The sequence below is a fragment of the Aulonocara sp. 'chitande type north' Nkhata Bay genome, linkage group LG12 (genome assembly GCF_057382095.1).
Source record: "Aulonocara sp. 'chitande type north' Nkhata Bay isolate Kocher_YH1m ecotype deep benthic linkage group LG12, A_spYH_male_GT1.1, whole genome shotgun sequence".
In the NCBI taxonomy this organism is placed as follows: domain Eukaryota; kingdom Metazoa; phylum Chordata; class Actinopteri; order Cichliformes; family Cichlidae; genus Aulonocara; species Aulonocara sp. 'chitande type north' Nkhata Bay.
In genome coordinates this window covers 2,851,386-2,995,564 of record NC_141355.1, presented here as the reverse complement: position 1 = coordinate 2,995,564, position 144,179 = coordinate 2,851,386, and the positions used below count along the sequence as shown (strand labels likewise).

Sequence of the window (144,179 nt, the reverse complement as noted above, 5' to 3'; positions counted from 1 at the left end):
CACTGAGAAACACGTGCACGGCAACAACAGCTGGAATGTGTAGACTCCATGTGACACACTAAACCAGCTTGATGGCAGACAGGTAAAGGAAAAGAAATCTGCTCAAAGCCGGAGGAAAGGGAAAAGGAAGCCAGTCCACTTCTTATCCATCCTTGGTTAGGCTTCCATCTTGTTTTAGACACTTGCTAGATAAGCAAACATTACTGCAATGAAAACCTACATGAACCCAGACTGGCTGCCAGTGACCCAGTGGATGTTTACAGGTTCAAAAGTGATTGTTTTGTTGTCTTTTTCTCACTGTGCAAAGCAGTCACGGAGACTATTTGGCCGTGCATGGCCGCTTAGCACTTGACTGTTTCTCAGTTACGTCATTATGTCATTGATTTCATTAATGTCGTGATCTGGAGTTCTTGTTTTACCCTCAGTTGAAGGTGGGCAGGCCCTAGGCTCTGCCTGCTTGTGGAGCCTTCTGGTGTCCCGCCCTTCACACCTGAAGCGACCAGTATTTAAGGACCAACTCAAGCTTCTACTCTCTGCCAAACTGTCATATATTGGCTACAATAATCAGGCTCTTTCACGAGTCTTGTGGTCCCTGGTGCTAGCATCCTTGCTCAGATGACATCGGCTGAAGGGCTCATATTGCCAGACTGAGACCGTTTCCTCTGGTCTGCATTCTCCAGCCCAGAGGAAAGGTTTTGGAAAAGCTTTGATAAATACTTATAGTTACAGTCACGTGCCTGTCCACCCTGCACTGTGCAATCATAACCAGTTGATTCCAGTCAGAATCCACTCAGCTCCTGCAATATCCAAATAAGAATCCAGTTCACTCTGCACATTAAGTTTTCCTTTCATTAAGTCACACACACTAACTCCTTTCTCCTGTCTGGCAGAAGTGGCCTCTGGTGGTGCTCCTCTGTCCCCCACCTAATTCCTCTTTGCTAATCTCTGTGTGAACCTGGCGATAAACCATTTCAACTTCATGCTGTTGTTTTGGGTCGTTCAAGAATCCTCCATCACGAGTGCCGTGTTTGGCTTTGACAGTAATTTGTAAACCAAATTATTTGAACTACCTTCACATGCTGTTGGAAAAACACCAAAATAATTTGGAGATATTTCCCCTGAGTTATGTGGAGGCCAGTTTTAAGACCAAACAATGCATTGTTTAATTAGCACATGCTTTAGCCATGATGATATTTGCATTTCACTCGCTGGGCCCATGTCCTCATTTTAGGTTTGGCAGCGTTTTAGTAGGTAAAGGTGATGCTTGGACATGAATTGAGCTGCGGTTTGGGGAAGGCCTCGAAGGGGACTGGCGACGGCTCCCGGGCCTGGCAGATCCCCGTGCACTAAATAGGAGTGAAGAAGTTAAAGAATTGAGAACAAAGAGGAAGGGTGGGGCACGTTAACAAGAATGAACAGCTTGCACAACTGAGGGAACCTATATATTTCACAAGCATTTCTTGCTTACTTAAAAAAAAAAGATTTTTAAATATAAAACACTGCCTATTATAATATCTACATCAGTAAGGACAGCACTTTCTTTGTCACATCCCAAAGCTGATATTATATGCTTAACATGTCACTTCACCTACTACTGAATTACCTTCAATTAAACATATTATTAGAGACACATTATTTTAGGTAACAATGGAGCAACCTGAAAAATGAAGGCAGTGCACGAGTGCCACAAAAGATGGTTCCTCTTGGGGCCACATAATCTCCCATGTTCATATATATTAAGAGCTTTAAAAGAAACATTTATAGCCTGGCACAAAAAACTGTTCTGCCCTTTAAAGATAGTTTCCCCTGTCAGATCAATTCTGAGTTGAGTGATTTTTTTTATATAGATATATATAATATATCATATATTTTTTATAACATACCAGCATATCTCTTCCACGTGGATGAAGTATGTTGTTGATGATGTTGTTGGTGTGTTGAGGCGCGTACTTCCCGAGTGAGAAAAGAAAAGAAAAACTCTCTTTAGAAACTTCCAGCAGAACCAGACTTGGGGAGGAGCCGCCATGTGATCTGCAGCGACTAGTTGTGGGTGAGGTGAGGAAGACAGGACAGAGACACGCTGTGGAAAAGAACCAGAGATTAATAATAACTAATAATTAAATGCAAAGTGGCGTATAAACACATGGGTGAGTGAAACAGCTGATAGAAGAAACACTCAAACACACTCAGTGCATCAGGTGAATCCCCCAGCAGCCAAGACCTATTGCAGTGTATCTAAGGGAGGATTCAGGCTCACCTAATTCAGCCATAACTATATGCTTTATTAAAAAGGAAAGTTTTAAGTTCAATTGTAAAAATAGAGAGGGTGTCTGTCTCCCGAATCCAAACTGGGAGTTGGTTCCACATTAGAGGGGCCTGAAAGCTGAAGGCTAGGATATTTAAAAGTAGAATGGGAGGCAGCTCCCATTCTACTTTTAAATGTCCTAGAAACCACAAGACTGCAGTCTGAGAGCAAAGTGCTCTGTTGGGGTGATATGGTACTAGTATGGTGATAATATGGCATATTTCTCCTATACTGGCTTCCCTTCATTGGCTTCCTGTTAAACCAAGAATTTAAGGTCTTAAATAATCAGGCCCCATCTCATCTTAATGACCTCATAATACCATGTGACCCTATTAGAGCACTTCGCTCTATTCGCTCAATGTTAATACTGCATTGCACTGGGTTATGATTTTGCCCATGTAGTGTTTGCATACTTATGAAAACTATCCACTTGGTCCGCTGCTAAATGCACATTATAGTTGAGTTCACTAAATGGTATATTAATAAGCAATGTGAGATTTAGATGCTAAGGCTAATCTGGTAATTGTGATGCGCCATGTGACGATTAGCTTGTTCAATATAGTGTTTGTCGAATACCTTTGTGTGTAAAGAGCGGCCTTTCTTGGCACTATTCCACTGCTAAAAGTTGTTTTTCGGCCAGTTTACATGTTGCTTAATCCAGTTTTTTGATTTTCCACATCCCAGTCAACCTTGAAAACTTCTTGGCCAAACTCTAAGCTCTCTACCAGTTGCAGCAGATGGCCATCCCGGAGTCTGGTTCTTCCCTCCCACTGTTGCCAAAGAGACAGAGATGACCTGATTGTTGGGGTTGTCTTTGTTTTCTCTGTATTATTGTGGGGTATTTAACTTACAACAAAATCACCTTGAGGCAACCGTTGGCATGATATGGCACTATATAAATAAAATTGAATTGAATTCACATGTTCCAGTTCTGTCTCATTTAGTCCATCAATCTATCAACAGAATAAAAGCATGTGATCAGTAACTCCTGAATGTCTCGTACTGTCATTTGTCCAGGGCATCATTTTACTTCTTGTTTCTTAAAAAAGTTTTATCCAGCACAAAGAAAGTCTCTTAATGTGACATTTTCCAATAATGCTTGGTAGCACAAAGTTTACATTAAACACGTATCTTAAATCTTTTCACAAAGACTGACAAACAATGCAAACTGAAAACATCCATCAGCTTTCCAGCAAACCACTTGGAAGATGTATTACGTTCACCTTATGCAGACTGCTTATTGACTGCTGCTGCTACTGCAAAACTAAATAAAGATTAAACTGAACTGAAACCAAGTTTATGCATTTTGACAGTTTTTCTGTTGTAAGATTTGTCTGCATCAGGCAGGTGTGTAGGTGGTAAATGGGCCGTAACACCAAACAGCTCTGAGCTGGTGGATGTTTCATATTAAAGCTCCTCAACAGTCACGTGTTTTATTTTACGTTATTGTATATGCAGTGTGATTCTGGTTTGTGCTGTTTCATTAAACTCTTCCTATAACTGGAAAGATTTAAGGTGTATTTAAAGTATAGATCTGTTATTCATGTTTTTAGCACATAAAATAAATTATAGTTACATAATGGAAACTGCATTAGAAGAAGATATTACCCTGTCACTAAAACATAAATGCTGACTTTTTTGTTCCCGATTTGACAAAAGACTAGAGATGGCACGATACCACTTTTTTATGTCCGATACCGATATCATAAATTTGGATATCTGCCGATACCGATATGAATCCGATATAGTGTTTTTTAATCAACAAAACTGTTTTTTTAAATATCTTGCTGCATTTTGTATAAGTTCATACTCAAGTTTAAAACAACAACTACACTAAAGCTATTCTGTTATACCTGTATGCAAAAAAAATGTTTCATAGTTCAGCAATACTGATCAATCTAATAAACTTAAACCTACACCATCCTCACTATTCTGGTATTTTAAAGAGTACTTAGCGTAAATATTAAGCAACCTAACTAATAGGGTTCCAACTCCCAGCAACAACAAAAATAAATAAATAAAAAATAGGGAACCACCCCTCACGCTCCACCTCATGATGCTTAATCGACGTAATCAACCTTAATTTGATGCAGTGTGAAAAAAAATGCACAGAAATCAATTATTTTTCAAGAAATATTAAATAGATTCAACATCTTTCTTCAACAAAATTGCAGACTGCACAGATGGTACCTTCCCAAAGTAAAAAGTACTATAGCTTACTAGGGTATATTAGACTTAATAGTTACTATATACAGTAATTGACTTCTATTCATTTTACATCAAATTAAAACTTTGGGTGTCAGATAATTATTTATTAAAAGCTCGACATTTTAAATGAGAATAAGAAAGAAAAGTATGTCTTTGTGCCCCCTTTTCCCTGTTAATGCCCTATCGGCCCCCCTGGCTAAACTTTGCTAGATCCGCCCCTGCACAGTTACCAGCCGTCAGCTGTAGAAAAAGATCCTGGAGTAGAAAGTAATATTGAATAAATTCTAACAACAGCTGATCAAGCTTAAACGTGCTGCTGTTGTTCAGCCGCTGGTTTCCTCTTTCTGGTGCAAAGTGGGCCAAAAGCAAACAAGAGAGAAAAGCCGATCAGCTGATCATTGATCAGTTTCATGATTGAAGTAGCAGCAAGGAGAGGCAGTCGCTCCATATATCGCTTGTTAAGCTTAACGCAGGAATGCTTTACAAACATTCAGAGATGGACTTACACACTTGCTTTACTTCTCTCGGGATAACTTTGTCGGAGATGAAATGCCGGGTTGCTAGCGAAGCTCCAAATGCTATCCAGACCACCGACAGGTCCCGCATGCCACAGCCGCTCTATCACGTGATGCATACTGCTCCAACGTGCTAACGTTCTGAGGTGAGTTACGGCGTGTTGCAAGTTTTGTGAGGTGCTTTCGTGATATTTAATGGATCGGATTACATTTTTTATTTTTCTCCGATATCTGATCCAGTAATTTAGGTCAGTATCGGACCGATACCGATACGTAATATCGGATCGGTCCATCTCTACAAAAGACACTGTCAAAGTTCATGTATGCTCACACATGTAAAGTGACTTGAACTGAGAGCAAACCTCTCTCACGTCTTCTTTTGAAGGCTTGGAAATGTAAGAAATCATAAACAGTCACTGTCAAAACAGGTTGACAGGAAACGTGATCCCCCCAAAATAAAGGAGCACGTTTTCATGTACTGTAACACATTGATGAAGAATAACAGCATCAAGAGAAAGTCTTTGTTAAATCTGTGAATCTCCCTGCATACATCCGCTCCGTCTGCATTTTTACCTCCATCGTTTGATTGGAGTAAAAACACCGTTGTGTCTTCTGATAATTATCTTAAAAGACTGGAGAGGTGAGGGACCCGCTGGGCTCGGAACCATCTCCTTTCCCAGGTTGCAGAGCAGTGGGACGCCTGGTTGTTTAAAGCAATCCCACTGGGTGTCTCTGAGGCAGCTTTCAATGAGGCGCCACCGGCGACACTTTCCCCTTCCAGCTTAGTGCTCATCAACTATTTAGATATGCACTTAACGCTCCTGGGGAAGCTAACATCGAGCTGCTGGCGGGCAGAGGGAGAGGAAACACTTGTCAAAATAATGGCCAGGGGATGAGAAAAGAGGAGTTCTTTGGTGGACCATGCAAGGCCAAAACAAAGCAAAACTATACTGAGGTGGCTGGGGTTTTTTGCACAAGAGCGGCGAGAAGAATAAAGGGTGGTTTTAATCCAAGAGTGCCCCTGCACCCCCACCCCCTCCAGTTCTGCCTGTGAGTCCCCAGGCACAGAGCCATGAGGACTTCTTCCTCTTCCATCCTTCGCGTGTACAGACACATCCCTCTCTCTCACCCAGGCTCCCCCACATCCTGTGCTCCGACACCCTTACTAGCCTTCCACCACCACCACCACCGCACACCTCCAACACCAACTCTCCCCTCCTCCTCTTCCATCTCCATTGCATCCCCAGACTCCCACAAGCAACTCCATGAGGGGTCGCATGATGAATGAGCAGACAGTCAGCAGGACCTCTGTGTGTGTGTGTGTGTGTGTGTGTGTGTGTGTGTGTGTGTGTGTGTGTGTGTGTGTGTGTGAGAGAGAGAGAGAGAGAGAAAGGGGGAGTCTGCATGTGTGTGTGTGTGTGTGTGTGTGTGTGTGTGTGTGTGAGAGAGAGAGAGAGAGAAAGGGGGAGTCTGCATGTGTGTGTGTTGGTCAGAGAGTGATGACCACAACTGCCAGAGTGATCACAGTGGGATTCATTATGGCGACAGACAGGGCCGCCTCTAAAAATCTGACCGAGTGTGTGCGTGTGTTTGTACACGCGTGCCAGTGTGTGTGTCTTGACAGGCCCTCCACTAAAATGGCGTCTGAGGATTACACAATGACTGGGAAGGAATAAACAGCCTTGTGTGCGTGCGTGTGTGTGTGTGTAGGTTTGATAAATTATTTACATCAATGAGAAAGCAGCGTCGACACTGTTTATGCCTGCACCTGCTCTTCTCAGTGCTTAAAAGATGATTTATGTGTTATGGTCACATCGGATTTCGGCAACTATTGGTCTGCCGTCTTTTGGGACATAAAGCGGTGGTTACAAAGTGCCGCAGGCTTGTTTGGGAGGCGGCACAGTGAGAGAAGAGCAGCATCATATAACTGGACCATACAAACTCCTGTCCAGAGAGCTGTTACAGCAGTTTGTTTGCGCTTACACTCAAATGAGTTATGGAGGGAGGGAAGGCTGGCAATGCTCTCCATGAATCTTGTAGTGTAAGAAGCTATCATCAGGATAGGTTGACACCACCTAAGATCCTCACTATTGCTTAGGAAAAGATAAAACAAGGCATCGCCGTGTGATGTCTCAGCTAATGGGGTTAATTAATGGGTATAAAACATGTTTCAGAAGTAACACAGGAAAAGATTCATGAGGAGTAACATCTGACATGACAATTGTTACTGTACTCAAGTAACAAAGATTAAAGTTGATACTGATTTAAACTATTTTTTAAAAAATGGGCACAATTCTGTAGTAAAATGATAAATGGTCTTTTTTAGTGAAAGCTGCACACTTCAGCCGGACAATGTCAGGTAAAGTTTTTCCAACAGCGTGGCTTCATACAACTACACTGCCCTCATTTCAAACGATATGACTGGGAGAACAGGGGAACAACAAAACGCAACAGAAAACCATTAGTTTACTCAGGTAACATACACTTAGTGCGTGTTGTTAAAAGATGATGAAACACAGTGATAAACATACTCCTGTCAACTTTTTTTAAAATGTGTTACTGGCATCAAGCTCTGAATGAGTAAACATGTCTGGAGGAAGAGTCGCAGTTTTCAGATTGAACAGTCATTATTTTGTCTTTGTTCTGTTTCAAAATCTTGTTTTTATTTTGGAATTTGTTTTCGCTGAATGTTTCACCCGTGTTCATACGTCAAATTACAAAACAAAGTGTGCTTGATGTGTTCTCTGCCGCTATAAACCTGACCTGACATAAAACAAGTAAAACAACAGGCTTGGATGTAGATTTGTGTCTTATTGTAAGGGAGGAATAAAAAATGTAATTAAAATTCAAATTAAATGTTCTGTTCTGAAGCATTGAAAATGTGTTTTGGATAAATCATGTCACTGATTTATACCAGCAGAGCTGCACTTCTTAGTGAGCACTGTCAGTGCCATGTACTGAATAACTGTTAACCCCCTCAATGGAATAATTTCACCTGCTGTAATTAGTGAACATAAATTCTGACAACTAAAAGTAGAAAGAAGTCATATGTACCTATTTTATAATAAAAAGGTTTTGCTACCCAGGCTGCTTGTTGTAAATGGAAAGACGCAGAAAGCTAATAATAAACAAGCAGCATAAAAAATAATAAAAACTGTCAATGGTAAACAATGTTTGTAAACTTGACCATATACTTTTACATTGAAAAAAGTTTTTATTCACTTTTAAAATGCATGTCCAAATTTTTAACTTTAACCTCCTAGGACCTGCGTCCACATATGTGGACGTCACATTTTGGGTTATTTAGACCAAAATACTCCATTTTGCTCTACAAGGGCCTGATATCCACTTACGAGGACATTATCCTGCTACCGTTCTATCAAAATCTTAAACAAATATCCTCATATGTGGCTCTTATTTTTCTTAAAAGCAAAAATAAGGTAAAAAAAAATAAATCTGGTAATTCTTTGTTTTTAAATTCATCGGGCCCCAATATGCCCAAATATCAAAGAGAAAGTAAAAATGCTGCTGTGGAAGAGTTCGGGTCTTAGGAGGTTAAATTGTAAATCTAACGATTTGTGTATTATATTAACAACTGCCTGTAAGTAAATGTGGTATATGGTCACCGTGTGATACAGCAGGGTCTGCAAGCGTTACATGTCATAAAATCTGTAGAAAGTTTTCAGTTTAAAATTTGCTCAGTATAATAATATCAAATTATAATAAAGGCCAAACTTTTAAAGATTATTCTAGTTGATTCTTTAAGATTCGGTGTGAGATGAATACTGAACAAACAAAATCCTTCTTTTCTGTTTGTCTTCATATCCACGCTTTACATGCTCTCTTACTTGTACTTTTACCAACATCATTGCACATCTTACATTAATTTGCCTCCAAAGTTGCACCAACATTGCTCCACTGTAGCAAGCAGAATGTGATACTGCACTCGTCTGGAGCGTCTTAGCTTCACATTGCATCATTTTCCCTGTAGTAGCTCCCAACATGTCCCAGATATCAGTCTCCTGCTGCAGACAGGGGTGTCACAGCCAGATTTACATACAGCTCCAACAACACAGACACCCAGCGGTACCACAATGCCACACACCAGTTCAATATTTCATAGCCCTATGAAATATGCCTGAATATGTGCTCGGCATCTGCCATCTTTGGGGCTTTGCAGCCCCCAGGAGGCCTGTTTGATCTGTAATTGGGAAGTGTGCTGAATTAATCAGCAGTTTATCCGCTTTTTAATTGAAATAACACTTTCAAAAAACACAGATAACACAGCACCACTGATCCTCCTCATATTGTCTTTCGCCTATTGTCAATTTTCATCTGTGTATTCACGAATGGTCCGTTGAGATTCAAGGGAAATAACAGTGTTGGGAATCAGAAAAAAGCTAATAAAGACAGAAATATCTTCACTGTGCAGACAAAACAGCGTTCCATGGAGATTTCCTCTGATGTTTCGATTTTTTTTCCCACTGTTGTGTTGTTTGGTGGGCCGCTTGTTGATTTTTCATCCTAATGCTCTTCAGTTAAATAGCAACAGTCAAATAATAGTGGATTATATAATCCATAAAGCATAGTTTGCATTTTGCTTAGTGATGCCTGAGGCCATGAGCTTCTGTCATACGCGCTTGGCTTACAACCTTGTAGCATGTAGCATGCTAATGCTGTTTGCAAGATGCCATAGAAAGAATTATGCTGCTATATGAAAACGAGTGAACTCTCACAGATAGAGTAGTAGAGCTGTGGGCATTCAGAAACAGCTTCCCTTTAAGTATGTTTTTATATATTTCCTAAATTATTTTATTAGCTTTGGTGTCTGCAACTCTAAAACAGAATTCAAAGTTGCCTCCCTTCCACTACAGCATAGGTGTCAAACTCTGGCCCGCGGGCCAAATTTGGCCCGCAGCCTAATTACATTTGGCCCGCGAAGCCATACCAAATTACTATTAGAGCTGGCCTACTGGTATTATACAGCTAATATATATATTGTTTAGTATTAAGCTTTGCTTGTTCCATATTCATGTCACGGTCTGGCTGGCAGACCGTGGGGATGTGGGGAAAGGAGGACCCAAAACGCAGACTCTGCGATGCAAACAGTGCTCTTTATTTACAGTGAAAAGGCTGTAAAAACAATAACTCCCCGTTGCTCCCTCGAACCCCGTGTGCGTGCTTCCCTCCGATATCTGTGCTCGTGCTCCCCGCTGTTGTGTTTCCGCACCCCCGTGCGTGCTGCCTCTCCGGACCACTCCTCCTCCTGTAGGGAAACCAGAGACGCAGCCGTCAACACTAACCTTCGGCGGGCATATACGCACAGCACAGACCTACGCTAACACACACTGACTTGGTAAGATAACTCAATGATCCCGCGTCGGTGGGAGCTCCAAGACTCTCCTAAGTAGCTCCCCCGACGAGCCCTGATCAGCGGCAGGTGTGTGGCTTCGGGTGTGGCCAGTCCCTCCGCAGGGCCACACCCACCAGGCCTGCAGGTGGCCGAGCTCCATCCTCCAGGCACACCCGCAGACATACACACCCATACCTCGCCTAAACATATGAGTGGGACACAGACTAACACAGCACAGAGAAACACACATATGTACACGCACAGAGAAGGAGAAACGACACCAAAAATACATAATAATAATACACAGGTCCATGACTGCCCAGGGATCCTGGGTCGCCCAGTCCCAGGACCCTGACAATTCAGTTTTTCAGCAAAACGTGTTTGAGTCCATAAGAAAAGATTAATTCTTATATCTGGAGGAATAAATATATTTCAGTAAATATTAATGTTAGCCCACAACTTTGTTCCAGTTTTGAATTTTGGCCCACTGTGTATTTGAGTTTGACACCCCTGCACTACAGCAACACGAGCTGAACAAGGTAAATTTGAATGGTCTTAATCAGTCATATTAGCCTTTGAAAGACTGATGAGGTGATTCATTAGTTTTGCAACATCTGTGTCTAATGTAACTAAATTTCATGAATAACTATGGATAATAGTGAAAAAAAAAACAACAGAACAAAAACAACAGGACCAGAGGAAACCAGGTTTGTGTTCATTTCTATGCCAAATATTCTTTTTTGTGTGTGTGTGAGCAGCAATCTGCTCATCTCTGTCTTGCTTCTGGTTGGTTTCTTGGGTTTTTTAAAAAACTGCATCTTTTCCAAAGCTCTCAGGAGTATATAAGTATTTTAATCTAAAGAACAGTTATGTCCTACTGGAGCAGTTCCTGTAGCTGAGACGTATATTGTGGTGTGGGCCACTTTGAGACTATTTGCTTCCAATTATTTGTAAGAAAAACGCAGCAATCACAGAGGTAAGTCAGCACGACAGACTTCTATATTAATATGCTCATCAGCTATAAGAAATAACAAAGGATAGTGTTAAGATCTGAAATTACAGCCATGGCTGCCTTAATCGACAGTGTGGGGACAAAGCAGGGCTGCTAGCGCCTCCACGTCACGTAACTGGACCACTTCAGCACAATTTTTATGAAATTATTTCACAATTAATATACCCAACTATGACACATAGACAGTCCAAAAATTCTATCCTTCAGTTCTGGTCAATGACATTCTTGTATTTTATTTGTATGTCACTATAACAGGTGTCTGTATCTGTGCATATAGAGATGATGGGTGCAGGTTGCTAATCAAACTTTCTAGAATAAAATCATTACTTGGCACTCTACCCTCTCAACAAGTTTCAAGAAGAGGAAAAATGTCAGATGTGATTCAAAAATGTCGTTTTACATTCTGATTATTCAGGATTTTAGTTAATGATAATTGTTTGTTAAATCCTTGGCTATACCAGCTTTAATGGCTTTATTATTGCAGAACAGTCTCAGTGCTGCATAGCTCAGGGTTGAGATCTGAGTATCCATATGCTGTCACTACAGTACAAAAATGGTTTCTCTCAGCTGCCTGTAATGTAGCTATATTTATACTGCTTGAAAAAAACGTGGAAGTGTCTCCAAGCATCCCCCCGACAGCAGCCATATGTGATATAATAAATTGTTGCAGTGTAGATCAATGTCTAGGTGAGGGAGGGTGAGGGAGGAAGGGAGCAAGTCTCATTGTTCCTGCTCTCTATATTTTTGCTCTTAAGGAAGATCCTCCGCTGCCTACATGACGGATTGCGACCATTCTGGAGTGGCCGTTTGGTACTTGGCATCAAGGTGGACTGGGAGCCCGGGGCCGTCAGGTCTGAGACGGCGGCTGTCCCCAGCGCTCTTCAGACTCATCCCCAAGGGTCTCTGTACTGCCTGCATCGAAAGGAGACACCATAAATCAGCCCATCTGGGGGGCTGTGTTCTGCCTCACCATCCATCTCAGCCCCTGGTCCCCACTGGGGAAAATGGGGCAAGAGGGGTTGCAAGGCAGAGGGTATATGGGGTTCACATACCTGGGGAAATGTAGGAGTAGCTACAGGGAGGCAGGGCAGGGGTCTCTACCAACCCAATGAACCAGTAACCTAGCAGGCAGGAGACAGTGTGAAAAAAACAACCAGAGGAAAGGCCACACCAAGAGTCAAGAGCAGGTAGTGGACTGAAACACTGCGTATGTACCGTGCATCAGATGTTAAAGGATCGCTCCATCTTTTGGCCATTGTTCCATTCAGCAATAAAACTGGCGAGATCTGTGAAAATAAAACAGCAGCTAATTAATAACTCTATAACTACCAGCCACACTAACTGAACTCTAGTTAGGCATTAAATTTAAACATGTAAGTTAGTTAAGCTAAGGACTGAACCACATTTATTCATAGTAATCATTGACAGTGGTAGTAGAGCCTGTTTTATTCATCTCTTTAATCAATGATAATCACTACTACATTAAATCTCTCATTGTTTTAAGTTATATGATTTGTCCAATCACCTGAAAAGTTTTTTTAAGTGCCAAACATGCAAAACTGTTTCCACCAAAGGTCACCAAACCTTCCTTGATGTTCCCTGGAGAGTGTCCAACAGCGGGTGTTTGTTTGTGATGCACACTGACAGCTCAGTCTGCATATAAATAAGTGTCTGGCTGATCCCATTAGCCAATTCTAGATCCTTCGGTTCCCATTATAAAACGCATAACCCTCATGAGGTAACCAATAATATGAACAGTGCGGCTGTTCTCCCAGTTATTAAAAGTTTAACTTCGAGCATCAATTAAAAGGAGGATTTACAAGCTTTACCAGCATTAAACCTCAGATGGGCAAAGACATCTGCAACTCCATCATTTGGGAGGAAGCAGACCTGTCACACGATGAGAAGAGAAAACACACACAAGGTTAGTTATTAATGTGTCACATGGTTGGGAGCACTTACAGTCAACAAGTCCTGATCCTAAGCTTAACGTGCACGCTGAAGTCCTAATCAGCCTCTGAAGTGTTCAAATATTTGGTGTCCTGAATGCTGAGGCCATCGGATCTTAAAAGCTTAAAAACGTGCTACAGATGAATGATAGTCACTTACTACATGCACTAACTAGCCACAAGATTTCATTTGAGGAGTTTTGCAGAAATTTTGCACCGACGGTTTAGAAATTACAGCCCTTGTTTTACAAACTCCCCGATTTTTAGAGGCTCAAAATTAATGGGACATCTAGCAGTGACACACTGTGTCATGGTCATGGTGAATGGCTGTTCTCTAGTTGTTTTGTGACAAATGAAGCAGACATAATATCTGAAGCTGATTCAGATTGTTGAATCTGTATCTTATTACTTTTCACTGTCATTTTAAATATGAGGTCCGAAGAAATCTATCATTAGCCTGAAAAAGAACTTTGTAGTGAGAGCTGTTTCACTGCCGCACTGCAAAGATTACTCAGGATCGGCTTTGAGCAAAAAGACAAAGGATGAAAGCAAACTCAGTGAATCTCGATGTGGTCGAACACCAGCAGGATGCTCCAGAACAGGCTGCCGAAGAACTTCTACCTCGCAACAAACAGGGCCATCACACATCAGCATCTGACACATCTGCACAGTATGTATTTGTACATAAGGAAGCTATAGTTAACCAACAGTTTATTAGCATTTGTAAAAATCTCTCCAGTTAAGCCAGATTGTTGTTTTGAACCTAAATCTGTGCCAAGCTGCAGCAACCAATGCTTACCCTGAATAAATGATAAAAACACAACTAAATAAAATGTTATGTTACAACTCTAAGACCACTGTTGCTGCTTGTTACTGGGGTCTGAGAGGGTGGGAGTCAGACCATGGGCGCATATCAAAGGGTAACAAGAAGAAGCTGAGACTGATTTTGATTGTGTGAGTGGGAATGTGTGTGTGTGTGTGTGTGTGTGTGTGTGTGTGTGTGTGTGTGTGTGTGTGTGTGTGCGTGCGTGCGTGCGTGTGTGTGTGTGTGTGTGTGTGTGTGTGTGAAAGAGACAGAGAGAAAAGCATTCATGTCTACGTATCAATGTATGTGTGTGTGTGCCTGTGGCAGTAGCAGGGGTCGAGGCGAGAAGCCTTTCACTCCATATCTTCAAACAGCGGCACGGTTCTGTACAGCAGGACCCTGTAGACGGTGGCAGTGCCGGGGGCTGCCGGGGTGGCTGAGAGGAGTCACACCGCTTCAAAGAAACAAGATACAACTGCAGGGCAGAGCATCCGATCCAAGCACGCGCCTTCACCCTCCAACCAACCACAGCAAGGATGGTAGGGGTAAGGGTGGTGGGGTGACTTCTCTATTCACTGCTGCCTTACTCTCTCTCCAGTGCAAACAAGAGAGAAGGAGTGAAGAGGCTACAATTACAGCCTGTCATGCAGCTTAAACACCCTGCTCCATCTCTCTCAATCTCTCCTCCTGGGAGTGGAGCAGCAGAAAATTTGCCAAAAGCTACAGAATAAACTAGAAAAGATACATTAAAAAAGAAGAAGAAGTGTTCACACGGCATGAAAAAGTTCACATTGTGACGTGACCACTTTAAATCTTCAAAGCAGTGGTATTTGAAGCAGCAGTCCTGGTAACAATAGTTCTAGCTGAGTTTGGAATGGTCTATAGCAGAGGTTACAAATAAGAGTGTTATGAGTGATTGTAATAAAGGTGATCATCAAACAGCAATAGCACTGGAAGCTAAAGCAGTAGAAACACTGACGGTCATCCAAGGACTACGGGGCTATTTCCAGCTATCAATATGTGAACATGGTGGATTTAGCCATCTAGTTTTTCTCTAGTCCCTGAATGGTTGATGCCATTTATCCGGTCGTTCAGTCTGACGTCACTAGCCGTGTCTGGGCCTAAACTCCGCTGCAGGTCCATATATCAAATGATCACTATGGCATTACTGAGAGTTGAAAAACTGTCTAAAGTCTTTCATCTTTAATAAAATGATCAGCGTTCTGCTCTACCAGGTGTAACAATTGAGTTTAACATCCAGGCATCCATGAAAACGGAATTTATGACATTTAACGGAGTTAGAAGTTAGCAGGAAGTTAGCTCGCTAGCTTCTATCTAAATACAATATAGCATGTCCTGACTGCGGGGTTTTGGAAACAAATTAAAACGTACAGCTCTGCTATCACTTCCAACATAAATGAAGACAGAAAACTAAACAGCAGTGACGTTTGTAGGGTTACTGAAGTTGGGCTAGCTGGTATATAATGATGTGCTACGTGACCGCTAGCGACACAGCTATGTTAGCATAATATAAACAAGCTAACTTTTTTTCCACTCGATAAAAGTTAACGTGAGTGTTCTCGGTGGTCAGGAACAAATGTAATCGCATGGCAGGATGCTGTAAAAGGACCAAACTTCAGCCAGGAGAACAACTGAGATAATCCATCCACAATACGAGGTTAGTCATTCATATACTGCTGCATGGGCTGGGCTGTAGTTGCATCCTAAGGTTTTAAAAACTGAGCTTAAATAAATGATTAGTGGTAATAAAAGCCGAGGGAGGTCAACAGTGATCGCTGACTGTTTTAGGAGCTTTTTGAGATTAAATAGAAGAAAATACATAACATTAAACATGTTAACAACACAAAAGCCATATTAAACGCAGACTACTTTAGATCACTAAACGACCGGATAGAATGACAACACAAATATGTAGAGAGGAAAAGCAACGCTTTGTAGATCCTCCAACAATAGCAACTGTCACAAGATTCATGAAGAATGAAACAAGTGAACTCCCTAAATGAGAACGATGCTTTAACACTGTAACTGACAGAAGAGACGTCTTTGGCCGTGTCCACACTGAGATCTTTTTCTCTCCGTTTTGTCCTTCTGTCCACAGTGAGACACTGTTTTTGGTGAAGGAAAACTGAGCTTTTTGAAAACGCTCTCCAAAGCGGATAAATTTGAAAGCGCTGTTTTTCGTGTTGCAGTGTGGACTGCAAAAATGGAGGCTTTGGAAAAATATTACGCATTTTAGTCCTATGATGCAGTCATGTGACCTATTCAACTAAGATGGCAAAACTTCATTGTACAGCAGTTCTTTTGTTTGCTCTCAATTGTGACAGCCTCATTAAAGATTAATACCAGTTTGTACATGCTGCAGTTGGCTCCAGATAAAACTCGGCACTTTTCCTCGACATTTCGCCGCAACGTTTCAAAAAGCCGGAAAGTAAACAAACGGCAGATGGAAATCAGGCAGATCGAATCGTCTTACTTTTCATGGATGTGCAGTACAGGAACGTAGTGTTTTCAGTGTGGATGAAAACGACTGACAACGATAGTGTGGACACGGAGCGTTTCAAATTTATCTGGATTAATGTAGACGTAGAGGTGTATATGACACATCAGTTCTAAGTTGTAAGTTATTGTTGTTGATGTGATTTCATTACATCAACTGCATGAAATGTCTTCACATATTGTACTTTTCGTGCATCTTTTAAATGTCATGCCATGGGCCTTCTACTTGATGCTACAAGGTACAAAATCAATGAGAAAAGCTAAAATAATATATATGTGGCAAAATCACAAAAATAGGCAAGGGCAAAGCTATACGCTATATTATGCTATATTTTCATTCATTATGTCATCACTAATCATTACTAATATGACTGGACACTACTACAAAGAGATTTGCCTGAATCATAGAAGTTGTGGTCTTTTTCTGCACAATGTGGCAAAAGCCAGTTTTAAAGGGTTTTTTATGTAGTATCCACAGCAGCAGCAGCAGTGTTACCAGTCACAAGGAGTTCCACTGCAGTCACACTGCTTCAAAGTAAAAAGAGCCTTTTGCAGGCCAGAGCATCTGATCCTTGTGCGCACTTCCACCCTTCGATCACCGCGACAAGCAAAGAGGAGAGGGCGACTTGGCTTCTCGGTGCTGCCTAACACTCTGCAGTGCAAACAAGAAAGAAAAAGTGCAAAAGTTACCATTATAGCACGTCACACATCTTAAACACCCTGCTCGATCTCCCTCTAACTCTCCTCCTGGGAGTGGAGAACCAGAAAATGTGCCAAAAGCTACAGAATAAATAACAGAGCTGTAAGGAGGAGGGGGCTCTCTTCAAATGAATGCTAATTCTATTCACACCCACCATCCCCGCACCCCACCACCAACAACTTTGTTCACATATTGATGCGCACTGCAATCAACTTCAATGGCACGAGCCATCTTGTGGGAAGAGAGAGGTTGATCAAGCGAGGGAATGGGGGAGAGAGAGAGCGAGAAAGTCAGAAAAGAGGGGGAAAGTGAAATAGGGGTCCCAGATTATTTCTTCACTGGAGCCCAACCACTGCTTTCATTAGCCCCTCCATTAATTAGCCTCCTTGAGCTCATTTGCAAGTCAATGGCTGTGGCTCTAGGACCAGCAGCTTTGAGCCACAGCGCCCCTGTGATCTCTGGGTCCTCCAGCCCCTCCACCCCTCACACACTGGATGCAAGCCTTCCTGACAATTAGTACAAAAGAGATTCATGCTCCGTATAGCCAATACATTATTCATATTTTCTCCTCACTTAAATAAATCATAATGTTCTTGAGGGTTTTACTTAAACAACATGCTTTCTCTCCTTCTCTGTCTCCCAGCCACAGCCAACTCACTTAGCTAACACACAAATGAAATTGGTTTGCAATGACCTTGCCCCGTATTTGGGTCACTTCCTCAACAGTGCAAGACAATCAGACACCCCACCCCCCCAAGATCATCGTTATAGCTCATGGAAACGAGGACAGTTTGTCCACTAGTCTCCTCTGTCATCTGTAAAAGGACAGATCAGACTCTTTGCGTTTAACTTCTAAGAATTCCACCGTTTCAGATTCATCGAAACAGCCTCCCATTTTTATTATGCAAAATAGGTTTTGATGCTTCCAACTAATCAGCCCCTTTTTCCCCACCACAAACGCCCGAGTTGAAAGTCCTCCTGAGTTCTGAGCGCCGAGGCTTCGTCTGGAGGATCGTGGGCCTCGACGCCTCTTATGTCCTCCACATTGATCTGTTAGCAGTGTTGTGCTGGACCGGTGCAGTCTGGACAGAGCAGAGAAGCTGTCTCAATGATTTAGCAGCCCTTTGTACTATTATTCATCTGACTGGAGGGAGTCAGTGTCCAGCTGAGGGCCTGCATCTTTTATGACCACTTGCACTCCATTCAGACAAGGGTACTTCCATAGAATACTTTTGAGACCCACAGCACATGTATATTGATGTACAGTATGTGGCTGCATATTGGTTTTGAACATCTTTATTTCATTGTGAAAAGGAGACGCTTTGCTATGATAACATGTGAATTTCTCGGGTTACCTTTAAATGGTCTGTCTTGTCCTCTCCCTACGTGGCAGTGCTATTATGAGACAGATGCTGTCATATTTCCCAGCACACTTGTCACATTAGCTAATCCATCGGCACCTGCCCGACCACTATCTCTTTTTGCAGCTAACTCGTTTGGAAAATTAACGCTGTTCAAGGAACAGAATCCATGTTCCCTCTCAGAAGTTGCTCAGCCTCATTGTGGCTGTTATATTTTGTGCGTTACCCCAGCATCAGGAGATCTGAAGCTTCAGGTAGAGACAACTAGCCTGTCAGCGTAGTGCAGTTAGCCAGCTGACAATATGTTTATTAGTCAGCCCAAAGACAAGATAGGAAGGCTCTGAGGAGAGCGGATGCTCAGGTCCTTTTAACTCTACTCAGGCTACTGGACCAGCTGAAGTAATATATAAAGTTAAGCTTCAGTAAATGATGCAAACTGTCAGTATAAATGAGTGCAAATATAAAAATGAAAGTAATAAATTGAAAGGACTACTTCACATAAAAATACCTCAAAAAAACTCATCACTTCTACTTGGTCTCTTCAGAAAGGTTGTTCCAAAGCTTGGTGCTGCTGAGGGGAGGTACACGGACGTAAGTGCACGGATCCCCACCTAAGAGGCTGAGGCTCATACTGGGTGAGCTTTTCTGTTATTTAGCTTGAAGGAAAACACAGAAATGGTTTCAAAGTGATCAGAAAATTGTTGTGATGTGATTTGCTAAAAAAAGGAATCCTGGCTTCTTGCCTAGTTGGAGACAAATACATTTTCATGTATACTAGAGAGAATGAGTTACAGCTGTCAAACTTGAATTACTTTGAATACTTTTTCTAACCCTAGAAAGAAGTTACAGAGGTTTCAGGTTTATCTTTCAGGAGAAAATCTTTTGCATCCCCTTCAGGCTGTCATATTTTTTATTCGGTTTTGCTTTTTTTTCCACTCACGATTTCATTTTCTTTTAAGTGTCTTTCAATTCAAACCACAATTCATGTTTAGGCACTGAAAAAATTATACTTGGTTAAGTTTTAGTAAAGATTTAATTCCACTGTTGAAACACTGGTAAGCCTTCATAAAAGCAGGCGTCGCTGCATAAAGACATCTTCATACTGGAGACACAGCAGCAGCTTCAACAAAACTTCTTTATTTTTCACCTTTGGAATCCAGGCTGGCCCTGTGAACCGCAGAGTTCCCAATAACCAGGATGAAGGTGGTCTGAGGGGGGAGGCCATGAGGACCTGAGAGGGGGGCTGAAACAGGTAAAAGGTGGTGCTGGGGGCTTCTTTAGAGAGCTAATTTCTAGATAGAAAAAGGGGAATACCAGTACTTTCACCCCCTCGATCCAATTAGTAGAAGATTCCTCCTTCTTCAGCATTTATTACACCTATTCAGTATTCGGGATGCTGCAATCAGTTTTCCATAACTAGGCTGCACAAAGAGCAAACGCTCCATTTGGTGTGATTTGTTGCCCCGCTTGACCACTTCTTTGTCTCAGCCGGGCTGCCTAAGCGCTGTGGAATGGGGCACCCCTGCTGTTTTATCAAGTCTGCTGAATCTGTAATGAAATAAGTGAGGGTGACAGTGACACGAGCGGGAGGGGAAGCGGAGATACGAGCAATAGAAGGCCTTATTTGAATCATTTAAGCAAGATGCAATTACAGCTGTGCCCAATGTGGAGGAAACAGCCCATTTTAAAGGCAACACAAATCAATGGGCACAGCGTTGGTGATGTGTTTGACAGAAGTGCCTGTTAGTGGAATATGGTTGCTCTCAGGGATCATTAGACACCCTGCAGACAATAACATTATCACCAAAAGAGAGGAATGAAAACAAAGAGCAGTGGGAGTTGAGCAGGAGCCATTGGGCCATCTGTATGATGGTCCTGAACCGTCTTACCGAGACAGGAAATGACACTTGGTTTGCATGTTTTGAATACGCTCACATTCTTTTGGCAGTTTTGCACATTTTAAAGGATATCTGCACATTTTGCTTTTCCCAAAGTGCTCAGTGTGAATCTTAGACTTCATATCATGGACAACAGAATCACAATACTATGCCAAATAAATGCAACTTGCAATTAAAGTTTACATATCTGAGAATGACATTTACACTGCCCATGTGGAAAAGATATTTATGAATCTTACAAAGTTTGTATCTGTCTTGTGTGAAACTTGTATGAAAAGCATACAAGGGTGAAAACAGATATAAGATCCCTTGAAAAATTACTTAATGAAACTTGTATGTTTTGGATGCTTACTAAAACGATATATGAAAGTAATGAGAAAGTGGCCACTTTCATGAGTAAATCATGTAAGTTTTTACTATTTCTTTTCCATATGGGTGGTAACAAATGTGCCAAATGGTCCATTTATTTTTTTCCTCAAAATTCGCTTTTTATCCGTTGTATCAGGTGCTTGGATATAGTATGTCTAATGCATGTCAAGCTTTACTTAATCTCTTTCACAATAATGTTCCATCTTTTTGTTTATCGAAGTACTGTGTTTCCATTATGCTAATTTATGATACGACCTATAGATCTTGTTAAATTTTTCCACTGTTTCTTTTACTTTTACTTAACAAGCCATCACTTGACCCAGCTATCTTACCTAATTAGAGACCAATGTACAAACTTCCTTTCTCTAAAATTCTTGAAAGAGTTGTTGTAAAAGAGCTAACTGGTTTATCTGAAGACTTTCAGGATTCAGAACTCATCGCAGTACAGAAAGAGCACTAGTGAAAGCTACGAATGATCTTCTTATGATCTTGGACAGTGGATTCATCTCTGTGCTTGTTCTGCTAGACCTCAGCGCAGTATTTAATACTGTTGACCACAATAGTCTACTACAAAGGTTATAACATGCTATAGGGATTACAGGTATTCTGATGCAGTGGTTTGAATAACATCTGTCTAACTGACTCTGATTTGACCAGACTATGTCCTTCACTGTGTATATTAAACAAACTGACAGTTTTCTTGCAATATCTCTAAAATTACAGATATTTTTAGAAACAAACTTTTTCAGAGTAATGCTGAACAAGTAGACTGTTGCAAGTCATTACTATCAAGTTGCTCTAAAAGCTCCCTGAAAGCCCTCAGTCGATCCAGAATGCTGCAGCAGGGAACGAGAGACCATATTTCTCCTATAATAGCTTTTTATTATTGGCTCCCAGTTAAATCTGGAACCAAATTTTAAATGCTTCTCCTCACATATAAAGTCTTGAATACACACAGCTGTTATATACCAGAACAAGCATGGACTGAAGGTCTGTTCCAAATATGTTTGAGCAATTAGAGGTTAAGGAAGATTCTCAGTGTCAAAAATGTATATAAGAGAGTGGTGCACCTGATTATGTTTGAGGGCTTCATGCCATCCAAGCCTTGGGTCCTCGTGTTTCTTGACACGCTTTTCAACATGAGTAGTTCAGGCGTGAGCTTCCTCCCCACTCTTTTAATCCACTGCCACATTGTGACTGCTGCATCCCAACATCCCCCATTGCCACTGCAGCCTTACAGCTCATTGATGGGGCCACGTCCATGTCCCCACAATAAAAAGTGTGGCCCCCAACTGCAGACTCAGCAGCCCCAGTCTGCCAGCGCTGGGTAGCCTACGCAGCCCTCATTCAAACCTGCATGTCAGGCCACATCTCCTGACACCGGGCCACCTGACATTAGTGCCACAGTGAGTAAAACTGTCTTATTCCCTTGTAATCTAAAGTGTGTGTGTTAGTCCCCATAGGGAAATAGTTCCTCTGCATTTAACCCATTCACCCAGTGAAGCAGTGGGCAGCCGCCAGTGCAGCGCCCGGGGAGCAGTGTGTAGGGACGGTACCTTGCTCAGGGGTACCTCAGGGTAGCCGTTCAGTGGAATCGAACCCCCGACCTTCCGATCATGGGGCCACCACTCTACCTACTGAGCTATCCCTGCCTAGTACATCATCTACATCAGCCTCAATCAGTTTGTGGGTTTAAGGCCTGAATAAGTCTGACTCAAGTTTGCATATAAGTAAATTCAGTATTCTGATTTTGAACTGGGAAGTGATCGTTTTTATTCCTGAGCTTTAGTTTCTGTGTTTTTTGTTCATGAGCTTGCCAACGTAAAGACTGTATTTTGTGTTTCTGAGCCAGTGAGAGTCTATATTTTGTTTTTCAACTGATAAAATCGTTTTTGTGGTTTCCACATGTGACCATCTTCAGCCAAGCTTACCTAAGGTTTTCCATCACATTGATCTCCGGCCATACCACCAGCAGCATCAATGTTGCATTATACCACATGATTGTATGTCTCCCTGCTCCGTGCTCCTGGTTTTCACTTTCTCTGGCCCTGCCCTGTATCTGTTGTATTTTACGTGGCATTAGAGCTGATTTTTAAATGTATTCTGCCTTCCACACAGCTGCTCTATGACACTTTATGTGTTTATATGCAGCTTTGTGTAGCACTTACGTGGAGTTATATACAGTACCAATGGATAATAACCAAGGTAAGCCACAGCTCGTGAAGCCACAGCTCAGTAAACCTTCCGGGTTTTTTTAAACTTGTTAGAGATTAATTTCTCCAGCTTACCGATAACAAAGTTTTAGCCTGCCTGCTCTGTTCGGCTGTAGAAGCAAGAGACTGAAAACTGGAGCTGGTACTGAGGAGGGACAAGAGCTGCCTAGAGCTTCACCGATTGGTTGACACGCGAGGAGGAGTAAAACAATAGGCTCATCTCATCAGAGCTCATCAATCCTTGGAGAAACTTAACCCTTGTTTAACCAGAACAAATATATAAATCTGTGTCCCCCCCTTTTTTTTTTAATAAATATTTTGATCTCGTTTCACTTTCATTAAACAAGGACAGTAAGAACAGAAACAATGAACATAAAATCTTTTACTTTTTCTTCTGTTTTGTTTAAGATGATTTTAGGAACAGGGTTACATTTGCATTTAATCCTTAGTTATTAAACTCGTGCTCTCTTCCACAGTGTGTCTTTTGTCCTGTCTCCTCCACCTCACAAAAAAGAGATTTACATCAGTGCATCGCCAAATTTGACATAACTGAGTGTTCCAACATGACAATGACTCCAAACACACATCAAAAGTTTGTGGATGGATAGAGCAGACCAACATAAAGGCTGTGCTTATAAGTCAGGTCCATGCTGGGATCAACTTAAATGAACCAATTCTGCTAAGACGACTGGTCAAGTAAGAATTATCTCAGAAGCTTTTTGATGGCTACAGTGTGGTCCAGGCAGAAATTGCTGAGAGACATTTATCAACTATAAGTGGAGCTGTGTGTATATTTTTGAGCCTGTATATAAAATTGCGATGCTCTGTCGTTAAGTCAAGGTCCAAAATATGTGTGCCAAACTCTTGTTTTCCTCAAATCATTAAAGGTGTGTGCTTTATCCTTCCATCCTGAAAAAAGATCAAAATAAATCATTAAGATATTCACACCCAAGATGAGTGTATGTAAACTTATAACCACAACTGTAAATGCCAAATACTTACCAAATTCCACATGGCTAAGGGTTGGAAACTAGCCATGATGATCTGGTGGATACATGTCAAAGAGTAGCTTTCCACCTTAGAGTTCAGGGGCAGCGGTCCCCAAGCCCCAGGCCACAGACCGAGAGTTGAGGCTCGGGTGTGAAAATTATGGTTTTCAGAGTTTTTATCGTTAACTCAATTTTCCTTGGTCTTTTCCCGTGTTGTAGTTGTGCGTCTTATTTTGAAAGAAATATTCACGCGTTACCATAGCGACCAGAGAGCAATAAGGGACAGAGAGGAGGATGTTACTCTCAGTGTTGTCATTTCAGGAGGACGCTGCTAATAAAGTTACACAATTACACAGTGAATTCACGTTTCTTATTATATTCACAAAATACCACAGTTGTTGTCTTGGTCGTATCATTTTATTTTGTTGTGTTCATCCGCAACACGGTGAACAACAAACATTTTTATTTCAGTGGAAACGAAGTGTTGTGCTTCTAAGGTGTTTTTTTAATCGTTTATGTTTTTTCTTGCTTCTTCTTCTTGTGGTTGAGTTATTTTTGTGTTCAAGCCTGTTTTTGACCAACCGGCCCTCGACCTGTGCATACCCCTATCACATTCAGGTTAAAGCATTCCACACAAAGAGATATAAAAACAGACCATGAATTAGCCACTCCCCCAAACACTGTGGAAGTGTAATACTAAAATATTCCCTTAAAACATTAAATACAGCCTTCACATCTACATTCTTAAAAGCACACTGAAGAATAAGAGTTGAAACACATTTCCGGCAAATAGTGAAATTTACTAAAAGTTGCTTTAAGGGTTCGCTTTGTTTGGCTGATTCTGCACAGGAGGCCCTCATGTGTAATAAGACAGGATGAGATAGCAATAGGGGAAAATAGTGACCTACTATGACAGTTTTGTGGGATTTAGGCTTTTCCAGTTAGTTAGACTTAACATTAGATGAGCTCCAGTAGCATCTAGACCCAGTGTTGGATATAACTGAGCCTGGCACCTCTGGGACATGTCAAGCACCAGTGCTTTCTCTCACTCAGTCTCACTTTGTGTTTATTTCTCTCTCTGTCTTTCTCCCCGCCTGAGGATGAGGCCATCTGGTCTATGTTGGTGGAGCCAGGCAAGCCGACTGGAGATGGTGTGGGCCAGACAAGTCTATGACTGGAACACAACTCACTCTGTATATTGCCTTGTTTTGGCCACAGAGCCTAGTTGATCACCCTCAGCAGAACATTTTACATTTGGAACACTCCTCATTTACACTTGTACAGACGAGCTGCACGGCGGCCTGAGGAGTGGCATCATGAATAAAATTATCATATCAAAATATCAGTGGTGAAATTATCCATTTTTGTCGGCCTCCTTCTCTCGTGGAGGGGGAGGAGGAGGAAGAAGAAGAGGAGGAGGAGATAGACACAGGGGATTGAGAAGCAACTGTAAGAACTTGTCAGTGGAAATGAGAGGGGCTTTCTGGACCGTGGACTCACTGACTGCAAAACAGGAATCAGAGAAGAGACCCCCAGACTTTCGTCAAACCATGTGTGAAAGGAAAAGAATCTCTTTTGCCCTTTTTTATGAAGTTATTTTTGTGTCTTTTTAAGGCACCCATAAAAAAGACTTTGAGTTGAACCTCATGAATAAGACAAAATAGAAGGGATCTAGCAGGTGTTGCACATCAAAGTAACATCTACCTTAAAGATACAACCCAAACTTTCCAGAATTCTAAGGATAGTCTGATCCAATTTGGTGGAATTTAAAGGTATGTGTTAAACTTTTCCAGGAGTAAAGCTGCATGTTGAAAAAACGGTATCATTATATTTTTAATTTAATGAATTAATTTTTATTTGAGATTTAATATAGTAGCCTGGTTTAGGCTTGATTTGGTCAACCTGCGAGTTACTGCTTTTAAGAACCCTGCAATAATTTAATGCTCTTGACATTAGGTCTTATAAATCTTTGATGTTTCATAAATGAGCAACTTTCACTATCTAGTTAACATTACATCAAAAAATAATAAGTAACTCCACCAGAGTGCCTATTTCGGGTCACTTTTGCCGGTCCAAGCCCGGGTAAAGGAGCAGGGTTGGAATTGTGACATTAAAAAAAACCAATAATTGCTAAAAGAAATTTAATTTGTAGCTCTAAATAAACACTAAATGCATTTAGGACGTTTTTTACTGACTTTATGTCTCTTCCACGATGTTATTTATCTCTCCAACAACATAGGTTACAATTACATTAGCATGACCTATTATGCAAATTAGGCGATGATGTCATTTAGCGACTTCTAGCACTTTTAGGACAACCAATAGCGATTTTCCTTACTGAGGAGTTGGCATCACTGCCCTCATGTTACCTTTTGTCGAGTGGAAAAAAGTTAGCATTCATCCTCCAGCTTCACTGTTTATATTATGCTAACATAGCTGTGTTGCTAGCGATCACATAGCACATCATTATATACCAGCAAGCCGACCTCAGTAACCCTACAAACGTCACTGCTGTTTAGTTTTCTGTCTTCATTTATGTTGGAAGTGATAGCAGAGCTGTACGTTTGAATTTTGTCAGCAATCTCTCAGTCAGAACATGTTTAGGTGGAAGCTAGCGAGCTAACTTCCTGCTAACTTCTATCTCTGTTAAAACTTCATAAATTCTGTTTTCATGGATGCCTGGATGATTAACTTAATTGTTACACCTGGTAAAGCAGCAACACTGATCATTTTATTAAAGATGAAAGGATTTAGACAGTTTTTAACTTTCAGTGATGCCGCAGTGTTCATTTGACCTTAGGACCTGAAGCGGAGTTTGGACCCAGAAACGGCTAATGATGTCAGACTTCGGGACTGGAGTGCTGTCAAGAGACAGGTACAACAGTATAACAGTGTCTACAGCCATTTTAGAAATACAGTAGAAGCTCTATAATGGAATGGGGCCCATTTCAGGGCTCTTTTCAAAATTAATTCAAAATTAGGAGCAGAGAAAAGTGCTCAGAGTATTTTTCCACCATCCAATACTGTGTGCAAAGCATTCAACTGGCATCATCTTCAGTTTCCAAAGATCCCACTGGATGCATACCTGAATAGAAAAACACACAGTAGCTGTCTCAGAGGTTTGACCTTAACATTACTGAAACAATGTGGGATCATCCTCACAGAAGACAGAACCAAAGGCAGCCAGCATCCAAAGAAGAGTTATTCCAAAGCTTTCTTTAGAGGGTTCAAGTTGTTTTGAAAAAAGCAGGTCATACCAAATATTGACTTTCAAGCTCCATGGAATTAAACTCTGACTTTGCCTTTTCTACCAGAAAGGTTTTTCTTTTGAAAACCCTCAATCACAGCCAGGCTCCACCATCAGCCAGCAGGCCACAGCCAGGCTCCACCATCAGCCAGCAGGCCACATCCAGCAGACCCAGCCAGGCTCCACCATCAGCCAGCAGGCCACAGCCAGGCTCCACCATCAGCCAGCAGGCCTAGCCAGGCGCCATCATCAGAAATTCCGCTTCCGGGTCCCTCGTGGTGGCCGCCTCGTGCTCTCGCTTCAGTATGCCACCCAAGAAAGGCCCAACACCAGAGGAGGTTGAGGACATTAAAACCTCCCTCGGAGCGCTGTGCGGAGACGTGGCCGCAGTCAGGGCACAGCAGGAGCTGCTTCTGGGGCTTCTGGAGGAGGTAAAACAGCTACGCCTCCAAAATGCCGAGAAGGACAGACGGATCATGGATCTCGAGCGGCGGGTGGATGAGCTGGAGCAGTACACCCGTACGAACGACGTGGTCATCAGCGGTATTAAAATCAAGCCGCGCTCGGACGCGCGCGCGGTGGCCGGGAACGTCGGGGAGCCCAGCGACGAGGAGACCCGCTCGGTAGAGCAACAGGTGGCGTCCTTCCTCCAAAGCAAGGGGATAGAGATGGACCTGGAGCACATAGAAGCATGTCACTCACTGCCCAGGAGGAGTGACAGACTGCCGGCCATCATTATGAGATTTGTCAATCGGAAGAACAAGGTCGCACTGCTGAAACAAGGACGCAAACTGAAAGGCACGGACGTTTTCATTAATGAGCATCTGACACGAAAAAACGCAGACATCGCGAGGAAGGCAAGGCAACTGAAGAAGAACGGTAAAATACAACATACATGGGTAACAAACTGTAAGATTTTCATTAAGCTAAACGGGACACCAGAAGAGGCAAAAGTACTGATAGTGAGGAACATGGAGGATCTGGACAAGTATAACTGACACCAATGTATCAATTACACCAGGAAATGACATGGACACGTTGAAATTAGTTCTTCCACAGAAAGTAATTGATCTAGATTGTGAATATAAGGAGCATAATATAATAGATCCAGAAATAGATTCTGAAAGTAACTTTCTCTCTTCTTTTGTTAAAAATTGTAATTATTTCACTCAGGAACAATATGAAAAAGAAATTAACCTAGACGGGAAGCTCTCATTAATTCACTTTAACAGCAGAAGTATGTACTCTAATTTTGATTTCATTAAGGACTATTTGCAACAATTTTCTCGCCCCTTTAGTGTTATAGCCATCACTGAAACTTGGTTCAATGTCGATAAAGGAATAGATTTTTGTTTGAATGGATATGATTTAAAATACATGAATAGATTAAATAAGGCGGGCGGCGGGGTTGCTATATATGTTCATAACTCTATAAAATATAATGTTGTAACAACTATGTCTATGGCTATTGATGGAATTTTGGAATGTTTGACTATTGAGATTATGAATGAAAAAAAGAGAAATGTTATAATAAGTTGTATATATCGGACACCCAGTTCAAGTATTGACACTTTTAATGAATGGATAGAAAAAACGTTTGCTTTGGTGAACCAAAAATTACTATTTATCTGTGGTGATTTTAACATTGATTTGCTAAATCCAACAAGGTTAAAAGCCATTGATGACTTTACTGACACAATGTACAGCTTATCACTATATCCAACAATAACAAAGCCAAGCAGAATAACTTCACATAGCGCCACTATTATTGACAACATTTTTACTAATGTCATGGATTTCCAAATTAATAGTGGTCTGCTTGTCTGTGATATAACTGACCACTTACCAGTTTTTACTTTGTGTGACTGTGATTTAAAAAAAATAGATACCAAGATCATGATAGCAAAGCGAACAATAAATGAAGAAGCAATTCATGCCTTCAATTTCGATTTAGCACAACAAGATTGGAGTTCGGTGTATGAAGAGTCAGATGTGGACAAGGCTTATGATAATTTTCTAGATATTTTTACTATGTGGTACAATAAACATTGTCCTGTAAACGAACACATGACAAAGAAAAAAAAGATAAAAAGTCCTTGGCTCACAAAAGGAATTATTAATGCTTGCAAAAAGAAAAACAATCTGTATAAACAGTTCATCAAAGTAAAAACAAAAGAAGTGGAACAAAGATATAAAGCATATAGAAATAAATTGACTGATATTATAAGAACGAGCAAACAACTTTATTATAGAAGAAGATTATATGAAAATAAAAACAATATAAAAGGAACTTGGGATGTGTTAAACAACTTAATTAAACAAGGATCTTCTGGAACATCATATCCTGAATATTTTACTGATGCAAATGGTGAAAATCACAACATGAGTAATATTGTCGATGGGTTCAATAAATTCTTCATAAATGTTGGCCCTGAACTAGCAGCGGACATCCCGTGTCATAAAAATGAAAGTATCAGTAATATAAAATCAAATCCCTTTTCACTGTTCCTCTCAGCTACAAATGAGCAAGAAGTAATAAATATCACATTAAAATGTAAAAGTAAGTCTTCAATGGATTATCATGACATAAATATGTCTGTAGTTAAACAGGTTATTCTGAATATTGCTAGTCCCTTAACATATATCTGTAATTTATCATTTCAGTCCGGTTGTTTTCCAAAAAAAATGAAAATTGCGAAAGTAATACCACTATATAAAAGTAATGACAAACACAGTTTTACCAATTATAGGCCTATTTCTCTACTGCCTCAATTCTCAAAAATTCTAGAAAAACTTTTTAATTCAAGATTAGATAAATTCCTTGAAAAACATCAAATAATAAATGTTGGTCAGTATGGTTTCAGAACGCAAAGAACCACTTCAATGGCGATAATTGAGGCAGTAGAAGAAATTACTGATACACTGGATAAAAATAAATATGCAGTTGGTATTTTTGTTGACCTCAAAAAGGCCTTCGACACAATCAATCACTCAATTTTACTGGATACATTGGAAAGATATGGTATTCGAGGGAAAGCTGGTAACTGGTTAAAAAGTTACCTAACAGGTCGGGAACAATATGTTAGCATAGGGCATTACCATTCAGAGAAACTTGGTATTACATGTGGTGTTCCCCAAGGGTCAGTGTTGGGACCAAAACTTTTCAATGTATACATAAATGATATTTTTGATGTTTCTCAAGTACTTAAACTCATACTGTTCGCAGATGACACCAACATATTTTTCAGTAGCGATGATTATACTGATCTTGTAATGACTGTAAACAGGGAGATAAAATTAATAAAAAAATGGATGGACATAAATAAATTATCATTAAATATAAATAAAACTAAAGCAATGTTTTTTGGTAATTTAAAATATAATATAGAATTACCAATTATCATTGAAGGTGTACCAATTGATAATGTGAGTGAAAACAAATTTTTGGGAGTTATAATTGATAACAAAATTTCATGGAAACCCCACGTCAGACACATAAAAACCAAAATTTCTAGAAGCCTCGCAGTTTTGAACAAAGTGAAACAATTCCTTGATAAAGATGCACTTCGTACTCTGTACTGTACCCTGGTTCTTCCATATCTTACATATTGTGTGGAAGTGTGGGGAAACACATATAAAAATACAACTAATCCATGAGTCACAGTACAGAAACGAGCACTGCGTATTATTCACAAGGCTGGTTATCTAGATCATACTCACAAACTCTTTCTTCAGGCAAAGTTACTTAAATTCCAGGATCTGGTTAATTACAATACATCCATAATTTTGTATAAAGCTTTTACTAAACTTTTACCGGCAAATTTACAAACTAGATTTGAAATTCGAGAAAAGGTTTATAATGTGAGAGGCTTTGGAGAATTCAAATTACCCAGAACTCGAACAACCCGTAAAGGCTTTTGTGTGTCTGTATGTGGTGTGAAAATCTGGAACAGTCTGAGTTTACAATTGAAACAATGCAAAAATATTCATAGATTTAAATTCCTCTACAAACAGTTGGTCTGGTCACAGTATACTCAATGATGGGTTTTAGTGTGCTCTGTAATGTCTGTCCTCTTACCATTGCTGGTATGGATTCCAAAATAAAAAATAAAAAATAAAGTGTGCGTATGTATGTACATATATGTACTTGTGTGTGTAGATATATATGTATGTATATGTATGTGTGTCTGTTACTTGTAGTTATTACTGCCTGTTACCTGTGGTAATGCAATTTATAATTTATATATTCTGTATTCAGTTATGAAGGCTCTAATTGTTGGTTGCGAGCTGCCGCTTAGATGCTTGTATCTGCCCGGGGCTGTTGATGGGTCTGTATGCAATGATGGGCGTAGCTGCGGGAAGTTTATTGTTTTTTTTTGTTGATGAGTGAGTATAGGGGTGGGATTTAATAAGTTTTCTTCGTCCCACTCCTTTTTCAGGCAAGTTTTGTTTTTTGTTTTGTGTATTTTATGTTCAATATAGGTATTTGTTGTGCCTGAAAATGAATAAATAAATGAATGAAATGAATGAATAGAGTATTTCCATGTGTTTGCATGTGTTTTAATAAATCATTGCACCTGTTTCCCATCTTCCAGGCAAAATGTAATGAAAGAGAGGTGATTTTAGACGAGTACCACTCATGAGTTTCTTGCAAACTGCTCTGAGACTGTGTGGAGGAAGACTCAACCTGACCCCGCCTGCCTGTGGTATGGCCTTCTAAAGTTTAATGTATGCACAGATTGGAGTTAACCCTTTCATCTCGCTTGCTTCCAGGGCAAGCCTTCCTTGTACCTGATGCACCCTTGCCTCTGTGGTTTTCCATGGATCGCGGATGGCCGTTGGAGCGCCATGCAGATCCACCTCTCATTTATCAGTGACATTGCCGGATGACAGCGCACTTATTCACGCTCACTCATGAATATTCAGTTTACTCCTGCTTCAAGGGTACGAAAGAGACATCTATACACAGGAGAGAAGAGCGGCATCTCTCATTCTCTGTTTGTTCCCTTCCTCTATATATTCCCCCTTTTTTCCTCTACCTCTTTATACATGTACAACCAAAACATCAGCAGCAATATGCAGACCTTAATTTCATGCGCATGTTTCATTAGAGGTGTCGACCAGGAGACATTTTTCCCTGGCACTTTGAGCAAGCCAACACAATCCTGCACCGTTTGCGCAAAGGAAAAATCCCATTTGTCCTTTGTCAGCACACACACTTTAATTTGAGGCTTTCACTCCTGAGTAAGCAGCAGATCTCCTCAGAAGCCCGGAGAGACACAGGAAACGCATTTGGGTCCTTCAATCTTTCCCTCATCAGCAGAGGCGCAGCTCATTCCGCATGGCCTCTGTGTTTTCATCAGTCAGCAGGGGCATACATAAGTCAAAAGGAGAGGGGAAAGTTCAGGTGTGTCAGCGTATAAATAGCCGACAGGACTGGCAGTCACACTGTTGATAGGAAGTCTTCGAATGCTGCCTCATGTGGAAGTCTTGAGTTTTGTACAGTCAGGAACGCAGTCACAAACACTATCAAAGAAATTAGCCATTAATTCAAACATACAGAGAGCTCCATGGAACTGACTGGAAAAGGCTTCAGTGTGCGTCCCACGATGTGCAACACTAGGAGCTCTCCATTTCTAATTCATTTGAATGCAACGCCATGAATGCTTGAAGGGAGTGACTTTCTGGAGCTGTGCAGTGCCGAAGAAAAGCGGCTCTTGCAGAGAGATCAAAGAGACAGTGGACGCAGGAACGCCGAGGCTGACACTTTGTGCAACGTTCCATTCAGAAATTCCCGGTTTGAACATTGAAGCGATAAACTTGAAGCGCTCCGCAGGTCACATGTTAGTATGACCTTGACTAACCTGTCAGCTTAGCCAGCTGCACTAACGTTATATATTTCACACACTGCCATGTTGATGTCACCAGAGCTCGTGAAGCTTCCCAGAGAGACTTCTGGGCTCAAGTGGTGTTTCTCCTGAGAAATGATGTTCTGTGTAAAATAACATCAAAGCACAACAGAGGATGATGTCATGCTCGTATTCCTGAATCGCCACTGTTCATGTATTTATTTGTTTATCTAATTAATTAGTGTTTTATATACTTATTTATTTAATTTGTCATATTTATGGAACCATCAATGCACTGGTTGATAAATCCTTTGGCTACAGTAACGTTTCTCATTGGTGCGAGCTCAGAAGCATCATGTGAAGCCCAGTAAACCATTTATGTTACAGGAAATTAGATAAATGAAGACACGTTTCAGTATTTGCTGTCAGACTATATATAGGGTTTTTTTTTTATCACTAATACAGTAATTGAATTTAAATGTATTGTACTCTCCACCACATTAAGTGTATGCATTGGAAAAGTACAGTACATGTAAATCTAGAGTCTCATTAATCCTACTCTGGACAGGTTTTTCTTTTTCTTTGTAAAGAAACATTAACATTAAGAAGCTACTGAGCATCAGCATTTCGTGTGTTTTCTGAACTGCTACTACCTTAATGGAAATATATTTCTTATGATGACATTTTGTTTGTCTTCTCAGGAGTCCTGTCCTCCTCACAGCTTCGTGTAACAGACAACAAGAGAAAGCTATCAGTGAAAATGATTAATAATGATGAAAGCTATTCTGTTTGGGCTGTACCAATAATTTGGGTGTCAAGATTTCCTCAGGTTGTTGCTTCCATCTGATCTGTTGCCATTCAGACGTTGTGGTGTCGCAGGTGTACAGAGAGATTATTTTGCCTCCTTTTACAGCACATGGATGCGCGTGATGATTCTCTAACAATAATAAGCAAAAATAAAATCAGGAATGCTTCCTCATTCTGGCAACGAGAGCTGGGTCACAGCTAAGCTGTCCTTTTCAGTGTGCTAAACCTTTTTTTTTCTACTTCATTCTCTGTCAGCACTTTTATTAATAAGAGACAGCACACTAGGCGTGACAGAGAAGTAAAGCAAGTGGATTCGTGCTTCACACTTCCACTTAAAAAAGCACAGTTTTATCTACTAGTCATTTTAAAATATGTCACATAGTAAAGCTGCAAAGTTCATCAAATGTTCATTTGGGCTTCTGACAATTAAATGAGCGTGATATTTAAAATGCAATCAAAAACAAATCAAGCACTCTCAAAGTGTGCACCTGACCAAATATGAGCCAATCACAGCTCTTCCCAGCACCACACTTGAAGTTTCCTGAACTGGTATGAACGAGTAAATCAGACATCCATCCATTCACTTATAGGCCCCCTTTTCAGGGTCATAGGGGGCCTATCCCAGCTGTCTTAGTGAGGGTGAGAGGGTACACCCTGGACAGGTTACCAGTCTGTCGCAGGGCTAACACAACCATTCACACCTATGGGCAATTTTAGAGTTTCAAATTAACCTATCCCCACTAACTACATGTCTTTGGACTGTGGGAGGAAGCCAGAGTACCCAGAGAGAACACGCCAACTCGACCCGGGCCTGATGGTGGAACTGAACTCAGGACCTTCTTGCTGTGAGGCGTCCACCGTGCTGCCACATGAGAGAAATATTATTATCTGGCATAGCCAAAGGTGAGGCGGTGCATTTGTCTTTGTTCATTATCTGTTGGTTGTAAATACTTTAGTGTAAGTGACGTTACCAGAAACAAAAGAAAAGAATATACAGAGTGCTGCGTGTCATCACCACAAACCAACACTCCTGACTTTTTCAGCACCTTGAAAAGGCCTCACAGACTGCAGTGTAATTAATGCATGTAGGCCAAGAAAAACAGTGCAGTGGTTCCTTATGTAAGTCGTGCAACATCCACTCTGATAGTCATTAAAGCAAGTCTGTCAGCATATCAATCCAACGTACAGACTCACTGAAATCACCAATGAGATCACGTTTCCTAGCAAGGAAAGACTTTCCAGGGAAATGGTCAAAGTGAAAGCTGTGTCCTCTTTATGTGTTTTCTGTGTTAGATTTTTAAAAATAGTCTCTTATTTTCCTTTTACAACTCAGTGAATTTAGCAGCTTTGGCTGCTGCCATATTTTGTTTTGGGGTTTTTTGTAAAGCCTGCTAACACGGGTAACACTGGTAACTATCAGCGGGTGGCTGTAGCTCAGGAGGTGGTGCGGCTCTCCTGCTACTGGGAAGGTTGGTGGTTTGAGCCCCGTCTGCTCCAGTGTGCACATTAAATAACGTTGGGCAAGATAATAACTCCAAGTTGCTCTAATATGAATGTTAGATAGAAGCACTTACATAGAAAAAAGGGCTTTTTGCAAATGGGCGAATGAGGCAAGTTGTGTAAAGCGCTGTGAGTGCTCATGTAGAATAGAGAAGTGCTGGAAGTCCACTTAACAAGAGCTACATCAGTACTGTACGAGTGCATCATACAGACATGTTTACAAGCTACTTAGGGCGGAGTAACAAAAGTAAAACATATCATCGACACACAAACACATTTGAGAAGTTCAGCATAGCAAACAGATATGTCACCAAACATGTCAGTCAAATTAGGTAAGCTCCTGCCTAAAGTTCAAATGGTTTAGTTATTTTAAAAAGCACCCAAAACACAGTTTTACACCGTACTACTACCACAGGAACTTTTAAACATTCCCGTACTGGCTTCATTCAGCACGGCTGTAGAACAGTTAAGCATTAATGGAACCAGAGATCATGTCCAGCAACTGAAATCAGAAAGCTGGTCTCTTTTTACAGTTCACTTGTGTAACAAACGAATAAACACATTTAAGAAGAGAGTGCCCGTGTAATAGTGTAAAATATTCCAAAGGCTTTTTTGCCACATGGATATGAAAATGTCAAAAAAAACAACCAAAAAAAAAACAGGTGTGCTCAACTCAATAAAGTAATGAAAAGTGTTTTGGGTGCTGAGTGCTCAAAGACTAAATGAACTGTCAGCACTTGTGATGTAGTGCATAATACTCTCATGCTTTATTGCAGCAGAGGGACAGACACACTTCAACTTGTGACTTTCAGCAACCAGCAATGCCTGACCTGTGCTGGATTTTGCATTGTGTTACACTATAAATGTGACTTACTCCAGAGTAGGTTAATGCCACTGTGATGTATCCAGGTAGGATATGAACCACCTGAAACTCCGGGGAAAACCTGAAGTAAACCCAAAATCCTACTTCATGGTGCCTCAGATGTACATCAGACAAGTGTGACATCCACAAATCAGAATCATCACACATCAGAAATGCTTTTCAGATGCAAGGAAACGTGTAAGTAACACACACACACACACACACACACACACATATATAAATATATATATATATATATATATATATATAAATAAAACTGTGAGTGCTTGATTTAATTCACAGCAGCTGACTGACCCATTACTACCTCGGGAGTGTGCTGAAAGCATATTTTAATTCCGTTTCCAGGCCTCAGAATTTATCAGGGTAATGAAAGGTGATGCTTATTTTGCTTGAGCACGCCGTGACGAACAGCAGATTTGACTCTGAGTTGTGTTTGTGATGATCAGTGCTTGTAGCTCTCTAGGTATGATGAGGACTTAATTAGCTGTTTGTGGATCTGGCTGCCACAGATTGCATTGTGAATTGCAGCGATGACGCTGGGGCAATGAGCAGGCTAAGTGCAAACCTCTGTTCTCATAATTGCACATCTGTTTTCCGTTGCTTGCTCCTGTAATTGCCTCCTCCTCAGTCATCTCTGCAGAGGCCGGCTGCAGGTGACTGCGGGTGAAACGAGACCAGGAAACCTGTCTGCTCTCTCATCAGCAGAGACAGGCAGGGAAAACTGGGATGGATGTTTTGACAGCTTCTCCTGGGCACAGACACACATACACAGAAACAGAGACACACACTGAGTGTGGCTGGAGATGCTCAAGTCTTACACCAGAGCACCACCTAGTGGCTGATGGCTTTCCATCTATCCCTCTTGCCCTCTTTCTGACACACATACTCACCTTTCCTCCTCTCCTTTGTCTCATTAACTAATTTTTGGCTTATATTTTCTGTACTAAAGCAACATTGACAGAGCCAGTGAACCACTAAGAACACTTCTCTTCATAAATGTATTTTTATCCATCCAGTTCCTGCCGTCACTGGGGGAGAGGTGGGTAAACTCTGGATAGGCTGCCAGAGCTGTTCAGAACTGCAGTCATAATGTTGTATAGCATTTTATGAACTACCGCTGTACATCTTGTTATGATCTAAATGACTTTCTTTTAGTTGTTGTTTTAAAAGTTCTATTACAAAAAATTAAAAATGTAAACAGTTACATGTAACAAGGGCCATCAAAAGCATATTTTTGGAAAACGGTCTTCACTCACATGCACAGTACACTGAAAATGTCCAGATATTTTTAAAAAACCATAAACAACACAAATACAGTTACAAAGATATGTGTAGGTATTTGCACAAAACTGTGTATAACTGCTTCAATTATTAAATGCAAAAAAAAAGCATTAGAGCGAGAGATACAGATATTACATTAGACATGCAAATACACATTTTTACCATGGTTTACCACATGGTGGCACTGTGGCACACACACACACACACACACACACACACACACACAGTTTGACAAATTGATCAGTGTCCACTTTATGCATAACACTATTTTCAAAAATTGCTTAGACAAATGCATTAAACTTATATTTATTTTACTTTTAATTTGATATATGACAACTAATTTGATCAAATTCACATTTAAGTTGGCTGTGAAACAAAATGAATTAATAATGATTTGAGTCAGTGGAGGCATACATGTGGATGTGAGACAATAAATAATAACACCTTTGAATATTCATTGCAGTGTCTTTCATGATACAGCAATGTGTAAATGACTGAACCTCAGTCTGCAAGTGTGATCAGAGAGACGTCAGACCGATGTGAACCTAAATGAAGGGAACAATGATTCATAAAAATACATCCTGATCACATACAAAGAGACGTAAAGGTACAGCTGCTGTATTTCACTCAGAGATGGAGAAAAATGTAAGAAAAGGCAGGAAAGGAGAGGAAGCAGAGAGGTTACATTTAAAGGTAAAGACTGCTCAGTGGCATGTGATAAACTGGAAATTTAAAGCTTACATGTAATCTGTTCATTTTTAATCAGATATTGGGTCTGTGTATGATGTGTAAGTTGTGTTTTTTTAATAGTTGTGTTTTTTTCATATTGTGAAAAAAATATAAAAGGTTTGTGTTATTCAAAGTTGCCATTAAGATACACAACAGTTTAGTGCAGCATAACCATTTTAGCTCACTGTACTGTGGTGACTTTACAGTAAATCTGTGTTCATGGTCAGAGTTAGGCTACATCAGGGGTCGGCAACCCTGGGCATGCGTGATGGCATGACCATAGTTGGATGGGCCGATAATTTTTATTTTTTTTGTAACAGTATAAACAATGAAAGGTGGTGGATGCTGGCAGATATGTAAAAGTAAGTCAGTTGTTTGGTGGTGGCTGTGGCGGAGCTTCCACAGAGGCCAGCAGGTGGATGAGAGAAAGGGGAGGCAGGAGGAGGAGAGACCCGAGGCGGCCGGCGGTCCGAGCGTCAGGTGAACTGAACTTCAGGTAAGAAGTTATGACCTGCAGTCTGTCTGGGTCAGATATGAACCAAGTTTAGGTGGAGTTTATTTTCCTTGTGCTGACTTTTTACCGTCAGTTACAATAACTCGTACTGCGTATTAGCTAGCATGACGGAGTTTCTATACAGCTGGGTGGTGCTATGATGTTACTAATGGTGAACTTTATTTTATTCATAAGGTTAGTTATTAGAGTTGCCAACCGTCCCGTAAAAACGGAATCGTCTCGTATTCAGAAAAAATATTATGCGTTTCATGTTGAGCTGAAAAGGAATACAGTTCCTTTTCAGCTCAACATTCTTCAGCTAGAATGAAAAAAGGCACAAAGCTGGAGTTATTCTGTGTCTTTGCTGCACAGCTGCCTCTTCTCCTCTCATTCTCCCCCCTCCCTCTCCTGTTGCTACTTCAATCATGAAACTGATCAATGATCAGCTGATCGTCTCTCTTGTTTGTTTATCGCCCACTTTGCGTCAGAAAGAGGAAACCAGCAGATGTCGCGCTAAACAACAGCAGCACGTTTAAGCTTGATCAGCTGTTGTTAGAATTTATTTAATATTAATTTCTAGTATCAGCTGATGTTTGCTGGAGCCACAGCTGTAAACCTGCTGGTTATGATATGGTTTGGTTATCTGGTGAGAGGGAAACATGAAGATGAAACCAGGAGACGTCCTTACTGGATCATCAGAGCTGTGATGGAGAAACAGGTTTACCCTTTAGGTGACATGGATGAGTTGAAGTTATTTGTGTCTCAGAAACAGTTCATAACACCAGGATCCTTTTCTAAGTAGCTGACAGCTGGTAACTGTGCAGGGGCGGGTCTAGCAAAGCTTTGCCAGGGGGGCAGGTAGGGCATTAACAGGGAGAGGGGGGCACAAAGAAATACTTTTAATTTAAAATTTCTCGCTTTTATTAAATAATTATCTGAATCTTACAACCAAAGTTTTTAATTGATGTAACATGTATAGAAATCATACATATACCAACAAGACTGTGCATCACTGTCACCACAGCGACTGTTTTCATTCAAAGTAGGGATGCACCGATACCGATACTGGTATCGGGTATCGGGGCCGATACTGTAAAATGTGTGTGCACTCATACTTGTAAAAGTTAACCGATACCATGAACCGATACTAACTTATTTCATTAATCAGAGGGTGGCATGTCATTTTTGTTGTAGTTTTTTAGATTGGCCACTAGGGGGACATCCCGCGCTAAACAGGCACAGGGTTAGATGAGTCAGACTGGCAGCTCCAGATAAAAAAAGAGAAACTGGAGGCTGCTGTAGCTAGGCTAAACAAAATGTCAGCAGTGTGGACCGGAACAGCCAACTTTAACTCAGGTTTTGGAAAAGCGATGAAAAATGTCAAGAGAAAATCCACGGGCAGTTAAAACAACAGAGGCTCTGACTCATTTTATCGCTCTGGATGACCAGCCAATGCTGGCCGTGGAAAACATAGGATTCTTCTCAGCACACTCGAGCTGCGATATGAAATTCCCAGCTGCCCACACATCAGGGAGATAATGGTGCCAAAACATTCTAAAGAGGTAAAGACAAGCAGTGTGTGCGCGATGTCAGTCCTTGATTTAACGGCACAGTGGACTGATGATCCACGGGCAGATGGGGAGTTCGTTCGTCAATGCCAAATACTTTCGTTATTTTGTTTGTTTGTTTACAATATGGACACTGCAATAATTTAAAAGTTTATTTTATTCTCAAACCTAATTTGTATTTATTTTATTCCAAACAGAAGTGTTTATTTATTATTCCGAAAGCTCGAGACAGTGCCAATAGTTCAGTGATATTTTGTTAAATTACAATGTGGAGACTCTGCAATAATTTAACAGAAGTGCTTATTTTTCACTTGAAATTTTTTTGTGGTCTTTTTTATTAAGATATTATTTATTATCGGCAGAGAATAAAATAAAACCTCTCTTCCAATTCATTGCATTTGTCTGTGTGTGTGGTAGAAGTATCGGTTTTTGTACTCTGTATCGGCAAGTACTCAGATCCAAGTATCGGTATCGTATCGGTTTGAAAAAATTGGTATCGTTGCATCCCTAATTCAAAGGCTTTATGGCTGTAATACCTGGTGGGCCGGTCTCTAGGCCGATGTTCTGTCCCAGTCCAGCCCTGCGCACGACACGCAGTGAATTAATCTGAGAAGGTGCATTAAAAAATAAATGGCCGGGCCAGCGCTGCACATCGCAAATTAGCTCGCATACACACATTAGTTGTGCCGCTTCTTAATGACGGTATCTTAGCTAACAACCCCAACTACCAGATTCAACTTGTAATTGGCTAAAAATAACTTCGCCTACCGGTGAGAGGGACGTTGCTAGCTGACAGTTTTTTCAAGCGATGTTGAAATTTCCACATTCAGACACTTCAAATGCTTCAGGAGCTGTTCGCTCAGCGCAGCATCAGCACCACGGAAATACACGGATACATCCGTAGACTCAGGACAGAATTCACAGTGTGTTTTTGGGACTTTCAGGTGTTTGGACCAATGTTTTCTTTCTGATCAAACCAGAAGCTTTAATGAGCAGCTGGATTTGTCTCTCGTTAACTGGTTGGACACAGAGGACATCGAAATGCAGCTGATTGAACTGAAAGCTCGACTCTGTGGGGTCAAAGTTCGCAGAACTACGAAGCAGCTGGAATCCACAGCTGTGCGTGTTCATGGAGCTGCATGTTCACCTGCTGGACATCACTACCTGACAGGTTTAACTGTCTTCAGAACATTGCAGAGGCCTTACTGACAGTGTTTGGCTCTACATGTCTGTGTGAGCAGATTTTCTCTCACATGAGTCCTCAGGTATCCGTCTGAATGCTGGACACTTGGAGACCTGTGTCTCTGAGTGGGAGACCAGAGATCACATTAACATGTGTGTCTCTGTATTAACAAACATGCCATATTGGCCCAGTTTATTTTACTTATCATTGTTGTGAGGAGACCATAGATAGCATTTGCATTTTCTGTTGTACAGTTCATTTGCTGTTATGGATAAAAAGTCTTTTTTTGTTTCAAAATAGCTGATAACTATTCGCTGACAGCTGCCAACATCTGAGAACATATATAATTTTATAAAGTGGTTCTATATAGTGAGTAACTGTTAATATAGAGCGTTATTAAATTTATTGCTAATGCAATCATATGGCACACTGACTTTTGAGGGAATTTTAGATAATAATAATAATGGATTGCATTTATATAGCGCTTTTTGAGACCCTCAAAGCGCTTTACAATGCTACTATTCATTCACTCTCACATTCACACACTGGTGGAGGCAGCTACAGTTGTAGCCACAGCTGCCCTGGGGCAGACTGACAGAAGCGAGGCTGCCATATCGCACCATCGGCCCCTCTGGCCATCACCAGCAGGCGGTAGGTGAAGTGTCTTGCCCAAGGACACAACACACAAATGCAGTTGTGTAAATCCACAAAAACTCAGTAAAAACTGAGACCAGTTAAAGTCAGAATAGCACCAGCACAGGTCAGCTGAGCAAAGTGAGTGACCACAGAAAATCTACAGAAGCTGACAATAGAAATTATTGTGGTAATTTCCCACCCTGAGCCACTACAACCCCCAACTGTACTCACTGTTCTGTTTAGGTGAGGAGGAAACGACAAAAGAGGTTTGTAACCCCATGTATTACAATCATTATTACAAGGTTCAGTTTGCACAGAAATAGCTGGTAAACTGTCCTTTCTTTCTAACTTTAAGTACATTTAAAAGCACTTTTTTGCTTTTACTTGAGTAAAAAAGTTGAATCACTACTTCAGCATGAATAAAGAATGTCTGTACTTTTGCCACCTCTGGTTATATTTCACACAGAGCGGATTCAAAGCACCGATGATAGTTTGAAACAACTTTCACTTGTTAAACAAAAAAAAAGCCTTTGTTAACATTTTGTCACACATGTTTTGATGTGTTCTTAAAAACATTTTGTGAAATGAAACGTGATGATTTTACAGCAGTTTCCCCGGTGAAGCAAACGTCCCTGGATAATTCAGACTTTTTTTTTTTTACTTTAACAAATGTGGTATATTTTTTACTTTGCACTTTAACTGCACTAAAACAAATATTGTAAAAAATATTGTAAAAACAAAGAAATCTTGATTATCTGTTAATGTAACATTTGTGTTTGAGATGCATTGTGAAATGAAGGTATTGTTACCTTATCAATAAACATGTTGTGATGGGGTGTTGTCGTCACCCCACCAGATCAGCAGGAGGGCTTTGTCGACATTTACAATAAAGGCAATGAATCGAGAACGAGGCAGCGTAGCTTCAAATGGATACCACAGGTGCATCTACTCAAAATCTCAGGCAGCTTGTAATTGCAGTGACCTCGACCCAAAGGTCAGTGTTTTTTTGAAAATCGTGTGACTGCAATAATAGACCCTGTGCACAAGAAAATGCTAACTTCCTGTTTTAAGACCGGATGTAGGGTTGTACATTTAGCTTTATTTTGCTGTCAATCGCTACTGCGAAGGTGGACTCAAAAAAGTCCAAAACACGAAAACGGAAAGATCGCATTAAGTTACAAAGAGCTGAAGCTGGGAACACTCACCATTACTGTTTCATAAACAAATCAAATGATCAATTTTAACGTTTGAAGAGTGTAGATCGATCAGTTGTTTACATCACTTAACACAAGCAGAACTGCATTACAAAATCAGAAGACACATCGTCCACATTCAGAAGCACATCTCTGTATAGTGACTGTTCTTATGATTTAAACAGGCAAATGTTCAGCATTCAAACTACAAGTGAACAATAGTCAAGGCCAGATGTTTCCCCTGTTATGTTGATATCGGCTAGTCAAGTACATGAAAAAAAGCCACAGAAAAAAATTAATGAATGATTGCTGGTAAGAGTTTCTATATATTAGTATTTACAACTGGTATGTTGTGACGTACCTTCAAAATTACAGCGGTCCTTCGCTATGACACGGTTCACTTTTCGCGGCCTCGCAGTTTTTCAGAGCATTGTGTCCTGCGTCCTGATCAGCTGTAGGTCAATGTCGATGTCCTCCGTGCCCTCTCTCTTGTACAGTACAGAATCGCTACATCGATCGCTAGCAGTATGACTCTGAAGTGCTATACGCTGGTTATTTTTAGATCATAACACTGACGATAAACGAGGGACCACTGTATACAAATACTGAGAAATATAAAATTTAAATCCTTTCTCTCTTTTGCTCTGAGGCGGGGGAAAAATATCGACAAAACGATGAACATCATCTACAGATATATTCGGTAAATGCCCAGGACATCTTGAGAAATGTAAATCACCACTTGATTCATGCATTTGGTTGACTTGTTTTGGAAAACCCGACCGTAAACAAGGTACGAATATCACACCGGAAACAAAGCGATCTACAGGAGTTTCCCCACCGGAAGTAGCATATGCTAAGGTGCACATAGGGGGTGTCTAAATTCATGGGCTGTATCCTCCTGAGGCCGCATTTGTAGACCGATTACGTCACAGCGATGCCACGAAGGCTGTCCAAATTCGTAGGCTTCTCCGAATGCAGCCGGCAAATGCGTCCTCCTTTTCTCCGAATTTGAAGGATGGGTCGGATGTGTCCTTCGTGGCCCACCATATCCCAGAATTCATAGCACGGGCCAGCCAATTCCAGTTTTCAACAATTGGGGCCGCTACTAAGATTTAATATTACTTTTATTACTCTTTGTGGGTCACATTTAAGATATTTTCAGGCGAGAATGTGTAAACCTCAAATATCTGCTCAGTCAATCAAGATATCGCATATTTGCAAAAGTGCTCCGACGTTTTCGGAGACGTCTGTTACCCACCAGCTCGATAGCTAGCCGGGAGCTCAAGGGTCACCAGAACTGGTGAGAACGGCAAACTCCCGGCACATCATTTTCAGATCACCGCGGACTTTCGCTACTCAGGTTAAACGTAATATATGAGTCACTTAGACAACCTAAAATGTTATTGTTGGGCTTTTTCAGTGTTTTATTTGTTCATGAGTAAATCAGTTTGGCTGAGATTAAAGTTGTTAGATTAGATTAGATAAAATAAAACTTTATTAATCTCTTGGGTGTTTTTCGCACAGCTGAATAAACGTCAAACAGAAAACTGATTAAACAGAAGTGTGAGACGGTCGAGAATTTACTCCAGTGTCTTGTTATATTTTAGATAGCAAGGAGCAAGTTTATTAGACTCCACCGAGACAGCGGTGACGCAAATCGGAAGGCTAGACCGTCCAATTTCACAACCGTTTACTTTCTGAATTTGGACACCCCTATAGTCTATTTCAAAACAAGGTGACGTAAGATTTTAAATTTTGTTACAGTTTTCCTGGAAGTGTCTAACTTATTTACTTTTTAGGACTCAGTTACATCTCAAGTACCGTATTTTCCGCACTATAAGGCGCACTTAAAATCCTTTGATTTTCTCAAAAATCGACAGTGAACCTTATAATCCGGTGCACCTTATGTATGAATTCTGGTTGTGTTTACTGACCTCGAACCGATTTTATGTGGTACACGGCGCTCAAAAATCTCTCAAAAAATGTTTTAGTACGACTTTGGTAAACTACAAAGTTGCAACACTTGATGGATTGTCGTAGCGTTACGGCTGCCATAGTCAGGAGCCTCGCAGAGTAATCTGGGTCCAAAACTCCGTCCGCTTCAGGTCCCAAAGTCACACAAACTCTGCAGCATCACTGAGAGTTAAAAACTGTCTAAATTCTTTCATCTTTAATAAAACGATCAGCATTGCTGCTTTACCAGGTGTAACAATGAAGTTTAACATCCAGGCATCCATGAAAACAGAATTTATTAAATTTAACGGAGGTAGAAGTTAGCAGGAAGTTAGCTCGCTAGTTAGCTAAACATGATATAGCATGTTCTGACTGAGAGATTTCTGAACCAAATTCAAACGTACAGCTCTGTTATCACTTTCAACATAAATGAAGACAGAAAACTAAACAGCAGTGACGTTTGTAGGGTTACTGAAGATGGGCTAGCTGGTATATAATGATGTGCTGAGGGTTCCTGATGGTTAGGGACAAATGTAATCGCATGGCAGGATGCTGTAAACGGACCAAACTTCAGCCAGGAGAACAACTGAGATAATCCATCCACAATACGAACAATGTTCCCTCTAATTTTTCACGTGTCTGAGCGAACACACAAACTCCCTGAGCGGACACTTGGACCACTGTGAGCAACAGCAGACGTGTGCACTGTGGTCACACCAGCATCGAATCCATCCAAGTTACATGGTTTATTAAAATAATCAAATTACAGCATTTACATTTATGTTAGACTACATTTAATTAACTCCTTTAGCTCACTTACAATGAAAATTTAAAAAATCTTGTTCATGACCTGTGTAGTATGTTAACACCATTGGAAGTAAAAATAACTTGAACTCCAATTTTGAAAACACAACTTTCTTTTTTTTTTTATAAAGTTCTGACTTGTATTATGAGTCTGTGGTCTGGGAGAGAGTCTGTAACTCTTTGTCTGCAAAATACAGTAAATAATGACCAATGTTGGGCAATTAATTATATAGTTACTTCTTCAAAAAAGTAACTGAGTTTTGCAAACAACAAAGTTTTTTGCAGCTGTTTACCTAAAAATGCAGCCAAGGCGTTTTTTAAAATAAACATTTCAAACTATTTACAGAACAATCAGCTGTTCTGCATCAAATTTGATGCCACACAAAATTATTTGTGCTGCTCCAAAAAATAATTTCTGTCCACTATGAGATGAAGGAGAACAACAGCCTGATACCTGCAGGCCTGACAACAGCAGATGTATCACTGCTGTAACACCTGTAACATTCAGCAGTCGCCTCATTGTTCTGACACACACAACAAAACTATTAACTACACTACACACTAACTACACAATATTTGTGCTAAACGTCGCAAATCTCTCACATCTCAAAACACCGCCGTCACTCCTAAAACTTCCCCCCTTCCTGAACAACTAAATGCCATGTTGCCATATCACTTTTGATTGGTCGACATGGTACATTTTTCCACAATAGGAAAGGCTGGGGGGGGGGTTGGGAGGGGGGCTGTTTTTGCTCACAGGCGGAGAGTGCTTTTGAGCATTTTCCTTATAGAAAAACAGACTTACAGACTACATCAACTTCTGTGTGGACACTGTGGTTCCCAAAAGAACATTCTTTGCTTCCCCAATAATAAACCATGGGTAACCAAGAACATCAAAGCGACTCTGAACAAGAAAAAAAGAGCTTTCAGGAACGGTGACAGAGATCAGTTGAAAACGGTGCAGAAGGAGCTGAAAGCCATGATTGCAGGGGGAAAAGAGTCCTACAGGAGGAGGCTGGAAAACAACACCAGGGAGGTGTGGAATGGAATGTTGGCCATTACTGGCCTGAAACAAAAGAGAGGTGTTGGGATGGATGGGGACATCGAAAGTGCAAACAACCTAAATCTACACTTCAATAGGTTCGACTGCCCTGCGTCTCCTGTCTCCACACCCAGCTCTTCTCATCTTCTCCATCTACTCCATTCTCCTCCCCCCTCTCCTGCCCCCTCAGCCTGTCTCACCCTGTCCTTCTCAGAAGATGACATCAAGAATTGGGCAGACTCCACTCCAGTAAAGCTGCTGGCCCTGACGGTGTCAGTCCCAGGGCCCTCAGGTGCTGTGCTTCGCAGCTGTCTGGAGTTCTGCATCGGATCTTCAACATGAGTCTGAAACTGCAGAGGGTCCCATCACTCTGGAAGACATCCTGCCTGGTTCCTGTCCCTAAAAAGATTAACCCGTCGACCCCCAGTGACTGCAGGCCAGTGGCTCTGACTTCACATGTCATGAAGACGCTGGAGAGACTCATCCTGAGACATCTGCGTCTGCTGGTGGAGCCTTGGCTGGACCCCCTACAGTTTGCTTATCAACCCTGTATCGGTGTGGAGGATGCCATCATCTACCTGCTGGACCAGGCTTATTCTCACCTGGACATTGTTGGGAGCACTGTGAGGGTCATGTTCTTTGACTTCTCTAGTGCTTTTAACACGATCAGACCATCACTGCTGGGGAATAAGCTCACAGAAATGCAGGTGGATGCCCCACTGGTAGCTTGCATCACAGACTACTTAACAAGTTGACCACAGCATGTTCGGTTGAAGAGCTGCCGCTCGGACAACATCCTGCGCATCCTTATACTATCTCTTACTGTACATTACTAAATCTCCATTTGCACTATTTGCCTATTTGCACTACTCTGCCTGGTTTACACTCAATGTCATTTACCCTTACCTGAATATTGTATATTGTATATTGTATAGCTTTCTTGTTAATTTGTATTGTATTTATTTAAATTTTTACTTTTTAATTATTTTATTTGCATTTTTTAATCACTCTCTTATATTTAAATGTTCATTGCTATTTCATCTAGGGTTTGAGAGTAACGAAATTTCTATTCTCTGTATGTCCTGTACATGTGGCAGAATTGACAAATAAAGTTGACTTTGACTTTGACTTTGACTGAGCAGCACGGGGGCGCCACAGGGGACGGTCCTATCACACGTCTGACTTCAGGTCCAAGTTTCAGTCATGCCATCTGCAGAAACTCTCTGATGACTCTGCCATTGTGGGCTGTATCAGACGGACAGGAGGAGGAGGAGTGCAGGAGTGTGGTGGACAGCTTTGTTGAGTGGTGTGAGCTAAACCATCTACAACTTAACATCACAAAGACAAAGGAACTGATCATGGACTTTAGGAAGCAGGCTCCTCCTCCTCCCCCTGTCACCATCAGAGGGGCTGATGTAGAGATCCTGGAGGACTACTGGTACCTGGGGGTACACTTGGACTGTAAACTGGACTGGACCAAGAATACCAACGCTGTCTTTAAAAAAGGGCAGAGTCGGCTTTTCCTACTGAGGCGGCTCAGGTCCTTTAATGTTTGTAGGAAAATGCTGACCATGTTTATCACTCTGTGGTAAAGAGTGTTGTGTTCTTTGCAGCTGTGTGCTGGGGCAGTGGGGTGAAGACAGCCGATGCCAACAGGCTGAACAAACCGATTAAAAAGGCTGGTTCTGTCCTGGGTGTCAGACTGGACCTAGAGGAGGTGTCTGTGAGGAGAATGCTAAAAAAGCTTCTTTGTATCATGGACAACCCCGCCCACCACATGCACGCCTCCATGATGAACCATCAGAGCACACGCAGCAAAAGACTCATTGCCCCGAAATGCAGAACTGACCGCCACAGGAAATCCTTTGTGCCGGTGGCAATAAAACTGTACAACTCCTCCTCACTCTGTAGGTGATTTTCCTGAGGATTAATAACAAAGCTATTCTGTCATTCAGACCGTGCACCAACAGTTTTTCATTGAATGTTTGTTTCATCTCCCCATCATATGCTGCTACTCTTTTATCCATTTGGACAATACTATGTCACTTTAGAATCACCTGCACTGATAGCTAAGCTAAGCTATTTATTATTTCTCAGGATACAGTTATATTGTTCCTCGTTACAGTTATTTGATCTTATAATTTGCACTATCCTACTGTATATTACTGTATACTTGTATTCTATTGTACATATTGTATATCTTATTACTCTGTTCCTCTGCCTCTCTTGCTGCACTGAGCATGTGTATGACAAAAGAATTTCCCTCGAGATAAATAAACCTCTTCTTATCTTATCTTATCTTAAAACGCCGTTTTTACCGTTTCTTCCTGCAGTAAATATAAACAACGACAGTATTCAGGAAGAAAACCAAACATTGCAGATATTTTTATCATAACTCTGGTTTTACGTGGCCGATCAACACAATTTAAAAACTGGTATAAAGTCCACACTTTGTCCGTCAGTTGTTCCGTCTGTCCTGCTCACATCTCCAGTGGTTGTACACGTTGTCATTAACGTGGCTTCACTCCTCATCAGCCGCTTTGCTCGCTAAAACACCGGTGTCGGCACATAAGGACGCTGTCATAGCCTGTCAACGACGTTGATCAGCTGCGTATATATGAATGTGAATTGCATCATTGGCTGGACTGTGGGATAAGGTGGCATCGTTCTGATCCCATACTGGAGCAGCCAGTCACTGACTAACATGCAGAACAGAATTGTTAAAGTTTTAATCTTAATTTCAATTCAGGTGAGATTTTTTTTGTGCACAACACAGATTTTCTGTGCGCAGAGACCGTGCCAGCAGTGCGCAGCTTAGAGGGAACATTGAATACGAGGTTAGTCATTAATATACTGCAACAACATGGGAATAGAGCAGCTGCCAGAGAATTCAGCAATAATGAATCAATGGTAGAGCAGGAAGCAAGAAGAATGAGCTGAGTAAAGTTTGACTTATCTGACTGTTTTGTTTTGCTTAATGTGCCTTCTGGTCCAAAAAATATGGCATGTGGTTAACATAATGAACATATAACTATACAGGTTAGTAAAATAAACTGATGGCTGTCTTTGGCAACACAATAAAAGGTGTTTCAGTTAAAGGTTTTTTTCAGAAGCATTTATTTATTTTTATTTATTTGTTTTTGCAATGATTATGAGGTCATATCCTTGAAGAGTATGCATGATTTCTCCAGTGTGTTAAAAATGTTCATAGTTGTTCCCTTCATCAGCTTCCTCAGCCTATTTCTCGTCCCTCTCAGCAAACTGTTGATTGTGAGTCTCACAAAAAGTTATGTGGTACACAGCAACTTGTCAACAACTTCCATAATCTACAACTTGTGTAGCTGATGGAAATAGCTTCATAAGCCAGGGCAGTAATGGTTAGGTTATGTCCCCCAGAATGACCAGTGTCACATCTATTTCCCCAAAATCTAACGTCCAGGGTGGTAACAGTCTGTTCTGGTCTGAGTCACAAAGTGTCAACATTTATATACGAAAGCTTCATGTTATTATCTGCTAGACTTTATGAAATGACAGAAAACTGTGGTTGTGGTGGTGGTGCAATAATTAGCTCTGGTTCTTTCTGTGCGGACACTGCATGTTCTGCCCGTGTCTCTGTGGATTCTTTCTGGGTGATTCATCTCAGAGCCCAAAGATGTGGGGTTAGATTAACTGGTAATTGTTCATTCACTGCAACTTTATTGAGAAGGTTAAATGCAAAGTTTTGATTTGGAATGATTTTCGATTTATTTTTAGGTTTATGTTAGTGTGTATTTGGTTCCTACTTTTGGAAGTTGGCCTACAAAGCCAACTTCCAAACAGTTGTAATTCTAAGCAATCACAACTGTTCTAAGTTGCGATTGCTCAGAACAGTCATGTTCTAACACTATTTCTCAGATGCAAGATGAAAGTAAATACTAATGTTTCATTTTGGCAAACTGATGTTACCAGTGTGCAGCTCACTTTCTTGTTCTGGGTGGATAGAGGTTGGTACAGCTCAGCACTGTCCCCTGTGAGCTGAAGTCCATTTCAGTCCAAAGACAACACAACTAACTCCAGAGTCGCTCATTCCTCTCTGCCTCTGTCATTCTTTTTGTATCTTGCCAACACCCTCTATCATTTATATGGCTGCTTTTAAAGACAGTCTCCGTGGCGACGGCGTGACCCCTGCTGCTGCTCATCAGTAGTGTGTCTGATTGATAGCCAGTAGGTGGCCATAAAGGCTATCTGCCGTTGCCAGATTAGCCCAGACAAACATGGCTACTAACCAGCCAGAAGTGTTTACTATAGAAAATTCCGCCATCTTCAGTCTGCAGATTTACGAATATGTGTCGCCTGAGCCTTACATGTGGGCTTGTGCTGTTCCACACTACGTTTCTGCTGTTTCATTTGAATAGAAGCACCATAAAGTACAAACAGAGCTCTCTTTTGTTTATTCGTAAAAGGGTCTTCCCTTCACAGCCTGCTCTATTTTCACTAATTTCTCTTACGAGGTGCAGGTTTACAGTCTGGAGTCATCTTCATCCCAGAGCAGGTGGATGAGATTAAAACAGAAGGAGCTTGAGGGGGTTGTCACAGCATTTCTGTCCTTCCTCTGCTGGGCCTGTTCTTCTGGGAACAGCCTTCATCTTCGCTCCATATGTAGGTCGTTGGCCTTTTGTGTGTGACGTTGTGCTTCCACCAAGTGTTTGGCGTTTCCATACCTCTCTTACATTCTGTGGGTTGTCATGGAAATGCACTGGGGGCAGCAGCAGCAAAGTTACAGTGGAGGAAAGAGTGAGCAGTGGGAGGAGGTCAATTAGTCCGGGCCTCTTTTGTGAGCCTCTGCTGGCCTGTTGATGAAGAGCGCTCTGACTAGAGATGTTGTTGGCTTCAGGAAAAAAGTAACTTGGAAAAACCCAAAAACTGGGGTTCAGCTCTTAGAGACAGTCACGCGGTATGACGTTAGATTTATGTGGCTTTACTAAAGCAGAACCCAAATAGCCCTTTCCTGAATGCTTCTCTTTTGAAGTGCAATTTCTTGCACTATTGTGTTGATTTGGCTCTGGTAAAACGAGCTGTGAACAACTATTTACACACTGAGCTCATAGTGTAAAGAAAACACTCTGTATGCACAAACACACTAAGTGCTCTCACTCCAGCCTCCAGATAGGTTGCAATTATGTCTGCACATATGGTAGGAGAATATATATTTGAAAGGTTAAGTGTGATTTTGTCTTTTTGTTAAAAATAATCTTTTATTGTTGTAAAGTAGGTCAGGGTTGCTTTTATCATGTGGTATTGCTCTGGGATGCACAAAGATATGCCTTAGTATCTCTTGCTCTGCATTTCTGTAGACTGCCACTGGTTTTATGACCCAGTTTGCTGGGTTGCAGCTGACCCACTCTCTGTTTTCGCCAGCTGCCAGTTTACTAGGAATTTGCTACACTATAACTAGAGGAATATAAGTTTGCTTCTTTCCTGCCTTTTTGTAAAGCTTGGGTATTCTAGTATTTTTTACTTTTTTAACCTTGTGAAATTGCACTATAAGATGTGGTCTGAAAGAGACATTCAGCAGGAAAATATATGCAAATAAACATGTCAAACTCTACTTAGATTTCAAAAATAAGCTTCAGAACTTGACTCAGAGGCACCACTCTAAGTTTTTTAATATCATTAATAAATGTTCAGTTAAATTACATCACGAAGCAATTAGTAGCTACACATGAACCAGTGCAATATTTGACCCCTACATTGAGGGGATCAGGTGGCTCTATTGTTTTATGGTCAGTGTTTTCCTATCATGGTTTAAATCTGGGGAATAGTCACTGAAAATTAGTACAAAGTCTTTCTGAGAGAGTGCCTTTACAGTCCAATTCTTTCTTGATTTTTACCAGGGTCTATCCTGGGCCTTGATCTGCTCTGGAGCCTCCTCCCAGTAGGACATGCCATAACCACCTCAGCTGGGACCCTTCAATGAGGACGACCAGGAGCTCCTTCTCGAATGACTGAATTCCTCCTCCTATCTCTAACCATCCTTTGGAGAAAGCACGTATCTGTGATCTAATTACCACAGGTAAAGGTAGGAACCAGTGAATCATCAGCTTTGCTTATCTCTCTTTACCATAACAAACTCTGAGATACTTAAAGATATCTACTCGTCCTTGACCTGGAGTGGGAATTCCATCCTTTCCTCCTGAAAATCATGGCCTCAGACGTGAAGGTGCCAATTCTTATTCCCACAGTTTTACACATGCCTGTGAATATGGGCTCAAATTGTGGTCATAAATATTTTGTACTTGTAAATCAGTTTTGTTCTTGTAAATCAGGATTTGTATGTGCAAAAAGAATTTGTGTGTGGACTTAGCCAAAAAATATGTGTGAAACTCTGCACTCAAGTTTCAAGTTACAAGTACGAATTTTGACCCTGTTTTTCTTTTTCTTTCATCTGATTGGCCAATGTCATGTCAATCACAAATTTAACTATACAATCAGAGAACAGATGGGTTTGGCTGTCAGAGGGGCGCTTTTTTGAACTGCAGGTCCTGGAAGGGTAATACAGTTTGAAGCTGGAAGATCTCTGTGTAAATATCCGATAGCAGCTAGGTCCCCTAACTTTCAGCAGCTGTTGAAAGGATAAAGTTGTGGTATATCAGTGGTTAGAAATACCATTATTACTTTAGTATTAGTTTAACACAAAGTCAGGGCTGACCCGGGACCATTGCTGTGAGTCACAGTGTGCAGCATAAAGGTCCTTTCACATCACATGTGCTGCTAATGCTAACTGCTAACTAAAAGCCAAGGATCCAGAATTTGTTGCGCTGGCTGCTGGGCTCTGTGGGTTTTTGCAGCAGCTCTACCTGTACTAGATGCACCTGCTCCTTGTTGTTTCTATCTCTGACTTTATGTCCTCTACAAGAGTTTCTGGGTTTTTTTGCTGGTTCTTCAAATATTCAATAAAAACATGTTAACGGAGAAAGCTTTGTAAGTATCCTCACTAATGAAGACTGTCATTTCAACAACACTGCCCACCCCCCCACAAAAACTCAGACCACCACAGACTGTTCTCCTTCGTGGTGATGAAGGAAAACGCTGGGCTGGCATCTAAAAGGGCATTATTCCCTTCAAGGACCTGAAGCTCCATAATGCACCCCTCCAATAGCCAAACCCACCTGTTCTCTGATTGGATAGTTAAATTTGTGATTGACATGACATTGGCCAATCAGATGAAAAAATTATTTTTTTAATTAATTTGGTCAGTTCCCAACGTGATTGGGTACAAAAAGAGAGAGGGAGTTCCTCAGAAGTAAGGTTAGACAGAGGTTCACCAATGTGCAATGCATAAATAAAATAAACACCTACAAACATATTATGAATATCTCATTACGTACTGTACATAACACCATCAAATGATTGTGAGAATCTGGAGAAATCTCTCTGCATAAGGGACAGGGCTTAAAATCAATATTAGATGCGTGTGATCTTCAGGCCCTCAGGCAGTACTGCATTAAAACAGTCACGGAAATCTGAACTGTAACTCAAAACCTCAGCTTTATTGCTGGCATAAAACAAAACATAAACGGAGCAATGGCAATGAACGTGAAACACTGACACGAAAACACACAGGCATAATCTGAGGATACGACGCAACACCGAGCATGGGAAAACACAGGGCCCACACACACAGGGCAACAACGGGGGAATCGGCAACAGGAGGGAGACACAGCTGGGAGAGACCAGGGCCAACGAGACAGGGGGAACAAAGCTGCACACACCAACACAAGACAAAGACCTCCACAACAAAACAGGAAACATGAATCACAACTCAGAGACACGGACCCAACACAGAGAGACAGAAAACGACACATGGAACTAGACATATACTAAGCAGACACAACCGAAGAACAAATCCTAAACACAAATAAACAGAAACATGAAACTCTAATAATAAACATCATAATCATCATCATCATCATTAACACAACAAGAGAACAAGAAAACAATCCCTGATGCAAAATTAAAGCAAAACATAATAAACTCAAAATACTGGGTAGAAACTGACCCAGAACCGTGACAAGTGGAGGAAATACTTATTTGATCCTCTGCTGAATCTGTATGTTTTTCACTTACAAAGAAATGAGACGTCTCTTTTATGGTAGTTTCATTTTCACTGAGAGAGAGAATATCAGCCAAAACCAAAAACACATGACATAAAAGTTATGCACTGATTTGCATGTCAGTAAGTGAAATGAGTATTTGATCCCCAAGAAAATTATATGAGTTAGTACTTGGTGGAGAAACACTTCTTAGCAAATATAGCAGTAAGGCACTTGTGGTTGGTCACCAGATTTAGACACGTCTCACGGTATGACGAACGCGGCCGTGACTCTGGCAGACGAGCTGAACACTTTCTATGCTCGCTTCGAGGCTGCAGCTAAGGACTCCAACGATGCTAGTGCTAGCGGCGCTAACGGCTGCAGACAGGAAGATACTGCCAGCACCGGAAACGTGCTCGTCATCTCCGAGCATGAAGTAAGGAGAGCCTTCAAGAGAGTGAACACCAGGAAAGCAGCAGGACCAGACGGCATCCCAGGTCGTATCCTAAGAGACTGCGCATACCAGCTAGTTCCTGTGTTCACTGAGATATTCAACATCTCTTTATCTCAGTCGGTGATCCCCACATGCTTCAAAGAGTCCATCATTGTTCCTGTCCCGAAGAAACCCCACCCTGCTTCTCTCAATGACTATCGCCCTGTAGCCCTCACCTCAGTAGTGATGAAGTGCTTTGAACGCCTGGTCAGAGACTTCATCATTTCTTCACTACCAGACACACTGGACCCACTACAGTTCGCTTACCGTCCAAATCGTTCCACAGACGATGCCATCTCTCATCTCCTCCACACATCACTCACTCACTTGGACACTAGAAGGGGGAATTATGTTAAAATGCTCTTCATAGACTACAGCTCTGCATTTAACACCATAATTCCCTCCACACTCACCACCAAGCTGGAGCATCTGGGACTCAGCTCATCTATGTGTCAGTGGATCTCCAACTTCCTAACTGGCAGACCACAGGCAGTAAGGATGGGCGGACATGTCTCAGCCTCCACCACTCTCAGCACTGGAGCCCCCCAGGGGTGTGTTCTGAGCCCCCTGCTGTACTCTTTGTACACATATGACTGTGTGGCCACTACCAGCTCCACCACCATCATCAAGTTTGCTGACGACACCGTCGTGGTGGGCCTGATCTCTGATAACAACGAGACGGCCTACCTGAAGGAGATTAGGAATCTGGAGAACTGGTGCCAGAGGAACAACCTCCTTCTAAACGTCAGTAAGACAAAGGAGCTGATAGTGGACTTCAGCACTAAGCAGGAGAGGAACTACCAGACCCCCGTCATCAACGAGTGCCCAGTGGAGAGAGTGGACAGCTTCAAATACCTCGGAGTTCACATCACGCAGGACCTGTCATGGTCCTGTCACATCAACACCGTGGTGAAAAAGGCCCGACAGCGTCTCTACCACCTCAGACGCTTGAGAGACTTCCAACTGCCCTCCAAGGTGCTCAGGAACTTTTACTCGTGCACCATAGAGAGCATCCTGGCGGGAAACATCTTAACCTGGTTCGGGAACAGCACCATGCAGGACAGACGAGCTCTACAGAGGGTTGTGCGGTCAGCTGAGCGCACCATCCGCTCCGAGCTCCCTGACCTGCACTCAATCTACAGCAGGCGGTGCTGGACCAAGGCCAGGAAGATGGTGAAGGACCTCAGCCATCCCAACAACAGACTGTTCTCTCTGCTGAGGTCAGGAAAGCGATTCCGCTCCCTGAAGACCAACACAGAGAGACTGAGGAGGAGCTTCTTCCCGCAGGCGATACGGTCTCTCAATCACACCACCACACAGTCCTGACCCACACATATGGTTCTTACACACACACTGGACTTTCTGGACATTGTTTTCACTTCATCACTTTAAGCATATTTGCACTGCACAAGACATAATGTGGATTGCACAACACTGGTCACTATATTCTTCATTTCCAGTTAATACTTGTACAGCTGCTGTTATTGTGTATATATATATTTATATTTCGTCATACATTCTTATATAGTTCTATACTGTGTATTGTGTATTTTGTTGTACAGTTATTTCATTTTTAACTTTAATTTTTATATTTTGTTTTATTCCTTCCTAGTTAAATTTACCCTTTTTAATTTTTCATATTTATTTCCTATCTTATTCATAGCCTTTTCTTTTTTTTCTTTAGGTCACGAGCAGTTGTCTAAGCATTTCACTGCATATCGTACTGTGCATGACTGTGTATGTGACAAATAAAATGTGAATTTGATTTGTCTCAGGAGGTATTCCAGCCGATTCCTCTTTACAAACACCGTCTACATCATTTCGGTTTCTTGGCTGCCACTTGGCATCTCAAAACTTCAGCTCCCTCCAGAAATTTTTGACCGGACTTTAGCTGCTCCTTTGTTGTCGGCATGTGCTGCTGGTAAAGTTTCTGGGCTGCCTTTCCTCATAACAGCCATCCCTCAAGATTCTCTCCATTTAAAGCAATGCATCATCAGGGACTATAACAGCTAGTCCTTTTACTGAATCATACTGGGCATTAGCCTGGTGAGCTGACAGGATTTTGGGTTAATAAGTCAATTGAAGGGCCATTGTGCATCAGCCCTATAAGCGTTGACAGCAGTCCAGTCATTTATTTTCATTACTGACATTGTATTGCCCAGTCAAGTCTCTTAATGCAACTGGCCCCTTGCCTAATTTAATAATCATTCCAGCCTTGTGCAGATCTACAGTCTTGCCTAGAATAGTAAAATTCTTCGACACCTTTTTCATTTCTCTATGTGCTTTCTGCATTTAATCATTAGCTGTTAGTAATCTCTGGCTGTCTTCCACAGCCTGTCTTTTTTTCTGTCTTCCTCAGAGATGGGCAGTAACGCGTTACAGGTAACGAGTAAAGTAAGGGATTACTATCGCAAAAACGGTAATTAGATTACTGTTACTTTCCCGTAGGAACGCTGCGTTACTAAAACCGTGATTTTTTGCGAAAATGTCTCATGACAGTGACGTAAGCGAGTGCGACGTTCGTGACAACAGCTGTGTGCAGATCAACAATGGATCATATATCGAGTGCAGAGAGAGTATGAGCGTGCAGCATTTAAAGCGTGGAAGTACTGACCTTACTTTGAGTTTGATTCCATAAAAAGTGACAAAAACATTAGTGTCCGCTGTGCGTGGGAAGAAAACTTCTTTTTACAGTGAAAAAACCCTAAACTTCCAACAAGCACCGAGTAGCTACGACGTAATGGGAAACTCACAGAGAAACTCGCGGATTCTTCCACTGACCGCTGTACACCTGCACCAGGGTAAACCTCTGCCTGCCCCACTCCTGCTTTACAGGTGAAAATAGAGCAACAGGACCGCTGAGTCTTTGACTTTATTTATTTTCTGCTGTGTTTTACTTGCATCTATTTGAAAGACTGAGTGTAAACACGGAAAAAACCAAACATTTTATGTGCTGGAATGTGCAGAAAATAGGTTTAAATGTTAAACTAATTTCTTCCAGTCAGAGAATGTTGCAGATAATTAAATGTTTGCTTGATGCATAAAGTGAAAAGATTAAAACTGATAAAACAAGTTTTAAAAAGAGACTTTTCCATTTGATTACATTTTGTATGATGGATTATGTAGAAAAAGTAGAATTGGGCTGAAAGATCTATCACTTTATCACCTATTCAGGGTGTAAATCGTGTTTTTAAAAAGTAACTAAGTAACTAAGTAATTAATTACTTTTGAAAATAAGTAATCAGTAAAGTAACGGGATTACTTTTGGGGGGAAGTAATCTGTAATTAGTTACTGATTACTTTTTTCAAGTAACTTGACCAACACTGGTCTTCCTCGCCTCAGCCCAACCAGTTGCTGTAGACGACTGCCCTACTTGACAATTCTGGCTCAGGGATAAAATACTTATTTCACTCAGTGTCGTGTAAATCAGTTAAAAAAAATTATGAAGTGTGTTCTGATTGAACTTGCTGTTGACTCTATTAGATGAAAAGATATTTTTTGGCATTAGCAAACTGAATTACAGGTTCTTGTGAGGGGAAGGCACATGAACACAGGAGTAACCAGACTTTCTGCATCTTTGAGAACCTCACCTCAACTGTGCGCCTGACTGGAGGAAATAGCTTTAGCACAGTACTACTGCAGTATCAGTACTACTGCAGAATAAGACAATAATCGCAGTCTTTGGAAAATACTTTTACTACGCCATGTACTTAAAACTGTCAGACATAAAGTCGTTGTAATGTACGACTGCTGGCTGGATTTCTTGTTGTTGGTTAGTGATTTTAGCAGCCTTTGTTACACAAGCACCACCTCGCAGGATGACACAATAGAAATAACTCATTTGGTTTTCTTCTGGCTGCCTCCAACAGTCCATGTGTGTCAGGTTAATTGTACAGGTACAGTAAATGTAGTGTTTGAAGAGTACACAGTGTGAATGGGTGAATGTGACTTGTAGTTTAATATGCTTTGAGCAGCCAAGAAGACTAGAAAAGTGCTATATAAGTTCCAGTTTAACCAGTGGTTTGCTTACAACCTGTAAAATGCAGTGTATGTTTCTTGCCCTTCCTTTTTGCTGTTGACACATAGTCAGTGCAATGCCACTGGATAAACCTCAGAGCAGAAGATGCCTGTTTGATGCAGGAAGTGTACTGTGAAGGTGAGGAGATGCTTGATGCTTGTAAAAGCTCGCTGACATGATGCACGAAGCCACCTGATGAAATCTGTCTACAAAGACAAACTTTGTGGGTGGATTACATGAGTAGCACTAATGTTTTACTAACTTTGAAGTACAATAATGAAACAGATGCCCCACTTAACACAAAGTGTTCTGTAGTAAACATAAATAAGGCCCATACAGTAAAAATGTCTGCCACCCTGCTGCTGCTGCTGAACTCTCTCTGGCAAATGCTTGACACTGCTTACGTAAATAGGCTTCTTTTAAAAATGGCTCTATTTGCATGACAAAGCCCGATGGTTTCAGGGTGGAGGGCAGAAGGAGAGGGAGGAGTTTGAGTCTGTCGCAAAGAGGAGGCAGGACAGACTGGGATTGTTGGACAGATGCACTGGGATCGCCAGCTCTCTCCCAGTCAGGAGATCAGACTGCACTGCAGGGTATATCGAACACTGTGGTTGAGGTATTAGCGGTACTCGTCTGGATTTGGGTTCCATTATCCGGTGTAGCTGGATCTTGTTCCCATATTACCTCACACTACTTTTTGTACTGGTTGGAGGAAAGAAGGGATTTAACATCTCCCATAAACTGGGAAAAAATTGAATATTTGCGAACCAGCTGTGGAAGAGTGACACATGCTTGCCACCAGCACTGTCATGCACTGCTCACAGCAGCATCTGAAATGTTTATGGCTTAAATGCTCATAATCAGTGGCGTTTATCTAGATTTAGCAGAAATATAATTCATAATTGCACTGGTGACCTGAATGGTTTATTACAGCAGAACGCTACACTGGCTTAGAGATGATGGGAACCCTGCTTACTGGACTCATACTCTTCCTGTTTGAGGTAATAACCTTCTCATTTTTCCATAATGATTTAAATTGATACAAATTATTTGATGTGTGATTTTTTCATTGTTGTTACCTTTTTTATGTAAAAACAAAAACCCCAAACAAACATTTAAAACATGGAAATCCAAATTATTTTAATTTGGTATTTTGGTGAACTGGTTTCCTTTGTCCTGTAGGTGGGATGTGAAAGTGAGCCGACACATGCCGTGCCAGAAAGAGTAGAGGGCTCAAATGGTGAGAATTCTGGCTTCTCCACTAAAGGCTAAATAAAATCTCTATATTATCCATGTTTAATGAAACTTCATGTATATGTCTGACTTTCTAGGAGAAACACTGGTGTATCTGACACCACACTGGGCTTTCCAGCTGGTCAATGACTCGCTGTCCTTCTCTAGGGCCGACAGCTTCTGCAGAGGGCGGTTTAGCTCTCTCATCACCTCAGACCAGAAGGAAGTTCTGGAGCTGCTTCGGCAGGCTGGACTTCATTCCTCCGTCTGGGTCAGGGATTCCAGCAGAGTAGCCTCCAAGCCTGTGGCGCTCTCCCAGCAGTGTGAGTGAAAACGCAGTTTTAAGCTGCAGATTTTTGTTTTGTTTTGTTTTACGTGAAACACCTTTTTGGTCTCATCTTTCAGATTTGCAGTTCTCAGCTCTAAAGTTTCCAAAGGAGTCGCGTGACGGCTTTGCACACGTCAACAAGTCCTTCCCAGCCCTCTCATCTGTCAGTGTTTGTGTTCGAGTTCAGTGGGACCCATGGTGGAGTGAGGTGTCGACCATATTTTCCTACGCTGCACCTGTCTTTACCAATGAGTTCCAGCTGCGAGGCCAAGCAGACATGCAGGGTCGCATTTTGCTGGCGCTCATCATCCATGGGAAGCACCTACCATACAAGGCATCCTTCCCAAATGATGGTGCGTGGCATCAAATCTGTGTCACATGGCAGCAGAGTGGTGGCCACTGGGCTACCTATGTGGACGGAGACAGGAAAGACACAGGCTCAGACACAGACACTTCCAGGGATATCTACGGTGATGGGATTCTGATCCTGGGGCAGGACCAAGACTCTTTTGGCGGGAATTTTACAGAGCCTTTCTTTGGAAATATAACTGACCTAAATGTCTGGAACATGTCTTTGGAATCACACCATGTCCGTCTGCTAAATGAATGTTCACCAGTCACCCAGGACCTGCTTTTCAGTTGGAACCTTGAGCTCCTTAGTAGCCACCCTGTGGTCAAAGAGGTGCAGGCCCGATTGTTTTGCCCGGGTAAGATGACTCCTTTTAAAATCTATAACTTAAATTTATTCTCTGCTAATAAGAGCTGTTGTATGTTGGTATACTTTGTTGGCCTTGTCAACCTTGCTTTGATGATTTTTGCTCTACTTTATGAAGGAGAAATACAAAGTAAAGTAGATTTTTTAAAAATATGCACAATGTCAGACGGTTAAAGTCAAACTGCCTTGAAAGCTAGCAGAGAAGTGTAATAATTAGACAGTGTTCAAATTTAAAAATGAATGACAACTAAAAAAATAAAAAATGAAATATAAAATAGTCCCAGGTAGCGCAAACTATCCAGTAAACTATAAAGATTTGATCTAAAACTGGTAAATATTTAAAATTATTGTAGGTTAGTTAGAAGTAACAGATAAACAAAATGTCACAGCTAAAACAGAATAACATACAAGCAACTGAAAGACAAATAAATTATGAATAAATAGTTAAAAATGTTAAATAATTGTAACAGCTAAACAGCTGTGATGAGTAAGTAAATTTAAGGTTAATAGGACAGCTAAACGTAATCTGTGCATTTTATTAAAGAACTGCAAAAGCTAAAATAATGACTAAAAAGTAATTATGTAAAGGTTAAGCTGGCCACGTGTAACACAGAAATAAAGCTGAATCCACTTCATTCAGTTTGATCTACTTAGTGGCAATTCACAACAAAAGTCAACCTGGTTTGGCCACCAGGCTGACAGCCTAGCTTACAAGAACAAATAAACAGTTGAGCTGACAGTAACCCATGTAAAAGGTAGTCATTGGATAAAACAGTCAAGGGGCTAAAATAGTTACTTTTTTAAGAATGCGACAAAAAATACTTGTGTAAAATAACAGTAAACAGTTAAAATTTCACTGATGTATAGTCACCAGTAAAATTAAACTATGAAAAATAATTACATCCTGTTATTCTAACTATGGAGGAACTGATTCTAACTGTACTGTCTACACAAAAAAGAAAATCTTTATAACTCTTTCATGTGTTCTTACACAAAGCATCACAGAAAAGCCTTTCTGTCACATTCTTACTTTAGTATAAAACCAAAGAATTAAATTTATACAGGAAAAGTCTGGGATGCTTCCAGAAAGAAAGTGTGCAGGGAGGGCTGGATGACTGCAGGGGATTCCCAGAGCTCAGTCAGTGTGTGGGGGGGTGGCTTGGGAAGGAACAGCTCCTAGCAGTGTTGACTACTCCCCCATATTTCCTCTTACTAGATCTGAGCAGTGTTTTTTTCTTATCAGCACTAAGATAGGTTTCATTTGTGTTTGCACATTACCCAGATGCAATTTGATATAATTGAAAACCATTATTCAGTTTTCTGCTTTAATCAAATGTCATACCCTGTCCATTAATTCTCACCTAACAAGGCTTCAGATATTTTTTTCATACTAACTCTTGTCTTGTGTGACCATTGGTACGTGTTTGCAGCAGTGCACCAGCAGGTGGAGCTACAGGGCTGCAGAACATTGCAGGGCTGGTCAGCTGAGCTTCCACAGTTGGGTCTGACGGACTGCCTGGATCTCCTGCCTTTCATCTGCAGGAGCAGCAGAGGTGAGCCTCACAGGCTGTACGCTGCAGAGGTCTGGTACATGATGTGACTTATTTAACCTTCCACCAGTTTAAGCCATTTACAGTTTTTTCTGAATGCTTAAACCCTAACTGTGATTCTTACAGCACAATTTCTAAAACTATTAATACTTGTAGCAAAACCACTCACTGAGTTTGCAAAACTAAAAGCACAAACACTGCTTTGCACTCAGTTTGCCATTTTGTAACACACACTTTGCAAACCTGTAGCTACAATCCACTGCACAGCACTCTCTTTGCAGAACTGTAAACACAACTCACTGCTTTACACTCGATTCCCAAATGATCAACACACTCCTAGCAAAACTGTACACATTTACGGCCATTATTTACAGTATTTTGCCAACTGTCTGGCACACTTTCACATGTGAAAACTTCTTTAGATAATTAGTTCACTTTGCAATCAGCCTAAGCACTATAATACAGGTAAGCTGTGTGTGCGGAGTACAATGGAGGGAGCAGGAAGAGTGAGAAGTAGAGGAGGCCGAGGAAGAGGACGTGGAGGTGAAGAAGTAGGACGAAGAGGACGACAAGGACAAGGAGGAGCAAGAGGAGGACGAGGAGGGGGGAGAGGAAGATGAGGAGGGGGGTGAGGAAGGGTAAGAAGAGTAAGAAATAGAATTGCTGATGACATCAGAGCTACAATAGTGGACCATGTAATCAACCGTGGAATGACCCTGAGGGAAGCTGGCCAACGGGCCCAGCCTAACTCGAGCCGCTACACTGGAGCAAGCACCATAAGGACATCTTGAAATGAGAGTCAGTGAATACAGTCACTTTGCACTAAGATCTGTAGCACTGCCGTATGCTAATGAGAAACACAACAATACCATAGATGTAAAAATATTGAAATTGTTACTTTACAGAATTGCTAGACGAGCAGATGCTGGGGCAGAGGAAGCATGTTCACTGCAGACCAGATTGCAAATAATCCTATACTTGGAAATAAACACTTGTGTTTGTTTTGATGTGTTTGAATAAACAGCAGTACTTGAAGTTTGGATCCCTCTATGCTTATGGATCTATGACAGCAGTATGAGCTCCAACTGACATAGCCTACCTTGTGCACAGAGAAAGCAAAAGCCAGATGTGTTTTTTATTCATACCATCAGTGTGCAGTTGGTGCATTGTGTGCTTATTAATGTGATGGCTTGTGTTAACTGTTGGATACGAAAATACCATTTTTACAAAGGTGTGGAGAGTTACAGTTTTTTCTGATTGCTTACAGTTTTTGCCCACTGCTTGAACACATTTTGCAAAACTCCGCTCTCTGTGCCAAAACTGTACACACAAGTAAACATGACACAACACTGGGAAATATACCAGTCACATCTGCACCAAATTGAAACTCTACTCCCAAAACCTAAACTCTGCTATCAAAACCTGACATTCCTTTGTCAAAATGTAACTCTGTTGACAAAATGACACATACTTGCATCATATGCAAACACTTACAGAGCAGGGGGAACACACTAGTCTGCTGTACATAAAACACTGCAGTCTTTGATTTCCATTGTGTATTCAGAAGGCACATTTACAGGAGACACATTTTCAAACAACCAAAAAAGCAAATAGACCTACTCAATAGTGTACATTGCAGTACCATGAATTCAGATAAAGCAAAAAAAAACAACAACAACACAATAATACTGCAATAGAAAAAACACTATACTGTAAACACAAAAAACCATGACAATTGTGCATAAGTGGGCTCATGGATCCCGCCGTCTGTTGGGGTCTGGCCACAGGACCTCATCAACATCGCAAGCAATGTCCTCTCCCACTAGGCACCGGGGAAAATATCCTCTTGCATGTCAAAACCATCCATGGATTGCTGTCACCTGAATGTCGCCGCAGGCCTGTTCCATTGCCTGCAGAAGAGGCATGCGGGCATGTGGTTGGCGGTCATATACTCGCCATCTCCAAGCCGAAAAAAAATTCCTCTATAGGGTTCAAAAATGGTGAGTAAGGGGGCAAGCATACCACTTCAAGTTGATTGTGGTTGGAGAACCAGGCCTGGACCAGAGCAGCCCGATGGAAACTGACATGATCCCATATCACCACAAACCTGGGCTGATCTGGTCTGTTCTGTACAACTATATCATGGAGAGCATCTAGAAATGTGAGTATGTGTTGGCTATTGTATGGACCTAGTATTGCATGATGGTGCAGAAGCCCTCGAAGGCATATGGCGGCACATAATGTGATGTTTCCCCCGCGCTGCCCTGGGACGTGCACAATTGCCCTTTGGCCAATTACATTACGACCCCGTCGTCTTGTTTTGCTCAGGTCGAATCCAGCTTCATCAATGAAAATGTATTCATGAGGCTGTGCAGCTCCATCCATGGCCAAGATTCTCTGAAAAAAAGGGGAACATATCACTGTACTACAGTGCTACACATACAGCACCCTCACCCCATCACACAGGTACCTGTGTAGCTCTCAGAATAGATCCATGTGGTACTGATATGGTACATATTCAGCTGCTACTGGACTTCACCAATACTCTATTGTAAATGTAAGGGACAGTTACACGTACCCGTACATATTCAGCTCGAAGTCCTTTGACCCTGTCACTGTTCCTCTCGAATGGGACTCTGTAGAGTTGCTTCATGGTGATGCTGTGTTTACCCAAGATGCGTCTGATGGTGGTGATGCTCACATGGTCTATGTTGCTGAACACTCGCCTGTCTGCAAGTATTTTCCGTCGTAGCTGGTGGAGACGGATGGCATTGTCTGCCCTCACTAGGTCCACAACGGCAAGTTCCTGCTGTTGTGTGAACAGGTGTTGCCGTCCTCCCCCAGAAGGTCTTCGGGTCATTCTGGAGGAATACAACCACATATTGTCATCGGTTTGCTTATTTTTCATACAGTACTTTACTGTATGTACTGTGTCATCCACTGTACAACACTGTACTTCAATATAAGGAATCAGCCACTTTGGCTGAAAAAGGAGCATTAGCACCCCGTACACTTGATATGGTAATGTGATATACTGTAGAACAGTGCTATGAAACCATCTGAGTAGAGCAGAAGGTATGGAGGTGAAGACAGACCTGTTTTCTAGTCGGAATGTTCGTATTACAGATGCCACTGTGAAGCGGCTTAGATGTGGGTGGACTCTCTGCCCAGCTTCCCTCATAGTCAGGCCATGGTTGATGACATGGTCCACCAAAGTTGCTCTTATTTCATCAGAAATATGGGTCCGTGCATGGCCTCTTCGGCCTCCTCCTCTTCCTCCTCCTCCTCCTCCTCCTCTACCTCTTCCTCTTCCTCTTGCTCTCCCTCCATCCATGCTTGCAAAGTTCTTGAAATGGCTACGCTGAGGGCTTTTTGTAGTTGGCTAATTGGTGTTCAGATTTGCAAGTAAGTGCCTTCAGGTGTGTATTTGAGTGGTTGCAATTATCCGATGTGTTTTGTATTTTGGATACATGTGTTTTCCGAATGGCACCCTGAAATTTCATTTTGTGAGCGAAGTGTCTTATGTATGAAATAGAGTGTAGCATGCAGGACCATGTGTGTTGCATAAAGGAGTAGGTGTGTTGCATAATTGGAACTGGGGTGCAAAGCAGCGCTTTTGTTTAAGGTAGGGGTACATGTGTTTGAGGTATGGTAACAAAAGCTTCAACTTGTGTTACTTTAGTCTAGGCATGGGTTCACGGTGTTCAAGCAACGGGCAAAAACTGTAAGCACATTTTTTGTAACTATTGGCTAATTTTGCCAAACTCTTCACACAAATAAGAAAACCTGTCACCCAATCATCAAAACATTGTAGTTCTCTTGCAAAAGCAAACACAGCTAGATTAACTCTTCACACCTTCGTAAAAATGGTGTTTCCGTATCAAACAGTACACACAAGCCATCATCTACTAAGCACACAATGCGCCAACTGCACACTGATGGTATGAATACAAAACACATCTGGCTTTTGCTTTCTCTGTGCACAAGGTAGGCTATGTCAGTTTGAGCTCATACTTCTGTCATAGATCCATAAGCATAGAGGGATCCAAACTTCAAGTACTGCTGTTTATTCAAACACATCAAAACAAACACAAGTGTTTATTTCCAAGTATAGGATTATTTGCAATCGCCATAATGACTATATGGGTTACTTGGTCTGCAGTGAACATGCTTCCTCTGCCCCAGCATCTGGTCATCTAGCAATTCTGTAAAGTAACAATTTCAGTATTTTTACATCAATGGTATTGGTGTGTTTCTCATTGGCATACGGCAGTGCTACAAATCTTTGTGCGAAGTGACTGTACTAACCGATTCTCATTTCAAGATGTCCTTATGGTGCTTGCTCCAGTGTAGCGGCTCGAGTTAGGCTGGACCCGTTGGCCAGCTACCCTCAGGGTCATTCCACGGTTGATTACATGGTCCACTATTGTAGCTCTGATGTCATCAGCAATTCTATTTCTTACTCTTCCTACCCTTCCTCTCCCCCCTCCTCATCTTCCTCTCCCCCCTCCTCGTCTTCCTCTTGCTCCTCCTTGTCCTTGTCGTCCTCTTCATCCTACTTCTTCACCTCCACGTCCTCTTCCTCGGCCTCCTCTACTTCTCACTCTTTCTGCTCCCTCCATTGTACTCCGCACACACAGCTTACCTGTATTATAGTGCTTAGGCTGATTGCAAAGTGAACGAATTATCTAAAAAAGTTTTGACATGTGAAAGTGTGCCAGACAGTTGGCAGATTAGTGTTAATGATAGCCATACATGTGTATACTTTTGCTAGGAGTGTGTTGGAAATTTGGTAATTGAGTGTTGTGCAGTGAATTGTGCCTACAGTTTTGCAAAGTGTGTGTTACAAAATTGCAAACTGAGTGCAAAGCAGTTTTTGTGCTTTTAGTTTTGCAAACTCAGTGAGTGGTTTTGCTATAAGTCTGAATAGTTTTAGAGATTGTGCTACAGGAATCACAGTTAGTGTTTAAGCATTCAGAAAAAACTGTAAGCAGGGTTGTTCACTTTTACAAGAAAACTACAATGTTTTGCTGATTGGGTGAAGAGTTTTCTTATTTGTGTGTAGAGTTTTGCAAAAATAGCCAATAGTTACAAAAAATGTGCTCAAGCCATCAGAACAAACTGTAAATTTGAGCGTTGAAATCAGGTCAGGGTCACATCTTTCCTGTTTGCATGCAACTTTCAGCTGTGTTGGAAACATTTTGACACATGAGCTGTAAAGATGCTTTGTTAGAGGAGTTGATGCTGTACTCCTTCAAAAAACAAAACAAAACCATGATGACCATGAAAATGATCCTCCATGTTTTCTACACTGACTTCCTACACTGTATCCCCCCCCCCCCCCCCCCCCCCAAGTTTCTTCTAAATGTTGATCAAAAGAATTGATCTATGGTAAAAAAAAAATGGTTTCAAGCAGGGTTGCTGGAGTTACAGTCCTCGACTGAGCATTAATACTGAGTAATAAAGTCTCAGTTCTTTGCCTCCTGTAACTAAATCACACTATCTGAGCTCTGAGTACGGGAGGTCACTTTTGATTTGGGTTTAGTGTTGTACTCTCGGAGGTTGCAGCAGGCCCAGGACTGAGTAATGATCTGTGAGCAGCAGTGCATGCTGCTCTTACTATATATCACCTACATTCATGTCATATTGTTTTTGGCACAGAGCGTTACCTGAAGATGAAGCAGATGAGTGACTCTCAGAGCTCTCAGCCCACTGCTTTCATGAGCCAGCTGATGAAGCTCTCCAACCAGAGCCAGGTACACTTCTACATGTTTTATATGTTTTATAACTGCACTGCATTTTTTATATCTTTATTTAAATCTAGTAACATACTTTGCATTGAAAAGTATCAGGAGACTGGTTCCAGAGCCCACACCGTGGGTTGAGGTGGACTTTATCTAGCTGGGACCTTTCAACTGCACTAACTCAGGCTCCTTCCACACCAGAGAGGTGACATTGCATGTAACAATTGCTAGTTCTGGTAGACAAGGATCGGTCCGCCAGGGTCTCTGCCCCTAGCCTCCCCTGGCCCAGAACACATTGCACCCAACCCCTAATGCGCCCCCTGAGGGTGGTGGGTCTACAAGAGGGTGGGCTCATGTCCCTTTTTCAGGCTGTACCCGGACTAATGGCTTGCTACCAGACACACACCCTACCCGGGCCTGGCTCCAGGACAGGGCCCCGGTAACCCTACCCCAGGCAGGCAGACAATTCCCTTGATCTCTGCTCATAGTGGGTCTGAATGACTCTTTGTCTGGTCTCCCCTGGTAGGGAGACGCTACCACAAACCCCTCCACCACGATAAGGGAGCGATTCACGGAGGGGTAACTGCAACATATGAAAACGAAATATTGATAGTGTGTCAGTGATATACAGGTCATGCTATCATTAGGAAATCAGACTGTTTTTTCTTTTTGTATGCTTTTGTGCAGTTAGTGTCTCCTGCCAACTACATGAATCTGCATTTTTTTAAAATGAAAAATAAATCTGAGATGACGCTGACTAATAACACAACTGTTATTTTTCACCTCCTAAACACATTGTGATCATATTGTTATTGTGCTATTTATGATAATTGTGACAATAATTGTGTCCAGACTGTATCCAGACTTTTTAAATTTGATTTCTTATTCTTTATCAGGCCTTTTCCACTTTCCAACAGGAAAACACCAATAAAAACACATGAACTCAACCTGATGTCACAGAAAGTTATTAGTAAATATTAATCACACTAAAAACTCAGCGTCGCTGTGTCCTCTCCTAGCTGATGCTGCCATCAGGGCTGAGCAGCCTGGCCCAGGCATCTGCCCTGCTTGACGTCTCTGTCCAGGCCCTGGAGGACACCCGGGACGAGGGACTGCAGCCAGCAGACATGATGTCCCTCATACAGCTTCTGTCTCTAACTGCAGACGTCCCCTCACAGCCATTTACCCATGACACTAACTACAGCCAGGACAACATACAGGAGCTCAGCCAGCACTTCATCAGCTTGGCTGACAGCATCATCAGTGAAGAAGACACCTTAAAGTGGCAAGCCATCAAAGAGGTAGTTCACACGGAGTGACTCTGATACTGACTGTGTGTTTTTACCTGCAGTGTCGCAATATCAGAAGTTTTTACACAACCTCAACTTGTCATTCAGACTGTACCAGAAGTGCTTAGAGTTCCTTGTTTTCCTGCCCTGTGGCAGTCCTGGTCAGGGTGTACCGGCCTGTCAGCCTGTGATAGCTGGGAGAGGCTGCAGCAAGCCCGCACTCCAGGATTGGGTGAACAGAAGGAAACTGATGGATAAAGGGTAAATGGACTGATTCTTACATAGTACTTTTTTACTCTACTTGAGTACTCAAAGCTTCATTTACCCTCATTCACAAATAAACACAGTCATCATTCTCTTCAGCATCTTCTGTTTGAACAGCCAGTTCCTCTAAGACCAAAAAATCTTTCCCTCTTTTTGTTATTAGAATAAACGTAAAGGTAGAAGATGCCAAATGATTACTTTCAGGATTGTTCAGGATACTTTTTCTAGTTTGCCAGAATCAGAATCAGAAAGACCTTATTTATCCCCACGGGCCAATTAAGATACAGCCAGGAAAAATGGGATGTGGCCCAAACCATAGCCTACGACAGTTATTCTAAACTTTAGGGATCATGTTCCATCTCTCAGGGAATTAATGCATATTTTGTTTCCAAATGTGTGCAATATATAACTCTACATCTGACCTGATTACTATTGTACAGTCAGACAGAAGAATGTAGTTGTCAGCCTTAACCCACTCTTCCTTTAAGGATCCGAAGCTCAAGTAGTAGGAATAGATTTTCAAATAAATGGAATAATGGCAGCTTCTAAATGGGAAACAAGTCTTTAAGGGTCATTATTCTTTGTATATGCTGAAGAACTGCTGCACAAACTCCTGCTCTCTCGCTCAACGTGGCTAAAATGGAGGCAAGGCAGGAAACGTCTGCTTAACTCATCGCTGATTATTCTGTTTGTTTTGATGTTTAGTACTCTCTATATTTGGAATTAAACCTTTGCTACATGTATTTAAAGTAACTTGAGTTAAAGTAACTAACAAAATAGTGGGTTCGCTGGTGATCTGTAAATTCACCGTGGGAGTGGATTTAAGAGTGTGTGTGTGGTTCTCTATTCAAGAGCTGATCCTGATAAATTCAAAATACATTTAGAAGCAAAAATGAATTCACTGTCCTCTTCTATGATGCACACACAGATCGAATTCTGGTATTTCCTTTGTTTGTAAGTATTTGAGGTATGAAGTACTAACTTTTAGAAAGCACCAAAAACACACAGACGTAACACTTGTATCATCCACAGAAGTCGCATCCCTAAATATAAACAGTTAAATATAGATTTGCAAACCTTTTGTTAAGCCTATTGAAAATGTATTGAATTTTATATGCAATTAACATAAAATTAGTTTCAGGGATATAGTCCTGATGAGTACCTCAGATGATTAAAGGGCTTCAAACTCCCACCCAGGGTGCTCAGGAACGTCTACCCTTGCATCCTGAGTTGGAGCATCACCTCCTGGAAGTAGAAACACATCTGATGGAACCATTTGGTCCTCAGGAAGGTAGCTCATTCAGCTAGTTTAACCTCCTGAATCTGTAGGACAGACAGCAAACGTTACGCATCTGCAGCCAGGAGGACAGCAGGGGAACCAGCCACCTTAATAACAAGCTGCCATGTGCGGCTGCCAGGACAGAACGAATGAGGAGGAATGTTTACACTCAAGCCATAACGCTGCTAAATGGCACTGCAACTTAAGCCCCTACGTGCCAATTGTCCTCGGGCAGGGTACTAACCTGATGCATCCGTCAGAGTATAGAAAGGACTCAAGTAAAAAAAAAAGTGCTTATGTGAATGAGGCAGCTTTCGTACAATCTTTGAGTGCTCAGAGTAGAAAAGTGCTATAAAACCCAGTCCATGTCACATGACCCAATCCCAGGTTCAACGAGGGGATAATGGCAAGAAAGGAGAGTGCTTGTACCTGAAAACTGAAATGTACTAAAGACGTGTAGAAATTGTTCTAGATGTCACTATGCTTTGCTGAATCTCATAACTGTTGGTACACTTTCTATTATTTATGGTCATCATATTATATTTATATTGATGGTCCATGGGCCACACTTTCAGGACCCAGGCATTACAACCTCGCTGCTACGTAAACACCTGTGACTACATTCCCTAATTTGCGAAGCTGCTTTATGCTAAAATAACTTTTTAAACTTTGAGAACTAATTAATTGTACAAGTGGTTCCCTGCCTGCTGCACTTTCCAGAATGAGACAGCTGACTCTTGATTGATCCAGGATTGGTGATGTTTCTTTTCTTCGTCAGATGCTAAATAAAAGATGCTACATGTTAGATTGGCTTTGCCCAACCTTTATAATTTGGTGAAGAGAGCACTGGTCTAATCACTGCTCAGTATCAAAAGATAGGAAGTGTGAGGACCAAGAGAAAGGCTGTTGTCCCACTTACGCTCCAGTGACTGGTTTTGTAGGAACATAGGTGTTATTTTCCTTCAAATCCACCAGAGGACAGTATGCTTCTATGGTTTGTGTTGTTCCAAGAGCTCAACATCAGCTTCAGTGATGAAGAACAGAGCTGATAAATTTAAAGTCTGCCTCCAAGTCATTGCTTAGTCATCCAGATTTTCCCAAATTTTCTCTAATTATTGAGTAAAAGCATCCATGTAACCCTGTTCACACTCGCTGCACTGTGTTTTCCCTCATCTCTGTCACCAGACTCTGTTATTTTTTCCTCCTCTGCTTCTGCACTATTGATGTGTATGGATCTGTATAAAGGTTGCCTTATGACAAGTGTTTCTCTCAGCACTTTGCCTCCCTTCCCCCTCAGAACTCGCAGTGCTCCAAGGCCAACTCAACGCAGACTCAATGATGAGCCATTTAAAAAAGCTGTGCATGTGCTCATCCATAAACCTCCCTCTCTTGCTCTGCTCCCAGCTGTCTCCAAGGCTCAGTTCTTCAATGGGCAAATTGAAATCAGAATGCAGGTTTTCAATACAGACAACAGGAAATCTCTGATTGTGCGCTGCATTATAGGCCCATCCACTGAGGTGTGTACGTGCCCAGTTCTGCTGCAACAGTGTGGGAAACAGTTAAGAGGATAAAAGTACTGTATGAATGGCCATTTTGAGATCTGCCTTCTTTGGTTTGATGACTGCCGTGAGCAGGCCATAGTGGGCACGTGTCACTGCTGCTAACCTGCTCGTGGTCTGTGTTTGAGGTGGTGAACGGCCCCATGGATGTGGTCAAACGCATTGACCACATGGTGACCAGCCTGAGCCCTCGCTTAATGGCAGAGACCAATCACCTAACCATCCGCAGCCCCAACATCAGTGAGTCTATCTCTCTCTCTGACACACACACACACACACATTAGAATGGCTTAAATGTGAAAATAGAGCAGAGGAATTTGGACACAAAGGTATAACAGATACAGGCAGTTTTAGAAAGCTTCTGAAAAAATGCAATTATGTAACAAATGACCTTCAGAAAGATGAGATCTATTCACCAGTGATGACAGAAACACAATAATAGAACATAAAAAGGAGTTTTGTACTGATAATCAAATACACGTTTAACAAAATGATATACTATGACTAACTGCAGAATGTATCTTAGCTTTAATTTTAAGATCGTAGACCTTTTTTCCAGCGTGTATTCATGAACATGGATCATAAGACACTGTTTAACAAAACTATTGAATTAGCTGTTTAGGAACTGCAGCCAGTTCAGTTGACAAGTATCATTTGAGCTATAAGGATGGTTTTTAATGAAATCCACTGTTATTATTCAGACACTGATGGATTAAACTGTATCCAAACGATGTTTAAACTGATCTGTTAGACACTTCCTTATTGCACTGCTCAAATGGTAAAATCTGCCATTGTCCTGTGGATTTTGATGTCCTTAGTGCAACTATGACAATTAAAGCTGATTGGCTACTGCTTTAACAAATTCTCCACAAACAAACAATGCACACCTGTGTACCTGTGTTTATTTTAAAGTTAAGTATATGCCTTCTCGTCTGCTGATGGTCACTTTGTGTAGTAATTTTTCACCTTTCTTCACTATGTGACACTAACTTAATATGACACAATATCTGAGGAAACTGAACAGTGCTGATTTTCTAACACTGGAATATTTCTAACATTTTGAGTTATTTTCCAGTGTTAGAAAATCAGCACTTCTCAGTGTTAGCCATTGTTAATCTTCAAAACTGACTAGGTTACTTTTAAACATATAACACTGTCAAAAGTGTTAATTTAACACTCAGAGGTGTGGACCCATATAGACACTCTCCAGTGTTAATTTAACTCTGGAGTTTTTGCTGTGTAGATATGCTGGGTGTATCACTTGGCTGCATGTCTGTCTATGGATGGATCTGTATTCATATAGATATTTAATTTATATTCTGTCTTTCGCCATTAAAATAACATTACCAATCAAATCACTATTGGCCCGCTATAAATCAACACCATCAAAACAAAGTCTTACAGTAAGTCCAAAGACAAGGATGAGACTGGATTAAGTCCCATACAGAGAAGCCTCCAACAATCAGATGACCCCCCCACCCACGAACAAGCACTGGCTGACAATGGAAAAGAAGAATATGAAGAATCACTGCAGAGTGACATCATTTTAACTCGCTCAGCCTGTTACAGCCTGTCCGTTGCTGTCATCTACTATCATCAGATCACAACAATCTCCTCAAGACGCTTTATATTGTAAGGTTGCTTTATATTAACGACCCTACGAAAATACAGAGAAAACCCCAACAATCAGGTGAAAAACAGGAAGAAAGAACTGGGGGACAGACATCTGCCACGATCGGTTTGGGATGAGGAGAAAGAGTAGGACAGAACACAGACTGTTAAAGAGAGCCAGGGATTAATTATAACAAACAATTGAATGCAAAGTGGTGGATAAACACAGAGAGGTAGTGAAAAGAGGTGAGTGAAGGAGAAAGACTCGGTGCATCATGGGAAGCCGACAGCAGCCTAGGCTTATTGCACCATCACTAAGGATGTATTCAAGGTCACCTGATCCAGGCATAACTATAAGCTTTTTTTTTTTTTTAAAGGAAAATTTAAAGCCTAATCTTAAACGTAGAAAGATGGTCTGTTTCCTGAATCCAGATTGGGAATTGGTTCTACAAGACAGGGGTCCTGACAGCTGATGGCATGACAGCTGTTTCCTGTTCTCCTTTTAAAAACCCAGGAACCACAAATAGGATGCAGACTGAGGGGGAAGTGCTCTGTTGGGGCGATAAGGTACTGTGAGGTGTTTAAGTTGTGATGGGACATGAATATTCAAGACCTTGTATATGAGGAGAAGAAATAAATTCAATTCTTCATTTGATTTAACCAACTGGGGAATAAACAGTGATGGAGACATGACAGACTGGGAAGAAAAAGGACAAAGCACAGATCAGACAGATGGAGGCAGGACACAGAGACGAGACAAAGACAGACTGGACATGAAAAATGGAACAGAGATGAAAGCAAACAAGAACCAAAACTAGAAACATAAGTAACAAAACTCAGATGCTCTCAGACTGAATACAATTCAGTTCAATTCCAAAGAATCAATAACAAACACTGCATGCGGTCTGGGTCTTGGGATAAAATAACATAGTATTTTTTTAATATATACTGACTGGATGAACACATGGATGCAGCATTGGTCGTAGCAATTAAAAAACACGATGGAAAAACAATAAGCATGTAAACAATGCTCACTCTTAGCCTTGAAAAATAAAACATGGAGAAAATAAAAAATAAAATATGAGAGTAAAGTCCAAACTTCACTGAGCCAAATGTAAACATGGTCACTAACAAATTCTCTGAACTTTATTACCCACACCATAAAGCAGCTGACCCCCAACCCAACAATCATATGACCCCCCCAGTTTTTCCCTGTGTGTATTATTGTAGGGTCTACCTTACAATATAAAGCACCTCAAGGTGACTGTTGTGAGTTTGTGTAATTAATTGAATTGAATTGTAATTGAATTATAGAGAGTCTGAGACAAAACTACATGACAACAAAACCTCACAACACAAGGTCGTGTTCAGTTTCCTGTTATCACTTCAGAGTTCTGGTGGAAAAATTATTAAGAAAATGGCAACTGTGTAGCTTCTGGGTGACATCTTTAGTTTGAACTTATCACTAATAATAACATTAATAATAACATAATATTTAGTCTGAAAGTCACTGATACTAAAAGCAAAAGGCCGCAAATGTGATCTCCCACTCACAGATATGTAATAATTACAATCTAATATTCTGGTCTCATTTCTTTGTCTGGTTTGTTTTATTTGCTTTCAGGACTTTTTTAAATTTCTGATGATGTTTGAGTTATGTAAAAATACAAAATTGTAAAACTTATAAAGCTTGAAGCACCTCTGCAACAAGAAACTGTCTATTATTAGATTAAAGTCCTGGTTTGGTGCAGTATAGAAATAATGTTGCTACGGAAGATGTTCTATCTTGCTGAGGTGGCAAAGGTACAGACATTTTTGTATTTATGTAGAAGTACAGATACTTGAGTTAAAAAATACTCCAGTAAAAGTTGCAGTACTGATTCTACTTCTTTACTCAAGTAAAAGTGAAAAGGTACAGTCTCTGAAATGTACTCAAAGTAAGAAAGCAAAACGTATTATTCACAGGGAGAATGACTAATATTTTATTGTAAGATTATACTATATGTGATATTAACTGCACACAAACAGTTTGTGTGTTTGCTGATGTTTGTTGGGCTGGGTGAAAATGTGTACAAATGTTACGTTGTGTAGAAACATTACTCATGTTTATTCCTCTAGAAGCTCGACTACAACATATGGACACATGCACTCGGCCCAGTTTTACCTGCTAAGTATAAACGCTATAAATGATACTGCTGAGCCTGAAGTAACGGGCCTGCTTTGAAAATGTAAGGAGTAGAAAGTACAGATCTGTGTTAAAAATGTTGGGAGTAAAAGTAAAAAGTTGTCAGAAAAAATAATATTCATGTAAAGTACAGATAACTGAAAGTGCTGCTGACATGCAGTAACAAAGTATTTGTACTTCATTACTTCCCACCTCTGTATCTTAGCTTTCTGCTAAGATGTTTTCAGTCTTTGTAATTCACATTATTGTCATTGTTTTGAGACTTTGGTTTAAACCTGCTACTGAAAAAGTGTAAACGTGTGTTACTAAATGAATATAACACGAGTTGTAATATGTACTATAAGCATTAAAATGATGAATAATGTATCTAAACCTTTTTACTCCTGTTCGTAGAATTGGTGGTGCAGCAGCAGAAGCTGCAGGAAGTATTCAGAGGATCGAGTTTCTGTGGACCTGAAACAGAGACGCCAACCATCCTAGACTGTATTTCAGTCCCACATCAGAAGATGCAGGATCTCCATAACAATGGTTGGAGATTGCTACAAAAACCATCTTCCCTGTCTTGCTCTTCAAGCAAGCAAAAACAAAACATGTTCTTTTTCTTGGTTCAACCTGACAAACCTTTGCCATCGTATTTTATCACATGTGCAGGTTTCCATAAGCTCACGCTGGTCAACATGTGGTACGGCTCTCTGCGGCCTTTTTTCAATCCTGAGGAGAACATCACCATGGAGCCCACCGTCACTGATGGCAGCCAAAGGTAAAAGTTTAACCCACTGTCATGTGTTATCCATAAAGTTGTGACTGTGATGTAAAAAGATGGGACTTTTCAGCAAACATTGACATTTGATAAAATGAAAATTTCAATATAATTTACAGCACTGCAGTTTATGTTCACGTTTATATGGAGGATTATTCTGGAGTTATGTGAGAGAAGTAACTCCCGGGCAAAAGGCTTTAAAACCTGATTTGTTGAAATAATTCTTTTAGATGAATTTCGACTGGGTATTTGGTGCATATAGTTTTTAATGAAATTGCAGTTAATTTAGACCATGTTTCAAAGCAACTGTCCCAATAAGCACCTGGATCATTTATTCCCATTTAACACTCTGCATATCACTGGCTTGCATTAGCTGTTTATAGCCAACAGTCTGTATTGTTGATCATTTTTGGATAAAGTTTCAAAGAAAATACATTACTTTCTCTTATATTTTGATTAGTGTGAAGATTTAAGACAAAATCTAAGACTTTAGACAATATGCCACATATTTTGTTGATGACATCAAAGCATTAAAACACTGTGGTTTTAAGTGAGCCGCAGCACTCTTCACTATGAGAATGCCTGGCCTAGATGCATTTCAGCATGACTTGCTTCTTGATTTCAATCTAATATTATGATTCTTGCTAAAGTCCAATTTAATGATTTGAAAGCTTTATACTGACTCGGAGCTGAAGAATAGCCATCGTGGCTCATCAAATATCAGCTTATAAACTGTATAATTTCAATTCAGCTGAATAAAGAAGTAAAGCTCAGAACAGCAGCAGCAGGTCAGCTAACCTGTGACTTATTAGTAGTTGAGGCATTTCCCCATGTTGCCCACAACACCAGTATACAGGTATACAGTATCTCCACCTCCCATGCTTGAAAACCACCAAATTACAATCAGTTATTACTCAAGGTTTTAGCTTTATCTGTCAAAATGAAAAATTACAGCTGTATATTTATGTAAACTTTTTCATGAAAACTAAAGATACAGTTATTGGCTTCAGAGTGAGAAGCTGGAGAAACCAGTGAACTTGTGCATTGTAAAATTTCTCTGTTTATTTCAGTACAGAAATGGTTATAGCTTAGTCAGTTAGCTTTTTGCTGAGGTTGTAAATGACTATTTTCCTGTTTTAATACTACACCAAATACTTTTTTAATGTTGGGAACCAAGACATCAAGGAATTTCAAAGTGATACAGGATACACTAATCCAGTGTGCTATAGACATTTTAATGCTCTAGTTGAAAAAAGAAAACCTGGCTGGTATTACATTATTATATAAAAAATGTATTGCTAGACTGCATCAAGTTTTTTTCACCTTATAACCTATTTTTTTATTTTAAGAATTTCACACTGTACACAGATGTAAAAATAATTACATCCCTTACAAAAGTACACCATTTATCTTGATTCAAGTTTGATTGAAATAATATTAAAACACTGGTTCATTTATTATTATAATATAAAAATAGAGAGAACATGCACACACACACACACACACACACACACACACACACACACACATTGACATTCTTGATGAGCTTCATGAGGTCGTCATCTGTAATGTTTTCCAAAAGTCTTGAAGGACTCAAATTCGATTCTTGGTCAAATAACACGTACACGGCCTGTTTGGGGTCACTGACCTTTTCAAAAATAAATGATGGTCCAACTAAACGCAAACCAGGATGGCATGTTGCTGCAAGATTTTGTGTTAGCCATGCTGGCTCAGTGTGTGTTCATAACATCATAACAACAATCCTCCTCCTCCATGCTTCATGATGGAAACCATGCATGTAGAGACCATCCATTTACTGTTTCTGCGTTGCACGAAGACACGGCGGGTGAACTACTCTGCAGGAGGAGACAACAAATTAATGATGACTCAGAATGGTTTAGAATAACAGTCAACTTGCTGTTTTCTTTGAAATTTATATACCTCACATCCATAGCCAATTTAGAATCAGCAATTAACCTAACACGCATATGAACCCACACAGGCACAGGGAGATGCAAACTCCATGCAGAGAGGTCCCAGCTGACCGGGCAATTCAATCAGATAGCCTCCTTTCTCTGAAGCAACGTGCTAAATACTGAACAATTATGTTCTAGTCAAATCTACTATTTTATAATAAAGGTGATTAATTTCTGACTTCTCAGAGAAGCCCGGTGTGCTGGCTCAAATTTGGGTAAAAATGTGAATTCAGATCAATGATTTCAGTAATTTTTAAACAAACAGATGGCTCAACATCAAGTTTTATTGAATGGTACCCTCAAAACACGGACTCAGCATTAACAGTACTGAGGCAACCCCAGAATCCTGGCTTTTGAAGTTGAGTTACAAAGAAAAAGGCGTAGTTGAAACTGTCCAGTAGGCTCACTCTCATAAGCAATTCACTCTTAGTTTGACGCTTATTACTCACATGTGTTAAGTACAATAATAACTTCATGGAGAAAATCTGTGTGATACTTTACATTCCAAAACGTTTAGGGAGTACATTCATTTTTTGTCATGGGCTGGGTCCAGTGTTTGAGTTTTTATATATTTTGGTATTCATTTGTGCCCTAGTTTAGTTCATCTAGTTAATTTCGAGGTTGCAGTTCAGTCCTTTGTTTCTTAGTTGTTTATGTCATCTCCTCCTGGTTCATGCGTCTACCTGTCATGTGTCATGTGTGTGTGGTTATGTTCAGTTCAGGTCACGTCTAATCCCCATGTTTCCTGTTTTACTTTGAAAGTCTGTGTCTAATGTCAGTGTATGTAGTTTCACTTTCCCTGTCCTGTCATTAGGTTCATGTGTATCAGCTGTTCCCCCTCATGTGTTTCCACTTCCCTTGATCATCTCTTATGTGTATTTAGTCTCTGGCTGTGTCCCAATTCAGGGTCTGCACGCTTGAAGTACGCGCACTACGCGTACTACGTACGGTGCATACTATAAGTACGAGAAGTGCGGAAGTGAGAGGCTTGTGAAATGGGACGGTCTAGCCTACGTAGCGCTGTTCAGGTTGCCTAGCAACCATGATACTAACCGCGAGAAACGTCTCATACAGCTGTGTTTGACAGAAATGAAGGAGAAAAAATGTTTTGTTGGTCATTCATTTTTGTCATGACATCACTTTGATTAGTTGAGTATCTGAGGATATATATATATATATATATATATATATATATATATACACAAAAAAAAAAAAAAACACCCAGCACGCCCCTGCGGGCGGTTTATCCTTCAAGCTCGGGTCCTCTACCAGAGGCCTGGGAGCTTGAGGGTCCTGCGCAGTATCTTAGCTGTTCCCAGGACTGCGCTCTTCTGGACAGAGATCTCCGATGTTATTCCCGGGATCTGCTATATTTTCTCATTTATTGTTTTTTCTTTATTTGTATTACTTTCTACATTGTAGATACATACCAAAGACATCAACTATATGAAGCAAGATATATGGAATTATGTAGCAAAGAAACAATTGATGAATAACTCTAAATATGTCTTATATTTTAGATTTCTGAAAGTAGCTGCCCTTTGCTTTGTTGACAGCGGTACAAACCCTTGGCCTTCTCTCAATGAGCTTCATGACGTAGTCACCTGAACTCGATTTCACTTCACAGGTGTGCCTTGTGAGGGTTTAGTTGTTGCCTTCTTAATGGAGCTGGGACCATCAGTTGTGTTGTATTTGACAACTGTTAGAATTCATATTATGGCAAGAACCAATCAGCTACGTAAAAAAAGGACAGTCCATCATCACTTTAACAACTGAAGGTCAGTGAGTCGAAAAATTGCTAAAACTTTGAATATGTCCCCAAGTGCAGTCGCAAAAACCATCAAGCACTATGACAAAACTGGCTCACATGAGGACCGCTGCAGGAAAGGAAGACCCAGAGTCCCTCTGCTGCTGAGGATACGTTCTTCCGAGTCACCAGCCTCAGAAATCACAAGTTAACGGCACCTCAGATTAATGCCACACAGAGTTCCAGTAGCAGACACATCTCTACATCAGCTGTTCAGAGCAGACTGTGTGAATCAGGCCTTTATGGTCAAATAGCTGCTGAGAAACCACGACTAAGGAAAAGCAACAAGTAGAAGAGATTTGTTTGGGCCAAGAAACACAAGAAATGGATATTAGACCTGTGGACATCTGTGCTTTGGTCTGATGAGTCCAAATTTGAGCTCTTTGGTTCCACCTGTGTGACACAGAAACGGGGAAATGGATGATCTCTACATGCATGGCTCCCATCATGAAGCATGGAGGAGGAGGAATGTTATTATGATGGTGCTTTGCTGGTGACACTGTTGACACACTGTGCCTTCAACATTGAAGGCACACTGAACCATCATAGCTACCACAGCATCCTGACCAAGAAGAAGAGTGATGGAGTGCTGCGCCACATAGCCTGGCCTCCCGTCACCAGACCTAATTCCAGTGGAGATGGTTTGGGATGAGATGGACTGCAGAGTGAAGGCAAAAGGGCCAACAGGTGCTCAGCATCTCTGGGAACTCCTTCAAGACTGTTGGAAACCATTTCAGGTGACGACCTCATGAAGCTCATCGAGAGAATGCCAAGAGCGTGCAAAGCAGTAGTCAAAGCAACAGGGCGGCTATTTTGAAGAATCTAAAATATAAAACATGTTTTTTCATGTTATTTCACACTTTTTGTTTAATACATACATATGTGTTCATTCATAGTTTTGATGCCTTCAGTTAGAATCTAAAATGTAAATAGTCATGATAGTCAAAAACAGAAAAAACATCATATTAAAAGGTGTAGCTCTCTCTTTATAGTTAACAAGACCAGAAAAGGCTCCAAAAAAAGAGTCCTTATCTGCTTGAATGCATTGCAAAATAGCAGAAAATCTATATGAAATAATCTGTATAATAATATATAATACACTTTTATTTTAAAAATGCGCTGCATTCAGAAGCATTTCGACAGTAACATTCCCAGAGTAACTGACAGAACATGGCAGCATTTCTAAATGGTAAATGGTCTGTATTTGTATAGCGCTTTACTTAGTCACTAAGGACCCCAAAGCGCTTTACACATCCACCCATTCACACACACATTCACACACTGGTGATGGAGCTACATTGTAGCCACAGCTGCCCTGGGGCGCACTGACAGAGGCGAGGCTGCCGGACACTGGCGCCACCGGGCCCTCTGACCACCACCAGCAGGCAACGGGTGAAGTGTCTTGCCCAAGGACACAACGACCGAGACTGTCAATTCAATTCAATTCAATTCAATTTTATTTATATAGCGCCAAATCACAACAAAAGTCACCTCAAGGCGCTTCATAGATACAGAGAAAAACCCAACAATCATATGACCCCCTATGAGCAAGCACTTTGGCGACAGTTGGAAGGAAAAACTCCCTTTTAACAGGAAGAAACCTCCAGCAGAACCAGGCTCAGGGAGGGGCGGCCATCTGCTGTGATTGGTTGGGGTGAGAGAAGGAAGACAGGATAAAGACATGCTGTGGAAGAGAGACAGAGGTTAATAACAGATATGATTCAATGCAGAGAGGTCTGTTAACACATAGTGAGTGAGAAAGGTGACTGGAAAGGAAAAACTCAATGCATCATGGGAATCCCCGGCAGCCTACGTCTATTGCAGCATAACTAAGGGAGGATTCAGGGTCACCTGGTCCAGCCCTAACTATATGCTTTAGCAAAAAGGAAAGTTTGAAGCCTAATCTTAAAAGTAGAGATAGTGTCTGTCTCCTGAATCCAAACTGGAAGCTGGTTCCACAGAAGAGGGGCCTGAAAACTGAAGGCTCTGCCTCCCATTCTACTTTTAAATACTCTAGGAACAACAAGTAGGCCTGCAGAGCGAGAGCGAAGTGCTCTAATAGGCTGATATGGTACTACAAGGTCATTAAGATAAGATGGGGCCTGATTATTTAAGACCTTGTATGAGAGGAGCAGGATTTTGAATTCTGGATTTAACAGGAAGCCAAAACAGGAGAAATCTGCTCTCTCTTTCTAGTCCCTGTCAGGACTCTTGCTGCAGCATTTTGGATCAGCTGAAGGCTTTTCAGGGAGTTTTTAGGACATCCTGATAATAATGAATTACAGTCGTCCAGCCTGGAAGTAATAAATGCATGAACTAGTTTTTCAGCGTCACTCTGAGACAGGATATTTCTAACTTTAGAGATGTTGCACAAATGGAAGAACGCAGTCTTACATATTTGTTTAATATGTGCATTGAAGGACATGTCCTGGTCAAAAATGACTCCAAGGTTCCTCACAGTATAACTGGAGGCCAAGGTAATGCCATCCAGAGTAAGAATCTGGTTAGATACCATATTTCTAAGCTTTTCAGGGCCGAGTACAATAACCTCAGTTTGATCTGAATTAAGAAGCAGAAAGTTAGCGGCCATCCAGGTCTTTATGTCTTTAAGACATTCCTGCAGTTTAACTCATTGGTGTGTGTTATCTGGCTTCATGGACAGATAGAGCTGGGTGTCATCTGCATAGCAGTGAAAATGTATGCTATGTCTTCTAATGATGCTGCCTAAGGGAAGCATGTATAATGTAAACAGAATTGGTCCTAGCACTGAACCCTGTGGAACTCCATAATTAACCTCAGTGTGTGAAGAGGACTCTCCATTTACATGCACGAATTGGAGTCTATTAGATAGATATGATACAAACCACTGCAGTGCAGTACTTGTAATACCTACAGCATGTTCTAATCGCTCTAATAGGATATTATGATCAACAGTATCGAACGCTGCACTGAGGTCTAGCAGGACAAGCACAGAGATGAGTCCACTGTCAGAGGCCATAAGAAGATCATTTGTAACCTTCACTAAAGCTGTTTCTGTGCTGTGATGAGCTCTGAAACCTGACTGAAACTCTTCAAATAAACCATTCCTCTGCAGATGATCTGTTAGCTGTTTGACAACTGCTCTTTCAAGGATGTTTGATATGAAAGGAAGGTTGGAGGTCGGCCTATAATTAGCTAAGACTGCTGGGTCTAGAGATGGCTGTCGGAGCCGGGGCTCAAACCGGCAACCTTCCGATTACAAGGCGAACTCCCAAATCTTGAGCCACGATCGCCCAACATTTCTACATACTGTTCTGTTGAAATTTCATCCTCAGGTTATTTAATTCAGTTTTTTTTTTGTACAGCACCAAATCACAACAGCAGTAGATTTATCTTGTAAGGTAAAGACCTTACAAACGTACAAAGATTCATCAGTATTTGTTTCAGATAAAAGGTTTTGGTGCCTGTTCTTTATACTTGGTTCTACCTTGTGTGCTTTCACTGTGAGAATTCACAATCTTTTGTGCCAAACCAGGTATTTAGGCACCATCTTGGGTTCTTCAGTCATTTCTACCACAGTACTGGGAGATGACCAACCAGTTAGCATGGCAGTTCGCTTCCAGCTCCAACATAGAGTACAGGTCAACAAAATCTCTCTATTTTCTGCTAACTGTACATGTCTACCATTTTTTATAACTATATTCATATTTCTCATATGTTCTACAGAATCCAGATGGTACTGTGTATGATCCCGTGTGTGCCTTCTGGGATTTTAATCTAACGTAAGTAAAAATTACAGTTTTTTTTTAAGGATTTGTATTTTGAATTTCTTTAAATTCCCCATAAAACCAGAATAAATGTAATTTTTTAATCAAAAATGGGGATGTACATATGTAAATTGTGTTTGTTGAATAAATTGTGTCTTATTAGCCCAGACGCTGGTGGGTGGTGGAATACCAAGGGCTGTGAAATAGTGTCCAAGCAGTATGGATATACTGTGTGCTACTGCAACCACACCACCAACTTTGCATTACTGCTGCAGGTGTATGAAGCCCAGGTAATATTCCTCTACTCAGCTGTCACGGCTGTGGTACTCTGGATTTTATTTGTGCTTTCATCTTCACTATGAGCTATTAATACAACATTTGCTCTGTGTGTGTGTGCGTGTGTGTGTGTGTGTGTCTGTAAATGTGTGTTACTGTGTCAGAGGAGCCCAGAGAATGAAAAAGCTCTGCAGGTGCTGACGTTCATTGGCTGTGGAGTGTCTCTGTGTGGCCTCCTCTTCACCTTCATCCTCTTCATCTCCGTGGGGTGAGTCACAAACGTCACAGAGTGCACTCTGTAAAGCATCAAGGGTGAAAAGCATTTCATATAACCCTGCTAGATTCCCATCAATAAATGGAGCGGAAAAAAGCAGAACATTGTGCTCTGTAGATGTGTGAACAGCATCGCAGTAAAACTTTTTTAATCCCGAGAACTGCTGTAAGAGCTTTGCTCACATATTTTTACTGTGTGTCCTTGCGTGTGTGTGTTTGTACAGTGTCCCTAAATCAGACCGCACAACTGTCCATAAGAACCTTATAGTTGCTCTGGGAGTGGCTGAGCTGCTGTTGATGTGCAGCAGTTGGGCTTCTGAAAACGAGGTGAGTCTTTGCATATAATTGAACACATCAAGTGTTTTAAAAATAAAAATACATGAAATTAAATCAAGCAATTTCTAAATCCTGAGAACTTTGTAACTTTATGTTCTTAATATTTACTGGCAAACCCAGCTGGGGTTTAAGGAAGAGCAAATGAATATCCCCCATTTAAAAACAAAGAAAAATCCTGTTTGGACACCCAAGTGGAAAATATCTGAATTTTTATAGGTCATTTAGAGCGATATCAGCATCAGTGTTGATCCTAATCCTACGCTATCAGAATGTGGATTTTGTAAAAAGCTTTTTGCTCTTAATAAATTGATAATTTATTATTAATTGTTTATTGATAATTGCTTTATCTGAAACATTTAAGTGTGAAGAATATGCAAATAACGAAGATTTTTTTCACTACATTTCATATTTAAATGAATAAAATGATGTTTGTCATGTGGTTATGTTTCAGTTTTTATTCCTTTTATGTCAGAGTCTAAAAGACTCAATCGCGGACTCAGAATGAAGTTTGGTGAACTTATTTACAGTGGCTGGAAACGGTGGGCTTGAGCTGAGAGACGTGGAACATGGATGCACATGTTGCAAACAAACAAACTGTGACAGGGTTAATTAGAAAGTCGATCTCAAATGTTCCGATGTAATTAGGAGAGAGTTTGCGGGATTCAGTCTGTACCTAAAACGCTTGCTGGAAAGCCAAACCTTTTGACCAGGTGAGTAACGCGGTTCAAGTGTCCTACCGCGATGCGCACATTGTTTATTCTGCTCTTTCGTCCAGAGCAGGGCTGTTTGTGTCGCCCTCCTGAGTTGCCAACACCTGCCGAGATGGTGTTAAACAGGTGGTACCAAACACTCACCTTCCACAGAGGGCAACAAGAATCACTGATAGCCTATCAATAGCGGGAGCCCAGTCGCTGAGGATGTCAGGGAGTTATGTGCATACTCGACCCAGGCCAACCTGGAGTTCCACCTGGGAACTCCAGGTGTATTGAAGAGAGGCCTGCAGCTCCTGATTTGTCCTCTGCACCTGACCATTAGTCTCTGGGTGAAATCTGGGCTCCCAGAATGGAGCAGAACTCTTTCCTCACCTGTGAGGCAAAGTGAGAGCCACAGTCTGACACGATGCAGCTGGAGCCCATCATCAGTCATTAGCTGGGCCATCTCCAGTGCGGATGGCACTTTGGGTGATAAAATGGGTTGTTTAGAAAAGTGGTCAACAGTAGTGAGGATAATTATGTTACCTGCTGAAGGAGGAAGGGCGGTGATGAAGTCCAGAGACATGTGGGTCCAATGCCCCCAGAGGAATCCTGCGGGCATGGAACTGGAAGCCTTACTTTGGACACACGCCTGACAAGCTGACACATACTCCCGGTCATCCTTTTTGAGGGAAGGCCACCAAAACAAACATTGCAGGAAAATTATCATGCAGTCCAAGTCTGGATAGCACGTGAACCTGGCCGCATGCCACCAATGGATGACCTGGGATCAAACTGAGGATGGGTCGTTACCTGGATCAGGGAACCTGGGACTCGCTCTCCCACATCAGAAATCCAGCGATACAGGCGGCGATAATATAGTGGTCTCCTCTGCAGAGGCATCCAAGGGCAAGAACTGACAGAAAAGGGCATCGGGTCTGACGTTCCAAGAGTCGGGTCTGTGAGTAAAAACACAGCTAACTGATCCGGAATTAAAACAGGACTACAACAGTTCAAAATCAGGACTACTGAGGACTTAACCAAGACAGAACCAGAATCAGAACTAGATGATAGCAGCACTAAAAATCATCATAGACCTGCACTACACTTATTTTTTAATTCTACCAAAGTCCAATATTTAGATTGAGAAAAGTTTATATAATTATTTATCCTTGTTGTGCAAACAAGCCTGCAGAACTTAATAAATATAGAATTTGAAAAATAGTAAACCTAAAAAGAAACACTAGGTACGAGATACATGAGGACCTGTGATACGGTGATACTTCTGGTAAACAACCATTTGACTAACATGTGAGTCTCACCTGCTCTTGTTCATCTCTGTTCCTCTCTCTCCCTCTTTGTGCTGAAAATCATCAAATATACAGTTGAAACCAGATATTTACTCTTCAGATAAAAACACCTTTTTTAATTGTAACATCAAATCAGACTAAATGTTTATTTTTTTAGATTGATAAATATAAAAAACATGTTTGTTAACTTTATTCTGAGCCACACTTATGGAGCTCCACAGTTCTCTTCCTGGTGTTTTGGTTGACATCTCCTGATGTTCCCATGTCACAGAAACAGGCTCTGTGTTTTGCCTTATATGCATCCACAGCTGTGCCACCAGTTTACTCACATGGACTCTACGAACCTATCAGAAGCTTCTTCAGCTCAGAATGGAATCGTCTGGAGTTTCTTATTAATTAACAATAAACTTAGTGTACATGTACTCCTAAATTTGAAAGTGATAAAAACAGAAGCTCTGTCTCTCTTTATTCTGACATTTAACTAATTCGAAAGATATTTCAATATTTATTTATCTAAAACAAAACAAGTTTACTTTAAATTGATGTTGTGCAGTAAAAAAACTGTTCTTGTGTTTTCCATAAAGTGTAAATATCTGGTTTCAGCTGTGAATATACTGCTGTGTGTTGAAGTTCCTCTTGTTTTGCATAGAAATATACTGAACAACATACAAAGCATAATATATAAAATAACATCTACCTGAGTTTTTCTTTGAAAGAAGCTCCTTATGTCCATTGTTGTGTTCATCAGTACATAACTGAAACGCTTTGTTTAGCCGTGGAGGGAAACAACTGAAAATATGAAATAAACACATGTAAGCTGAGACTCTCTAAAGAAACAGCTTTGTTGTTGTTCGGCTTTTCATTTCGCCATTTGTTGATTCACTTGAAGAGCGAGTAACGTAATATTGGTCAAGTGATCAGTTTGATATCAATCTTTCGTGATTCACCGTCATATTTACATTATTTGTACAGTACGAATGATTTGCTTTGGTACCTGGTCGAACTTCAGTTCTCCTCTGTCTGCCTGGCTGCGTTTCTCCAACAGCGCACTCGCAGGCAGCAGCTGCCCCGCCCCCTCGCTCAGTCGCTTACTGTCTGAGCTCGGATCATACCAATATCAGGGGGGATTCACGCACAGTCGTAAATTCCCACAGTGTGCACTATGTGCTTCGAATATTGTGTGTAGTTTTTGCTTTATACAGTTGTCAGCCAGGCATCTAACTATGAAAAAATTACACTCCAAAAGACCCCGGGCTTCTGACAAAACAACCCGGGCTTAAGCCCATTAAGCCACACCCCCGCTCCGCCCCTGGCTAATCATATGTGCGGGCCAGTTGATTACTACCTGGATCTGCCTGGATCTATTTATAGTCTGATCAGTGACTCAGCAGAGAAAGTGCACTGCAGTAAATGATATAAGTGCATGTTATGACTTCATGCTGTGAGTAGTCTGTGAGCATAGCAGAAATATACAGCCATGTGTCATTAGCACAATTTTTAAGTATAACCATTAACCAGTAATTAATGGCTATGTTTTATGAAAATCTGCAAAGACATGACCAACAAAATCGTTTTCATCCATGATTCAGGGAGGTAATTAACAATGCAGCTCAGCCCACAGCTCACCTTTGCTTTTGTATTCCTTAAATCCTGCAGACAGCATGCTTCCTGGTGACTGCACTACTTCATCTCTTATTCATGGCTTCTTTTTCCTGGATGCTGGTGGAGGGCTTGCTACTGTGGAGTAAAGTCGTGTCTGTCAATATCAGCGAGGACCGCAGGATGAAAGTCTACTATGCCATTGGCTGGGGTAAACTCACTGAAGCAGCTTGTCAAGTTTCAGTCTGGTTTATGACATTCAGAAAGAAACATTCATTCTAAAAACTTAATATCAGATTAGAAACTCAGAGTGTCGCCATTGAGTGAGTGGCAACAAGTCCAACAAGGATTAATTCCATTTCATCATCTTTAAATAAAATCTTTTCAAATCAACTTTACAATATCACAAAACTTTATAACAGTTAATTCTCAAATAAACTCCTGATAATGGCAGAAAGACTCTTCATCTTCCCAAATCTTCAAATATTTACTAGTTATGGGAAGTTTGGCTCTCTTCAGAGAGCCGGCTCTTGTGGCACGGCTCCCAAAGAAGAGCCGGCTCTTTTGGCTCCCAAATGGCTCTTAATTTGTTATCATCTGTAGCCTCATATTTTAGCTTTATTTGGCAAATATGAATGCTTTGTGTGTTGATAAACCCTTTTGCATTTAGCGTTTTTATGAGAAGCCTTATAATTGCCTAATTTAGTGTATTTGTTCTGTTTCAAAAGCAGGATTCTTACAAATCCACTGAACAGAAGCAGAACAAACTCAGCAGTCTGTCCTCAGTGCAGGCTGACATTCAGAAAACTCAGAAGCCTCAGCTTGGATGGGCTGATGTGATTTCTCCTCTTAGTATCTGCTTCTTTAAACTGCAGCCAGATGCTGCTTCATTTGCTGCTGTCAGTTATATGTATGTGTTTCTGCGATGCACTCGCACTCTCCTCCTCACCGCTGTCCTCGTCTCACTCACTGACTGAGGGGTAGTGACGCAATCCTGAAATATTTATACTTCCGTTACCAGCGTTTCATGTTTCAGGATCAATTCCTATATGAAAATGTAAATATCTATCTTGATTAAATTTGTTTTTAATCGTAAATATGACATCCAGACAAAAGTAAACTCTGCAATTAGCGGGATAGTCGGAAACACCCTGTTAATAGGAACTACAATCGCCTCCCGCCTCTCATTCATGTGCGTGCTACGCCTCCGCAAGAGTGGGAGCCAATGAGAAACCCGAGTCACAAAACATTAGAGCACAAAACGCACAGTCTTGACTTGTTCACAGATCATAGCTGCGTTTACGTTCAGCATAGAAGTGATGCTGTGTGTGATGGATGTGGGAAGACAGTTAATACAAAGAGCCGATGCTTTTGTGCACATCACTAATATTCACCAAAGTGGCCTTAATGATAGTAAAGTGTTCACTTTGTTGAGTGGGCTCAGTGTAGCATAAACAACATTTAGCAGCATAAATACAACAAGAATGGTCGTGTATGTTAAACAGACAGTTAGTTTTGGTTTGGTTGGCTCTCCTTACAAACTCACCTTTTGGGCTATTTGTGCATTATTTAAATGTAATAACTGCAAAGTCCGTCACAGTCTTTCAGCAGTCTGAATGACATTTTGACGAAATTTGTATTAACAACAAAAATAGGTACAGCTGCTTTAACAACAGTGTCAAATTATTCTGTCTATAAAGTGGTTCCTCAAAGGATACAGATAATCTAACCACAGAGAGAGTACACGTTTATTGTTTCTGTGCGTTCACAAATCCCTGACAAGGTCACTTTTAAAGCTACATTACGTAGTTCAGCTGCTACAAGAATAAGACAATGATTGGGAAGAAGACTGAGTTAACTAGCTTTACTTTGAGTCTAGAGAAGATGCTGCTACATTAAAAGTGTAAAATGTAGACGTCACTGTAGCACATAGTGGCCACTAAGTAGTTCTGCTTATGTTTCTTTGTCCAACTTTCATTCCTTTCAAACATGTGCTCATGTCTGCTGTCACTAGATACCACTACGGCACAGAAGTCATCCAACAACCAAACTGTGTTTTGATCTGTAGCTTGGCTCAGCTGGTACTGGTGGCCAGTGAAACTGTGAAAGATGTGCAGAAGCAGAATGATGGCGAGCCCTGATGTTGTCTAAAGCCACATGTTACACATGCTTACAGTAGTTAATCAGTCAAACTGCAGATGAACTCTTTTATATTCTAGACATGATTCCTACTAAATAGCAAACAAACCAAACAAAACAAGTTTCCTGCACCTGACTTTCAAACTTCCCAGATCCATCTGTGAGTCTGCGTGTTTTGTCATATGATGAGAAGTGAAGCACAAACAGTTTTCAGGTGTTCCTCTCATCTCTCCATGCAGATGTGCAGAGTTACCCTTCAGAGGAGACATTCAGTGGGACAGGCTTCATAGCGCTCCTCTGTTGAAGCAACGTCTTTAAACGTGTCGCCTCTGTGACACCAGCACAGCAAGGCTGGTATAGTTCAGCACGATAAACTAAAAACTACAAGTAAAAACAGAACTTTAGAAACAAAACTTTCATATTATGGAATTACAAAAGTAAATAATTTAAAATTAGAGGAAATATCTTTGGATTTGGTCTTTGTGTGAAGAACTGGCGTGAGAGAGCGTTGGCGCACATTGAGGATGAGACGTGACATCTGTTGTGTCTTTTATAACTTCTTATAAAATTTCCTTGAAAAATGCACACATTATAATAAAAATGATGTATTTAAAAACCGAACACTAACATACTAATAATGTAATATACCACACCAAACTGAGACAAAAATCCCAAAACCAATTTAATAAGCACAAAAAACTGTAAATGAAGTAAAAATATAGAACTATAACTATAACTCATAGTATTATTTGATATGCAGTTGTTCTGTTATTAAACTGTTTTCAGGTGTGCCTGTTCTGGTTGTTGGGGTAACCCTGGTGATATCCATGGACAAATACAAAGCAGACGATCATTGCTGGCTCAATGTGAAGACCGATACAATCTGGGCCTTTGTGGGACCTGTGATATTTGTCTTGACAGTATGTAATCTTATTTTTGCTGTATCTGTCCCTGATTTTCATTCTATTCAGTATCTTTATTGGCCAAGCAAACAAAATTTCATGTCGCACATTTTGTTCCAAATTTCATGAAAGTTTATAGATGGTAAATGGCCTGCATTTGTATAGCGCTTTTCTAGTCCTTAAGGACCCCAAAGCGCTTCACACTACATTCAGTCATCCACCCACACATTCACACACACATTCACACACTGGTGATGGCAGCTACATTGTAGCCACAGCCACCCTGGGGCGCACTGACAGAGGCGAGGCTGCCGGACACTGGCGCCACCGGGCCCTCTGACCACCACCATCACCATGATGTAATAAATCTTAGACATAATCTGACAGAATGCTGTTGCCATAATTAAGCCAACAGTAACCACATAAGTAACTATCCTTATACTAAAAAATTAGAGATCATCTATTGTTACTAACAGAGTCGTTTTTAACAGTAGAAGGTTCAAGTGATGTGAGATTGAAAAGAAAGTTTACAAAAAATAACATTTTTATTTGTAGCCACTCCTGATGAAGAGACTTTACACTTTGTCTTATGTGTCTGTTTGTGTGGTGTTTTTTATGTTTTTTAAGAATATTTATGTGTTACATATAAGTTCCCATTCTTTTCAATCACTTCATTTTATAAGGTTAAAACACCGCAATATTAGAGGAGAATATTATCATCCAAAAGATCAAATGATTCCCTATGAGACAGTGGGAAGGAAGAACCCGCTTTTAATGGGAAGACTTCAACAGATCCAGGCTCAGGGAGGGAAACACAGAGTCACCAAACCAAACACAAACTGGAGAGTAGACAAAAATGACATCACAATGCATCAACAAGGAGCTGCAAAGAACCTGCTACTCAAATGTGGGGGCAAAAAATGCAAATTTTATATTTTTAAAAGATTATTAAAAATGCTTTATGACAAAATGCATTTATTTGGTTTGCCTATTCATACGGTAAATTTTACTAATAGAAATACAAATATATAAACAAATACCTGGATGTCTTAATGAGAGTATCAGGTCATTCTGGATTTGTTGCAGAATCATAACAGTGAGTGTTTCCTTAATTTGTATATTCTGTTCCCTCCACCTGACAGAGGCGAGGAGCTGTGCAAACTGAAATCACGTACACTGCATTCACTGAATGCTGTTTGCTGTGATTTGATTTCCTGCAGCCTGAGCAGAAGGGGAACATCTCCCTCCTCCTCATGTGAGCTGGAGGCCAAGTGGTTCTGCAGTGGCACGTCTTGTGTTTGCCGGAGGCCGTGTTGATGCTGTTGTCCTCTGCCTGCAGGTCAATGCGGTTGTGCTGTGTCGGGTTGTCATGGTGACTGTTTCCAGCGCTCGTCGCCGTGCTAAGATGCTCAGTCCAAGCTCAGCATCAAAGATGCAAACCTATGACCTTACCTGGTGAGATACAATAAAGTTTGTAGCACTCTCTGTCACTCCCTCTCCTCCTGCTTTTTCTGTGCTCTCCTACGATTTTTTTTCTTCTGTTGTCTGGCCAAACTCGCTCTGCCTCTCTCTCTCTTCACACAGATACACACAAGCTTGCTATTTTCTTTTTGGTTGAGCAACCCATGATGAATAGAGACAGTGTGAGAGACGGGGAGTTTACTGTGGGAGTTGTAAGTGCTTATCAGCTTAACACCTGGGCCCTGCACAATTGTTTCTGTGGGAGTGTGTGTGTGTGTGTGTGTGTGTGTGTGTGTGTGTGTGCGTGCGTGCGTGCGTGCGTGCGTGCGTGTGTGTGCGTGCGGTTGCTACAACTTTGCTACAACTGTTATTCTTTAAAGCACTTTTCTTTAGAATTTCTCCTCACATTAAAGGACCGGATTGTTCCCTTCTCCTATTTAGCATTTCTGTTCCTATCAAGTCCTCTTAAAATTAGGATACCTGAAAAAATGAGTTCCCCACCAGGATTGGAAGAGGCACAGAGGAAGAGGACAGCCAAACGCTCTCTGTAGATGTCGTACAGTACGGTGTTTGTTCGTTTTATGTAACAGTCATTGTTGCCCTTAAAGTTGTGGCAGAAACAACAAAGTGTTGTTGTCCTGCTACACTAACTGTTAATTACATACATGTAAAAATGTATTAGTCTTCCAAATGCTGAGCAGCAAACACGACTTCCACCCAGTTCTGTTGCAGTGCTACAGTTAAACTTAGTAGCTCTGCTACGATATGCTTTTTTCTTTTCCTGTTAAAATGCAGATCTGTGGTGAGTTTTTGTTGTTTTTTACGTAAATATTATTTCAGACACAGTCGAGTTTTCATTTTCTGGACAAAATGAATCCAAACCATTTGATGTTTACCCCCTTAATATCCACTCTTTCATCATCGACCGGTTTAAGGTGTGTCTTTTGTTTTAGGCCCAAATAAACGTTACTTTTTTAAACCGTGCAAATATATTTCCCATTACATCCTATAAATGTTAGTTTTCTGCTTCCAATTAAGCAGATATTCTTTAAAAAGTGGTTAAGATGTTAAAATCATTACAGGTAGGGAAGAAATTATTATTTAATGCACATCTACATGTACCTGTAGATATTTTATATGTAGAATGTGTGGGCATTCTTCAGTAATGTGCTTGTCAGAGGATAATGCACAGGTCAAAATATTACAATTAGAAAGTCTTGCTGTCTGAAGGAGAAACTGGGATCTCACATATTTTACCTGATGATAATTTCAGATTCAGGTAAACAAAATGCTTCAACCCAGCATCAAGCAGCTCTCTTCCTTTTTATCTCAGCCCAAAGCTGTTTCCCCCTCTCGCTCTCGCTGTCTCTTCGTTCCCTCACAAACAGACTGAAAGTCTGTGCCAGTGTTACGTCAATTGAAGAGATTAGAGGGAAAACGACTTTCAAAAATAAAAGGGAAGAGAGTGTTGGCTTTGTCCTTGCAGACACAGTGTAGTCTGAAAACTCAATCTCTCTACCCAGGTGCAGCAGTGTGACAACAATAGTGGTTTGAACAAAGGCAACCTCTTCTGCCTTGCCCCATGAAATGGTTATTGGCCGTATAAGCACCGGGATCATTGAAAGAAAGATTGCAAAGGAACAGGAGCATGACTGTGGTAGGCGGTAAAATCTTTAGCTATGGAGAGATCTTTGATGAGAATTCAAGGAGGAAATATCTGAGAAGAAAATGTCATCAAAATAACTTGAAAACTCCGCTCTGCTTGTTCCTTCTGTCTGTCCTCAAGTTTTATAACAGGGTTAACAAAGAGAAAGAAAAGTACTCAGGAATCAACACAAGGTGAATTTTCTTTCATAGGTGTGAGACCTCGAGCTCATCTTTGCACACACCCAGTGTTCATGGATGTTTCATGTACATGTGTGCTTGCAGGGCTGTGACCCGTCCAGTTCTGATCCTGCTGCCTGTCCTGGGTCTGACCTGGCTGTGTGGCGTGCTTGTCCATCTGTCTGTGGTAGTTGCCTATATTTTCATTGCTCTCAACTCCTTCCAGGTAAGCAAAGCCCCAGCTCTTTGCATATTGCTGTAATATTAGTGGTTACTTGCAAAAGGAAACAAAACAGCAGCTGAATTGTGTTCATTTAGACCAGGGCTGCCCAATCCCAGTCCTCGAGAGCTACTATCCTGCAGCTTTTAGATGCATCCCTACTCCAACACAGCTGAATCAAATGGTTTGATTACCTCTTCAGCATGCCATCGTGTTTGGCAAAGGCCTGATAACAAGCCATTCATTTGATTCAGGTGTGTTGGAGTAGGGATGCATCTAAAAGCTGCAGGATAGTAGCTCTCGAGGACTGGGATTGGGCAGCCCTGATTTAGACAATGTGTCGATGTGATATATAATCTTTCTTCTTCATTTACTCAGAGAGGAGAATTCAAATTACATCATTCATTTAGACTTTTGATGCCAAAAGCCACACTTCTGGCTTTATGACGTGCACATGTCATCTACAGGAGAGGCTCTTAAATGAGTAAATGGCATACAGAAACATATAATACACAAGCTCAGCGTGATGAAACATTAATAAAACACACCACAGAGGTGTTTGGACCAAACAGCACAGAGGACTCCCTGAAGGTAACTGCCCAATGAGATGCTCTCAGATAACCGCATACTTCAAATGATACAACAAAGAGACAATAACAAGTATTGGTTGTTTTGTATGGTTAGAAAGCAGAGGTGTAACTGTAGACTGTCTTGTGAAAAGTAACATTTGTGTTTTATTAATCATAATTACTGCAGCATTACAGTTGCTTATGTATTGGGGGTTATCTACCAACTGGAATGTCAGTGCTTTGAACCTCGGCTTTTCAAGGGAACAATTCTATACTGAGAGTAGCTCCAGGTGCATCAGTCAGTGAGTGGGTGTGATTCAAAAAATTTAAAAAGTGCATAGAATAAAGTGCAATATGGATGTGTTCGTGAATTGGTGAATGTGTTGTGTAGCGTGGAAAGTCTTTGAACACCCAATAAATGTTTAAGAATCTCCCATTGGCTCATTCGGGCGGCCTTTTCACTTGAATGGGTTGAATTAGGTATTCAAGCAATCAATTACTTGGTTACTTTTGTCAAAAAGGTTTATTGTTAAAATGATGAACTGTATTAAAAAAGGTTTAAAGCATTTTGCACTTTTGTTGTAAAGAGGGAAACAAAGAACCCCAGCCTCTTCCAGTGGTTCAGTCTTCCTCCACCTTCTTGGTTAGCAGCTGCATAGTGAAGTGTATCCAGTGCTGTGATGTTGTGACGATACATGTTAGTGTAACCAGCACAACAGCGGAGAATACCAGAGGTGTGGACTCGAGTCACATGACTTGGACTCGAGTCAGACTCGAGTCATTAATTTTATGACTTTAGACTTGACTTGAAAAAATGTTCTAAGACTTGTGACTTGACTTGGACTTTTACACCAATGACTTGGGACTTGAATTGGACTTGAACCGGTTTACTTGAAAAGACTTGATATTTTACCCCAAATATAAAATTTAACATGCATATTATATAGAGATTGAAAATGTGACGTCATTCAGGGGTAAAACCGCAAAGGATTCTGGGAACTCGTGGCAAGCGGTACTAGCGCACGCAGGCTTTCAATTAAAATCAGTTATACAGCGATAAAAAGAAACACAAAAATGTCAAGAAGCTGTTGTATTATTAACTGCAATAGCCGGTCGCATGACAGCCACGGGAAGCCGACGGGTAAAGAGATCGGTTGTTATCGGATTACGTCGTTGAAGAGAAATTGTTCGAGCCATGTTTCCGAAGTAACAAAGACGCGACGGGTGGCCTGGATCGCAGCCATTCAAAGACCAAATATAACGTCCCAGAACACTCCAGCTCACAGGTTAGTCTGCTCCAAGCATTTACACAAAGGTCAGTGTTTTTTAGTAGTTAATACGTCATTTTCATAACATAATTAGTGATATAGGTTACAAGCAAGTCTGGCGCTGAACAGAAATTGTCGCGCTATGCTCCTTTGTTTATTGTGCATAAATAGTGAATTGTCCTGACACAATATTGCGTTTCGCTTCTGTTATTATGGTACATTGACAAAAACATATACTTTTATTCACAGGATAAAACAGGTTTTTTGTATCACTAATTGCCCAGTACGATTACAGCATACAGTCTTATTGTCACTGCTACATTTCTGTGATGCTACCAGAAATTATTTCCACTGCTAATTAATTACCGTTGAGCTCAAAGGTCCTATTAATAAACGGTTAAGGAATGTGTATTTATGACGACGATTTGTGAAACTGGTAAACTTATGATACGTACGATGGTCTTTCGTTCTACACGGTGCATTTCAAGGTCCTGCACCCATCCGTCGGTAAACTGTACCTGGGCTTGTTGCAGTGACCTGAAGTTACTAAACTTCATGAGTTTAGTAACTTTTTTCTAAAGCATATAGTTAGGGCTGGACCAGGTGACCCTGAATCCTCCCTTTGTTATGCTGCAATAGATGTAGGCTGCCGGGGGATTCCCATGATGCATTGAGTTTTTCCTTTCCAGTCACCTTTCTCACTCACTATGTATTAATAGACCTCTCTGCATTGAATCATATCTGTTATTAACCTCTGTCTCTCTTCCACAGCATGTCTTTATCCTGTCTTCCTTCTCTCACCCCAACCGGTCGCAGCAGATGGCCCCGCCCCTCCCTGAGCCTGGTTCTGCCGGAGGTTTCTTCCTGTTAAAAGGGAGTTTTTCCTTCCCACTGTCGCCAAAGTGCTTGCTCATAGGGGGTCATATGATTGTTGGGTTTTTCTCTGTATCTATGAAGCGCCTTGAGGCGACTTTTGTTGTGATTTGGCGCTATATAAATAAAATTGAATTGAATTGAATTGAGTGTATGCACTCACTCCAAGAACCGTATGATTATAAATATGCATATAAATATGCTACGATGAGATAGCTGACTTCATCTAACTAGCAAATGTTGTCCAGGCTACGTTGGTGATACAGTTTTTTTTAATGTGTATGATATTTTTGTCATGCGATTTTAAAGCCGGTCCTACAACCGCATCCAAGAATAACATGCAGCTTATCTCAGAACTGTCGGTGAAAATTATTCTTGGAGCTAGGTTTAATTGAGCTGCATTTTAAAGAGGTGCAATTTCACAATTTGTGTATATTTTCTAAGTTCACTATTTTGTCATGTGTTGAGAAAAACACAGATTTTAAAATTACATGGTCTAATATTTACATTTAGCATAACTGCAACATTATTTTTTCGTTTTTTTTTTTAAAGACTCGAAAGGACTTGAAATTCAAAGTTTCAGACTTGTGACTTGACTCGGACTTTTACACCAGTGACTTGAGACTCGACTCTGACTTGCCTGACATTACTTGAGACTTGACTTGAGACTTGAGGATAAAGACTTGAGACTTACTTGAGACTTGCAAAACAATGACTTGGTCCCACCTCTGGAGAATACCACCTCTATTAAAATTCAGTACAGTAGTGGTGTATAAACACACAGAGCCTGAAAAGTGATGAGTGAAGAAGAAATGCTCAGTGCATCATGGGAAGCCTCTCAGAAGTCTATTGCACCACACCAGGGGATTCAGTTTCACTTCAATTATAAGCTTGATCAAAAAGACTCATTTTAATCCTAAAGTTCAAATCCAATTCAACTCAATTCAATTCACTTGTATTCATGAACAATAATACAACTATAATTCAAACTGGGGGCTGGTTCCATAGTAGAGGGGCCTGATAGCTGAAGCCTCTCATTGTACTTTAGGAAACTGTAGGAAGCACATGTAAGCCTGCAGTGTTCTGCATGAAGTGAAGGAGTTTTAGGGCGATTGTCAGGTTTGATGATAAATGAGAACGCCACATGCAGACTCATAAGCAGGCGGGGATCTAATGAGAATAACCTTCTATTGAAGGCGGGACTGAAATCCAGGCGATAACATGATTACTGCAGACATGTCTGAATAAATAAAGCTGGATATGATCTGCATAGCAATGACAATGTATGCCATCTTTTTAACACTACTCCCAAAGACAGCATACGTATGTAATGTCAGAAGTATTGTGTAATGTGAAATCACATTACAATCACATTATTGATACAGTGATGTCCTTATACGTACATTCTTCAGTCATTTAGACAATAACCTAACACACAGTTTGTAGCAATAAAAAGCAGTACGGCATTACAGTTTTTTCTGATTGCTTAAGCACATTTTTTGTAACTATTGGCTAATTTTGCAAAACTCTTCACACAAATAAGAAAACCTGTCACCCAATCATCAAAACATTGTAGTTCTCTTGCAAAAGCAAACACAGCTAGATTAACTCTTCACACCTTCGTAAAAATGGTGTTTCCGTATCAAACAGTACACACAAGCCGTCATCTACTAAGCACACAATGCGCCAACTGCACACTGATGGTATGAATACAAAACACATCTGGCTTTTGCTTTCTCTGTGCACAAGGTAGGCTATGTCAGTTTGAGCTCATACTTCTGTCATAGATCCATAAGCATAGAGGGATCCAAACTTCAAGTACTGGTGTTTATTCAAACACATCAAAACAAACACAAGTGTTTATTTCCAAGTATAGGATTATTTGCAATCGCCATAATGACTATATGGGTTACTTGGTCTGCAGTGAACATGCTTCCTCTGCCCCCAGCATCTGGTCATCTAGCAATTCTGTAAAGTAACAATTTCAGTATTTTTACATCAATGGTATTGGTGTGTTTCTCATTGGCATATGGCAGTGCTACAAATCTTTGTGCGAAGTGACTGTACTCACCGATTCTCATTTCAAGATGTCCTTATGGTACTTGCTACAGTGTAGCGGCTCGAGTTAGGCTGGACCCGTTGGCCAGCTACCCTCAGGGTCATTCCACGGTTGATGACATGGTCCACTATTGTAGCTCTGATGTCATCAGCAATTCTATTTCTTACTCTTCCTACCCTTCCTCTCCCCCCTCCTCATCTTCCTCTCCCCCCTCCTCGTCTTCCTCTTGCTCCTCCTTGTCCTTGTCGTCCTCTTCATCCTACTTCTTCACCTCCACGTCCTCTTCCTCGGCCTCCTCTACTTCTCACTCTTTCTGCTCCCTCCATTGTACTCCGCACACACAGCTTACCTGTATTATAGTGCTTAGGCTGATTGCAAAGTGAACGAATTATCTAAGAAAGTTTTCACATGTGAAAGTGTGCCAGACAGTTGGCAAATTAGTGTTAATGATAGCCATACATGTGTATACTTTTGCTAGGAGTGTGTTGGAAATTTGGAAATTGAGTGTTGTGCAGTGAATTGTGCCTACAGTTTTGCAAAGTGTGTGTTACAAAATTGCAAACTGAGTGCAAAGCAGTTTTTGTGCTTTTAGTTTTGCACACTCAGTGAGTGGTTTTGCTATAAGTCTGACTAGTTTTAGAAATTGTGCTACAGGATTCACAGTTAGTGTTTAGGCATTCGGTAAAAACTGTAAAACTGACTGTATGCCAACCAAAGCCAACAAGTACCTGCAACAGAGATGAGCAATCAGGCTGCCTTTCAGTTCAAGCCAATTCATGACTCAACAAAATTAGGGAGACACACCAACAATCAGATAATTACCTATGAGCAAGCACCAGGAAAAAACATCCGGCAGAACCAGGCTAATGGTGGAGCAGCCATTAGGAGTAAAGGGAAGAGAAGGGAAAAGAGAAGAAGGTTGTAAGGAGACAGAAAACATCCACACTACGGGAGAAAGAAGAAAAAACAGCATTGCAGGCTCCATTTCTTCATTACTGCTACAGGGACTTATATCTAATAAGATTAACCCTATGGGCTCAAAATGTGGTCATAAATATTTTGTACTTGTAAAAAAGATTTGTATGTGTAAAAAAGATTTGTGTGTGCGTAAAAAAGATTTGTGTGTGCGTAAAAAAGATTTGTGTGTGTAAAAAAGATTTGTGTGTGTAAAAAAGATTTGTGTGTGCGTAAAAAAGATTTGCATGTGTAAAAAAGATTTGTGTGTGTAAAAAAGATTTGTGTGTGTAAAAAAGATTTGTGTGTGTAAAAAAGATTTGTGTGTGCGTAAAAAAGATTTGTGTGTGTAAAAAAGATTTGTGTGTGTAAAAAAGATTTGTGTGTGTAAAAAAGATTTGTATGTGTAAAAAAGATTTGTGTGTGCGTAAAAAAGATTTCCATGTGTAAAAAAGATTTGTGTGTGTAAAAAAGATTTGTGTGTGTAAAAAAGATTTGTGTGTGGGTAAAAAAGATTTGTGTGTGTAAAAAAGATTTGTGTGTGCGTAAAAAAGATTTGTGTGTGTAAAAAAGATTTGCATGTGTAAAAAAGATTTGTATGTGTAAAAAAGATTTGCATGTGTAAAAAAGATTTGTATGTGTAAAAAAGATTTGCATGTGTAAAAAAGATTTGTGTGTGCGTAAAAAAGATTTGCATGTGTAAAAAAGATTTGTGTGTGCGTAAAAAAGATTTGCATGTGTAAAAAAGATTTGTGTGTGCGTAAAAAAGATTTGCATGTGTAAAAAAGATTTGTATGTGTAAAAAAGATTTGTGTGTGTAAAAAGAATTTGTGTGTGCGTAAAAAAGATTTGCATGTGTAAAAAAGATTTGTGTGTGGACTTAGAAAAAAAAACCCTGCAAGTTACAAGTACGGATTTTTGACCCTATTTTTCTTCCCTTCATCTGATTGGTCAATGTCACATCAATCACAAATGTAACAATCCAATCAGAGAACAGATGGGTTTGGCTGTCGAGGGGCGCTTTTTTTGAACTGCAGGTCTTTGAAGGGAATAAATGCCCTTTTACATGCCAACCCAGCCTTTTCCTTCATCACCACGAAGGAAAACAGTCTGTGGTCGTCCGAGTTTGGTGATTTTTGTGTCACAGGTCTACGTGTTTAATACAGGGACTTCCACAGCCTTTTCAACAGCGCTGCGGACCGCGGGGTGGGGGCGGGCAGTGTTTTGGAAATGACAATCTTCATTACAAAGCTTTCTTCGTTATGAATTAGCATACATGTTTTTATTGAACATTTGAAGAACCAGCAAAAAAAAACTCTTGTAGAGGACATAAAGTCAGAGATAGAAAAGACAAGGAGCAGGTGCATCTAGTTCTGGATCCTTTGCTTTTAGTTAGCAGTTAGCATTAGCAGCATATCCTGCGTCCGATGTGAAAGATAAGATAAGATAAGAGATAAGATAGAATGTTATTAATCCCTCGGGTGGGTTCCTCTGGGAAATTCGGTTTCCAAAAGCACAGCACCGACAGAAGTTACAGTAACAGAATGTTATATATATATATATATATATATATATATATATATACACACACACACACACAAAGGACTTTTATGCTGCGCACTGTGACTCACAGCAATGGTCCTGGGTCAGCCCTGACTTTGTGTTAAACTAATCCTAAAGTAATAATGGTATTTCTAACCACTGATATACCACAACTTTATCCTTTCAACAGCTACTGAAAGTTAGGGGACCTAGCTGCTATCGGATATTTATATAGAGATCCTCCAGCTTCAAACTGTATTACCCTTCCAGGACCTGCAGTTCAAAAAAGCGCCCCTCCCGACAGCCAAACCCATCTGTTCTCTGATTGGATTGTTACATTTGTGATTGACATGACATTGACCAATCAGATGAAAGGAAGAAAAATAGGGTCAAAATCTGTACTTGTAACTTGCAGGGTTTTTTTTTTCTAAGTCCACACACAAATCTTTTTTACACATACAAATCTTTTTTATGCACACACAAATCTTTTTTACACATACAAATCTTTTTTACACATACAAATCTTTTTTACAAGTACAAAATATTTATGACCACATTTTGAGCCCATATAACCCCAGTTATACCTCAAATACCAGCTTTCATAAGAGAATGCAGCCACAGACACATCTCCAGCACAGGCCTTTACAGAATGTAAAGCATCTGCAGCGTTGTTTAACAGAGTAGTTTTCGAGATGCATGGAAAAAATAAATACATAAAAACAGTGCATACAGGATCATGGTGCCACTGAGTTGCTCCCCATATGGAAAAGAAATAGAATAAACTTATAAAAGACTTGCATCAGATGTGGCCTTCTTCATATAGTGACTCATATAAGGCTGATATGATTCACTCATGAAAGTGGCCACTTTCATATATTGTTTTAGTAAATATCCAAAACATACAAGTTTCATTTATATCATTTTTCAAGGGATCTTATATCTGTTTTCATTCTTGTATGCTTTTCATACAAGTTTCACACAAGACAGATACAAACTTTATAAGACCTATAAATATCTTTTCCATATGGGCATATTTTAATCTTTCAACATTCACCAGGTCACAATGAACAACTTTCTCTCAGTAGTCATTAGTATCAGTATTTTAGCAGTAATATGATTTTTTATTTTTTGCTGTGATATCTGCTGTTGTTTTTAGTGTGTGTGTGTGTGTGTGTGTGTGTGTGTGTGTGTGTGTGTGTGTGTGTGAGAGAGAGAGAGAGAGACACCTCCTATATCACTGAACTTCAATAAGTAGTTGGTTTGAAGAACTTTTGGCAGATGTTCATATATCTGAGTGCTGACAGAAGACAAGTTTTGTTTATCTGATAGAAACATGACGATGCAGGAAGTGACATCACTGACTTGAGCTCTAAAAGTGCACCACCGCCAAGCTGCAGCAGTTCACCACAAAATACTTTAATATGTCTTTGTGTTCTGTTTATGTGCGTGTGTGTGTGTGTGTGTGTGGGAGGTGGCAGTCAGTACTTTGAACCACAGGTCATACCACATCTACTTTGAGCTCTCCTGATAACACAGGACTCAGTTCCTCTCTCACATTCATCCTTACGTCCCTCTTTCCACACACTGGCTCTGTTATTCTTGTAGCTTTCTGTGCATCTCTCCCTCTCTGCCTCCTTCCTTCTTCTCTTGTCCTTTCCTAAACCTCCCACCCCTCTTTGCCCTTCCCAGGTCTTTAATTAATCAAAATGAGCTAGCCCCTGGGTGACCCTCAGAGAGCTGCTAGTTAATTTAGATTTACTGCCAGTGTCCAGCTGAGGGCAGATAACACTACAGTAGGAGTTTTTCCTCATGTAGGTAGGAGGAGGATGCTGGGCCAGCCTGTCTTCTTCTTCTTTCCACAAAAAGAAAAAACAAGGATGTAGAGAGAAAGAATAATAACATATCATTTGAGGTTAGACACACTGCAGGTTATGGTGGAGGGGGGTACAGTAGCTATAGTACAGCATAGCTACTATAGTCCCATCTCTTTGTATTTACATGAGCATTTATGAGACTGCATGTCTTCTGCACCTTCAGCAAAGTCTGAAATTAAAAGTGTTACTCCAGGAAAAGACACAACATGTGTTGGAAAACAAATAACGCTGATGAATTAATAAATGTTCACACACTGTCCAGTTCAGTAGTTGAACCATTCAAGCCAGTTACCTATTAATCATACAATGAACTGACTGCAGTATTTAAATGTTTCACGACATCTGTTTACATTTATCATTCATTTTACACACTGTAGTTTTTAACTATGACCCGAGAACAAAAGTAACTTAATAATGAAAAAAATATATTTTTAATTTTTAGTAAAATTACATTTGTTTTCATAATCAAAAGAATTAAGAACTAAAGACATGTTGGACATATGTACTTAAAATACTAGTAAGAACACAGAGGCTTTAGTAAGAGCTATGTCACACAGAACATGCTTATTTATACACACAAAGGCAATAATTTAACAAGAAACAAAATATTAACAATAATAAAGACCTAGCATAACAGAAGCCAGCCATGGGGAACCACAAACCAGTGTACTCTCAATGCTGGTCCCAGGCCTGGAGAAACTGGGAGGTTTGCATCAGAAAGGGCAAATCAAACAGGCCCAGGTTAGCAACGAACACCTGCAGTGGTTTGGCTAACACGTTGCCAGCTGATACTGTGTTACTGCTGTCTAATTGGAGTTGTAATTGGAGCACACAACAGTTGGTATAAAGGTGAACAGAGCGAAGGTGATGACAAGGTGTTGAGTAGGTTTGGCATTAGGAAAAGGAATGTGGAAGGATAGATGGTAGTGGACTTCCTGACAAGGATTGGAAGGGCTGTGCTGAACTCACAGAGTGAAATATAAGAGAGGAGGAAGGTGCCCACAGGTGTACTACATCCTGAAGAAGGTGCAGGAGACTGCAAGGTGCTATCAGCACAGTCGTTAGCGTACCTTTAGGATTAAAGAAGAAGCAGCAAGTGAGGGCAAAGATTAAATGTTGCTGGACAAGCTGACAGATGAGGTCAGGCAGGAGACTCTTTGTGATAATGATGTTATTAGACAACACTGATCTGCAGTGAGAGTAGGGAGCAGGTGGGGGAAACCTGGAAATGTGGAGGTATGCTCTGTAGAGAAGGGGAATGTATGTCGAGAGCAGAAGACAGGATATATATGTGTGAATGGGAAGGCAACAGGTGTAACGGTGAAGATGCAAGAAGCAGAGGTAATGAAGGTGGAGGAAGAGTGCAAGGAGAGCGTCACAACATGCTAGTGAGATCAGTCAACGTCTGGTTTAGACAGAGTTGCACAACAAAAAGATGGGAGATGCTAACATTGTCTTTGGGAGTAATAAGGGACGCAATTAGAAATGAGTCTGTGAGCTCAGACAAAGTAAGAGACACGCAAGGCTGGATATTTGAAGAGGAGGGGTGGTGGGTGTGTTGCACACAGGATGAATGCTTACATTCAAAATGCTTATAAAGTGGAGTTATTATGAAGAAGAGGAATTCTTTGCTGAGGATTTTATTTTATTTCTGATTTGGGCGTCTGACAGCCTCATTCTGACAGAATTCAAAATCTGTGAATCCAGCCTGTTCAGTTCTCACATCACATCATCAGTAGTTGTCTGCCATAGTGGATGTGATACTAATACTGGTTACTGCTTGGCAGTGGTTTCTGGAGGGTGCTGTCTTTGCTGGGTGAAAGCAAGCTGCTGCAGTAAAAACCTTCATAGGTATTGTTCTGATTGCTGGCTCATTCCCCATAGATGCATGTTTGTCTGCAAACACTAGCTGAGCAGCAATGCAACTGAAAAAGTGTGGCACAGACTGGAGATGGAGAAGCTTTGCCTTTGCAGCCATTTTTCAGAAGATACAGCTTTTACTTTGAAGGCGATTAATCTCCATTTCCAGTTTGTGTCACATTTTTCAAAGTTTCACTACGACTGAGAGAACCTGGACAGTGTTTGTAGAGTCCATCACTTCCATTCAAACTACAATTGCAGCACTATTGGAGCAACCAAAGCAATCACAAAAAGGGTTGTGCCAGCTGGGTAATACACAGGTGGTGACCAGCTGTCACTGACAATCTAGGGCTATGTGACTGGGGTCACTTGGACAAGTTAATATATGACATGGTTAGTGGTCACACATCTCAGTAAGTATTTCTATACAGCCTTAAGTATTTTACATGTAATTATTATATTTTACCCTATTGTTACATTATTAGCACAACATCTGATTACTTTCCAACTCTCTGTGAATGGTACTCATGGGCACTGATCAATGAACAGTGCTCTGATTATCAGGTTGAGGAAACCTGCAGCTGAGACTGATGAAGTCACTTGGATGAGTGATGAATCGTTTCTACGTCCACATGAACAGAATCAGCTTTTTGGGGAGCCATGAAATGCAGCTCTAAAATTTGTAGTATTGCGTTCAGTTGAGCTGAAGCTGAAATTTGCTGACTCTAACTGCAGCTCTTGTCAGGAGTAGAAAACCACATCGAATGACGGTACCACAGTATGAAAGCTTTGTTTGAGCGAGGTTACAAAACAGAGCAGTGAAATCCATATAGTCAGTATGAATGGAGATGATTCTTTTCTGTCTTCATACGTGCTTCTTAGTGCACCTCTCTTCTCTCCACAGGGTCTGTACATCTTCTTAGTCTATGCTGTTTACAACAGTGAGGTAAATGCATTCAGTCCAGCTTTTGTCCTGCAAAATCAGAGCACATCCTTGTGCATTATGTGAGGCTGCAAGCCTTTTGGACAAATCAGTGGGTGTAAAGACTGCTTCTCATTTAGGTGAGGAATGCCATAAAGAGGATCAAAGAAAAGAGAAAGGCCTTATCTTTCACGGTGAGTGGGCAGAAGGATCCATCGGGACAGAAAATAAATTCCCTCTTCAGAAAAGTGGACTGAAATATGGACTGGATTGTGATGTTTTGGCAGAACTGCTCCCAGCCAACCAGCTTCCTACCTTCTCAGAGGACCCCGATCACTTCCTGGGGCCACAGCCTACCGACGACCTCCAGCCCTGAGACCAGTGAGACGTCTGTACCTGCCGGCACTACTTCCACATCCATGGTCATCAAGAACGGTGAGCTGACGTGATGTGCTCCTCACTCAAATATCACACATTTTGTTAAGAACACTGATTGGAGTTTACTGATCATGTGTCTGCTGTTAGAAGAAGGCTCAGATTCAGCCAAACGCTGCAGCACTGGTCAGATGTACAGTGCAATAAGTAATGACCCAGAGCAAACTGCCCAGCCTGCTCTCACCCCAACACTGAGAACAAAACTGAATAGGGAGGTGGGTGAGGTGGGCGGAGCAATCTCAAAAAAACTTTTTGCAAACTCCATGAAACAGACAGTGATTATTAGCATCTACATGTTTTCAGGTTCTGTAGCCCTGGTTATCTAAATGCACACAGACCCGCCTGTATATTTGCCTCACAATCACCATAATCGTCTTATTGTTGGGCTTTGGCTGATTAAAAAGTTTTTTTATGATAATGTTTGATCACACTTTATACATTTATGACTCAACAGGTTTATCACCCAATGCAAAACACAAAATGAATCTGATTATGACCCTATCTGATGAAGCAATCCCACTGCAGTGTAGCTGAATGATGTTTCTGTGAACACTACACAGCGGCTGCCTCCTCTGGAGACAGCAAGAAAACATCACCGTGATCCAGCTTCAGTGTTATGAGTCTTTGTGAGTTACAAAAACTGTTATTGTGGGAACTATAATAAATCAGCCATCCTTCAGACTTATCAGATGCTGTGGATGTGATGCAGCCATCATCAACTGACTTTTGGCCATTGTGAATATTATCATAAGAAAACATTGAATGAAGTATTATTGTGGTGCAGTTATATTTATCTGCAAATCCTTCAGTTAAACTAAAGGCATGTTTTGAAGACAAAAAGTCTTGCACGAGTTATTTTTCACCTCTAGAAGAATAGTGAGAACCATGGAGTCTGATTTATAACCAAGATATGTACTTTAATGCACACATTAAGCAAACTAGAAGGTTAGTCAGGTGACTTAGTTCAGTATTTGGACGAAGGCACAAACTCAGTAACAACACTGTGACATTTAGAAACATTTCATATCAAAATGATTCTGGAAAACTCATCCAGGCGTGAATATGAGTGAGTTTGTTATCATAGAACTTATTGTTATAATGATAATGGATTGCATTTATATAGTGCTTTGAGGGCCCTGAAAAGCGCTTTACAATGCCACTATTCATTCACTCTCACATTCACACACTGGTGGAGGCAGCTACAGTTGTAGCCACAGCTGCCCTGGGGCAGACTGACAGAAGCAAGGCTGCCATATCGCGCCATCGGCCCCTCTGGTCAGCTAACCCAATCCCTAACATGGTCCCCTGTTAGGGCTAAATCAGGGGACCATCAACCTGTAGAAGCATGATAACTTCCTTATGTGCTTGGTTCAGTGGAGTTCTTCCTCCCTGCTATGATGATTGAGATGGTTGTTGTTTGGAAATTGAGCTATATAAATAAAAACTAACTTGAGTTAAGGTCAAGAAAAACAGCATGTTTGCTTCAAATATTCTATTAGAGATGACGAGCTGTCTGTGATGTGAAACGCTGAGTCTTTTGCCCAGATTGTTACGTCGATGTTTGTGAAGGACACCTCAGCAGCGTATTTAAATGCACTGAGTCAGCATCATTTATGAACATGTTGGGTTAAAAGACAACTGCTCACATTGCTGTGACAGCTGCATCACTATATCAGTGCCAAAGAATATGTTCTGTAATGTTTGTGATGTAAATCATCTAAAACAACACTTTCAAACAGTCCTGACAGAGATGCTGGACCAACCTTCAGCAGGTCATTAAAAACAAGAAAAATCTATTCTCCATATTTCAGGTCACTGAAAGATCGTCATCTCTGAACAAGACTTCCCTCAGAAGTCATTAGCCATGATCGGGGGTCGGCAACCCTGGGCACGCGAAGGGTTAACTGATGGCACGACCATAGTTGGACTGTAACGGTATAAACAAAAGGTGGTGGATTGGGCAGATGCTGGCCGATGTGAAAAATAACTCAGTTATTTGGTGGTGGCTGTGGCGGAGCTTCCACAGAGGCCAGCAGGTGGATGAGGGAAAGGGGAGGCAGGAGGAGGAGAGACCCGGGGCGGCTGCCGGTCCGAGTGTCAGGTGAACTGAACTTCAGGTGAGAAGTTATGACCTGCAGTCTCTCTGGGTCAGATATAAACCAAGTTTAGCTGGAGTTTATTTTCGTTGTGCTGACTTTTTACAGTCAGTTGCAATAACTCGTACTGCGTGAGCTAGCATGACAGAGTTTCTATACAGCTGGGTGGTGCTATGATGTTACTGATAGTGAACTTTATTTTATTCATAAGGTTAGTTAGTAGAGTTGCCAACCTGTCTCGTATTCAGAGAAAATATTACGCGTTTCGTATTGAGCTGAAAAGGAACACAGTTTGTCCCAGACTTCAGCTACAATGGAAAAAGACGCAAAGCTGGATTTATTCTGTGTCTTTGCTGCACAGCTGTTTCTTCTCCTCTCATTCTCTCCCCCTATGGAGGACCACAAGAGCCACGCGCATGTCCTCTGTGTCCAGCCAGTTAATGCGAGACAAATCCAGCTGCTCATTAAAGCTTTCTGGTTTTATCTGTCTCGAGTCTACGGATGTATCCGTGTATTTCCGTGGTGCTGATGCTGCGCTGAGCGAACAGCTGCTGAAGCATTTGAAGTGTTGGAACGTGGAAATTTCAACATCACTTGAAAAAACTGTCAGCTAGCAACGTCCCTCTCACCGGTAGGCGAAGTTATTTTTAGCCAATTACAAGTTGAATCTGGTAGTTGGGGTTGTTAGCTAAGATACCGTCATTAAGAAGCGGCATAACTAATGTGTCTATGCGAGCTAATTTGCGATGTGCAGCGCTGGCCCGGCCATTTATTTTTTTAAAGCACCTTCTCAGATTAATTCACTGCGTGTCGTGCGCAGGGCTGGACTGGGACACAACATCGGCCTAGAGACCGGCCCCCCAGGTATTAAAGCCATGAAGCCTTTGAATGAAAACAAACGCTGTGGTGACAGTGATGTACAGTCTTGTTGGTATATGTATGATTTCTATACATTTGACATCAGATAAAAACTTCATGCAGTCTCTCCTGCATGAAGTCCAGGTGCTGGTTTTCCAGTGTGTGCGTCTGAGGCCCCAAAGCTGACTCACACCCGTAACAGCATCAATGGCTGCTAGGGCTGCCACAAACGATTATTCTGATAGTCGACTAGTCACCGATTATTTTTGCGATTAGTCGACTAATCAGATCATCATCCATTGGACGTAAAACTTACAGCTTATTGCACCAGCAGCATCTGCTCTTATATAACTATCATTAGCTTACAGCTTTAAGTGTTTAAGGTCTGTGCTAACTAAAAATAAAGACAAGATGATAGTTTATTAAATTTTAATTAAACTTGCAGATTGTTTCGGTGAAGTTTAATAAACTCCTTGCTATCTAAAATATAACAGGACACCGGAGTAAATTCTGGAGCATCTCACACTTCTGATGATCAGCTGTCTGTTTGATGTTTATTCAGCTGAGTAAAAACTATAACTTTAATCTCAGACAAACTGATTTACTCAGGAACAAATAAAATACTAAAAAAAAAAAGCCAAACAATAACATTTTAAAGTTATCTAAGTGACGGCCGGGAGTCCGGTGTTCTCACGGCTCTAGTGAGCCTAGCCCCCGGCTAGCTATCGGCTAGTGGGTAACAGACGTCTCCGAAAACGTCGGAGCGCTTTTGAAAGTATGTGGTGTCCTGATAAACTGAGCAGATATTTGAGGTTTACACAGCTACATTCTCGCCTGAAAATATGTTAAACGTTTATTTTGTGACCCAGAAAGAATAATAAGTAATATTAAAACTAACAGCTGCCACCATTGGTGGAAACTGAGCTGGGCTGCGCTATGAATTCTGGGACACAGCTTGTTCTTCTTCGGGGTTTAACGGCAGCTGGCATCCTTGTACATGCAGTGCTGCCATCTTCTGTTTCAGTCCGTTATTACACTCTTAAATCCTGCTACTTATTCCTGCGTCTTTTGTGATCTTACAAAGCTTCAAACGACGTGTCGACTATTAAATCAGTCGTCGACGATTTTGATAGTCGACGTAATCGTGACTAGTCGACTAATCGTGGCAGCCCTAATGGCTGCAGTATGGAACAGATGTGGGTGTGTCCTCATGTCCCAGAGGAGTCCACATCGTCATCAAACAGCCCTACAGACACAAAAACGTGAAAATATGAACAACCAGACTATCAGCAGTGATTTAACTACTTTAAGACCTCTGTGAAAATCATTTACAGTATATATCACAGAATTTAAGGCCTTTATAATCACAGCATACAGAGAAAAGTACTGAGCTGAATCAATTTCAGCTTTTGTTTCTCATGATGTATATTGTATTAATAATTAAATTTCATTATCTGTGTCTTTACCACACATTTGCCACACAGGTGTAGATACTGTGGGTTCAGTGAATGCTTACATTGCACTGATTAGAATATATTGGACATTCAAAGCTAAGATTCAGCGCACTGTGTTAGAGGCTGGGATTGGATGAATTCCTCATACATACAACCTTTGATCATCGTTTATGTCCAGTTGAGAATGAATCAGTGCACTCACATATTAAATGAACTGAAACCAGTAGTGTGATCTCCAGTTTTAATCAGCCTGTCTCAGTTGTTTTAACTCTTAAGTATCACAAAGTAATGTGGTAACATCTGGACTGACGGGTTTACTGTCAGCATTTTAATCGCTAGTTTAAAGGCCGTCGCTCTAACACTGTATAAATGTAACAGGCCTCAGTGCTGGTTCTAACAGTCTGAGCTGCTTCCAGCTTTATTTGTGAAGAAGCTAAGCTAAGATGACCTTAAAATAACGGGGCTACGTGCGGTGATGCTAGCGTTAGCCATGTTAGCACGTTACCTTCACAGGTGGTCAGACTGCATAAACAGGCACTCAGTCAGAGGTTGGGCTCTCCGTTTCGCTGCAGGGTTCCTTCATTCTTCATTTATCCGTGTAGAGCCGAGTGTAAATCCCGAGGTTGGACGGCCTTTGCACGAGCACACACGCTTCTTAGCAGGGCGAAGCTATGAGCTACAAAAGTCCAGGCAGACAGCCTGTGTCTGACCAACCAATCAGAGAGCTCCTTACATCCCACGGTGTGGCTAATTTGAATAGCAGCAGGGTTTTTAAAATGAAGTTGTTAATCCAACTGCTAATCCAAAAATTAATCCCTGAGCAAACAGGAAAAGGAAATTGAAGCATTTTGAAAATCACTTAATATTAAAGTGCAATTCAAAAATGGTTTTTGAAATGAAGTTTATTAAATTGGAATTCAAAAATGAATTTACAAATGCAGAATTGTACAATTCATTATTTAAGCACAGAATTCTTTATTTCGAGGCTCTTGTGGTCCTCCATATCCCCCCTCCCTCTACTGTTGCTACTTCAATCATGAAACTGATCAATGATCAGCTGATCAGCTTTACTCTCTTGTTTGTTTGTCACTTTGCACATCGCAAATTAGCTCGCATAGACACATTAGTTGTGCTGCTTCTTAATGACAGTATGTTAGCTAACAACCCCAACTACCAGATTCAAACCATTCAAACCAGAAAGCTTTAATGAGCAGCTGGATTTGTCTCTCGTTAACTGGTTGGACACAGAGGACATCGAAATGCAGCTGATTGAACTGAAAAGCTCGACTCTGTGGGGTCAAAGTTTGCAGAACTACGAGCACAGCTGGAATCCACAGCTGTGTGTGTTCATGGAGCTGCATGTTCACCTGCTGGACGTCACTACCTGACAGGTTTAACTGTCTTCAGAACATTGCAGAGGCCTTATTGACAGTATTTGGCTCTACATGTCTGTGTGAGCAGATTTTCTCTCACATGAGTCCTCAGGTAGCCTCTGAACGCTGGACACTCGGAGACCAGCAATCACATTAACATGTGTGTCTCTGTATTAACAAACATGCCATATTGGCCCAGTTTATTTTTCTTATCATTGTTGTGAGGAGGCCATAAATAGCATTTGCATTTTCTGTTGTACAGTTCATTTGCTGTTATGGAGTTCTTGTTATGGATTTGTTTCATATAGCTGATAACTGTTCGCTGACAGCTGCCAACATCTGCGAACAAATACAATTCTATAAAGTGGTTCTATAGAGTGAGTAACTGTTAGTATAGAGCATTATTAAATTTATTGCTAATGCAATCATATGGCACACTGACCTCTGGGGGAATTTTAGATGCACTCCTCAAAAACACATTAAGACAATAACAAAGTCAGCTTACTATCACCTCAAGAATATTTCAAGGATCAAAGATCTGATGTCTCAACAGGACCTGGAAAAACTAGTCCATGCATTCATTTTTAGTAGGCTTGATTACTGTAACAGCATCTTTACAGGTCTACCTAAAAAATCAGTCAGACAACTACAGCTCATTCAGAACTCTGCTGCTCGAGTCCTCACTAAGACCAAAAAAGTGGACCACATCAGTCCAGCTCTGAGGTCCTTACACTGGCTGCCTGTCCGTCAGAGGATAGACTTTAAAGTTCTGATGCTGGTCTATAAAGCTCTGAATGGTTTAGGACCAAAATACATCAATGACCTCCTGACCCAGTATGAACCTTCCAGATCCCTCAGGTCATCTGGATCCGGTCTTTTATCAGTTCCCAGAGTCAGAACCAGACACGGAGAAGCTGCATTCAGCTTTTATGCTCCTTATATCTGGAACAAACTCCCAGAAAGCCTCAGATCAGCTGAAACACTCAGTTTATTTAAATCCAGGTTGAAGACTCACCTGTTCTCAGCTGCATTTGAATAAAGCACCAAATCCACACTTTAAGCTTAAATTTCAAACCTTACATTTAACTACTGATTTTATCTACTGTTCTGATTTTATCTGTTTTGATTTTATATACTGTTGTTTGTTTGTTTGTTAATTAGTTAGTTAGTTTATTTGCTTGTTTTATTCAATTTTAAATCATGCTTTTTATTTGTTCTTGTTTCTAATGTCTCTGTAAAGCACTTTGAATCACCTTGTTGTTGAATTGTGCTGTACAAATAAACTTGCCTTGCCTTGCCTTGCCTCATCAGAAAGGTTGCCGACCCCTGGCCATGATGATTGAATGAATGATACGTTTTAATAGTGTGCTTCAGACTCGGCTCTTTTCATAGATGAGTTGATCCCATCTGTCCTGCTGACATAAGCAGTGATTAAACGCTTCATTGTTAATAAACAGAGGCAGAAACAAAAGAAAAAAGTTCTCCATGAAAATTCTCATAATGCTCTTTTGTCATTCAAATTGTTTGCATTTTTCATTCTCTCCGTGTTTTATAAAGCTTCCTTTGTACTGTGATGTGCTTATAAGACTATTTTGGCCTTGCATAAGCAACTGTGTGTGTCCTCAAAGACAAATGCAAAGTTTAAATGCAATTAGGTGTATTTTGTGCTTGCAGAGAGTTTCAGAAAGGAGAGCTTTGTGAGTTTCTTTTTGAACCCAGGATCCGGAAACCAAGTAAGTCATGTGTATGCGTTATCAATACATAATGTTTTCTATTACATCTGCTGACTAAGAATGTATCGTGTTTTTGTCGTTAACAGGTGGTACAGCTGACGGGGTTCAAGCCATCAGGTACAGAGCTAAAATCCCCCGATACTGTGTTTGAGTTGGTTGGGAATGTGTTGCTTTACGTTCACACCACAAGTTCAACAGCAGAACAGAGAAAATGATGCAAAGAGAACTTGTGAGGAAAAGAAGAAAGTATCAAACATGATGAGCTGAAATAGTGGCACCGAGCTGAAAGTCAGAATTAAGGAGAAGCAGCAATAAATAATTACAAACTGACAGCAAACACAGCAATGCAGGGCAGCCGGTGAACAGTGAAGTGGAACGACTGAATTAAAGGCCACGAGTTGTTTTGGTCTGATGTGAGCAGCAGTGACTGAACTGCACAGTAAACAGCAGCAGGAGCTCTTCTTCACACAGAGACACCCTCTCTGAAAAAAACAACAAACAGCAGTTGTTGAAAATATGAATGTTTTTGCATTGAATTGATTTGAAGTCTGTTGCTGGACTCGCTCACAAGCCTTACTTGGTGCTCTCCATTTCAGACGGGCAAACTGGATGTATCACAGTGTGCAAAAATCAGACAATCACAGGATTTCAGGGGGTCATAAAATAAATGAAATCTGTGAAATCCTGTCAGCTCATTGTCGGCGTCAGTACACAGCAAAATCTCCAGTGTTAAATTAACACTAGAGAGTGTCTATATGGGTCCACACCTCTGAGTGTTAAATTAACACTTTTGACAGTGTTATATGTTTAAAAGTAACCCAGTCAGTTTTGAAGATTAACAATGACTAACACTGAGCGGTGCTGATTTTCTAACACTGGAATATTTCTAACATTTTGAGTTATTTTCCAGTGTTAGAAAATCAGCACTGCTCAGTGTTAGTCATTGTTAATCTTCAAAACTGACTAGGTTACTTTTAAACATATAACACTGTCAAAAGTGTTAATTTAACACTGGAGATTTTGCTGTGTACCAGAGAAGTAAATCGCATTGTTGACCACTTAATATCCAGTTGTTGTATAGTAGCCAACAACTGTCCTTGTGGCTTAGAATTATGGACAGCTGTGGCTCATCAGTTGGTTCAGGTTGTCCCTGCACTACTTGATGTGGGGACAACCTGCCCCTTGTTCCTCCAGTGTGCAGTTTTAAGTGTCCTTGGGCAAGATACTGAAGCCCGAACTGTAATTGGTGTGTAAAGTTAAAGCAGCTTGAGCGGTCGGTACAAGTCTGCCGACCATTACACTGACCGGACGTGTAGAAAGAGTGTGTAATTAAACCTTTGTTTCTATGTGCACATGAAACCTTAACCCTGGCCTGATGGTGGGTGCTCCATACTTCTGTGATCGTTCTGATCAGAGAACCTCTGATGGCAGAGCTGCGTTTATTCACTCTTTGTGAGATGAGTTTGGTCAATGCCATCACCTATAGGTTTCTGAAAATGACCTCGTGCTGTTGGCTGCCTCTACCGTTTTAATATCCATCTGTGGCCTCTGTGCCTTCACAGATTCCAGTGTTAGGAGTGCTTCGAATCCTACCTGTTTCTTCTTTATCTGCCTTCAAACTACACTACATGGCGTATTCAAAAAAGCCTTGAGAACAAAATAGAAATAAGCATCTGCAATTATGCTCATTCAAATTCCTCATTTGACATTTGAGTTGGCTGAATGAAGTGACTCATATACTTCAGTGGGCTTTTGTTGATATTATCTTTTAATAGTATAAGAGCTCTATAATGCTGTTAGAATGTGGAATGCTGTTTTTAGAGTAATTTCAATGCTTGTTGCACAAAGAGCAGAAGAAAACATAGTAGCTGTAATTTTTCACTTAGGATGATGAGATTCCTTCCAATGGTGTGAAGAAAATCCACATTTAATAGAGAGAGCTGGGGTGCAAAAATTAAGGAGGGGCAGGTTACCTTTTCTCCCATTGTCTCTATTTCCTGCTTAGCGTGTAGCATTAGGCCGCATAGCTGTCTTTCATAAAGATGAATGTGCAGACACACACAACAGATGGTTCCCATATTTCCAGAGGGCTAGGTTGTCTTCAATGGCTCCAAATTGGCCGCCGGTAGAGAGAAGGAAGTTTGGAATATATTCATTAAATGTTTAGGCGCCTAGGAGGACGGTTTGGAGTGCTGCGGGCGTTCATTGTTGACAGCAGAGACAAAGCAGAAGTTCATTCCCTTAATCAGAAAAATTCAGCGCTGGCCATTCATGCTGTCAGCCATTAACCACTCCAGCACCTGCTCTCTCTCGCTCAGCCTTTCATTCCTCTCGGTCCCCCTCTTCTCTTTTGTACACAAACATGCTCTCACTCCCGTAACGCAGACAACATTAAATGTCAGACGGAGCCGGGAGTCATAGCTAATGCCTTTCAATTTGCTATTTCAACGCAGGTTGTTGAACTACAAATGGAGTGGAACCTATACTCAGTATCTACACACGCATCTTCATCATCGTCATGACGCTGAAAAATGGATGAAGATGAAGCCCCGATGCCGTCACTGTCCTCTTCTCAGATCTCATCAGAATCCGTCTGATAGTTTACTCATTTGATGTCTGGCAAATGTTGGACTGAAGAGGCTTTTAAATCCCAGGACACGCAGTCCACACACAAAAATGTGCTCTGTTCACTGTTGTTGCTCCAGAACAATGTGCCCATGTTTTTCAGTTCAAAGTGCAAAATCAGAAGCAGGTTTTACGACCTCACACTTAACTGTGAGCAAATCCAATGTCCCACAGGTGACCCGCAGCGATAGATTCTATCATTCCATCTTTTGTTAATTAGAGAAAAGGGCACAAGTGCGATGCCAAATCCAAATCAGTCCCCGTAAACTCGACAGCATTAAAAAGCATGTTTACAGCCTGATGCTGCTTTTCCTGACAGGCACCTGTAACCAACAGGTGTGTGCTAACTCCTCCCCCATCAGCGTTATCTGACAAATACTGCGTGGGGCAGTGTGCTCCATTTTGGTCGCATTAATTAGTCTGTCTTCAGCTAAGCACTAATTAGCGCATATCTGTGGATCGGGCCTGCACAGAACACCAGCACGATCCCACCCGAAACATTCAGGCTGCAAAATATACTGAGTCCAGAAAACACGAGGAAGCGTGTCCATCTTTTATATACAGGTGCATATAATCCGACACAAATTAGTGATGTTTCGTTTTTTTTCTCGGGAGACCTTTGAGTTTGTGGCCACTTGTTTAAATGTCTGTAGAAATATTTTGTCACAGTAACCTTCACCCTCACTTCACCCAAATAACATCAGCTCGGAGGTGTTTCGCGGTGCTCCTGTTGTCAGTCAGTTAGAGCTTTTTCCAGGTTTCTGTGATTGCAGATCTAAAGTACCTCCCTGAAAACTGTTCCAGGGAATTTTGCATCATATTCAGGAAACAACAGGAACAACTGGAAGCTGCTGCCATAATGAATTTCTAATACAACCATGTGCAAGTGTCTTTGTATATGGGATGGTTATCTAATCATATTTCCCATTTAGACACATTTAGACATGTTGCTCTCTCATTCGTTTAAATCTCATGCACAATAAATGCCAGGCTTCATTCTGCTTCCTCCTGCCCACAAGTTCAGTGGAAATAGCTCCGAATCCAGCTTAGCATTAAAGATGAGAAAAAGGAACAGATTCAGCGGACCACTCAGATTATTAATGTGGGTTTAATGTTCATAAAGTAAGACTGTAGACGTACAGTTCAACATGTGGAGTGTAAAACACAGATTTGTACTGACCAGATCTCAACAAACAAGTGGAGCAATGAGTATGTTTGTGCCTGAAATCCGATGTATCTGGCTCGTGTTATTTGCCACAGTAACTGTGTGCTCGTGTAATTTGTTCTACAGCAACAACGGTCTCAGTATGTGGAGGGGAAATGATCAAAATACTGTTCAGATATCAAAGTAAGAATTTGACATGTTTTTATAAATCGTGCATATTTAGAGATTATGTAGTTGGACAGTAGAGGAAGACAGTTTCTGTTCTGGCATCCTTAATCGCTTAATATCCACCAGATCATTGGCGACCTGTCTGTGATTAAATTAACATCTACACCTTTAAATAGAATTTTATTTGAAACGCCAACAGAAGCTTTAGACAGAAACATGTTGTTTGTCTAGTCTGCCTGTTTAGCATGTGGCTAACAAACAAACCCTAGACAGGTCACTGATCAGCTGGTAGATGTTGGGAGGTTAAAAATATTTTTTAAATGCATAAATAAAAACATCTTTAAAAGACATGCTACCCTTTGGAAGAACTGTCAGTATAACTGTTGTATATTTCAAACCACTGACATTCCTGTCAGGATGTCACTCGTGTTGTACAACATAACATAACTGACGGGAATATTTCCACAGTGAAACAACGCTCTGCGCCTTTAGTGCAAAGCTGATGAATGTTGTGTAAAAACAGCCAACACACCAATCGAGCTTTACTTCATTGATTTTTTTTTATTGGTTTGATGCTGTTACAATAAAATATATTTAAAAAACAAAAAAAGATTTTGGTCACTCTCTCTTTGAGGAGAAAAGCACTTCAGTTTAAGACAGGACAGACGCTCAACTCACAGGAAAGAAGAGAGAACCAAGACCAGAACAAAGAAAGTGAAAACAAGAGAATCAGCTCCACAGTAGTAGCAATTTGACCTCAACATAAAGCAGAGAACGTTTTTGTGCTGAAATGTATCTTTATCTTGCAGCAGATATTCACTTCACAACATAAATATACTATACAGAGTGATTACACATAACTATCTCAATTGGAACACTAAGTGTGTGTGTGCGTGTGTGCAGGTGGTGTGACAGACGTAAAGGTAAGGCTGGAGGAGTGATTGTCGACGCCCACATCAGTGGACCAATAACAAATGATCTTAAACAGCTGCACAACATTAAAACATTTGACTGTTTTTAACTCTCACTGTCACTCTGACTGTGTGAGACCCTAACCCAGCGTGGGACAGAACAAAGGAAGTGCCACAGATGATGCTGCAAACACAGACTTCAGGGCTGCGATGCAGTGGATGCTCGACTGCCTCGGTTTAAAGCACGCTGTCATTATTCTTTGTGGTACAAAGTTTGGCTCCGCGAGTCGTTGCACACGTTGCTCTTTCACGTAGTGCTCGCTAAATCTGAAGAGAAATGCCCACTAAGCAACACGTCAACAACCACAGGTCAGCTGTACAGCTTGTTGTAAGCTAGCTTTGTCTCGCCGCTCTCGTTGAGCACTGTCACCAACATCCGTGATGATGTCATCAGAATGGAGCAGTGGGCGGAGAATGAAGATAAATAACTTCTAACATTCTTAAGGCTGAATAAACAAATGAACTATTTATCCTGAAAATTGGAGGTCAAATTTCAACAAATGAGAATAACACCTGATTTTTGTTTATGTACATAATTTTAAAAAAACAAACAAACAAGCAAATGCATCAGCAAAGTCATCAGATATCTCTAAATATTGCCGTCACTTAAAGGGAATCTGTAGTGGAGTTTCCAATTTTATATTTAGTCTTGTGTCCTGTTACAGAGGTGGATGTTCATATTAAACATTCAAATAATGAAGTCAAATAAAGAGAAATCCCTGTGAGCCTGAATGTTTTCCCTCTGACTGGACGCTGTTACAGGAGACATCACACACACGTATACGTCTGTAATTATTTATTCAAGCATGTTAAGTGAAGCTGAAATGAGCTTAACCAGATTCATTAATATCCTTCTCTTATGTTTCACTTCAGTTTTATTTATGTAGCACCAAATCAAGGTACAACAATAATACAATATTATACTTTTCAGTGTTTTGTTTTTAGAAGCTGCCAATAATTCAGTTATTAATACGTTTGAACGTGTGCATCCCAAACATGGTCACCTGGCTGTGACCACAGAAGCTCCACCCACCATTTAAAGGGGGCGGGGCTAAACGAGCTTGAGTGTATCCAGTAGGGTAATGTATTTTAACTTGTAACTGTAATTAAAGCTACTCTCTAAGTGAACAGAACAGGTCCCCTTTAAGCGTGACACAGGACACAAACATTCCTTTTAACATGTCACATAACAGTCCCCTGTCCTGCTACCGTCCACCACATGGACAATGGTGGCTGAAAATAGTCCTCACAAATTTGTTTTGTGTGTTTGCTCAAATCATGTTTTTTCAAGGAAAACTGAAACTCTTTAAACCTCAGTTCAGAAGCACAAAGCAGTCGAGGGCTACTGAGATGTGGGTTTTCACCTCCTTTTGTAATTTTCTGAAAACAAAGGAACTTACTGAAAGCAACAAGTTTGGATCATCTGATCAAAATCCGCGTGAGACGCATCGCTCCTGGATGGCGTGCAGCCCGATGTGTTGAAAAGTGACACCAGTGTGAATGAGCACGTGACTCGCATGGATGAGCCAAATGTGACCAGATGCACCTTTTACTTCCCTGCATCTTTACGGACTGAGCCGAAGGACAAACATTACAGACGTGCTTCTCACGTGTTTGCTGTCATTGTCATTACCAAGTGCACATTGATGCGTCTATTGTAGCTCCTGTCAGCTCCAAAGCTTTGCTGTGTACAGTTTCTCTCTTTTATCTCCTGCGTTGTTTGTCTCTCTCTTCTCTGCCTCTCTCTCACTTTCTCTTCTTGTTGTTTGATAAAACACTTAATGTGTTTTTCTCAATACTGCCTTGGCATTTATATATTAACATCTAGATAGATTTAAACTAAACTTTATTTATGTCTGTTGGGCTTCTCTAGCAGTGCTACTCTAGTCTGACGACATGACATCATCAAAATAATAAAGATAATCTAGGATAAGCATCTAGGATGTAGCATCAGATACTGGGATCAAAAACGTCTCATTCAGATATTAAAATATTACTTTGGAAAGAGAAAACAAATATTTGCTGTAAAAAGTAAACATTTGCTCATCCAGCAAATACCTCCATCCAGTGATGTGACTGCAAATTTCACGCTGAAGGCCTTGTCAAAATTTGGTAGCAATACGACAAAGATATTTTGAGTGTGAATGTTACAGATTGAAAAAGGTGGCAATGAATGACGTGTATCTAAAGAGTAACTGTTTGATGGGCAGCTCTGTGGAATTCATGTTATATTTGCTCAAAATAGATAGAATGTAACTCTATACGCAGGTCGAACTTTAGATGCTTGAAAACAAGTTAGAAAATCCAGTTTATAGGTATAAGGTCACGTTAATGTAGCTCTGCAGGACATGAAAACATTAATATTCAAAATCTCCAAACTACCGGTGAGCACACACGCAGCTTTATAATTCCAAACTTTAAGGAACTTTTTTTCCATCCAACTCAAAACATAAAAAGTGCCACAAAGGTGACCCGGGGGAACCTGTCTAGTGTCATTCAACATTTTCGTCACTCGCTCTTTTCCGTCCACACACACTCTCACCTAGACAAATAATATATGGTGGCGGAGCGTCCTGCTCACGCTCCTCACACACACGCCCTCTTAGCGTGCAGCATCTCGATCAGCAGGTTGTTGCAGGGCACCTCTCCACTCACATGCATGTAGCATAGGTAGTCCTCGGCCTGCGTGCTGAGGGAGCGCAGCTCCGGCAACCGTACCAGCAGCTGGCTGAACTTCTCTTGGAACTGAGGGTAGGCAGACAGGGTGTACTCCAGCAGAGCAGCGTTCACCTGCTCCTGGACGCCCTCCACAAACGCCTGGTTCTCCAGCAATTTTACATCTAAAGAGAGCAAAGTTAGTTCAGGTTAATGTGTGAGCAATTACAAACTGGCTGACGAGTGCAGAAAGAAATCATTCATTTATTAATATGCGCCACATCACCGGTGAGCTGTCCAAGGTGGAGACCAAGGTCGGTTTGGTTAATGCTGGGTTTGAAGTCATATGTAAACAGACACATTTTTGCAGTAGAAATGTGGCTTTTCTAGCAGATGTTGTGCAAAGTCTGTCTCATATATACAATTTGACATTGGCAGCCTGTTCAGACTACAGAACAAATTCTATAAAGAATGTTAAACCCTACCCATCACCATGAATGTCACACATGGAGGATGTTGTGTATAAAATGCACATCTCCAAAGTCAAAAAATAGGAATTCAAGCCAACAAACATCAAAGCTGTTTAAATGTTTTGTGAACTTGGGGATGAAGTACATCAGCACAGTGTGGAGCTGGAACAAGACATCAGATGTTTCCTTTTTCACAAACTCGTCTTTTTCTCCATATCAGTGCTAACCACTCCACTACCAAGTATAACAGTTTACTTATATAGCAGCGATTCAACCCAACATTTTAAATAGTGGTGGAGAAATAAAGCCCTTTTAACGGGAAGAGACCTCCAGCAGAGCCAGGCACAGGTGGGGGCCATTATGGGCCATGGATGGGTGGAGGTTGGGAAGGGCTGGCAAAAATGTAGCACACAAAGACGTGTGTTGCAAGTGATTTGAGGGCCATACAAGCTCTATGTGCAACACACAATGACCTGGTCTAATCTATATTCAATTTTAACATTTTTTTTTAATTATGAAAAGTCGGCTTCACTTTTTAGCCAAATTTGGACGTAAAGGTTACCATTACTGACCAACCAGAACTGGCCAAGAAAAGAACATTTTTCCCTCTCAGAGCAAAAGGTGCAGCAGGACTCAAGGCTTTATTTCAAAATCGGTTTAAAAGCGCTCATAAATCATTCATTTGAGGGATAAATACACTGAAAAAAAAGGGATTGGCCATCTCTTGGATTTACGTAAGCATCTTGCGTGTATTTAACACAAGTGCCTCATGCTTTAAAGTTAAGTGTAACTATATAGTGTAGAAGCTACATGATATGCAGAGAGGGTAGATTAAATTGTTCATATCATGTTTGATTGAAGTAAGTCAATAATATAGCAACGTTAAATCTCGCGACCCTGCACGGGATTCCAGTCTCGCACTCTTTGGATCGTGGTTTGAGGAAGGCATCCATCTCAGGCAAGTCGAGCAGCCGCCTCTACTTTTTTCAGTTTACCGAAAACAGTAAATTGGGTGGTTGTTACATTAAAAAAGGCTTCCTTGTAATTTGAACACAAAAAGTTCATGTTTCTTTCTTGAATGTAATTAAATCATGCAGGATCTGTTTAATTTGTTCTTGTTGAGATGACCTGATACAATCTAGTGAGAGTGGTTAGTTGCTGGACTCATGAAATTCACAAGATCACACGAGATTTCAAGCTGCAGTAAAATCAGTGGAGTTATAGGAGGCAGACAACTGCACACACACCGTGCATGCTATCGCTATTTATTGTGGTTTAACTTGTCAAGGACAAAAACGTACAGAAAATTCTGCATCAAGCCTTGAAATCACAGCTTTCCTGCTTTTGTTAATTCTGGATTGGTGGTTAGTGCTGTTGCCTCATAGCAAGAAGGTTCTGGGTTCAAATCCACAATCTGCCTAGTTTGCAGTGGTTTCTCTCTGGGTGCTCTGATTTCCTCCCACAGTTAAAAGTCGTGCAGTTATTAGAGTTAAGTTAATTTGTGATTCTTAATTACCGTGAATGTGAGTGCAAATGGTTGTTTGTCTCTATGTGATAGAGCTGTCAGTTCAGGGTTATACCCCTGCAACCCGGATAAAGAGGATGGTAGTCATTGTAGATCCATTCAGCTTTTATGTTAACCACACTCTAGACTTTGTTGAACATTATGTAATATGAAGTCAACATGTAGTATTTAAGTGACCAAGTAGTATTGGGGTAAAGGTTATTGAGTAATGTTCAAATAAAATGACAAAATTGCGAAGAATTAAAATATTCCAAGAGCTCAACTTACTTCATCTGAACATGTTTCAGTCGCGTTTTATCAACACAACATGCACAGGCTTATTGAATATGAATAAGTTGTGTTGGTTTAACTCAGTTGTTTAAGTTTCTGCCAAAGAAAAACAGTTGTGTGCAACCAATGTCCACATGGCCTTTTTTCAGTACTAGCTTTATGTGTATGATGTACCTATACTTTATGTATTTAGTAAGGTGAATGCGTGTGGGTGGCTGCGTGTGTGTTTTTATGCGTGCGCGGTGCATGTGAGACAATAGCCGAGCCCTCTGGTGGACTGGCATTCAGCATCAGCTGAGCTCATCGTTGAGAATCCATTCACGCAGTAATTAAATGTTTTGAATCAATGTTCTGAATCATCTTTTCAAACTGCTTAAGGGCAATTAAATTACCCCTGACAAACCTGACTCTGAAGATGAGGGAAAGCAACAGAGCAAGCAAAGGAGCCACTGCCAAAGGCAGCAAATATTTTCTGCCTATGACAAGTGCTCTCCTCATTCAAAAAGCTCTTTGTTCCCTGCTTTGCCAGCGCTAAACAGCAAACACTTCAGGGAATCTGTTCGAGCCACATTTATGCTCTCTCCATCTGCACAAGCCGCTACATGAATGCCGGCCCTGCTATCAAATGATAGACCCATCCATTACGCTTCTTTTGAATGCCATTAGTGGACAATGGAGGAGGATGTCTTTGTTAATATCAGCTTTTGTCAAGCCTAGAAATTTAATTAAGTGAATTTATTGGAGGGAAAAAGGCCAGTTTGGAAAACACTTGTAACCTCATAGATAAGATAAGATAAGATAAGATAGAACTTTATTAATCCCTCGGGTGGGTTCCTCTGGGAAATTCGACTCTTTTTTTTTTTTTTTTTTTTTTTTAAGATAAAAAGGCTCCTGCAGATTATCTGCAATTGTGACATTTTTTTCATTAGGATGTCAGTGTTGCTATTCACAATCTGAGAAAAGACAGCACCAGTATGGCCGTGCAGCTCCATGAAGTTGATTGATTTTTGCATCTGCTAGCCTTTGAAAAATGCGTGATTTACAGACCACACACATAAGTCCACACTTTTCAAAACAGTTTTATTTGCAAAAAAGGTCAAAAGGTTCCCTCTTACTGTACTTAAATAATCATTTTTAGAAGAAGAGACTTTCTATCTGAAATGTCTGTATTGTGTCTCCTCCTTCAGCCTCTAAGCTGAGAAACTTATCAGCAGTTTGTAAAAACATCGTAGTAAGTTGGATGGAAGCAACGGTAACGGTGCCGGATGCTAGTTATTTGCCGTCATAATGCATCCCCTCATTGTATTGCAGCAATGATGCACAAACAAGATGACTCACTTGGGTTGAAAAGGAGGAGGAATTTCAGACAGGCGATCTCTCTGCGGTCGACCTGCAGCACCCGCAGCCTCGCTGCCAGCTCCTGACCTCTTTGGACCAGACTGGAGAGTGTCCCCTCAGCCTGAGACAGGATGGATGACAGCTCCACCTGCAACACGGGCTACTGGTTATTTCCTTTGCCCCTTATATTCATGAGACTTTAGCAAAGACAAATATCCCGGGTTAGTGCGTTGGAGGATTTTTTGCCTGTTTAGCACATGGCTAACAAATCCACTCCCCCTGGACGGGGCAGCAGTGAGCGGGGGACACGATTACATTCAAAACCCAAAGGCTTGGATCACCTCTGAGTACATAAGTGTGACATTTTATTTTTTTCCACAGTGTCATGTTAAGTATTTGACTTTCCAAACACTAAAGCTTACTTGTTCCCCGAGGTTAACTGCACCCATTTTGTAGAGAATATCGATCCCGGGGAAATTCCAGAGTCCCTGCACCTCACAGTGATGACAGTCTAACCACCAGAATTATATATGCTTGCAAACACTGATGTAAGGTGAATTAAATAAAGACAAAGAAACATAAATAGCCTTAACTTTAACACTAAACTGGACTTTGAGAGATTTATTGGATAAACGGCCTTTCCAGAGTTTCCCTTTTTTTCTATATGTCTGTTAAGTTTATTTCACTAATAATTGTTGGCAAATAAAAAAAACTATATGTTTTTTTTGATGAGACACATATGTCTCTCTATATTTAGTTTAGAGCATGGAGATTTTGCATTAGAATTTGAACTACTGTTAGGATCAGAATATGTTAGTACAGATATCAACAGCCAGTGAAATATAAATGAATACTGCTAAACATAGTGTATATATATTTTTATACGAAAACAGTAAAAACAAAACTCCTCTGGATTGGGTGCAATGTGTGGAGCACACTGGGTGGTGTGCTGATGGGAAGTTGTGCGAGGGAGTTGTTACCTCCTGGCCGGTCACCAGCAGAATGCTGTCTTCCTTTGCATGTTGCACTTGTCTGAAAATGTGATCCAGGACGAGCAGTTCAGACCAGCAGTTATGAAGCAGCTTCATTTGATCTCCCACCTTCAGGAAACGCAGACAGACAGACGCAAGAAAAGCAGACAAAGAACAAAGATGAACTCAGTGGAAAACAAAAGACATCTCATATTGTTTGATAAACTCGCTCTCACATTGAGCTCGTTTCTGACCAGAAAGACGAAAAATATTTACACCACTGTCACCAATTAGTTTAAAAATAAAAGGACTATGGGGGGAAAAATTAGGCTTTTAATAGCAAAACATCTGTGTGTGTGTGTGTGTGTGTGTGTGTGTGTGTGTGTGTGTGTGTGTGTGTGTGTGTGTGTGTACTCTCCTTTCATACTGGCCCAGCAACACCTAGGACCTCTCCAGCCTCCTCACCTCTCCCCAGCACCCCCACCTTTCCCTTTTCTGCTCTGCTCTGGGGGATGGGTGCATATGTGTTTCCCCCCACCCGACTGTATCACACCCATAATCCTGCTGCCACAATATTGTCTGTAAAGTGAAGGACACAGCAGTCAGTAATTTTGCGGTCGCAGCTGCTAATAGGCCCAGACCCCATTCATCTGACATGGAGCTGACAGAATTACAGTCCATCTGAATGAAGCTATATATCAGTCACAGAGGTTGCAGTCTTGCCACAACACTCATCTGCACCGGTGCAGTGGTGGGGGTCTGGGCGTGCAGTGATAAAGGAAGGGGTTAAGGAAGCAAGAGGTCTCGGCGACCTCCTTTGCTTCCTCTCCAAGAGAAGTTGGACACTCAGCTGCGGCCCACAAAAAAAAGCTCAGAAATAGCAGGCTGAGTGTAGAAGGAAGGCATTTCTTTCATTTGCCACATGGATTCTTAATGTTTGTGTCTCTGCTGGGTTGAAACTGATATGTCAGGTATATACGTGTTAAGTGTCATATTACCTGTGAGGGCCATATTTTATGAAATGACAGGAAACTGTAAATGTTGTCTGTCATAGTCTACTGCCTTTACTGACATCGCAACCGCACACTGATACTGTATCCATTCCTCTGCAGAGCAGCCAACCGTGATGATATTTCCCAAGCGATATCTGTGTTGCATGTGGAAAAGGTCACCGATGGGCGGGTTGGCAGTTCAGGAATTTTTAAAAATCATCACCTATTTGGTTAAAAAAGCTGTAAGCAAATTTTCTAGATTCTGAATGTAGCAAAAACAACCCCTAATTCTATTTCTATGCTTTGTTGTGTCAGCAGTAACCTCACAGATGGCTTCATTTGGTCATCAGTTGGTTTTCACATTGATAAAATAAAGTCTGGTTAAACTTTGGTGTAATAATTTGGGCTTCTTGCTACTTTCTTCTTATTGGACAGCCACAGCTATATGATTGAAGTTTGCTTTTTTGTAATGACAACAGAACAAAAGAACAGGGCTACAAAAAAATCTAAATCAGAGGACTTATTGATTATATCTCAAAACACTTTAACTTGATTCCAGCTATCAGCTGAACCCTTGTTTTAACTGTTCAGGGTTCCAAAAGCGTTCCAGCAACTATACTGGCCCAAGTACTGCAAGGCAGAATGATCTGATATGAACACAGCTTTATTCTCGAGGTAGAGAATGATGAATGTACTTCACCATTCCTTCTAGGTCTGTTTCCAGCCTTGATCTTCCAAAGACAGCTATTACATTTTGAGTTGCAGAGGCTGGACCTGGCCCTGCCAGCTAACAAATATGGTGTTAGTGACTTTTAAGAAAATATATTAGTTTTGACAGTTCTGGTCAAAGTGGCAACTTGGGAACAGAAATGTGCATGCAGCACCAGTGCAAGCATGGGAATATAGCAGCAGAGCTTCTTGCATGCCAATCAGTCAGTTATTTATCTTCTGAGCTTTGATAGAGAAGTGATAGGACAGTTTTTCAAACAAACCTGGGGGTTGTTTGCTTTCTGTGCACCTGTGTTTAGTAACTAGCGAAACACTTGGAGTACTGCGGTAACACTCTGAGTGCACGTTCACTAATATATCACACACTCTGGGGAGCAAAGAACACAAGCAATAATTCATGACCAGAAAGCAACATTCAACTAATCCAAAGTTTTTGATTTAATATTTAGATGTGATCTTTAATAAGTTTGACCCTGCAGTCATTCCAAAATGCAGTTTTTGCCTTCTGTCCATATTTTCATGAATAACGTGTATTTTAAGTAAAATTTCCAGCCTTTAGTAGCGTTTGTGTTCATTGTGTGCATCTCAGCCACGTTTTCCATCATCACCAGGTGAGCAGAAGGTCAAACATATGACAGACAAAGGCCACCTCTGGGGAAATTGCAGCAATCGATAGCTTTCATTCGGCAAATAATTTAGTAACAATGTAGGCAAGCGCAGAGAAGAGCTGCGATGGAGAGCTGACATTCCCCCGTTATCGTCTGCATGGAATGTAATTATCCAGCCCAGGGAAACGGCTCTTTCAGCGGGAGGCTTTCTTGGCAAAATATGCACAGCTTTGTTCTCACTGTCCATGTTGGCTGTCCACTGTGCATAAAAATGGTGTAAATGTCAGCACAAGTACATTGGATGTGTATAAAAGGAGACTCCTGGCAGGGAAATGAAACTTGTGAGAAAAGCTGTCACTTCAAAATAAGGATATAAGAGGAAAACCAGCATTATTCATCTTTTTCCGTATTTTGGTTCATGGCCTGACAAAACTTTTATGAACGGGGAATTAGACATTAATGCAAATTAGAACATATTTCAAATCTGAAGCGATATAATTATGTTTTAAAAGCTGTTGTTTAGTCTGACATCTAGAATTAGACATTTCATGAAGTCCGTGAGAACCAAACCAGTCCAAAGTAAATCTGTTGTTTGTCAGATTTAGGTTTCTCTATAGCAGCAATACTTGCATTTACAACATATCTTACTAAGAATGTTATATATATCAGATATTATAATACCATCACGTTGCCTTCCAACTACCAAGCAATGGGTTAAAAAAAGAAGCACTCGTATTTATTATTGTTCTGTCGTGATTGATTATGTCTGTTTGTCCAAGCAGGAAAAATAATTGTGCAGCATGTACTAGCAGTCCTGCTACTAGTACTATGACTACTAGTAATTATAATAATGTGCTCTTTTAAATGAAAGCTACAAATTATATGCTGTAATTACAACTATTTCTAAGTCTGATTAAAATGTTTTATATTAAATAACAAAGCCTAAGGTTACAGAAGGCTAAGGTTAGCTCTCATTGATTTCCTGCTGCCGGGTTATATATATGTACGAGTAAATAATTTGATATTAGCAAAAAGAAAATCACCTTTGTATCTTATATTCAGTTTTTAATTAGTTTGCATTATTTGAAGACTAACATGAAGTATTTGTGTAACCCATGCTAATCTTCAGAGGTGTATCCCCCCCCCCCAGTAATACCTTCTCCATTTACATTATTTTAAATATCACTGATAATTGGTGAGAATAAATGACCATTATTATGTTTCTAGCTGTAAATTAATAACTGGGAATGGGCATGTTGTGGAATGTTCCAGCGTGTGCATATTTTGTCATAATGTGTTGTTTTTTGTGTTTCTTCCACAAAATTTACATTTTGGTTTTGTGACTCTGTGACACCATGAGTGCAGTGGGTTTCTGACAATCACTGAAGAGATAGGCCGAGCATAATGCTCTACTGTTGCTTCACATAAAGTGAAGTAGTAATAATAATTATAATTAATATAAATGTATTTGTGCATCACAGAGTTAAAAGTGCTCCTCAGCTCAAATGTATAAGCATGCATGTTCCAACATGCAGACGCATTGTCAACCATGCGGTCCAACATTAATTCCAACACACTTCTATACCTACAAATAGATGCAATATAGAGGGAAAGATTTTTAAAAATGACTTTTCAGCAGTTGTATAAAACAAACCACAGATTCAGCCAAACTGGAAAGCGCAAATAGGTATGATATGTGAGTCCTGAGTAGCTGTTGACTTGCTGCTGTATTCTGCACCAACAGGAAACTGGCTAAGCAGGAGCAGCAGTTAAAGTTCCAGATGATTGAATGACAGTAAAGATTTGATTTTGGGGGGATATATCTTCGATGAAGGAAACGAGACTGGATGAGCTTAGCGAGCTTAGTCAGATTCAATATTTAGATGTTGGTCAAAGATGATCCCAAGCAGATGATTTGATGTTACTGGTGAGGAGGCCAAGGTCCTGACCTCCTTAGAGGAGCTGTCAGGACCAAACACTAGAACATCTTTTTAACTAAAACTGAGAGGATATTTATCCCATTTATCCCAAAACTTTGTACTGTGCTTGTGTCGACTGTATACCAACATCCACTTTGTACATTATCAGTAGAAAGAATTAAATGTCTGCAGCTGGATTAAAATGATCAGATATTAAAATTTACTGTATATTCTGATGATATTTGTTGATAACAAAATATGATGAGCTGCTGTGTGTTCCTCCTGTGCTGCTGAGACTGAGCAGCAGTTTGGCCAAGTATCCCCTCACACAGGCACAGACGCAGTATAAAGATACCTCGTTGTGTTAGTGTGAGAAGATGCAACCAAAAAAACCATCATCCCCACAATGGGAGCTTTGTCTCTGCGACAATAAACAGACAAAGTAACAATAAAATAACAATAAATAAGTAACAATAAAATAAATTAATCAGCATGCATCGATGTTCTCAGAAACAAATAATCATTTTTAGTCCATTCAGTTCATACTTTGAGTTGCTATTTGAGCAGGACAGTGAGCTCGAATAAAATGTTATAAAATCTGGAAGCTGTGAGCTACACTTACTCAATAAAGCTTTCCAAACACACACACACACACACACACACACACACACACACACACACAAAGAGCTTACAAAATCGTACAAAAACATCAGAGGGCCTAATACTGTGTTTAATGTTTGAAACTAATAAGATGTTACGTCTTATTAGTCTTATTAGATGTTAAAATTCATCGGATCTGTAGACCAGAGCAAAACCCATGAAGGATTTTGGAAAAACATTCTTATATTTAACATTTTAAAAAACTGTTCGGCCTCTGACAATGGGGGAGAGAGGGGTGGGGGAGAGAGGGGTGGGGGTTAGTGTTTGTCACTGGAGAAAGAAAAACTGAGCTCAATGGGAAGAACTGTTACAATTCAAATTCAATCTCCCTGCATGCAGGTTGGACTCACAGAAAGGTTTATCTGACGATCATTGTAGGTTTTCTTGTGTTTTCTTTTTTTGGTAATTTTGCATGATTAGTTTTTGACTTGACTGCATAAATTGCTGTATGCATGATCTTTTTGCTGCAAGCAGTAAATCCAGTCATAAGGAAACCACTCAATGCTTTTCACATGCAAGAATATGAACCACTGGCTCCTCACATCCAAGACCCAGGAGTAAATATCTAGACGTGACTGCGTGTGAAGCAGGAAAGGAGCAGAGCTGCTCTGACTGTACCTCAGTAAATAAACTGCATCTGATGAAAAGACACCAAGGACCAAATCACACCAAGGACAGCATCAACCTTTTGTTGCTAGTTAAACTGTTTAATTGGTAGAATCCCTTTGGCCATGGCTGGTTGACAGATGATTGTTCGTCAGCACAGACACATCATATCATGACTTATTGAAGAAGGTGACATTTTCGTCTTTGTTGTGTTACCTGTCTGATTTGTCAGGAAAGAATAATAATTCTCCATTTTCACTCAGAATACGAGGTGTGCGTGCAGCAGTGCCATCAGCAGCAGCGCAGTGAGTTCTGACTTCGTTCTGACTGCGCTGCTAAAGCTTACAGCGTACACAGACGGGTCGGCACACAGACAGATGTTTGATCATCATTCTCTGAGGTGTGTGTGATATTATCACCTACCAGGAGGAAATAAGAGGCTGAAAGTGCTGTGTTACACAGCTAAACGACATCAGACCAACTAGTCCAGTTACTCCAACTGCAGCTTTTTAGAGCTGCGCAGTGTTGGAAATAACAGTTCAATATCAGGAACACTGATTTTTCAAGAAAAACTTATTGAAGGCACTGACTGTAACAGGACATCATATAATGTAATAATGGGGACTGGTGACAAATTAAAGGAAAAGGTTGACTCTGTTATGCTTGGTGAGGCCTTTTGCTGCCATGGTTTAGGTTTGCTTATCCCCATCTACGGGCCACAATCATCAGGTTTATGCACTGGCCTTCACACACCAGATCTCAGCCCAACCAAACACCTGTATGACATGTCACCAGCATACTCGACCAAATAAGAGAAGATTTTTTGGCAGAATGGTGTTTCTCCCTTCAGCAGATTTAGAGAGATTTGAAGAATTAAAGCTGTTCTGGTTGCTCAACACCTTAGAAAGACCCTTGTTTTCGCTTTAATCTGTCATTACTGTCATACATCATAATTATTGAAGTTTAATAGAGCACTTCTTTCTGTTCGTTTAGAGGAAAAAAACATATTTTAAGAGTTATGAAAAAGAAATTCTCCTCTGCAGTAAAAATTAACGGGACATTTGAGAAATGTGAAATCAGAAATAGCATTCACATGAATTCAAGCAAGTGAGAGCCTCTATGAGAACGTGATAGCAGCAGCAGTAGTGCTGGGAACACTTTCTGAATGGACTGCGAGTGGATTGTGAGTCAGCCGTGGGCGCCAGCTTCATCACATTTGAATTGCATTCATGTGTTTGTTGGGTCTGAAAGCCTGTGAACTTATTAATACAGACTTAAAACAAGCCATCGTCTTAATCCTTTTCAGAAACGGTAACATCGCGGCACCGTGCTCCCTTTTTCTGACAAACACCAAACAGAAACAAAGGAAGAATGGATTCAGCCGTCCTTGTAAAAAGCTTTTGTGAGCGTGATGAACTTTTATTTTTTCACTTCTGCATATTTTAGACATAACCATAAAAGATCTTCAGAAATGTTCGGCTTTTACTGCTTGATTGTCACTGGATCAATATGTGTTTTCTTTCGTATCTTTTATTTCAGTTTTTATTTGTGAATTCTTGGAAAACCAAATGTGGGACTCAAGCGGCTGAGTCTGAGAAAACATCCCTCAAATCTAAACCGACAGATTCTTTTTGGGTGAATGCGCCACATGAAAATTCTAATTTTGGGTTATGAAGCATTTTCTGGTAGATCTCAGGTTTACTAAAATACTGCATGGAGCCTGTATGTACATGTATTGTGTCTTTGTCACATGTTTTGCAAGTGAAACCATGTACGGTTCATTTCAAACACTCAACACGGTAAAGAGTTTGCTACTCACCCTCAGCTCCTTAAAGAAGATGCAGCTCCGAGCCCACTCCACTATGGAGAACAGAGTCTGGTCTGCCATCCGACACATGAGGCTGAAGGTGCTGGGCTTTTCCAGCCGACCCCGGCCGTTTTGCTCCTGTTGCAGGTGAGTCACAATCTTGTTCTGGACGACCAGCTCGTCCGGGTCACAGCGCAGCAGCTCCAGAACCAGTGGCGGCAGGCTGGGGGGTTGCAGCGAGGCTGAGGGGTACATGTCTGGGTAAGGGTATCCTGTAAGAGTCTCAGGGGAGCTGGTGTAGTCGGGACACTCGGCTTTAATCGCCCTTCCGGGAAAGGCTGTGTACTGGTACTGGGTGGTGAGGGGCACGTGTGACTGCATGGCCATACCCAAAGACGGGGGTCCGTAGAGATTAGCCTCGTAGTCTGTGGGAGTGATGGAGCTCGGGGTGGAGGGGAGCAGGCTTTTAGAGATGGTGGGAAGGGTGTGCAAGGTGCCAGTGAAGCCGTAGTCTGCCTGCAGAGGAGAGGCTGGCGGAGGAGCCGTGCTCTCCAACTTGAAACCGTTGGATCGTATCAAAGCTTTCTTCTGCTGTTTCAAGGCCCTGTCTCTCTTGTACATGGGGCCAAATTTATTCCTACCCCCACGCATGCGGTCTGCACGCACCGCTGTCACACATGAGACAAAAGGAGAAAACAGGTTTACAGACCCAAAAACCATCGACTGCCTCTTACACTGTGCAGACGTGCTGAGCTTTATGAGCACTAAACTCTTGTTCACAGTATTCCTACAAAGTAATTAACAGCCTTGTCTGTCTTTTTTTTTTTTTTTTGCTTCCCTTTTTAGGGCTGAGAAGAATCCCCGAGGAGTCTGTGCAGCTTTACTCCTTCTTCCCCGGGGAGTCTCCAGAATTTTATCAGCAAGACAAGAATGTGTCGTTTTTCTGCTACGGAAGCAGGTGCTTTCCTTTGCATTGCTGTCTGGGAATCAATCCCATCCCATGTGTGCAGGAAACACTGCATGATAGCCAGCACCATCGCATAAAGAAGTGGCCTCAGATAGACTTTAATATTATTTATTAGATTTATTTTATCATATTAAAATAAATGGTGGCAAATCACAGGCAAAATGTCCCTGTTTCATTATTATTATTATTATTATTATTATTATTATTATTATTATTATTATTATTATTATTGTAGTAGTTTACCTTCCAGCCGCATCCCAACACTGAGGCATTTCTGGAACCGACAGAAGGGACATCTTTTCCTCTGGGTCTTGTCTATTTTACACTCCTGGTTTTCCGCACACGTGTACCTCTTGTTGTTCTGCACTGTCCTCTTGAAGAAGCCCTGAAAACGAGCGACACACTGGTATCAAACGACTGGGTTTAGATTTCAAAATAAAAGGTCGAGAGCGACTGCCGTTTTTGTATTTAGATTTAATTATTTCGAAGCACATTTCATTAACATTAAAGCCTTCACACGTTAGCTAAATTGGGATAACGTAAGTGTCCATTTTTCGCTGCATTTATGTTTCACGGACATTAAATTCAGACAAGTTCAGCAGTTATTTCTAACAGCTGGAGAAGCAATAATTAGCAGCAGGTTTGTGGTTAGCGCTCATTTTCAAATAAATAAAAAAACCATGTCCTCGCGCATGTCCTCGCGCATGGCTACCGTTTGCGTACCTTGCAGCTCTCACAGGTGAGCAGGCCGTAGTGATATCCAGACACTTTGTCTCCGCACACAGGACACAGCTCTTCCAGGTCCTCGTCGTATGTGTACTCCATCACCTTTAAAGTCACACCTGCCACACACACGCACAGTGAGTCTACCATGCAAATCGCCTCTGATAATTATTTCTGCCGTGTTTTTTAAAAGAATTATCAATTATAAAAAACGAATAAAAAAAAAAATACAGATTCGCGTAATATTGTGCATTATTCCAACAAACATGACTTTTTACTTTTCGGCACTTAATCATTTTCCTACAATTTATTGTAGTTTCATCTCAACCTTTGACAGTTTGTTTTCATGTGAATGTGATATGAAATAACGATAATGTGTTTTTTTTCTAATAGAAGTTTAAATACATAAATTGCAATAAATCATTTAATTATTTTACAGGCATTTCTAGATGTAAATTATGAAATGTGTTTACATCATACAGTTAAATAAATGTTATGTAGGAGTGGAATTATTGGGTTATGTAAGATTTTAAATGAATAAATTATATTTTTTTAAATACATAAAAAATCAAAAATAAATAAAAACAAATTAGATGAAAAACACAAGAGCGGATGTATTTAAAGACTTTTGCCCGAAAGGTTATTTAAGTAAATTTAAGCTTTAATTTTGTGTGTTGTTAGAGAAGCTCATCTCTACGGAGGCATACCGCAGAAAAACGTTATGCGTATATCTACCTGTTTTTTATTTTTTTATTTTAAATTAAGAAAAGTCAAATAAAAATGAATCTACATACAGCCACTATCGGCATCAATGAGACTCTCTCTATTGCATTATGAAATAACTGACAGACTATTCTTAACAACGAAATGTGTCTGCAGTTTGTTGTTGTGGTTTTGTTGCTTTCACCTGATCTGACTCCGCTGCTGAGTCTCGTGGTTCAGTCTCTAAGCTGACGTCGTTCATGAACCTACAGACACACGCGGCGGTGACTGATTATCCGGCCAAATGTTTACTTTTAGTTTTTTATTTTTACCGTTTTTGTTTGTTTGTCTTTGACGTTTCTGTAGAAACTGTCCGCACACACTGAAGTGAATCGGCGGTAAAACGAAATGAAGGCCGCTGAACAGTGAAGTGTGGAGGCCTCGCAGTTTGACGGGTAGTATTATTATTAGATCATAAGCAATATCATATTTTTTTTTCTTTATTTTTCACAGAGCAGCAATATTTCAAGATTTTAAAACAATGTAAAAAAAATGACAGATGTTTTCCTGGACTGATGATTGTTTCAGTTAATTGAAATTTGCATTGAGGAAAAAATGCTGCCGTCTTATTTTCAAACAGTCTGAATTAACTTAATAATTAAACGACGCGTTGTGGCTCTTTGGAGCTTGTGTGTTTCTTTGAATATTTTTCTGACTGCATGTCGCTGATTTTTGTTTCTTGACAAGCATTTGGTTAAAATAAAAAGTCACAGCTGTGAAGGTGACAGAAGCTGGAGTGTAGAAGGCCATGTAGGAAAACGGAGGCACTTACCGTGAGCCTTGTCTCCCAACATTTGAGCAGCAGACAGCAGGCAGGCAGTGATGATTGTCTGATGATTAAAACCTGGATGTAGGTGTTGCAGCAGCCTTGCATGGGCTGCAGAGGAGAGCAAAATAAAAAAGAAAGAAAGAAAGAAAGAAAGGCCAACAGAATTCCGGGTGAGTGCTGTCTATATCGGGATGCTTTAGGACCCAGAAGGGCCAATAGAAAGTGTAGTACGATGATGACCATTCACGAGCTCAGAGTGAAACTCCTTTCCTTCGCTCGCTCTTTACTGCGATTCCCTTATCGCCAAAGTTAGGCTGCCACGCTGCTATTGGTGGATGCCGAGTCATGTGACAGATGCTCTCCGCAGCCACAGAAAAATGCCTGGACAGAAGAGCCGAGCCGATGGAGGAGACGCACTAAACGTGCAAGTGAATGAATAAATTGTGAGAGAAGATTAGAAAAGCGCTCAGCTTTCGACGTTTAGAGAATAAAACACGCGTGTTTTCTTTCGATCTTTGTTTTCTTCTTTCATCATTTGAATGATCCACATGGTTGCATTACAGTAGAAAAAGAAATGTTTCAACTCTGGTAGGCTTAAAACAATTTAACGTTAATAATAATAACTGGGAAAAACGAAACAGGCTGTTTTAGTGTTTTAGCGTATTTCTGTACGATTACTCTAAAAGATATTGTTACTGTAGTTTTGTTAGTTTTTATGTGAGTGTGTTGCACATTTCATGTAATCAGAAGAGATTTTAAAAATGAGTTTATGTTTAATCGTATAAGCCTAAAAACCCTAAACCTAATTATGCTACAGGCTAACTCCTTATAGGCCTACATATAGATATTGCTTAGTAAGTCTATCAGCTTATTGTTACACTGGCTGTTGAGACCATGTTTGCTACTTCATGAGGCAGATTGCTATATTTATCTGCACTTGCTGATTGATTACATACTACAGAGTGGTGCCAGCACATAAGAGGGTGTTTCAGCAAAACGATACAGATCGCCATTAATAATAATTGACTCTGACAAGTCATTTTGCTTGGTAAGCGCAAAGAAAAAGTCCAACTGCCTATTGTTAGCTGATGCAGGAAGCCGTGGGTGGCTCCTGAAGATCCGTCAGGGCGCTGAGGGTCACTGTGAGACGGACAAAGCTGAGAGTCCTCAACTGTTAGGCCCCCAGTGTGATTTTTAAAGACCGGATGAACACAATGGTGACTGCAGTTGTGCTGCAAAACTCTCACATTCATTCATATCAGAACAGTTTCATAGACCGCTGACTGTCCTTGAGGAGGTGGGCCTGTTTGTTTTGTGTTTCTTCAGTTTACAAGAAAACAGGTCCAGTGATGTAATAAAGACAGTATTACCAGAGGACAAAATCCAGAGCGGAAAAATGAAGTCCCACAAACTGCAGCATTTACAGCCTGGGATGAAAGACACTTTTGACCTCTTTGGACAGTTTCCCTGGTGCAGCATTTCTGCCATGCTTTGCTTTTGGTGCCTTTACTAACATTTCTAATGGACTGTCAGAGTAAAAGTATATTATGTTATGACCTACAAGGACTTTTTACTTCAGATTTGGTGAAATGAAATTTGAGTGTCTGCTGCTTATCACACTTCTTCTGGGTTCTTGTTTTATTTGCCGCCACAGCAGATCATCTGTTTCCATTTTATTTATTTATCTAACCTTCATTACCTTCAGCCCACTGAGACTCAAGGTCTCATTTACATAAGACACCTGTTCCACAATAAAACTGCAACAATACAGTTACACACAGTTACAGTTTCATCCCTGGGATCCTCCTCTGCCACCCTTTGAACATCCACCTTCATGAACCTCCACTGAGCTCTTCTTTGTTTCCTTCTGCCTGGAGGCTCCATACTTTGTCCAGTCTATCCTCTAACCCTCCTCTGCACATGTTTGTTTCCACCTGTCTCCTTCTCATTCACACACATATATTCTGTTTTTCATTCGTCTTCTCTCCAGCGTATACCTTCAGCTATCCCGGCTCTCTTCCACTCGCCCACTCTCACTCACAGTAATGTGTGCAAACATCTTGCTTAGGAAAACTCCTAAGCATCTGTCTATCATCTGTCTATCCGCACTGCAAACAAGAAAAGGCTCAGAGCTGCCTGATGTAATCCCATCTCCACCTTGAACCCATCTCACAACTGTTTTGCTGTCCGAATGCATTTCATGCACCACTGTCAGTACTTCTCTGTCACTTTCTCCTACAGCACCACAGTTCTTCTCTTGGATGCAGTGAGATTCTTACTGACCTTCTAGGTGTTCCTCACATCACCCTTGTTCTTGAAATTCAGTACCAGTGCACTTCTCCATTCTCCAGCATTGGAGAATCCTGTCTGGCACTCTGTTTCTCTCCACAGTGCTGTTCACATACTTTTACATACTACTGCTCCACTTGTTTTCGTGTCTACACCATAGTTAAAGAGCTTGATTGCACCTTCAGTGCTCCTGGCCTTGTTTTTTCCACAGTATGTGTGTTGCAGCAGTTTAGGATATCCAGACAAAAACAAAACCTCTGGTTTTCTGTGGTGGACCCAAAATGCAGGATTCAGACTCGGTACAGACACAGGTAGGGATGATCGGAGCAGTAAACACACGACTCAAACCCTACGAACAAATACAAAACAGAATAAACTAGAACATAATAACAGTAAACACAAAGCGCTGGGTCACCGACCCAGGACCAGGACATGAAACCTGATGACAATAAAACACAGCTTGATGAGATTTCAAAGGCAGTGTATTGATTTGGAGTCCTTTAAATTTGGCACCCCCTAGTGGTAGCATGGGAACAAGAACAACTGCATCATAAATCTGATTTCACATATTGAATTTTATACGTTTAAAATGTTTTTGTAATGTTTAGTTTTCCTCTGTGAGGCACACTGCAGCAGCACGTTGTGTCTGTGGCTGGCCTTCACCTGGCATCAGAATAAATGGATATTTTATAAGCGCCATGGTAACAAACACACTAGGGTCCACTTTTTGTTTTCCCTTTATCGGTACAATGAAAAAAGAAAAAGTGAGTTTCTCTTTTTTTTCTTCTTTTTTTTTTTTACTTTTATTTAACTTTTTTTTCCAACAAATACAAGACTGCTTCACATCCAAGACAGTAAGACTGCACAGCACTAGAATATTACACATTGTCCAGAGTCCACAGAGAACTTGTGATAAATTATGTCCATAATTGTTGTCCATTAGAATCCAGTTTACAGGTTGCTCCCAGTGTTTCCAGTGGTTTCTTCCATTTGTCCACAAAAATTCGGGAGCTCCCATCAATATGATGTCCCGGCCTGATCAGAGTCATAACATCAATGATGAGCGACTTCCATAGAGGAATGGAGGGAGGCTCAGCCCCCTCCCATCTCAACATAATGCTTTTCCTGGCCAACATTAACAGTGACTGAATCACATGCTCATGTTGTACCAGTGAGACAGGAATATATCCCAATAAACACATATAAGGGTTTTCTGTCACCTGATGACCAATGGCTGTACTAACATTGGCGCAGACCTCTTTCCAAAGTGACTGGATAATAGCACTTTCCCACAAGCAATGAAATCTAGTGCCCACTCCGGCCTTACACTGGAGACAATTTGGAGATGTTCCCATATTATACTTACTATAAATATACAGAGAAATGTACACATTGTGCAAAATTTTGTGCTGCAGTTCTTTAAATCGGTTACAAACAGAGATTTTAGATGGAAGGAGCAGGATTTTGTCCCATGCCTGTATATCTATTTCACATTTAAGCAACGTCCCCCAAGATTTTCTCAACCATGCCAGTTTATCCACAATTAGGGCATAAATCTCTGAATCAAACTTTGATACAAAATGTTTATGCTCCCTTTTATCCAGAAAAACTTCTCCAACCGAGAAGAGGCAGTTGAGATTTGTAATGATTTAGCATTTTTTAACACATATTGTCTCAATTGCGAATACTTATAAAACTCAGTCTTTGACACAGAATACTGGGACTTCAGGGATTCAAATGATTTAAACTCACCATGTTTAAAGAGGTCATAAAACCTCTTTACACCTACTTTATGCCATCCCACAAAGCTCAACACTATGTCAGAAGGTCTGGATTATTTATAAGCATTGACAAAATATTAAACGGATGACTACTGTTAAAAAGTTTTCTCAGTTTTCCCCACGTCCACATAGCATTATATATCAGTGGGTTGTGCTTTGTTACGTGAGGTAAGTCATTTAGGCGTTTCCCTAGAAAGCTAACAGGTGAGGATGGTTTACATAATACTTCCTCAATATTTAGCCGTGGCAGCCCAGAATGTTCATGAATCCTCGCTTGCATTGAGAGAACATAATTTTCTATGTTTGGCACTCCCCACCCGCCCAGATCTTTCGGTAACTGTAGTGTCTCCAATTTAATTTGGGGTTTGGGAAAAATGAGTTTCTGACTTTTCAGTGTGCTCAGGATGTCGGGATACATTTAAACATATAGACCATTAATCATTGCTGCCCTTTCCCTAGTTTGTTGGTGGACATTGATGAGTTATGTCTAACTGCTTAATGCAAAGACCATTAAG

At 40.8% G+C, this 144,179-nt stretch overlaps 3 protein-coding genes across 4 annotated transcripts; 1 reads left to right on the top strand and 2 right to left on the bottom strand.

The window, feature by feature from the left end:
• The first annotated feature begins 60,595 nt into the window (after window positions 1-60,595).
• On the top strand, window positions 60,596-117,461 carry adgrd2 (adhesion G protein-coupled receptor D2). 2 transcript variants are annotated; one of them, XM_086313197.1, is made up of 24 exons: window positions 60,596-60,947; window positions 61,129-61,186; window positions 61,278-61,502; window positions 61,585-62,214; window positions 63,653-63,775; window positions 69,434-69,528; window positions 70,536-70,817; window positions 74,036-74,147; window positions 78,097-78,231; window positions 78,355-78,463; window positions 85,761-85,866; window positions 85,952-86,007; window positions 86,156-86,282; window positions 86,433-86,536; window positions 86,766-86,868; window positions 90,536-90,689; window positions 93,404-93,537; window positions 94,859-94,974; window positions 96,910-97,030; window positions 108,928-108,969; window positions 109,086-109,139; window positions 109,233-109,380; window positions 116,836-116,894; window positions 116,981-117,461. In XM_086313197.1, exons 1-24 carry the CDS (start codon window positions 60,903-60,905, stop codon window positions 117,107-117,109), a joined length of 3,267 nt encoding a protein of 1,088 aa, XP_086169323.1. In that variant the 5' UTR covers window positions 60,596-60,902; the 3' UTR covers window positions 117,110-117,461. The 2 variants fall into 2 exon arrangements, with proteins under 2 accessions (XP_086169323.1, XP_086169322.1); XM_086313196.1 differs by having other exon boundaries at window positions 78,097-78,463.
• Window positions 65,717-66,953, bottom strand: LOC147316670 (uncharacterized). The gene is made up of 2 exons (XM_086312813.1): window positions 66,351-66,953; window positions 65,717-66,169 (listed from the first exon to the last, which is right to left on the bottom strand). The coding sequence occupies exons 1-2, from the start codon at window positions 66,951-66,953 to the stop codon at window positions 65,717-65,719; spliced, it is 1,056 nt and encodes a 351-aa protein (XP_086168939.1).
• A 3,932-nt stretch (window positions 117,462-121,393) lies between the features above and the next one.
• On the bottom strand, window positions 121,394-139,851 carry LOC147316668 (nuclear receptor subfamily 5 group A member 2-like). Its single transcript, XM_086313198.1, has 7 exons — window positions 139,598-139,851; window positions 138,064-138,182; window positions 137,584-137,725; window positions 136,386-137,041; window positions 129,062-129,181; window positions 128,082-128,229; window positions 121,394-124,663 (listed from the first exon to the last, which is right to left on the bottom strand). The coding sequence occupies exons 1-7, from the start codon at window positions 139,617-139,619 to the stop codon at window positions 124,410-124,412; spliced, it is 1,461 nt and encodes a 486-aa protein (XP_086169324.1). The 5' UTR covers window positions 139,620-139,851; the 3' UTR covers window positions 121,394-124,409.
• Window positions 139,852-144,179: the final 4,328 nt, after the last annotated feature.

Bases quoted from the DNA above. Each gene is read 5' to 3' on its own strand.
- adgrd2 (XM_086313196.1), top strand. From the start codon at position 60,903: ATGATGGGAACCCTGCTTACTGGACTCATACTCTTCCTGTTTGAG. The intron at 60,948-61,128 runs GTAATAACCTTC...TTTGTCCTGTAG, and splicing joins TCATACTCTTCCTGTTTGAG to GTGGGATGTGAAAGTGAGCC. The intron at 74,148-78,096 runs GTGAGTCTATCT...TCCTGTTCGTAG, and splicing joins CATCCGCAGCCCCAACATCA to AATTGGTGGTGCAGCAGCAG.
- LOC147316670 (XM_086312813.1), bottom strand. From the start codon at position 66,953: ATGAGGGAAGCTGGGCAGAGAGTCCACCCACATCTAAGCCGCTTCACA. The intron at 66,170-66,350 runs GTACGTGTAACT...CCTTTTTTTCAG, and splicing joins TTCGAGCTGAATATGTACGG to AGAATCTTGGCCATGGATGG.
- LOC147316668 (XM_086313198.1), bottom strand. From the start codon at position 139,619: ATGTTGGGAGACAAGGCTCACG. The intron at 137,726-138,063 runs GTACGCAAACGG...GCTCGTTTTCAG, and splicing joins TCACCTGTGAGAGCTGCAAG to GGCTTCTTCAAGAGGACAGT. The intron at 137,042-137,583 runs GTAAACTACTAC...CATGTGTGACAG, and splicing joins TGTTGGGATGCGGCTGGAAG to CGGTGCGTGCAGACCGCATG.